Source organism: Salvelinus namaycush, chromosome 14 (assembly GCF_016432855.1).
Source record: "Salvelinus namaycush isolate Seneca chromosome 14, SaNama_1.0, whole genome shotgun sequence".
Lineage (NCBI taxonomy): Eukaryota > Metazoa > Chordata > Actinopteri > Salmoniformes > Salmonidae > Salvelinus > Salvelinus namaycush.
The window spans coordinates 27,171,034-27,314,692 of NC_052320.1; the positions used below are offsets into that span (position 1 = coordinate 27,171,034).

A 143,659-nucleotide genomic window follows, 5' to 3' on the forward strand; every position below is an offset into this window, starting at 1 on the left:
TTAAGGCAAGGGCTGATTTCAAGGTTTTACTGTTAACCTACAAAGCGTTACATGGGTTTGCTCCTACCTATCTTTCCGAGTTGGTCCTGCCGTACATACCTACACGTACGCTACGGTCACAAGACGCAAGCCTCCTAATTGTCCCTAGAATTTCTAAGCAAACAGCTGGAGGCAGGGCTTTCTCCTATAGATCTCCATTTTTATGGAATGGTCTGCCTACCCATGTGAGAGACGCAGACTCTGTCTCAACCTTTAAGTCTTTATTGAAGACTCATCTCTTCAGTAGGTCCTATGATTAAGTGTAGTCTGGCCCAGAAGTGTGAAGGTGAACGGAAAGGCTCTGGAGCAACGAACCGCCCTTGCTGTCTCTGCCTGGCCGGTTCCCCTCTCTCCACTGGGATTCTCTGCCTCTAACCCTATTACAGGTGCTGAGTCACTGGCTTACTAGTGCTCTTTCATGCCGTCCCTAGGAGAGGTGCGTCACTTGAGTGGGTTGAGTCACTGATGTGATCTTCCTGTCTGGGTTGGCACCCCCCCTTGGGTTGTGCCGTGGCGGAGATCTTTGTGGGCTATACTCGGCCTTGTCTCAGGATGGTAAGTTGGTGGTTGAAGATATCCCTCTAGTGGTGTGGGGGCTGTGCCTTGGTAAAGTGGGTGGGGTTATATCCTTCCTGTTTGGCCCTGTCCGGGGGTATCATCGGATGGGGCCACAGTGTCTCCTGACCCCTCCTGTCTCAGCCTCCAGTATTTATGCTGCATTAGTTTATGTGTCGGGGGGCTTTCCAGTTGATTTGTCAGAGGACAAACCATTCACAGAGACAAACTGATATCTTTCCGACAGATAAGATCTAAACCAGGCCAGAACTTGTCCGTGTAGACCAATTTGGGTTTCCAATCTCTCCAAAAGAATGTGGTGATCGATGGTATCAAAAGGTCTAGGAGCACGAGGACAGATGTAGAGCCTCGGTCTGACGCCATTAAAAGGTCATTTATCACCTTCACAAGTGCAGTCTCAGTGCTATGATGGGGTCTAAAACCAGACTGAAGCATTTCGTATACATTGTTTGCCTTCAGGAAGGCAGTGAGTTGCTGCGCAACAGCTTTTTCTAAAATTTTTGAGAGGAATGGAAGATTCGATATAGGCCGATAGTTTTTTATATTTTCTGGGTCAAGGTTTGGCTTTTTCAAGAGAGGCTTTATTACTGCCACTTTTAGAGAGTTTGGTACACATCCGGTGGATAGAGAGCCGTTTATTATGTTCAACATAGGAGGGCCAAGCACAGGAAGCAGCTCTTTCAGTAGTTTAGTTGGAATAGGGTCCAGTATGCAGCTTGAAGGTTTAGAGGCCATGATTATTTTCATCATTGTGTCAAGAGATATAGTACTAAAACACTTGAGTGTCTCTCTTGATCCTTGGTCCTGGCAGAGTTGTGCAGACTCAGGACAACTGAGCTTTGGAGGAATATGCAGATTTAAAGAGGATTCCGTAATTTGCTTTCTAATGATCATGATCTTTTCCTCAAAGAAGTTCATGAATGTATTACTGCTGAAGTGAAAGCCATCCTCTCTTGGGGAATGCTGCTTTTTAGTTAGTTTTGCGACAGTATCAAAAAGAAATTTCGGATTGTTCTTATTTTCCTCAATTAAATTGGAAAAATAGGATGATCGAGCAGCAGTGAGGGCTCTTCGATACTGCACGGTACTGTCTTTCCAAGCTAGTCGGAAGACTTCCAGTTTGGTGTGGCGCCATTTCCGTTTCAATTTTCTGGAAGCTTGCTTCAGAGCTCGGGTATTTTCTGTATACCAGGGAGCTAGTTTCTTATGACAAATGTTTTTAGTTTTTAGGGGTGCAACTGCATCTAGGGTTTTGTGCAATGTTAAATTGAGTTCCTCAGTTAGGTGGTTAACTGATTTTTGTCCTCTGACGTCCTTGGGTAGGCAGAGGGAGTCTGGAAGGGCATCAAGGAATCTTTGGGTTGTCTGAGAATTTATAGCACGACTTTTGATGCTCCTTGGTTGGGGTCTGAGCAGATTATTTGTTGCGATTGCAAACGTAATAAAATGGTGGTCCGATAGTCCAGGATTATGAGGAAAAACATTAAGATCCACAACATTTATTCCATGGGACAAAACTAGGTCCAGAGTATGACTGTGACAGTGAGTAGGTCCAGAGACATGTTGGACAAGACCCACTGAGTTGATGATGGCTCCGAAAGCCTTTTGGAGTGGGTCTGTGGACTTTTCCATGTGAATATAAAAATCACCAAAAATGTGAATATTATCTGCTATGACTACAAGGTCCGATAGGAATTCAGGGAACTCAGTGAGGAACGCTGTATATGGCCCAGGAGGCCTGTAAATGAGTAGAATATAGTCTATTATATAATGTCAGAAGTGGTGCATTCAGCAAATCTCTCTCACCCATCAACAATCATTATGTTCTCATGTTCTCTGGCTGTGTTCAACTTTTCTTCCCTTTTTTATGCCTCTGAATTACATGATCTACTAGCAAAAACAAGACCAATGTGTTCTTAATCTCTCAGATTATCAGTTCAAATCACTACCTTGATGAGACAATTATACAATTGGTATCTTTCCCCAGCCCCCCCCCCCCCCTCCTCGCTAGTACAGACCCACAGGCACCTAACAAAGCTATGTGATACAATGTAGAACAGAAAAGAAAACAAGGAGAAACACATTCACTATTGTCATGCATAAAATCCGATGTTGAGTGGACCTAGGCCCTGACATTAGGGGTCGTGTAGAGGCAGTTGGAAAGATTAGAGTGCTCTTCATTACTGATGTTCAGTGTTACTGAGCCAAGACTGACAAAGAGAAGGAGTAAGAATGATTACTAGAGGAACACACTATGATGAGGGCTAGGAATAAAGATGGATTATGATGATCCATGTACAATGTGGGACATCTATCCATTCAGCTTCCTCTCTGCATTCTCAATTATGCTTCCCTTCTTTCACTTTACTCCCCTCTTCGTACTTATAACGTCTCTCTCTCTCTCTCTCTCTCTCTCTCTCTCTCTCTCTCTCTCTCTCTCTCTCTCTCTCTCTCTCTCTCTCTCTCTCTCTCTCTCTCTCTCTCTCTCTCTCTCTCTCTCTCTCTCTCTCTCTCTCTCTCTCTCTCTCTCGCTCTCTCTCTCTCTCTCTCTGTTTCCCATCCTTAGTTTCTGTTTTGGCTATGGTCAAATGAAACGGAAGCTTCTGGCCTCTCAAAGGCTCTCTTTGGCTAATCCCCTTGACTAAGAGGACAAATTTTGGTAAACAGAATTGGGTCACAAGACATAAAGAGGTGAATGTGCACCAATTACATCATAGGATTTCCTGTAAGAGAGTGAAAGAGAGAGAGAGTGGACGGGGTGTGTGCTTGACAGTGGGGGTGCAGGGGAGAAGGAGTTGTTGTGCCCCTGCTCCCGTTTCTGTGGAGATTTCTTTGACGATTCCGTGAGAAAAAGAGACATGTTGGAACTTCGGAATTAAGTATTTCACATGGTTGGTTCTCCGTTCACCCCTCTCTCCCTTCCTCTTTCCCAATACCCCCTCCACTATCTATTCTCCTCTCCCTTTCTTCACCATGTGTCTTCCTCCTCCCTCTCCCTCTCTCCAGTTGACTGATTAACAGGGTAACTCGTGTCCTCTCTCTCTCTCCTGGCTGGAGGAGATTCCACAGGAAGCCATGATGTAACCCAGCCTGGTCTGGATGGACCTCTTCAGGCTGCATGGCAGAACACTCTGTGAACCATCGGAACCAACTCATCACACAGACAGGAGATTAGTGTCCAGGCCTGAGTCTGGTCTGATCTGCTCTAAGGCAGGAGACAGCATTAGGCCAGGTCTGGGAGGATGTCAGCTGACGCATGGCCCCTGTGTCTGTATCTGTCACTGTCGTGTGGCCAACGTGAAGTGGTGCTGTCTAGAGTTCTCAAACTCAACTCTGGACCTCAAAGCCAGTTCCATTGCATTTTTCATTGTTCCCCTCTAATCAGGGACTGGTGTAGACCTGGGTCACCAGGTGTGTGTAATTAATTATCAGGTAGAATCGAAAACCATCAGGCTCCGGACCTCGTAGGGTAAGAGTTGAATACCCGGAGGCACCAGGATATCTGGTCACAATGCTGACACAGTGGACGGATCAGAGACATTTTACTACTGCAACGGCTATTTTTTTAACCTTTATGTAACTAGGAAAATCAGTTAAGAACAATTTCTTATTTTCAAAGACAGCCTAGGAACAGTGGGTTAACTGCCTTGTTCAGGGGCAGAACGACAGATTTTTACTGGGGGATTCGATCTTGCAACCTTTCGGTTACAAGTCCAACACTCTAACCACTAGGCTACCGAGTACAATCAGAACGCAGATAAAATCAGGACAAATGACGCATGTTTGCACCAGGTATAAACAAGGCTTCAGTCTGCCACACACACGTTTCAGTAGCAGCTGGTTTTGATCAAGTTAATACAGTGGTTTTGGAGACAGGGGTCTTAAAGATGATGTGGTTATGTATTGCCAGGCTGCTCTGATACATAAGTCATCACAGTGAGGTGGATTTGACATTCTGTTTTTCTCCTCTATCATACCAGGCTCACTCCAGTCCACAGCTGTAAAAACTGAGCACAGACTGTTCAAAAGCATTGTATGAGTTTGTTATTTTTTCTTACTGAACGCACCAGATGTGGGACTATAAATTAGAGATTAAAAACACAAATGATTATTTTTCGGGACAACTGCAAAGGATGAATGTTGAACATAGCCAGTAACTGTAAAGTAAAATGTTGAGAAAAAAGAGCAACACAGCGCTGCATACATATTGACTATAGCGTTAACACTTGAGGGGGCGATAGACCTCCCCTATGTGACTCCACCAGTCTCAGTGGTCAGCTAGCAGCAGAGGGGTAGAGGGTGGGGCGGTGCCGGTGGGGGGCGGGATCAGAACAGATAAAATTGAGGTTGTCAAGAGAGGGAGAGACCAAGTCACTAGGCAACACCCTGACGACGGGCTGGGGCTAATACATGGGCTTGTTTCAGGGGGCATGACACGGCCAGAGGGTATGGTCCCTCTCCCTCCCAGTGGGCCCCCCCAGAAGCACACCTGCATGGGGGACTGTGGGGGACGGGGCAGCAAAGACTGCCTGGAAACAGCTCCACTACAGAGCCCCTAAGAGGAGAAGATACAGCAAGACAAGAAGAAAGAAAAAAGGAAGAAAGAGAAAGAGATCTGCAGATGTTCCAGCTTTGAAACCCAACCCCCCTCCATTAACATCCCTCTATCCTGCCTGCATTATTCTACCATTCAACTACCCCCCCCCCCCCCCCCCCCCCCCCACACACACACACACACACACACACACACACACACACACACACACACACACACACACACACACACACACACACACACACAGGTATAGTGCATTGTTGCCAGTGGTCTAAAGTACTTAAGAAAAAATACTTTAAAGTACTACTTAAGTAGTTTTTTGGGGTATCTGTACTTTACTATTTATATTTTTGACTACTTTTACTTCACTACATTCCTGATGAAAATAAATTCCCCTGATACCCAAAAGTATTTGTTACATTTTGAATGCTTAGCAGGACAGGAAAATGGTCCAACTCACACACTTATCAAGAGAACATCCCTGGTCATCCCTACTGCCTCTGATCTGGTGGACTCACTAAACACACATGCTTCATTTGTAAATGATGTCTGAGTGTTGGAGTGTGCCCCTGGCTATCCGAAAATGGTGCCGTCTGGATTGCTTAATATAAGGAATTTGAAACGATTTATACTTTTACTTTTACTTTTGATACTTAAGTTAATTTAAAAGAAAATACTTTTAGACTTTTGCTCAAGTAGTATTTTACTAGATGACTTTCACTTTTACTTGAGTAATTTACTATTAAGGTATCTTTAATTTGACTCAAGTATCACACTTGGGTACTTTTTCCACCACTGATTGTTGCTAAGGGCCTACCACAAGACCACAGCTAGCTAGTGTTACATGTCTCTCTAGCTAAGTGTGTATGTGTATTTGTAAGTTTTTGTTCTTAGATCATGTCCCCTGGCCACAACGTTCAGGCCTGTTGGCTCTTCTTTACCTCTCTGTAGTGGTTTCAGTCTCACCGTAGCGCCACCGGCCCAAGGGGCATGGTTTGCCTGTTGTCATGACACTGTGAACTGGTGCAGAGTGAATGCTGGGAACTGCGTTGCATCCCGGGACTAAGCAAACACAGCAGGGCAGAGACCCATGAACACCAGAGGAAGTCCCCCCCCAGACCAGTCAGATATTAACTGAAGGAAGGCTAATCTAACTGGCTATATAACATGGTCTAAAAGAAGTCAACCTGGCCGAAGGGTCAAAACCATTATCTTTTCATGGGCAAGTGTGATAAGACATTTGAACTCATCTTCTATCAATGAGAGTCTACTGTATGTCTTCAGGATCCAGTAATCTTCCTGAGGTGGGAGAAAGAGGCTGTGTTATAAAGTGTTTATTGTGTGCTCAACGATGATAACACATCCACATTTCCTATCTACAGGTAATATGCTAATTCCAGTTGTCTTGTCTGTCCACAGAGGTCATTGTGATTCCTAAAGAACTTCCCCCTCACAGACACCAAGGTGATGAATGTCAGATATAGTTGTCATGTTTTAGTAGCAAACGGCTGGACGTGTGAGAGAGGAGACAATAGGTATTTTCCTCAGACTCTTCATCTCTCTCTCTGTCAGTATCACCTGGCTGCCAGACTGTCTCCACTCAAGTAGCCAGTCTGTCACCAAGTTTAAAGTAGTATTAGTCGTATGCATAGCCATGGAAGTGGGGGGTGCTGAGGGTGGTGCAGCACCCCCTGATAAATCACAATAAAAAAAATATTTATCTAAAAAAAAAAATGTTATCACCAAATTAGTACACTAGGCCTTTATTACTCCTGTATGAGCGAAGAAAAACACTTTCAGCAGAGCACCCTCCCCAATCAATGACATCATCACCCTTAGCATAGGCAGAACTAGCAGCAGTGTCACCTGTTTTTAGATGAGTCACAAAGACACATACACAACAACTTCATATTTGTTTCCTGCGCATCTTAACCACAAGGAGCCCTGGGCAACGTTCCTAATGTCGCTGTCCAATGTTAACAGTACAGACTGCAAAGGGTCTCCAGGATAGGGGTGTAACACATTGAAGCAGAGGGATGAATCCGGGGTCTTGCTGAGACATTTCCTCCTCTGTTTTCTATCTCTCCCAAACCTCTCTCCTCAGTGTTCCCCAAACCTCTCTCCTCAGTGTTCCCCAACAATGCTCGTTGAGATCACTGTTTAGTTGAAGTGAACTACTACACCCCCTTGTGGCATCTTTGCAATCTACAATCAATCACACGATCCCTTGAGACCACTTATCCTCTAACACTGCTCTAGGAGGGACGTCCTGGTAATTCCTTTACACCTCCTCACTATCCAAGTCACCAGATACCTGTCAGCTTGTTTGTCTATCTGCATATCTCTTGATCAGTCTGCCAGTCTGTCTGCTTTCACCTGAACTATGGATGGCCATGAGAGGAGTTTGAACAGGTGCTGCAGCAGTTTTACCACCCAAACAGCACTGTCCTGTGCTAACAAAAAAACAAATCTATGTATAGGTCACGTTCAAGTTCAGTGGAGCACAATGTCTGAAATCTAGACTGTCACCTTGACCAAGTGTGGTTTGTTTAACGTCTGATCATTCTTATGTTGATGGTCTGTTCCAGTCCTTCTCAGACTAACAGGTTTGGCAGACAGACTGCAGGTAGTTCCTCTCAGCTCAGAATGACAGTTGAGAGGCTTGTTCCCCAGCTAATCAGCCAGTCCTCTAGTCATCCTTCACCGGTCACTCAGCAGCTGTGTACTGTGGACGGAACAGAGACTCAAAGACACAGGCAGCTTCAGGTTCTGGAGTTCCTTGAGCAACACCGGAACCTGTATGACTCATCATCCTAGTCTCCTTCCTCTTACTTTTTCCATCAGATGTGTACTACACTCTGCCTCTCCTGCAGATGAGAATGCAGTAAACTGGTTTGTTTCACTGACAGCTTAGGTATTAGGTCCTGATTATAGTATTGATTATAAATAGTATTTATAATCACCAGTTAATTAACCACAATAAGCCAGGTGTGGGTGTGTCAACATCAGTACAACTAGGTTAAAGAAAAAGACCAACACATTGGTTATGGTTCTCTACGGTGATATACGCCCACATTTATTGCAAACAAAATAGATATCGGCTCCTGAACACAGGCTCATAAACTTTGACTTGCACAAGTACAATAGGAGAAAAAAAGAGAAAACGTAAATTTCTTTAAAATGATAGGGTTACTGAACTTCACCAGGCAGAGTGTGGACATGATCTTTACCAAAACACATTTCTACAAAACTGCTCAATCTTAAAGCCCTAAAATGAAAAAGCTTCTCCCCTGTCTTTCTGAACCTGAAACGCACTGCTCCAAACTGCAAAAGGCCAGAAAGAAAATACATTATTAAAGCAAAGCAGTTACAACCTAAAGCAAGAAGAGGAATTATTTGTTCCTTTGGTCTCCTCTCTGAGACATGGTTCATTTGACACTGTCTCCACCTGCAGGTACATTTCAGTCACTGCATGAGACCTCTAACTACAATACTAAATATATAGTTTCCATATAACAGACTTCTCTGATTTGATATGACAGAGTATGACTCACGTAAATAGTAGTGTCATAGCAAATGTGCATAAAAATATCAAAATGTGATCGATTGCCCAAGTTCAGTTACTTCTTAATGCTATGATCTGAACTCTGAGCTATTATTACCACTATACTGACCAACATGTCAGGTACCATGTAATTACACACATTACTAAATTGGCACAATTATACATTGAGACTAGTACAGTAGTACATAGTTAGATGTCTTTGTTGAAGCCAAAGACTTCCAGACCAGAGAAGCCAGGTGCCATTCATATAGATACCAACGGTCGAGTTCCATGTCAAAGGTTAACTTCCATGTAAAGCGTGTATGACAATCGTAAACTCATCTCCCGCTCATCTAACACCATCCTATTATATTTCACATTCTCTATGACAAAGGCATTTGTATATCAAAACCAAGAATGGACTTGGTACAGAGATCAAACTAGACAATCATTACAAATAAATCAGGCTGGGAGAGTAAAATGTTTCTGACAATAAAAAAATAAAAAATCAGCTTCCTGTGATATGTCAGAACCCCCCCAAAACAACAACACTTATTCCATTTTAAAATTCTGGCCTTTCAAATGAAATAAAATAACTAAAAAATATAGAAGAAACAGACACCGGATAAGCTGTTGTACAATTTGTGTAACAAACCACTTTTAAACTACAAAATATCCCAATGTCAAAACAGTTATTTAATAAATCAGCCATTTCCATGTACGGCACGGCACATGGGAAACATGAACACCCTCCCAGGATGTGTAGAGAGGTGGGCTGATGTGAAATGTGGTGGCAGCCAGTGATGGACGAGCTCGTGGAAACGTTGTCGTCATTTATCTTTTTTCTCAGCCTCTGTGGCCTCTTCTTTCGCTGCAGCATCTTCCGGAGAAACTTCCTCGTACCTGTCAGAGTGGGAGAAAAGAATAGAAAGAAAATGTTTTCAATTAAAGGAGACAAATGATGACTAATAGCAACTTGGGGATTTCACAATTCACTGCACACAACTGTATGATTACTGAAAACAAACATGAAAGTGTTTTATGTTGATACCAAATAAATACACCAATGGGAGTGATGAATCCAATGCTGGCCCGGGACTCCAACAAACACAACAAAAAGATGTGGGTGAGCTGCAGCCCTGGAGAATGACTGGACATGACTAGTGGGGCATCTGAATCATACTCAGCCAAAGTAACTTATGAGCAATGCTTCAGAACAACAACAACAAAAAAGGTTGGGTTTGGGCCAGATAGGCCCAGGTTCACTAAAATGAGTTGAACCATTCCCTGGATGTAGGTCACTTCTCAGGAAAAGCCTGATATTGACATTTCGTCAAAGGAGAGAGATTGCATCTGCCAGTGCCAGAGGTCCGTCCACAGAGCTCTGGTGTTGAGGGTCAGAGCAGGAGAGAGAAACAGAGGGAAGGATACTGAACGCCAGGCAAGCCAGGGTTGATGACAGAGTCATGTCAGGGCAGGGTGATGTCAGGGCAGGGTGGGGGAGACATGGGGCATACCTGCCCGGGTGAGAGGTGATCTGGTCACTACATAGGTGGGTTGTTGCGTCGCCGGCGTGGCGAGGAGGAGCTCTGCATTGAGTTAGCCAGGCTGGCGGGAGAGCCTGACACGGTGGGGTAGTGTGTGAGCCGGGGTGTGTGTGGCAACACCTCCTCTGAGGACTCATAGCTGAGCAGGAAGAAGAGAAAGAGGAGCAGGATGGCCAGTGAGTTGTTACAGCAGAGAAACACAGTAGAGAGAAAAGACTAGTATGCCAAAGTGAATTCATAGCTCTACAAAGGTGCTGAAAATGAAGAGATGAAGTGCTTTGCAAGACTGAACACAGTAGTGAACAAAGAATGAGTGAATATAAAGTGTGTCTGTCAGAAACGCCAACAGTGTGACAGATGTGAACCAGTCAAAGTACGATGACCAGGAAGGTTAGCAGTTGGCACCAAGCCTTGGCACAGCCAGCTGACACCCAGGTCTCTTACCCTCTCTCCACATGCTTCGTGCCACCCCAAGGTCATGGCTTTGTTTTTACCATGGCGAATAACAAGCGAGGCGGCATTTCTGGCAGGAGAGGTTTGGGGAATGTTTCCTCTCCCTCCCCTGCCCAGGCCAGCCGCTGTGCAGGTGCTTGCCCCAGCTGGGTGTCTAACCTCTGCTGTTATTATGGCTGGTAGCAGTCAGAGCCTCCACAGCCCAAGTCACAGTGCTGAGATTACAGTCTAGGGGGACCAAGGCCTGACCCTGACCCAGTAGTGTATGCATGGATGAGTAGGTGCATGACAGAGCCATTCACACGTAATACTCCAAGCAGCACTAGGTGGGAGAATGATATCTAAATCATTGTAATCATGTCAATAAACATTGAGTCTGGAGGAGGGGAGAGCAATAGGTGGAAAAGGTTTATATGATGAGTGAAGATCTACTTAAAAATAAATAAAAGTAAGATGAGGTTTCCATGCTGAATAATCTTGGAGGCACAAATGTCAAGATTAAGAGACAGGCAACCAACTACTAAAGACACCAATAGCACTATTTGGTAGGGTTGAGCGGTATCCAGATTGTCATACCGTCCTCTCACCCTGGGATTTACGGTATTACCGGTATAGTAAACAAGGGGGCACCCAAAAAAATGACAAATAATTTGGGCGTCCATTACCAGAACGCTAACAAAATTAGAACACGTAATATCGAATTTCCATGGAGGTTGCTAGGTAAATGTGCAAACGATCCCAAACCAAAATTAAATGCAAAGACAGTGAATCCTGATCATAAAGTTATACATATACAGGTAGGAGCTACAGAATGTAATATTTGGTGATTTAGGACATTTACAAGCGTTTTGACAAATGTTTGTCTCAAGGAAGAACAGTACTGGCTCTCTATCCACATGTCTACACACTGTCTGTGTGGAGTCTGGAGTTGTTAGGGCAAAGGGCTTGCCTGCTCAGCGAAGAGGGGGAGGAGCAGATGGGCCCAGAACAGAGAGAAGGAAAAAAACGCAAGGAAATCAAGATGGCAGATGTATAAATAACTCATCCAAAAGGTTTTGACTTCTCAAACACGGCAGAAAGCTAACACAATATAATACCCCATCACCTTATTAATTCAGCCACATACTTAGATAGCAGGTGAAACTAGGTGTCGTATTAATGCAGATTTCTGCGTTTTTCCATGCAGAAAAAAAAAGATACAAATGCATAAGAAATATCTTGCTGCGTTTGGAAAAACGCAGTTGTAAAATGCTTCGTATTGTAATTTCTGCTCGGCATCAGACTCATTTTGTGCTTCAGTTGCACTTCTGAACTCGGATGAGAATTCACAAACGGGCGTTCTATCAGCAGACAGTGCTCGGACTGATGTGTAGCAACTTATCTCCAGTACTTTTTCGCAATGTAACCAGCCAATTTTTTACATCCCGCAAAATATTAGGAAATGTAGCGGGCTACATTCTTTATGATCGGCCTAAACAGAAATATGATGGCCAGGCATCGTTTCTTTTTCATTGTAAACTCCTTTACTTGTGTGGCTGCCAGCCAAACAGCACAAGTTGACTGCAGGTATTTACTTTAAAAATAGCTACAAATATTACAACGTATTGAACAAATTCAAATAAATAGTTTCAACGGTATAGCGGTATAGGAAAAGCATCACGTTCCCTGGTAGACAGCGCATTTGGAAAGTATTAAGATCCCTTCTCTTTTTCCACATTTTGTTACGTTACAGCCTTATTCTAAAATAGACTAAAATAAATGTTTTCCCCCTTCATCAATCGACACACAATAACCCACAATGACAAAGCGGAGAAAAAAAAAGGTGTTTAGAATGTTGCAAATGTATCATAAAAAAAACAGAAATACCTTATTTACATAAGTATTTAGACCGTTTGCTATGAGACTCGAAATTGAGCTCCGGCGCATCCTGTTTCCATTGATCATCCTTGAGATGTTACTACAACTGGATTGGTGTCCACCTGTGGTAAATTCAATTGATTGGACATGATTTGGAAAGGCACACACCTGTTTATATAAGGTGCCACAGTTGACAGTGCATGTCAGAGCAAAAACCAAGCCATGAGATCGAAGGAATTGTCCGTAGAGCTCGGAGACTGGATTGTGTTGAAGCACAGATCTGGGGAAGTGTACCAAAACATTTCTGCAGCACTGGAGGTCCTGAAGAACACAGTGGCCATCTTTTTTTAAACTCTTCCTAGAGCTGGCCGCCCGGCCAAACTGAGCAATACGGGGAGAATGGCCTCAGGGAGGTGACCAAGAACCCGATGGTCACTTTGACAAAGCTCCAGAGTTCCTCTGTGGAGATGGGAGGACCTTCCAGAAGGCCAACCATCTCTGCAGCACACCATCCTTGAAACCTGCTCCAGAACTCTCAGACTGGGGCAAAGGTTCACCTTCCAACAGGACAATGACCCTAAGCACACAGCCAAGACAACACAGGAGTAGCTTTGGGACAAGTCTCTGAATGTCCTTGAGTGGCCCAGCCAGAGCCCGGATTTGAACCTGATCGAACAACTGGAGAGACCAGAAAATATCTGTGCAGCAACGCTCCCCATCCAACCTGACAGAGCTTGAGAGGATCTACAGAGAATAATACAAGAAACTCCCCAAATACAAGTGTGCCAAGCTTGTAGCATCATACCCAAGAAGACTTGAGTCTGTAATCACTGCCAAAGGTGCTTCAACAAAGTACTGAGTAAAAGGGTCTGGATACTTATGTAAATGTCATATTTCCATTTTTTTTTTTTTATAAATGTGAAAACATTTTTTGCTTTGTCATTATGGGGTATTGTGTGTAGATTTAATGAGGAAAGAAATCAATTTTAGAATAAGGCTGTAACGTAACAAAATTTTGAAAAAGTTAAGTGGTCTGACTTTCCGAATGCACTGTAGGTATATGGTATACCACCCAAGCCTACTATCTGGTGCTGCATGGTGGAACAGGATAAATGTTCAATACCACTGGTGATGAGCTCAGAACTGATTAAGAAATGCCATGCTGGAAACAGGGAAGGTATTATATTATTACCTGAACATCTCTGTCAGTTCTCCTTTCAACAGCGCTACAACCACCGGAAATCCAATACAGGCTGGGACCAGGTACAGCAAGGCAGGCTGGGAAGGAAGAGAGAGTGAGACAAGTCAACCGGTCAGTAGCAGCCAAGTCTCGACATAAAGGCAACGCTTTCAACTGCATGTCACGAGTGTGAACTGGGAGTCTGTGCCTCACTCACCTGGGCATGTTTGAAGGTGTGCATGACCCAGATGGTCATACCCAGGCCAAAGATGTAGGCCAGGAAGCTGGTGTAGAAGTAGGTCCTGGTGTTCTTCTTCAGACTGGAGGGGGCAGGGTACAGAGAGAACATTAAACAGCTGGAAACAACTAGACTGGGCAGGGAGAGCAAGGATCTGGAAGGAGAAGAGTTAGTGCTCACCTGACATCAAAGCGGAGGAGTAAAGCAATGAAGATCCCTGGAAAAATAAATGCAATATTCACATTAACAGATGGGCCAGTGCTCTTAAGGTGTCAGCATGCTTCAGTTCGGCTAGGTGAAATGGAGTGTGCTCGCATACTCCCTTAAAAGACCTTAACTTGAAAAACGAAAAAAAGCAGCAATAGTACTGTTTGTCCATTTTGAAATGTTATAGCCAGTCCAGTACGCACTTCCTCAAAATAGTCTGAATTCAAATCAAATGTTATTCAAATGTGTAGACCTTACCGTGAAATGCTTACTTACAAGCCCTTAACCAACAATGCAGTTCAAGAAAAAGACTTAAGAAAATATATACAGGGGGGGTACCAGTACAAGTCAAAATGCAGGAGTACAGGTTAGTCGAGGTAGTTTGTCTAATCTAAGATAGATTTGAGTTGTCATTAATTTAGACATTTCGGTGCAACAACCGAAAAAAAACCTTACCGAAGACGATGACGTCACAAAATGTCATAATATATGCACAACTGTTTCGGATGGGAAGCATGCGGACGCCTTCAGAAGAAAAATAAGCTTCAGCGCGAGGTGTTAGAGTGGAGGTGGATGTCATGCCGGAGTATTGCCCTCAAGTGGATGTCACAAGCCAAAATGTACATAAAATTAGAAGCTACTGCTGAGTGAGGGGAATGTTGACTTGCCTGGAATGACAATATCTCCAAGACCCAGCATGGCAAATTGATTGGCACCTAGACCCTTCTGGAACAGGTCCTGGGGAAACACCACTGAGATCGAGAGAAGAGGGAGAAAGAGGAAGAAATAACTATGTCACCATGTGTCAGATGTGATCTAATTACAGAGACCAAAAGCAGAGCACACACACAATGACAGTAGTTGCTCCACAGTGACTGGGGTGATAGATGCTGCTTTTCAGACAGCCATATACTTAACTATCTCTGAGACTAACAAAATACATTTACATAGCACCCATTAAAGTAAGGTTACACATTAAATACTGTCTATAAATATTGATTGCATTGATATTTTACAATAAAAAGGTTCCTTTACTCACACTTAATGGGTGCCTCGAACGACTTGGCCACGGTAACCATGACATTGGTGCCAAACACCTACAGGGATAACGGTTGTTTATTCAAGTGAGTCAATTCTCCAAGCTTAACATTTTGGCAGGGCCTAAGGGGTATACTACACAGCAGGATCAATAAGTTAGGCAGCTAACTTGCCTAAATATATATATATTTCAAAATAAGCTTGAAATGTGCATGGTCTAATTGACTCTCAACCAAAAACAATCTACATTTAGCTTTCTTATCAAAGTTAGCTGGCTCATTGATCCTCCTATGTAATATACCCCTCTGGTGTGTAGCCTAGTAGTGCAGTGGTTGGGGTTATTTGGCAGACTTACCCAGAAGACGTCATACACAAACAGCCCCCCCAGCAGGATGCAGCCAGTACTGACATTGTTTAGGTGCAGAAGTTCCACCCCATTCAGGGCGAACGCCAGGCCAAAGAGGTTGTTGGCAATCCAGTGCTGAGAAGAACCAACGAACACATTATCAAACAAAAACATCCACAACACCCAAACAGAAGACAAACGCAGATTAACCCAACCATAGACAGCATTGAAAGAAACACTGAGGAAATTTTCTGCAGCCAATTACAGCTCTGTTAGTACGCCTGACCATTTGGTGTCTTCAACGTTTTATCATCTCGGACGAACTGTAACATTGGGTTTTGACCAGAGGCGACGCCTCTTGACAACGCGTCGCTCCAAAAACTTCAAATTTGCATAAAGTATAGCTCAACTTTTTCTAGCGCACCTGTTGCAGAGTTCTCGCTGCTCATCTTCCCACAATCCCCCGCACATTTCTCTGCGTGCCCTCGTTGAAAACGAATGGGGCCGGAACTTCTCCCGACTAATTCATTGTTGGCGAAAACCCAGTGTAACATCGTCATCCTCTACACCCCAAGCTAAATCGCCATGCCATAAAAAAACTAAAAATGACACTATTTTAACACGCTGTAGTGTAACTTCAACTGACCTTCTTGAGGATGTACCAGACCCCAACCACAGTGCTGATGACCAGGCAGATCATGTCCTTGGTGTCAAACTCATAGTTGACTATTTCTGTGGGAGGGAGGGTCATCAGTGACAAACATCCAGCTATTCATAAAACATACATGCTTTTACAGGCTATTTACCATATTACTGTTTCTAGCTTTCATTCCATTTCATCCTTACCTTCTTTGGTCTCTCCTGAGCCCTGAGTGAAGAGCAACTGGTACTGCTTGATGGGAATGTTAGCAGGGAAGATCCTGTTCATGAAGGGACTAATCAAGAGGCAGAAATTATGTTGAGACAGGCTATATAATCCAAGTCATCTAACGTGAAAGGAGATCTTAATTAATAAAGTGATATGAAACAAATCAAGCCTCTCACCTCATTGTATGAGACAGTGCCAAAATCCCCAGGACAAAGAAATACATTGACAGCAGCAAGTTGATGTACTCTTGTGAGAAAATCTATGATTGAAACGAGGCAAAATCATTTAGTATTACGAATTCCACCCTTCTCCACCTTTAACACAGTATAACACCACTAGTCTCTCTCGCTCTTGATCAGGGAGCTGAAAAAAGTGAATCAATAAGGACAGCATGCATGATGTGAGCATGGGGTGCAAGCAATGAGTAACACAGATACAGTACGGTAAAGCAGAGGTACAGAGATATGTGGGAGATTGGAGGGGAAAGCAGTAGCTTATTCAAATGTAATAATGCAGAAAACGATTCAGGACAAAGCATAGGAAGTGTTGCGAGTGATGATGCTCACTTTGAAGAAGAGGTAGAGGCCGAAGAGGGTGCAGCTGGCGATTATGGGGAACCGTGCAGCGTCCCTGCCTGTGATGGTCTCTGGCATGTCTGAGGAGTTCTGGGAAGATACAGAAACAAGGGTTGAGTGGACAAGAAAGCATACAAAACACACACACTTCCTAAGTACCTTCAAAAACACACAAAAGCATGAACATTCTCAAAGCACATTGCCAAAGTACCTCTTCAGAGAGAAAGCACTAGAAGTACAAGCACTAGACCATATCAATATCAACCTGTCTCTTACTAAATCACAGTCACAACTTTTAGTGCCTCATCTCATCGCAGACTATTTCTAGTTCTTCACAAAATAAGTAGTTAGGTCACATGTTCGTGTCCCACTAGACATAAACCTATCTGAATGAAATTAGCTAATCTGCACAGGGAATATAATTAAAATGGGTCATTGTGGTGCGATGAGTAGCAAGTAACAAGACAGGACTGCAACGAACAAGCGATTCATTCTAAAGACCACATCTCCAGTTGATACTAGATAGAGGCCTTTAACATATCACCTTCAGTGTCAGTTTCTTCTATAGCACCGTCCTTGAACCCTTTCAAAGTTCACACAACCTGTTCAGTGTGATTCTGGTCAAGGGGACTTGGCCTGTACACGACAGGACCCACATCCTCATTGATTGGGCGCAAAGCAGGACTATGCCGAGGCCCAAACCTTGACACTTGGTGCCTAATAACCAAAATGATTTTACACACAAATGGGAGACATACACACATAGCGACACACTGTCATGAAGCATCTTCAAGATTGCCACGAACAATGAGGTGTCAGTATGAGGAAAAATATGTTTAAATAAAAAATACTGTCGACTGACAGTGCGTGTTCTGAGTATCAGTTCTAATACTCACTCTGTACTCATAATCGCAACCATTTTCTCCAGCAACCTAAGGATGAAATAAGTGTTCAGAAAGTCATAAGCTGGGTATGCAGTAAAAATATAGTAGGTAATCTATATTAAGCACCAGGGAAGATTCTAGCTGAGGCAGCAACCAACCACACAGGAAGGACTGCAGCAGGGTACCAGTTAGTTCACAACCACCAGAAAAGTTAATTCATTTCACGCCACTCAAAAAGCCTGTTATCAGTCATGTCAACAGACAACCAAGTCATGCATCATCATCCCTTTCCCTCCACCTACTGACTAAAATACCAATAGTGATGGCTGTATCACACGTGTAGTTGTGAAAATGAAACTGATTTGCATATTCCTACTATACATTAAGCAAGTGTCAGAAGGGCTTCAGATAAAATAATAGGCTAGGGCGTGGCTATAAATTAACTGAGAAGCAATGGAAATGGGTTTACCTAAACGTCTCCACTCATGTCAAAACAAATAAAAGTCGCCTAAACCCTTGCACACGTCTCTCCATCACCTGCTAAAGACTTGGCAGTGACAACCTGGCTGAAATGAATGAACAACATCATGCCAGCTAGCTAGACGTCATGATTAAAAACAACATTGACCACTCAACAAAAACAAAAGAATCTAACTAGTAAATTAAGCAAGCAAATGATCAGGCAAATGGGGTAACATATGGTTCATGACAGCCCCAGTCAAAGCCCGCCAGTCATTCATTACTGTTGTTAGCCATGCCTAGCTAACTGGCTAGCTACATCAGACTTGTCTGGATATGGAACAGAAACACTGACTGTGTAATGTGAGTGACATCTGGCTAGTGCTACATGAGACTAGTGTGCGAGACACTTGACACTGAATGAGGGTCGTTGCATCCTTTGTTTATGGCCCAACAACAGGATCCAACAGTTTAGCGCTTCCCACTGTTAGCTGCGTAAACTACCTAGTTACTGTTAGTTAGCTAGCTACTTGTACATTGCAATAATGTTAACGTTACCTTGCTTTTGCCACAGTTGACTGACCGCAGTGCACCGAAGAAAATGGGCAACAGAGCCATAAAAACAAGGCTGCCATATGCCAGTGCCGTTCCCTCCGGTGTCGCCACAAACTTGGCCACAGTCGCGTTGACAGCGTCGGTACCATTTGAGTCGGTAGAATTCAGACCATCCAGAATGAGAGGTGAAGTTTCGCTGGGTAAGACCGATCCTTGATCAACATCCGCCATGTTTGCAAGTTGTCCAACCCAAAGGAGACGTGTAAACTGTTTTCGATCTATGAATACTGGTCGTTTCTCATTTAAGGTTGTTCTCTTTTGCTAAGGCCACGTTCCCTATCTCTTTGCCAATTGAAACACCTCTTCCTTGTTCTTGTTCTTCGGTGGGGTTTACCGGCGGTTGGCATCCAACGTTATGGTGCATTACCGCCGCTTACTGTAGTGGAGTGTGGGCCAGAGACAGGGAGAAACAAAATCCTACCGGCCAGCACCGTTGCTCTTAAAAAATATATATATTTTTGAGACTATATCTAATGACGTTCTACTCAATATACTCTTTAAACTAATTTCCTGTATCCCCTTCTCCCTCATACTAAATCTCAGCCTCTCTCTTTCCCTCTGATACTGCGCTTGTTTAGCCAGTACATCAATTGCCTCCTTCCCCTCCACCCCCACATGGGCTGGGACCCAAGTAAATCTTATCGGTATACCCATCTGTCTAATCCTGCCATGGGTTTGTAGCACCTCATCAAGCAGATCTTGTCTGCTACTTGACCTAAAGGACTGGAGACTCATCAACACTGCACATGAATCCGAGCAATTAACTACTCTGTCTGGCTTGACTTCCTCCACCCACTGCAAGGCCCAACAGTATGGCCATCAGCTCCGCTGTATATACAGCCAGTTGATCTGTAATACTGTACCTGAGAGTAAACATCATTGATCATGATTGAGAACAACAGAGGACTAATCATGCTCCCACTGTGGTGTACCATTCTCTTCCTTGTTGGTTCACTTGCTGTCAATATATTGTTTCAAACCAGTACTTAACACCACCTTAGTGGTATGGGTGGTTGTTTTGGAGCAAATACCTTTCTTTTTTTATATACAGTTGAAGTCGGAAGTTTACATACACTTAGGTTGGAGCATTAAAACTCATTTTTCAACCACTCCACAAATGTCTTGTTAACAAACTATAGTTTTGGCAAGTCGGTTAGGACATCTACTTTGTGCACGACACAAGTAATTTTTCCAACAATTGTTTGCGGACAGATTATTTCACTTATAATTCACTGTATCACAATTCCAGTGGGTAAGAAGTTAACATACACTAAGTTGACTGTGCCTTTAAACAGCTTGGAAAGCTCCAGAAATGATGTCATGGCTTTAGAAGCTTCTGATAGGCTAATTGACATCATTTGAGTTAATTGGAGGTGTAGCTGTGGATGTATTTCAAGGCCTACATTCAAACTCAGTGCCTCTTTGCTTGACATCATGGGAAAATCCAAAGAAATCAGCCAAGACCTCAGAATTTTTATTTATTTTTATTTTTTAGACATCCACAAGTCTGCTTCATCCTTGGGAGAAATTTCCAAATGCCTGAAGGTACCACGTTCATCTGTACAAACAATAGTACGCAAGTATAAACACCATGGGACCACGCAGCCGTCATACCGCTCAGGAAGGAGATGCGTTCTGTCTCCTAGAGATGAACGAATTTTGGTGCGAAAAGTGCAAATCAATCCCAGAACAACAGCAAAGGACCCTGTGAAGATGCTGGAGGAAACAGGTACAAAAGTATCTATATCCACAGTAAAACGAGTCCTAAATCGACATAACCTGAAAGGCCGCTCAGCAAGGAAGAAGCCACTGCTCCAAAACCGCCATAAAAAGCCAGACTACGGTTTGCAACTGCACATGGGGACAAAGATCATACTTTTTGGAGAAATGTCCTCTGGTCTGATGAAACAAAAATATAACTGTTTGGCCATAATGACCATCATTATGTTTGGAGGAAAAAGGGGGAAGCTTGCAAGCTGAAGAACACCATCCCAACCGTGAAGCACGAGGGTGGCAGCATCATGTTGTGGGGGTGCTTTGCTACAGGAAGGACTGGTGCACTTCACAAAATAGATGGCATTATGAAGAAGGACAATTATGTGGATATATTGAAGCAACATCAAGACATCAGTCAGGAAGTTAAAGCTTGTTGCAAATGGGTCTTCCAAATAGGCAATGACCCCAAGCATACTTTCAAAGTTGTGGCAAAATGGCTTAAGGACAATACAGTCAAGGTATTGGAGTGGCCATCACAAGGCCCTGACCTCAACCCTATAGAACATTTGTGGGCAGAACTGAAAAAGCATGTGTGAGCAAGGAGGCCTACAAACCTGACTCAGTTACACCAGCTCTGTCAGGAGGAATGGGCCAAAATTCACCCAACTTTTTGTGGGAAGCTTGTGGAAGGCTACCTGACACGTTTGACCCAAGTTAAACAATTTAAAGGAAATGCTACCAAATACTAATTGAGTTTATGTAAACTTCTGACCCACTGGGAATTTGATGAAAGAAATAAAAGCTGAAATAAATAATTCTCTCTAATATTATTCTGACATTTCCCTTTCTTAAAATAAAGTGATTATCCTAACTGACCAAAGACAGGGATTTTTTTACTAGGATTAAATGTCAGGAATTGTGAAAAACTGCGTTTAAATGTATTTGGCTAAGTGTAAGTGTGAACTTCCGACTTCAACTGTATATATATTTTTATGAATAAAACAAGTACATACAAGAGTACATAAACAGACTGGGTATCAGCAATGATTTGGTCAAGACCTTTAAGTCTTTCTGCAAAGATGGATGCAAGTAGCTTTCCATCATTGTTCATTCATGTGATATGTCTCCAATTGTTAACATTATAGGATCCTTGTTTAGTTTGGGGATTACAGAAATGAGACCTTGTGTCATAGAAACAGGCAGGACCCCTATATCAATTGCTTCCTTAAAGACAAATAGAAATTCAAAAATATCCTCCTGAAAATATGTATAAGGACATCATTCTCTGGAGATCTCTTTAACTTGCTGATACATTATTTTATTTAATTGATAGAAATCAATTCAGAGGCATCCTAATCCCATTTCGAAAAGTGTCCTAGCTAGGTAAATTATAGTCTACATAGTTTTCAATACATGTTTTATTCAAATAATATATACAGTACAGGCATGGAACATTTTAAACACATTTAGTGACAATGTTGAAACCACATTATTATAGAATGTCTTAACCTATAAAATGTAACTTGAAATATTTACAACTATGCATTTACAAAGTATAATATTTATTTCTCTGTTATTAAAAGCAAAGATTATTGACAGAAGTGGGGGCTTCAGGAAGCTGTAGCCTTCCATTCAAGATATGAGTCAAATACCTGAAACAGGATGTCAGAGCAAATGGGGATCAGTAACCCATCACCAGAGCAAATTCATAGATATGTTGGGAAAAAGGAGATGAGGGACATTTTGCCGTCAACTAACTCATGTAGTGATAATGTTGCTGCCTCATGTCTTAAATTTTCATGCACTCTCAAGGGGACCAACCAAAGATGTAATCATCACTGTGCATTAGAGCAGTGGATCTATTCCAGAGCTAGCACACCTGATTAAACTTGTCAACTAATCATCAAGACCTTGATTAGATTAATCAGGTTAGCTAGTTCAGGGCTACAACACAATTCTGAAGCGTCTAGGTGTCCCCGAAGAGAGGTTTGTGAACCCCTGCATGAGAGGACCAGCTGCTCGTGGAAGTTTTAGATGTAAATACCATAGAATGAATTATATTGCTATGGTTCATACTCCAGAAAAGGCCCTCAGTCCTCCTCACACCACACTGGTCGAAGGTAAGATGTGCAGGACGTAGGTGATGACAGAGACAGCGATTAGGAGAGGCTGAACCTGAGCTTGAAGCTGCCCCGACGATTTAGTCTTCAGCTCCACTTCCACAGGGAAGTGGTCACTCACTTCCAGAACCTGAAATGACAAACTGAGTTTATTCTGTGTCATGATATCTATGACAGAAGAAAAATACATAAAAAAGACAACTTTGGCATTTCTGGCATGGTGCAGCTTTTCCTGGGGGCTTTTTGAGATGGAAAAGGGTTTGAAATGCTAAAACACATGATAAAATATTGTTTGAAAAGAGTATTACCATTTCCTTTGAGAGTTTATACTCCTTGGCGATGTTGAAGACCCGAGCTGAATAAGGTTTGATGGCCTTTAGGAAGGGCTGTCCGTGTACCACAATCCTAAGAAAAACTAAGTGTCAAATCAATAGAGCTGAATAGTAATATGTTTGTCTATAATCAGATTGTCTATAATCAAAAAAATCCCTCATTCAAATAATGTATAATTTCAGTGTAGCTCATTTTCTAATTTCCACCCACCTGTCATAGGCACAGCTGGTGAGGTCTCCAACAGTGGTGTCCACCTTATCCCCGATCAACCAGAAGAATCCAGGGTTTGAGAACAGTCTGATGTTTGCCTTGTCCTGCCTTGTTATGTGCCCACAACCAGCATTGAAGGCTCCAAGGAACATCACTTTCTATAGGACACAGAGTGGCATTACATTGGTGTAAGTTAGATATGTGGATAATATAGCATGACAGATAAAACAGTAACTGAATTCATCTTACTCTAACCAAACAAAAACGCCAACAGGTAGTTGAAATTGTTCTCCCAGTCTTGTCATGTCTCACCTCAGTATTCCACTTCCTTTTTATTTCCTCAAAGACATCATAGAGCTTGTCAATCTCCTTGATTGCATCAGAGGCCGTAGTGTGCAGTGGGATCAGAGCAAAGTCTCCTATCACTGTTCAGAGGAAGATCATTAGTTATCAAAACAGTACACATTGAATTTCAATTCTCATGAACTTAAAAAGAACCAACCAGTTTCCTTGGCTTGGAATCTAACAACAAAGGGGTCTCTGGAGAAAGCATCCACACCCCCCTCCTTTTTGTCAGCGTACTGGTACCGATCTGTCAACTCTACAGTCTCATTCCTGTGGAGAGGCGTTTAGTTATAGCATCATTCACTTGGGCTTAAAGTTAAAGCAGGGTGACAGATAGTTAAAGAGTAGGACAGGGGAGGCAGTATATTTAGGAGGTTTTAAATGACTGCAAGTTTACGTCATGAGAATTGCATTTGTAAATTAATGTGATGTAAGAGCTCTGAAATATATACAGATTTTAGTCATTTAGCAGACACAACACTAATTGCTCCTGTAAGTCGATCTGGATATGTCCCTTGCTCAAGGGCCCATCGACAGATCCTTCACCTAGTCAGCTCGGGATTCAAATATATAATGTAAAAATAAAGGTGTCCCTTACCGGTACAGATAGACATACTGCTCCTGGTCTTCAGGTGTCCGCCCCAGACCTCCACTGGCAACATATTTATAGTGATAGCGGTCATCATATCTAAGACAGAATGAACAAAGGGGTCGGAGTCCATAAATTAAGTGAAAAAAAAGTCTAGCATAAATAAAGAATTTCTTTATAACTCAAATCAATTTATTTCAAGTGCATTTAACAAAAGCCTCAATACACTTTACAGGTAGAGTATTAAATACTTGTTACAGTATATAGATTCTACTGTACCTAGTACTGTATCTGTTGAGTCTCCCCAACAGAGCTTTGGTGGCTTTGCCCTGTAGGTCTTTTACCTCCTGAAGGAGACAGATGTCACAGCGAGACACAACCTGTGGACAACCAACCAACAAGGTCAGAACATGAATGTCTAACAATCACTGAAAAATACCTAGATTATATATCTGTGGACTAAAAGGTTACTACAAGCTTCACTCTGTTGATCTACATGCATGCAGGTGAAGTGGGATTTTTGGAGTAGTGGACACCTTTTTGGTAACATGATATCCTCGCCGGTCCCATTCACAAGGGGGCGATAGCAAAGTAGTTATTTTTGTCTTCTCATTTTGTGAAAGCAAGGAAGAGTCGCCTTCCCTTGCTGGTAGTAGCAGCTATCTGGCAACCTAGCTAGTTGGCTTTAGCCTGGCTAAAAATATAGCAAGCTAGCTACAGTAACGTTAGCCTTTCTAGCTTCTCACATTATCATGTGAAATAATCATATTTATAAAGAAAAAATATATTCCCTGGCAAATATTTGTATACTTGCCAGTGTAACGGATGTGAAATGGCTAGCTAGTTAGCGGGTACGCGCTACTAGCGTTTCAATCAGTTACGTCACTTGCTCTGAAACCTAGAAGTAGTGTTGCCCCTTGCTCTGCAAGGGCCGCGGCTTTTGTGGAGCGATGGGTAACGACGCTTCGTGGGTGTCAGTTGTTGATGTGTGCAGAGGGTCCCTGGTTCGCGCCCGAGGTCGGGGCGAGGGGACGTACTAAAGTTATACTGTTACATTGATGCTGTTGACCCGGATCACTGGTTGCTGCGGAAAAGGAGGAGGTTGAAAGGGGGGTGAGTGTAACGGATGTGAAATGGCTAGCTAGTTAGCGGGTACGCGCTAATAGCATTTCAATCGGTTACGTCACTTGCTCTGAGACCTGAAGTAGGGTTTCCCCTTGCTCTGCAAGGGCCGCGGCTTTTGTGGAGCGATGGGTAACGACGCTTCGTGGGTGTCAGTTGTTGATGTGTGCAGAGGGTCCCTGGTTCGCGCCCGAGGTCGGGGCGAGGGGACTTAAAGTTATACTGTTACACCAGTGTAACCTAAAATAAACATCCGAGTGACCTGCTGCTGGTATATTCATTCCCATATCAGATAAAAATAAAAATGGCATGTTTTGGTCATGAGAAAAAAAAATGCACATGGCTAGCTAGTTGTCTACAGCACGTAATACAACCGCTAAATCGAATCCTGAATGCTGATTGGTTAAAACCGCATTCCAACCGGTATCTATTCCACAAGTTATCGCCTGCTAAAGCCATAGCAAAAGGCTAAAGCCACGTCGTTAAAATGCCTGTTTATTCTGTTCCACCGGACTGCGCAATCCACAGTCTCATCAGCCTAGCCAGGCAATTTATGAACTAGATCTCCACTATAAAAAGCATTTAGACATCTTTAAAATAACAATAGTCTGTCTCTCCGACATTTGCAACATTGTTTCAATATTCAAATTAGATCTAGCTGATCTAGCTGTAGATCTAGCTGTTGCATAGTAATGAACGTGTCAGAAGACGGGATGAGACTGACAGGCAGCTTTTCTCAGCCAGTCGAAATCATGAATCAGCGTTATCAGCGTTATCGATATACAGTGCATTTGGAAAGTATTCAGACCCCTTGACTTTTTCCACATTTTGTTACACCATATTCTAAAATGGATTACATTGTTTCCCCTCAATCTACACACAATACCCCATCATGACAATGCGAAAACAGGTTTAGAAATACTTGCCAATGTATTTAAAATAAAAAAAACTGAAATTCCTCAAATATTCAGACCCTTTGCAATGACTCGAAATTGAGCTCAGGTGCATCCTGTTTGCATTGATCATCCTTGAGATGTTTCTACAACTTGATTGGAGTCCACCTGTGGTAAATTCAATTGATTGGACATGATTTGGAAAGGCACACACCGATCCCACAGTTGACAGTGCATGTCAGAGCAAAAACCAAGCCATGAGGTCGAAGGAACTGTCCGTAGAGCCCCGAGACAGGATTGTGTCGAGGCACAGATCTGGGGAAGGGTACAAAAAAAAATGTCTGCAGCATTGAAGGTCCCCAAGAACACAGTGGCCTCCATCATTCTTAAATGGAAGAAGTTTGGAACCACCAAGACTCTTCCTAGAGCTGGCCGCCCAGCCAAACTGTGCAATCTGGGGAGATGGGCCTTGGTCAGGGAGGTGACTCTGGCAGAGCTCCAGAGTTCCTCTGTGGAGATTGAAGAACCACCATTTCTGCAGCACTCCACCAAATCAGGCCTTTATGGTAGTGGCCAGACGGAAGCCACTCCTCAGTAAAATGCACGACAGCCCGCTTGGAGTTTGCCAAAAGGCACCTTAAGGACTATCAGACCATGAGAAACAAGATTCTCTGGTCTGATGAAACCAAGATTGAACTCTTTGGCCTGAATACCACGCTTCACGTCTGGAGGAAACCTGAGCCCTCATTTCTCAATGTTGCGTACAAACAGAAATGTTCATAAACCATGCGTGCCATCATTTTTAAGCAAAGTGTGGGATTTATCCATTTGTACTTATACTTGAGAATGTGGGTAAATTTAAGCACACCTCTGACCGTGTGTACGCATAGCACCTTGTGGTAGAAAAGTCAAACTGCTAATGAAAATCAGAAACTATGAAGAAAAAATATTAATACATTTGTTTATTAATATATTTATTTTACAGACACTTAAGCTACTAATAGTTCTCAGGGTGCTATCGAATTCATAAACATGAAACCATTTAATAATAAAGTCAATTAGAAAGAGAGTGGAACGTAAGGTTGGAGGTAATTTAGTTTAACCAGTTAAATAATATTTTAAAAAGGCAACACTGAGGCATTGTGACTTGTCCAAAATGGCAAATCTTGCATTGCTGGAGGATCTGGCACAAGCTGCATTACGCAGGGAGCGTGTTTTCAATGAGCGTGCAGATTTTTCTGACAGCGACGCTTTGCTTATTATTAGATTTTGTTTTCCAAGGCATATTTTATTGCATCTCTGGAACCAACTCTCTCCAGTATTAGAAATGGAGACGAAATGCACCAATTGCACCCCAGTGCATACCCAAGTCCTCTCCACTCTGGGATTTTTGGCCACAGGAACATTCCAACGGGAGATTGCGGATCGGTCTGGCATTTCACAACTAACCATGAGATGAATATTGCCTGCAGTCCTTCATGGCATTATTTCATTGACCCCACAATACATACAGTTTCCATACACTGCTGTGCAACAGGCCAGAGTGAAAAGGGATTTCCATACCATAGCTGGATTTCTCAATGTCATTGGAGTAATTGACTGCACCCACATCGCAATTAAAGCTCCATCATTGAACAAATTCAACTTCATCAACAGAAAAAGTTTCCATTCTGTCAATGTGCAGGTCATCTGTGATTCACATTTGGCTTTGTTGAATGTAGTGGCCAGGTGGGACACATGATTCATTCATTGTGCAGAACAGTTCAGTTGGCCTGAACCTCCAGGAAGGAGCTGTTGAGGATGGATGGCTTATTGGTAAGTGACTTATGTTTTATTTGCAAGGTTTTATTTGCCATGTTAGTCCTCTACTGGGAAACAATATCTGATTGTTGTGTTCATAACTGCAGGAGACCGGGGCTACCCATTAAAATCATGGCTGATGACTCCCCTCACAAACCAACAAGAGGCAAGGTACAACCAAGCCCACGCATGCACAAGAACAGTGGAGCGCACCATAGGCCTGCTGAAAGGGCGTTGGCTGTGCTTGTCTGGGACAGGAGGCACACTGCATTATCAAATCAAATTTTATTTGTCACATACACATGGTTAGCAGATGTTAATGCGAGTGTAGCGAAATGCTTGTGCTTCTAGTTCCGACCATGCAGTAATATCTAACAAGTAATCTAACCTAACAATTTCACAACAACTACCTTATACACACACAAGTGTAAAGGAATGAATAAGAATATGTACATAAAAATATATGAATGAGTGTTGGTCGAACGGCATAGGCAATAGATGGTATAGAGTACAGTATATACATATGAGATGCGTAATGTAGGGTATGTAAACATTATACAACGTGGCATTGTTTAAAGTGGCTAGTGATACATTTATTACATCAATTTTTCCATTATTAAAGTGGCTAGAGTTGAGTCAGTATGTTGGCAGCAGCCACTCAATGTTAGTGATGGCTGTTTAACAGTCTGATGGCCTTGAGATAGAAGCTGTTTTTCAGTCTCTCGGTCCCCGCTTTGATGCACCTGTACTAACCTCGCCTTCTGGATGATAGCGAGGTGAACAGGCAGTGGCTCGGGTGGTTGTTGTCCTTGATGATCTTTTTGGCCTTCCTGTGACATCGGGTGGTATAGGTGTCCTGGAGGGCAGGTAGTTTGCCCCCGGTGATGCGTTGTGCAGACCATACTACCCTCTGAAGAGCCTTACGGTTATGGGAAGAGCAGTTGCCGTACCAGGCGGTGATATAGCCCGACAGGATGCTCTCGATTGTGCATCTGTAAAAGTTTGTGAATGTTTTTGGTGACAAGCCGAATTTCTTCAGCGTCCTGAGGTTGAAGAGGCGCTGCTGCGCCTTCTTCACCACGCTGTCTGTGTGGGTGGACCATTTCAGTTTGTCCGTGATGTGTACGCCGAGGAACATAAAACTTTCCACCCTCTTCACTACTGTCCCGTCGATGTGGATAGGGGGCTGCTCAGTCTGCTGTTTCCTGAAGTCCACGATCAGCTCCTCTGTTTTGTTGACATTGAGTGTGAGGTTATTTTCCTGACACTTGGTAATCAAGCCTACCACTGTAGTGTCGTGTGCAAACTTGATGATTGAGTTGGAGGCGTGCATGGCCACGCAGTCTTTGGTGAACAGGGAGTACAGGAGAGGGCTGAGAACGCACCCTTGTGGGGCCCCAGTGTTGAGGATCAGTGGGGTGGAGATGTTGTTACCTACCCTCACCACCTGGGGGCGGCCCGTCAGGAAGTCCAGGACCCAGTTGCACAGGGCGGGGTCGAGACCCAGGGTGGAGACCCAGTGGGTAGAATAAGTATTTAATACACTGCCGATTTTGCAGGTTTTCCTACTTACAAAGCATGTAGAGGTCTGTAATTTTTAATCATAGGTACACTTCAACTGTGAGAGACGGAATCTAAAACAAAAATCCAGAAAATCACATTGTATGATTTTTAAGTAAATAATTAGCATTTTATTGCATGACATAAGTATTTGATACATCAGAAAAGCAGAAGTTAATATTTGGTACAGAAACCTTTGTTTGCAATTACAGAGATCACACGTTTCCTGTAGTTCTTGACCAGGTTTGCACACACTGCAGCAGGGATTTTGGCCCACTCCTCCATACAGACCTTCTCCAGATCCTTCAGGTTTCGGGGCTGTCGCTGGGCAATACGGACTTTCAGCTCCCTCCAAAGATTTTCTATTGGGTTCAGGTCTGGAGACTGGCTAGGCCACTCCAGGACCTTGATGCTTCTTACGGAGCAACTCCTTAGTTGCCTTGGCTGTGTGTTTCGGGTCGTTGTCATGCTGGAAGACCCAGCCACGACCCATCTTCAATGCTCTTACTGAGGGAAGGAGGTTGTTGGCCAAGATCTCGCGATACATGGCCCCATCCATCCTCCCCTCAATACGGTGCAGTCGTCCTGTCCCCTTTGCAGAAAAGCATCCCCAAAGAATGATGTTTCCACCTCCATGCTTCACGGTTGGGATGGTGTTCTTGGGGTTGTACTCATCCTTTTTCCTCAAAACACGGCGAGTGGAGTTCAGACCAAAAAGCTCTATTTTTGTCTCATCAGACCACATGACCTTCTCCCATTCCTCCTCTGGATCATCCAGATGGTCATTGGCAAACTTCAGACGGGCCTGGACATGCGCTGGCTTGAGCAGGTGGACCTTGCGTGCGCTGCAGGATTTTAATCCATGACGGCGTAGTGTGTTACTAATGGTTTTCTTTGAGACTGTGGTCCCAGCTCTCTTCAGGTCATTGACCAGGTCCTGCCGTGTAGTTCTGGGCTGATCCCTCACCTTCCTCATGATCATTGATGCCCCACAAGGTGAGATCTTGCATGGAGCCCCAGACCAAGGGTGATTGACCGCCATCTTGAACTTCTTCCATTTTCTAATAATTGCTCCAACAATTGTTGCCTTCTCACCAAGCTGCTTGCCTATTGTCCTGTAGCCCATCCCAGCCTTGTGCAGGTCTACAATTTTAGCCCTGATGTCCTTACACAGCTCTCTGGTCTTGGCCATTGTGGAGAGGTTGGAGTCTGTTTGATTGAGTGTGTGGACAGGTGTCTTTTATACCGGTAACGAGTTCAAACAGGTGCAGTTAATACAGGTAATGAGTGGAGAACAGGAGGGCTTCTTAAAGAAAAACGAACAGGTCTGTGAGAGCCGGAATTCTTACTGGTTGGTAGGTGATCAAATACTTATGTCATGCAATAAAATGCAAATTAATTACTTAAAAATCATACAATGTGATTTTCTGGATTTTTGTTTTAGATTCCGTCTCTCACAGTTGAAGTGTACCTATGATAAAAAATTACAGACCTCTACATGCTTTGTAAGTAGGAAAACCTGCAAAAATCGGCAGTGTATCAAATACTTGTTCTCCCCACTGTAGGTATTCCTCTTGTCCAGATGGGTTAGGGCAATGTGCAGTGTGATTGCAATTGCGTCGTCTGTGGACCTATTGGGGCGGTAAGCAAATTGGAGTGGGTCTAGGGTGTCAGGTAGGGTGGCGGTGATATGGTCCTTGACTAGTCTCTCAAAGCACTTCATGATGACGGAAGTGAGTTCTACAGGGCGGTAGTCATTTAGCTCAGTTACCTTAGCTTTCTTGGGAACAATGGTGGCCCTCTTGAAGCATGTGGGAACAGCAGACTGGGATAAGGATTGATTGAATATGTCCGTAAACATACCAGCCAGCTGGTCTGCGCATGCTCTGAGGACGCGGCTGGGGATGCTGTCTGGGCCTGCAGCCTTGCGAGGGTTAACACGTTTAAATGTTTTACTCACGTTGGCTGCAGTGAAGGAGAGCCCGCAGGTTTTGGTAGCGGGCCGTGTCAGTGGCACTGTATTGTCCTCAAAGCGAGCAAAGAAGTTGTTTAGTCTGTCGGAGCAAGACATCGTGGTCCGCGACGGGGCTGGTTTTTCTTTTGTAGTCCGTGATTGACTGTAGACCCTGCCACGTCCCTCTCGTGTCTGAGCCGTTGAATTGTGACTCTACTTTGTCTCTATACTGACGCTTAGCTTGTTTGATTGCCTTGGAGGGAATAGCTACACTGTTTGTATTCGGTCATGTTTCCGGTCACCTTGCCCTGATTAAAAGCAGTGGTATACTAGCCTAGCAAGGTTTGCCTCTGAAATGACATTCCTTCAAATGCCATTACATGAATGTAATACAATGTGCAAATTCCTTTTTAGGTTTGCTACATTGTCAAGGCTTGCAGTGTGCTCCACAACATTGCAAAAAAAATAAAAATGGCATTCCACTTAATGATCCACCCAGACCCGATGAGCCCATGCCTGACGGAGTGTTTCCCACCACCCATAGCCCTGGCACTGAGGACAAGAGGCAATATCATACAACAGTTTTAGGTATCTGTTCTTCCAAATATTGTAATCAAATCGACAAGGAAAACATCACCATCACAAATGATGCCAGACACTGAGGTCTCTCCAATTATGCTCCAAATGCACTGGTCCATAGCAGACAGTGAATAGTCACTCTGCCCTCCTCCTGTTTCACTTATCCCTTTTGTGGATCATTATTTTAGTTGTTGTTGCTGCATGTTTTCAAATCAAACCATTTATTTTTAATTTCATTAACTGTTCTGCACTCAGATGAGGCAGAATTTACCACAGCTCTAACCTGCTCCCAAGCAATATTTATTTCAATCTTATTTGACAAGCCATTGCTGAGGGCTCAAAGTATGGCTTGTTTGACTTCCACTTCGGTGATCAAAAGTTCTATTTCTGCGTCCGATTATGATTTCTCCATGTTGGCGGACAGACATTAGTGACATTTCTTTAAAAGGGAAGGTTTGGGGGAAGGTTTGTGACCATAAATGGTCATTTAGGGCAGTTCTTTATCTAAATGAGACTTCAAGTGCACTAGCAGTGTTTTAGAATGTGTCGGATTTATCAAGGCAAAATACTTACAGGTGTGTGTAAATCAAGCGTACGAGCAATTGATAAATACGAACATTCGAAATGTTCTTCTTACGAGTTAATTTAGAAGCTTTTCTACGTAACATTGATAAATAAGGGCCCTGGCACCATCCCTACGTGAAGCATGGTGGTGGCAACATCATGCTGTGGGGATGTTTTTCAGCGACAGGGACTGAGAGACTAGTCATGATTGAGGCAAAGATGAATGGAGCAAAGTACAGAGATCCTTGAGAACCTGAGCGCTCTGAAGCAGGTTCTCAGACTGGGGCGAAGGTTCACCTTCCAACAGGACAATGACCCTAAGCACACAGCCAAGACAACACAGGAGTAGCTTTGGGACAAGTCTCTGAATGTCCTTGAGTGGCCCAGCCAGAGCCCGGACTTGAACATCTTTGGAGAGACCTGAAAATAGCTGCGCAGCGATGCTCCCCATCCAACCTGACTGAGCTTGAGAGGATCTACAGAGAAGAATCTCCCCAAATACAGGTATGCCAAGCTTGTAGGGTCATACCCAAGAAGACTCGAGGCTGTAAATCGCTGCCAAAGGTGCTTCAACAAAAGTAGTGAGTAAAGGGTCTGAATACTTATGTAAATGTGATAGTTTTTTTGTTGTTGTAATACATTTGCAAACATATACAAAGAAATATAAATAGAAAACAGGTAAAACGAAACGAAGTGCAGCTAGTTTGCAGTCTTTCCAGCTTCCGTGTTAGCTGTGTTGTTGGCTAGCTCCTGAACAACAGTTTCCTTCAGACAGAGCACATGTTCTATACCAGGTGAAATCACACCTCATTGTTATAGATGTATCCAAATAAATGCCACTAGAAAACAGCTTAAACAAATGCAATTACTTTGTTGTTATTCTGGCTTCACTGTTTGACGTGACTAAGGGATAAGAATGTTGCCAGCCTGTATGGCAATAGAACATTTAGAACGAATGACTGGGTCGCGCCCATAGATACAGAACAAAAAGACTGAACGACTGTCGCTTCTCTGGCAACCGAACCGATAGAACGAACGACCAGATGTGTCAGGACTATCTTGTGGAAAGTTGAAATATTTTGAAGAATTTATTCATCCTTATATTCATGAAAATATGTACATCATTATTTGATTATGTTGGTAACCCGTTGTATAAAAGTGATAAAGTCCTCAAAGCCAGTGCTTGGAGGATATATTGGCACGGTTTGCCAGCCCAAGACGAAACGTGCCAATATATCCTCCAAGACACCGGCTTCTCTGGCATTATCACTTAATTATACCATTTCACAATAGCCTGTAAATCACTAGTTATTACTTCGAAACAAAATACCTTTTTGGGTGGATTCTTGTGGTTTGGTTTACTGTTTGAACAGTTGCTGAAATTATATTTGGTTATCAATGCAAAATAGACTAATTTGATGAATAGCCTATAGATCAGATCAAGGAACCAAGCGACAACACTGACACCATGGCTGCAGAAGAAATTATGCAACATGTCGACATTTTCAGGTAGTAAAAAAGTATGTCTAAGCGTATTCCAAGGAGCCCCCCCTTTTGTGACGAAAAACGACATTGCAACACGCTGAATCTTGCGTCTGCAAAGAGCTTGCAGTAAGTTAAAAAAATGTAATGGCAAAAATGTAAATTTCCGCCTATATAGAAATACCCAAAAGTAACGGCTTTTAATGAGCAGTTATATGACAAGGACATGCATCAACTTGGCATCATTGGGGAAAAAACACCTGGGAGATAAGGAAATGGTCAGACCATAGATTAGCTCACATAGAATCAAACACACAAACCAACCATGTTATTTTTTTTTGTCATCTTTAAATGGACAAGCTATAAGTCAATTATTGATGAATAGTGCTGGAAACAGATGCCTTCCACAACAAATAAAAAAACTTCTGGGAAAAAAACGGGATTAATAGACAAAAGCTAGAACTTCACATATGTTTTAGTAAGGGGTGTCAGGTGTGGTCAAGGGACATCGCCAAGTGTTCCCTCAACTGCTCCAAAGTATGTAAATAAGGTAATTCCACTGCTATTACACATTGAATAAGCCTGAAAGTTATTAGTAGCTAAAAAAACACAATTTCCACAATACCAACCTCTCTCAGTGTGGAGGTGTCAAGATACAATCTTTTAATCTCTCCAAAGTGTCCGAATGGGGTAATTCAACTCCTCAAATCACATTTTATTGGTCACATACACATATTTAGCAGATGTTATTAAGGGTGTAGCGAAATGTTTGTGTTCCTAGCTCCAAAGTGCAGTAATATCTAACAATTCACAACAATGTGAGCTAAACAGCATGATCATTACACAGGTGCACTTTGTGCTGGGGACAATAAAATGCCACTCTATAATGTACAGTTTTGTCACAACACAATGCCACAGATGTCTCAAGTTGAGGGAGTGTACAATTGGTATGCTGACAGCAAGAATGTTCATCAGATCTGTTGCCAGAGAATTGAATGTTAATTTCTCTACCATAAGCTGCCTCCAATGTCATTTTAGAGAATTTGGCAGTACGTCCAACCAACCTCACAACCGGAGACCACGTCTAATCACACCAGCCTAGGAACTCCACACCCGGCTTCTTCACCTGCGGGATCGTCTGAGACCAGCCACCTGGACATCTGATGAAACTGAGGAGTATTTCTGTCTGTAATAATGCTCTTTTGTGGGGGAAAAAACTAATTCTGATTGGCTGGGCCTGACTCCCAACTGGGTGGGACAATGCCCACCCCTGGCTGCGCCCCTGCACAGTCAAGTGAAATCCATAGATAAGAACCTAATGAATTCGTTTCAAATGACTGATTTCCTTATATGAACTGTAACTCAGTAATCGTAAGCTCTTTCACACACGAAATTAGTAAAACAGTATGTAAACATTATTAAAGTGATCAGTGATTCCATGTCTATGTACTTAGGGCAGAAGCATCTAAGGTGCAGGGTTGAGAAACCGGCTAGTGACGGACTAAGTTCAGGGCAGGGTACTGGCTAGTGATGGCTATTTAACAGTCTGATAACCTCTATGGGATCGATGTCCCACCAGCGGGACGGTTGAGCTAACGTAGGCTAACCTTTTTGCTGAGTTTACTAGCTAAATGCATAGCACTCAGAATTAAAAAGGTTTTACCAGGTATTGTTCATCCTGATCAGACACGTTTTTTTACATGGACGATACATTGGAGATAATATTCAACAACTACTAGAAATAATAGAACATGATGAAACATCTAAGAAACCAGGCCTGGTATTTATAGCGGATATTGAAAAGGCCTTTGATAAAGACTGGATTTTATTTATAAATGCATGGAGTGTCTTACAAAATGGGTAAAAGTAATGTATAGCAACTCGAGGTGTAAAATAGTAAATAGCGGCTACTTCTCAGAGAGTTTTGAATCGTCAAAAGAAGTCAAACAAGGGTGTCCGCTGTCACCATATATATTCGTTATGGCCATCGAAATGCTAGCTATTAAAATAAGATCAAATAACAGAGTATTAAAAAATCCAAAGATTAAAAACAAGGTTGTCCAATGTATCATTGAAGGTCTAGATAACTTTTCTGGACTAAAACCTAATTATGATAAGTGTTCAATATTACGTATTGGATCTTTAAAAATATAACTTTCACATTACCCTGCAGTTTACCTAAAAAATGGGCTGACGGTGAAGTAGACATACTTGGTATTAATATCACAAAAGATATAAATGAACTGTCCACAATGAATTTCAATAGAAAACTAGTAAAAATAGACAAGATCCTACAACCATGGAGAGGTAAAAACCTGTCATTTTATGGAAAAGGTACACTGATTAACTCCATAGTCATATCTCAGTTTACTCACTTAAGGCAATACCTACTCCTGATGATTCGTTTTTCAAATCATTTGAGCAAAAAATATTTAGCTTTATAGCTTTTTTCTAGGATGCTTTATAGCTTTTTTCTAGGATGCTAAACCAGACAGGCACGCTTTATCTTATCTATATAATGAATATGAACTGGGTGGGTTGAGATTATTAAATATAAAAGCACTGAACCTCTAAAAGCTTCACTTATGCAAAAGTTTTACTTGAACCCTAAAACGGTTCTCATGTAGATTACTAAGAAAAGCTCATCAATGGTTTAAAAACTTCCTTTTTGCCTGTTCAGATTGCCATGTCTCATTTTCAATTATTTGAAAATGAAACCTTTTTCAAAGCATCTATTTTTTCAGACAAGCATTGCAGAGCTGGTTACAATTTCAATTTCATCCCTGTAACGCTCGTCTTCCTCCTCGTCTGAGGAGGAGCAAGGATCGGACCAAAGCGCAGCGTGGTTTGAATACATACTTTTAATTAATATAAACGAAGACGAAAAACACAAAACAAATAAACGACGTGAACAAACGAACGAAAACAGTACAGTGTGGCGAACAAACACAGACACGGCAACAATCACCCACAAACAAACAGTGAGAACAGTCTACCTTAATATGGTTCTCAATCAGAGGAAACGTAAAACACCTGCCCCTGATTGAGAACCATATCAGGCTAGTTGACAATGAACCCAACATAGAAACACATAACATAGAATGCCCACCCAGCTCACGTCCTGACCAACTAAACAATACAGAACAAAGGAAATAAGGTCAGGAACGTGACAATCCCCCTGAAAATATAAATATTATGGCTGAATGCTTGAAAAGGGTATTGTTTTTAAATGAAATTGTAAATTGGAATTGTATTTCATGGCATCAGAATTGTATGCTCAATCCAAGATTACAAGCAATTAATTACAGAATTACCCCAAAAATGGAGGAGGCAGGTGGCAGCGGGAGGAGGTAGGGAACTGGTGTCTGCCCAATATAAAGGATCAAAACTGGCAGAGGAATAAAAATAGCATAAATAGGAAAGTATACCAGTTTCATTTGAGGACCAGGAGGTTGACAGCTGTGCCATACAGATTGCAAAATAGTTGATGTACCGATTCCATGGCACAGGGTGTATGAGTTGATATAAAACGACGCAAGATTCAAGACTTCATGCCTTTCAGCTAAAATGATTGTACAGAATTCTTGCCACCAACAAAATGTTGAATATTTGGGGTATACAATCATTGCAGCCCTGCAGATTTTGTTGTGTGGATACAGAATCAATAAGACTATTTGTTTTGGCATTGCCCTCAGGTAGCCTGTTTCTGGTCTCAGGTTTAGGAATGGCTGAAAAAGCAGAACATTAATCTAAAATTGACCCTAAAATTAGCATTGTTGGGAGATCTGGAGAGACCTGGTCAGCCAATTACTATACTCTTAGTAAAAGTATTTATCTTCAACTCTCAATCTGTGGATTCTATTCAATAGATTCCAATTGTTGGTTAAACATCACAGCATAGATGAAAGATATTCAGTACCGTTTAAAAGTTTGGGGTCACTTAAATGTCCTTGTTTTTTTAAAGAACAAAAAAGAAAAGACTGTCCATTTAAAATAACATCAAATTGATCAGAAATACAGTGTAGACATTGTTAATGTCATAAATGACTATTGTAGCTGGAAACAGCTAATCCAAGTTTATAATTTTAAAAGGCTAATTGATCATTAGAAAACCCTTTGCAATTATGTTAGCACAGCTGAAAACTGTTGTTCTGATTAAAGAAGCAATAAACCACTAGAGTGAGAGCACCGCCAGCATTCAAAAGTGACCAAAACATCAGCCAGGAAGCATAGGAACTGAGAAGTGGTCTGTGGTCACCACCTGCAGAATCACTCCTTTATTGGGGGTGTCTTGTTAATTGCCTATAATTTCCACCTTTTGTCTATTCCATTTGCACAACAGCATGTGAAATGTATTGTCAATCAGTGTTGCTTCCTAAGTGGACAGTTTGATTTCACAGAAGTGTGATTGACTTGGAGTTACATTGTGTTGTTTAAGTGTTCCCTTTATTTTTTTGAGCAGTGTATATCCAATGTACACCAGTAAACTAGTGTGAAATAAATACAACATGTAACTACTTTGGAATGATACACAGGACACCACTATACTGTAAATACAAAACAAATAGAAGCAGACCACAACTATATAAAAAGTACTAAATGCATCACAGGAGGTTGGTGGCACATTAATTGGAGAGAACAGGTAATGACTGGAGCAGACAGTGGAATGGTATCAAATACATCAAACACATGGTTTCCAGGTGTTTGATGCCATTCCATTTGCTACATTCCAGACATTATTATGAGCCATTATCCCCTCAGCAGCCTCCACTGAAATACATACTATATATAGAACGCTATGCAAAATAATTTACATACAGAACTAAAACTGAATCCAATCCTTACAGTAAATATTTCTCTGCCAGAGTCATCTTGGTCAAGGTCGCTCCCAGACTCTGTTTGACTCACTAAGAATTTCCTCCAAAGCCTCTTTCTCGGTATACCTGGCTTTTGTCATCTTTTTACTCCCCTGTTGGGTAGTTTGCTTGGTTTTTCGCTTTCTTTTTACATTCCTGATAAGCCATTTTTATGCCAAAGCGATGAAAGAATCCGTTCAAAATATTATGATTCGCTCTGGAGTGTGTCCTTTCAAAATGGGTAGTAATGGGCCGCATTACTCAAAATGGCTATAAAGCTTACCTTATTTGCTACACGACTGTCCATATTTCACTTTAACCGCTCCCCAGTCTAACCACACCTTTTGTTCGTAAGAACCTAGCTCAAATACAGGCCAAATTGAAGCTTACCTTGTAAGATGTTTGTTGTTTAGTGAAAACGAAGTATAAAATGAACTTCTTGACTCGATAATGGTAGGTCACAGGCCGACAAAATGACATCCGTATGTATCATCTTTGAAATCTTCGCTTCCACCACATATCAACGTTGTTCAAGTGTATATAGGGTGTGACCTGATCCATTATGGCCGTATGCCCATATATGGTACTAGCCGCACCAAAGATTGTATAGTACGGATGGAAAGCCAAGATCCCCAGCTTTCAGGAGACACCCTGTATTCACGGATAGGGGCTACCGTTCTCATTTTAGACGACATTGAATACGAAGGTCCTCTATTTAGGAGACCCTACATTTAAGTGGTTTTAAGATGAATTTGAGACTGATTTACACAACAGTATGTTAAAGATGCTGTCACGGATCTTAAGCACTTAGCTACAAATTCGTAACATATTGTATGAATTGGAATTCGTAACATATCATACAAATTGCAAATAGAAAAAATTGCAGTACATAACAGATCATACTAAATTGTGCAACATTTTCGTGGGGACCCGTTTTGGCGTGTGAGCACTAGTTTTCAAAGCTACTGGCTGAAATTATACAAAATATTAGTTTCTCCTTTGAGCCACTCTTCACTAAAAGTAACAATTATCTTCTTGTAAGCCTGTATTATTCTGAAAAGACAACAAGAGTCACCTTGGTCAGAGTGTGCATCACTCTGTAGTTGGCTGATTTGGTGGCATCAAAGTTCTGGATGTTGAAGGCACATATCTTGAAGCCTGAACATGGTCCATAAATACCAATGAGAAGGAGGAGGAGAGGAGAGGGGCAACTCATGACTGAGCTGCTTGCTGTTAATAGAAAAGATGTGAAATTACTGGGCATCGACATATTCATTTTTTACTCTACATTGTGAGTCATTAAAATGGTAATCACTCAGATCACGGTTCATCACCAACTTTTCTGTTAAAAAAAAACACTCCTAATGTAATACCTGCTAAGTAACAGTTGTGGCACCCTGTGAAGAGATGAATGAGTCCAGGATTTCATTCAGCAAAGCGACACAGTTGTGTGTAAACAGCTCTGCAATATAAACCCTAAACTAGTTTTTCTTGAATGTCGGTTAGTCATTTGGAGCTGTGTCCTGCATTATCAATGTGTTTGTCAACTCCAGGGCAGTGAGTGAATGTCAAACTGAATGAGTTGTTCAAAAGGTAAATCTTTCACAATCCTCACATTAAGCTTCACTCAAGCAATGTATTATTTTAAATAGGCAAGTCAGTTAAGAACAAATTCTTATTTACAATGCCGTCCTACCCCGGACAAACCCTAACGACGCTGGGCCAATTGTGCGCCACCCTTTGGGACTCCCAATCACGGCCGGTTGTGATACAGCCTGGGATCGAACCAGGGTCTGTAGTGACGCCTCCAGCACTGTATTAACTAGTCTTTGTTAGAGAAGCAAACAGTTCATTGCTGTGCTCCACCATTGACAGTGATTGCATAATAGTGATACAATCAGTTTGAATTTGACCTGTTGGATAGAGAAACTGTGTCCTTGCGTGTTCAGTCACATTTGACAGTGCTGTTGAACAATGGAGAGGGAGCACACCAATCCAACCAGCTGTCCTGCTTCCTTAGTAAGCCCTAGCCCAGCCCTGACGCAGTATACTGGTGGTAGAATTCCACTCCAGACTGTTTCTTCATTTGGGAAGTCATTGTTAAAGTTGAAAACAACAGAAGCTTGGATTCAACAAACTAGAGTCCCACTATTATCTTTGTGTTCCAAGGTTAGACGGAAGTGTTTACCAAATCAAACATACCCAACATGGCCCTGATTAAATTTAGATATAGGTCTGATCAATTCAAGAATTGTTTCTTTAAACAATCCCACCAGAGGAAAATTGACTAACCACAGCATACAGCTGAGACTCAAAAGCCTACAGAGTCAAATGCAGACTCAAAAAGAGCAATCGTCTCAATGATAGTGTTTGTACAATACACAAAGGCATTAAATCAGACATACATTTAGAAGCTTCTGGTGAGCAAGGTGAAGATGAAATATTTTAACAGAAACAGAGAGAATCATTAGCCTACCTCCTTTGATGAGAATTTGATCAATTCCAGGCACACCAAGGTGTTATATTAGGCTAATCTTTACACACCTTAGCCAAACTCCCCAATGGCTGTCACTAGGTGAAGATTGGGTAATCCGTTTTCACCCACAGAGATAGATAGAGGACTCATCTTGGTATATGTGCCATTATAGAGTCTGTGACAACATGGACAGCGCCATTGAAGTAATCTCCATTTTGAAGAAGTCAATTTATTTCTTCAAAACATGACTCCAACAGGGTCGCCAGGAGGGATCAGTAAATTAAGTTGGAAATGGTGGAAGCCCTCAATGGCACTGCCCATGCTTTTACCCTTTTGGCCACCAGAGGCCTCTATCATTCTCTATGGGTTTCACCACACCTTCAACACATCTTCCTGTCAGATATGTCCAGCCTCCTCTTTTTGTTTGCATAAAGCTGGAATCTACTTGTAGGAGTAAATTATATATTTTTTAAAGGTCTCTCAGGGGTAACAGAGAGGTGAGAGTCAACAAACTACACAGGTCTGAATCAGTCATGACCACTTTTCAAATATGTTTAATCATCGTCACAGTTCCCGGTTTACTTAAATAAAGGAGAAGGGTTAATCCGATCGCTCAGACCTCACAACCGAAGTAAAGCACCCAAGCTCACTGGCTAAAGTTGGCTAGCTTGCTGGCTACGTCCAGCCATATAGGAAAACACTAAAGTGAAATTACGAACGCACCCCAGTCATAATTACGGGGGCGTTCCTGATACAGGAATGCCCACATGCAGGAACGCCCCGAATTCTGGGACGCAATCACACACTATTTGGACAGACTGTCCTAAATAAATTTGGGGCAGACTCAGAAGCTGCATAATGCTGATGAAATAGCTAAGGGAGCTTTACGGATCCATTATAACAGTGAGTGAGATTTGCGACTTTAGCTATGAATTGAAGCTTGCCCGCTAGGTTTAGCCAAATAAATTAAAGTACGTTGTTATCCGTAGCTAGCTAGCTGATCAAGCTAATTTGACTAGCTAGCTGATCAAGCTAATTTGACTAGCTAGCTACTGTAGTTAGCTCGTTAAGTTACCCTATTTTGTATTCGTAACTAGCTTGTCTGCTAATCCTAGTTAGTTAGCTTGTTTTGTTTCGCTGAATACTTTTACACGCCGGAACGCTTGTTTCTCCATATTGCATGCATGTCTGTTTAAAAGGCAAAGACAATATTCAAAGAAGAGCTAACGTTAGCTAACTAACTATAACATTTGCTATTTTCTTTATTTAGACCACGCCCTCTACTCAGTTATCTTGCTGGAACATTTGCATTATTGATGTGCTGCAATGTTTTCATCCAAACATTTTAGTTGGTGTAACAGTAGTAACGTTAGCTTGTCAGAGTTGACTGATTTTACACATTGCCATACGAAATAATGATTGTGATTATTGACTATTATAAGCTGACTTGCTGTACACCCACATAGAGTTCTTGTAGGTTGTACACTATATCTGACATCAAATGAACTTACTGAAAGTATTTCCTAGTGGTCTGCTGGGATGGCTTCTAAGCTCATGGACAGACTGCGACGGACACTGTTCAAAGAAGGAGAAGTAGTCTCTAAGGAGCCAATTGATGTAACAGAGGAAAGCTTCCCAGAGAGTTCTGAGTTAGAGGACGATACAGAGTGTGTCTCAGAGCGGCTTGGGGGAACACTCTGCTTCGATGGGGAGAGCGCCCTGGAATCCGAAGACCCAGGTGAGGCCTCAGGACCAGACAGTGACTCAGACTACCTTGGAGAGTCCATAGAGGATGGATTCAGCAGCACAGGTATTGTAGACATAATTCACAACAATGATCTCCCATATAGCAGGCAGATAGATGGTGGTATACACTTATCCAGCACTGTGATATGTCTTTGTATAAACATTAATGTACTGTACTATTAGTCAACTGAAACTATCTGACCAGAATAAGAATAGCATTCATTCCAGTGTATTCTGCTTTCTTGAAACCGCAAGTTTCACTTCAGGTTTTTCAGTTTGTGCAAACGTGAGCTTTCTGTTTTAGATGAGTGGGTTGAGGGCTGTCTTAGCTGAGCTGACGTGTATCTGCCTTTGTTCCTCAGACACCAGCCCAGTGGGCCCGTCTCCTGGAGGCTCATCCCTACTCACACGTCAGCTGCAGGATAGCTGGAGGAACTTAAGATTCCACAGTGTTCCTCAGAAGCTGGTGTTTGAAGTGACTGATGCCAGTGTGGTGCAAGAGAGCTCATCCAAGTATGTGGTACGTGTGAAACAGCAGAGACGAATGTCTATTGCCTGGCTAAGCCTGTGTGTGTCATCTTGTTGACGGTGTACTACCTCCTCCTCAGCTCTACACCATCCATTTGATCCAGTCTGGGATGTTTGATGAAACCCCCGCCGCCATCACCCGGCGATACACTGACTTTAAGCGCCTGCACAGCTGCCTTCGCCGTCGTCACAGGGACAACATGGAGCGCGTCGGTTTCCCCCGCAAGAAGCTGCGTAAAAACTTTGTGGCTGAGACCATCGCCAAGCGGAGCCGAGCGTTTGAGCAGTACCTGACCCACATGCACTCGTTGGCTGAGCTGCGGCGCTCGCCCACCTTTCTGGAGTTCTTCTACCTGGGTGACCTGAAGGCTGGCCAGATGCTGATGCGTGTGGGCCGTTACCAGGAGGCCCTGGGCCCTCTGCTCAATGGCCTGAGGCTCCAGGAGAAGCTAGGCTGTGAGCAGCAGGGAAAGCAGCAGCCCCATCACCAGCAGGGCACCCACTGGCTCTTCACCCTGTTGGCCCTGGTGACCTGCTTCCAGGAGCTGGAGCAGCTGGGGGAGGCCCAGGAGCACTGTGACCGAGCCCTGAGGGACCTGGCCCCCTCACCGGAGGCCTTGCAGCAGCACCACTTTCACCCACTGCTCATTCCTCTTCTCCAGACCAACGTCAGACTGTCATGGAAGATCTCTAAGGATAAGCGGCAGTGGGAAGTGCTGCTTCAGGAGATCCAGGACTCTGGGGCTGATATAGGGAACCAGCCCAGCCTGAAGGAGTACCTGATGGAGGCCCTGGTGGAGAGCGAGGGAGACACTAAGGCCAAGCTCAAAAGGGAGAAGGCCACTTAACCCAAAGATAATGGTGCTCATAGTTATGAGGAAAGAATTTCATGTAACCTAGTAATGAGGGATTTGGTCTTTGGTCTCTTGACATGTATTTCCCACAGCACTGTCTGAACTGTTAGACATTCTAATTTGAATACACTCAACCTACCAAGTCATGCACAAATAGCAGAAAACAATCGCATGTTATTGTATATAAAGTTCAAATTATTTGCTTGATTGTTTTATCTTGTAAATTGTAGACATGTTAGTCATTTTTATCCACATTATATTTGATACAGCTGCTTGGAAATAATTTATTAAACGTATTTTTCCAAAACAGTTAACAGCAAATAATAGGTCACTATTTCTAAAATATTCCTGCTTTTTAAAACCTTTTCAATTATGCCATTCACATTCTTGAGATTTAAGTGGATTAATAACTTTAGGATGACAAAAGGATAGAACATGCATTTTTAAGGACAAACTTTGCACAAGTTAAAGTAATAATTTTCTACCTGTGAGGTAGATATTATTTTCTTGTTTACACATTAAAGAAAAACCAATGTCTGACAGCTCTCCTACTTGTTAGCAAGGAATTGTAATCATTAACTAATTTGTTTATATTGCTATAGTATTATGCAGCCTCTGTACCAGATTTGGATTTGTCACTTTAATGTCAATATAGACTTACATAAGGGAAAATAATTCAGGTTTGTTTCCTTTCATGAGGGAGGAGGAGCGAAATAAGAATCTGAATGCACAGCTGGAAGCGTATTTTTGCCATACTGCAGGCAGTAACTGAAATAGGTCTTGTATCACTAATGACGTTATTTCAAAGCAGACCTACAATCCTGTGATAGAGCAGGGAGGTAAACCTTTTGTTGCACTGTGAAATAGGCTAGTCTATATGCTTGAGTGACAATTTCAAACTAACCTAAGAATTTTCTCAATAGCCTAGATTAAACACTTGCAACAATGTTACATCTTTCTCTGAAAGTGCCTGCCTTGCACCTTTGAACTCTTGCCTTAACATTTCACTCTTTCTTTGTATACTAAAATGATTGAAATATGTATTTTGTTTAATAAATCTATCTCCCAAAAAAGTTGACTTCATTTGGAAGATCTGGCATGTAAAGAAGATAAAACACAGTTAAAATCAAATATTTTACTGAGGCCTGTCAGAACAATTTCTCAATGCAAGCACTCACAGTGCAATGGAGACACTTCTCTAACCAGTCCAATGGCCCTGTGACAAGTTCCAAACCAAATCACATGCATGTTTCAGACACTCAAACATTGTGGTACTCATGTGCCTACTGTATTAATCAGTGTATATACATACATTCATATAAAGGATGGACATGTTGCTTCCTGCTTTGCAGGAATCAATTTTCCATAATTTCCTCATCTGAGGTACGTCTGTCACAGCAACAGTGCAAATGCCATTAATAGATAGCTGTGAGGACAAACACCCATGGACTGGGAAGATCTCAATTCCATAGTCGTCTCCTTCTCAAAACCCATTGGAAGAGGTCAGAGGGACGGGACCTCTGGCTTTCTCATCCAAAGGGTTTTGAGAAGGAGATGAGGGGAGAGGACGTGAGGTATTCCTCTATTGCTTCAGACTACCGGAAGTACTGAAGGGGCCCTTGAAGAAAAACATTGATTTACAAAGAACCCAACAGCAGTAACTCAGTCCACTCAGCATCAGTCACAACTAAGAACATCGCCACTATGTTTAACACATGATGGATGGATAGGCTCGGTGGACTCTTCCAGTCTATGGCGGTAAGACGGGACATCAGGGTTTGTTGAACATCTGGTGGTTTCCTCCAGCAGCACTGGGGGTTACACTAGCTGCACCAGCTCCTCCTGACTGGACATCCACGAAGCCCATCCTCTGCCTCCTCTTCCTCTGCTCCGTCATCTACACAGGAAACAGTGCAACAACACACTATGTCAGCCAGGCCAGGGTCATCCTGCTGGAAACACTAGCCTATATTATGAGGACATCAGTTCACCTAATTGTACACCAGACTTAGTTTGTTTTTTCTCCCAAATAGGTCGTCATCATCATTATACAGGTCATGTGACTTGCCCTGGATAAGATATCCTGTGAATACATGTATTGTCTTGTGTGCTGTGTTATCTGGGCAACCAGAACCAAATATTGTGTATGCACTGGCAAGCTCTGTTTGGCCTTGACCTGTTCTTTGAGCTCTGTTAGTTGTCCTGTGAGTTGGCTGACCACGTTCATAGTGGACGTCAGTCTGTCCTGCAGGTTCCTCATTTCATTCTGCTCCCCGTCTCCATCCGTCACCACCAGGGACATGGCCTGCATGCGGGGGAACCAGTCCAGGTTCTTACTCTGAGGAGACATGTAGAGTCAGTGGTAATGCTTCTCCTAGCAATAGATGACCCCAGAGACAAAGGTATCTAATGCTACTTACAACAACGAGACGTTGTAAAATGGTTTCAGTGAGAAATAGAGTAGAGGTGGGTGTGTCTCCAATGAAACTAGAATCAAAGCCGGTTACTTTACCTTTATCATGAGGGCCACATAACTCTCTGGACCTGTGTAGTCAGTTTTGTTCTTCTCGCGAACAAGCACGATGAAATACAGGTAGTTCCAGATGTTGTGCTCCAACTTTATGTGTTCCTCAAAAGACACCGTTTTATTGTCAAACTTGTCCCTCTCCAGACCTGCAGGGAGAGTTTCAGGTTGAATGTCCAGAATGCATAAAATGAGCCAATATAACAGTCAAATCTCCATTTCTTACCACAGATGAAGCAGGTGGTCTTGAGGACCTCCTCTTTCTTCTGTTTCTCACTACGCAAGTCAGCGAAGGTGTCGATGATGACACCAAAGATCAAGTTGAGTACGATGATGATGACAATGAAGTAGAAGAGGAGATCGTAGATGACGCGGGCTGGGAACAGTGGCTCCTGCAGGGTATGCAATGACGTTGTTAATGACACGTTTTCAAATGTTCGGTCATAATACAATGTACAGTAAATATTATGTTGGTTTGTGGAACATTTGTGCTCTTTGACATGATGTGATACTGATTGTGTATGAGATGGATAGTAAGTATAGCAAGAGTGCGTGTTGTGTCTTCGTTGTTACGTTTTTGGAGGGCTTTCGTAGCACGTCTCCCACCCCTCCACCGTTCCTCAGCCCGTGGTTCAGCACGGTGACAATGCACATGAGCAGAGTGTCACAGGCCCGCTCCGAATTGTTCTCCTCTGCAAAAACGTGAATTGTTTATCTATGTACCCCTCACACCAGACTCCAAGTACATGATATTTGACAATTCATCATCTGACACCCATCCAAACTAAATATTTTTCTTATTTAACCTTTATTTCCTATCCAAACCTGTCACATGATGAGGGTGACTTAAGAATCAAAGCAGCAATAGAGGATTTAATAAGTAGAGATTAACCATCAGGTTCAGCAAGGAATCCTGTCTCGGCAGTGCAGCTGACTCCATCTCCACTGCAGGAGTTCAGGATGTCCTGGGATGCCTCCTCATTGCCATGTCCTCCTGTAGAAGAGAACCCAATCACCACCCTATACCATACAGCGCAACCCTATACCATACAGCGCAACCCTATACCATACAGCACAACCCTATACCATACACCAGGGCTCTCCCTGTTCCTGGAGAGCTAATGTCCTGTAGGTTTTAGCTCCAACCCTAATCTAGCACACCTGATTCTAATAATTAGCTGGTTCATAAGCTGAATCAGGTTAGTTACACCTGGGGTTGAGCTGAAAACCTACAAGAGGGTATCTCTCCAGGAACAGGGTTGGAGAGCCCTGCCATACAGGTTTGATTGACCATGTCTTATTGTACCTTCCATACGCTGACTACTAGTAGAGGCTATTTGAGTCTCTGATGGTCCAGTACCTGAGTCGATCTGAGGCAGAGGGTCCACCTCCATGATGAAGTCGTTCTTGAGGCAGAGGAAGCCCACAATGGAGAACAGGTAGACCAGGATGAGGGCTAGCAGGGCAGTGAGCAGGATGGAGCGCCCATTCCGGGTCACACTCTTTATCACGTTGAACAGGGTCTCCTCTCGGTAGATCAGATCAAACAGCTGCACACAGAACAAAGGTACCATGCTTTTAGAGTAGACATACAGTAGGGAAATCCTGCCAGAGTTATCTACTGTATGTACGGGTCTGTGTACGTGTATTTAGATGTGTGTGCATGCCAAGGAATTTATTGCCAGGTGATTGGTACTTAATGCCAGTAATATTATTAACAACATATATATTTGTGAGTCATGAGGGTTACCCACCAGGAAGCTGTAGAAGAGCTCGTGGACACAGAGCCCCAGGGTGCTGGTCAGAACGTAGGCCAGGTGATACAGGAACTCCACGTCCATCACCATCGCACGGTAGCCCATGATAAATGTCCCATTGTTGCCCACAAAGCTCACCACAAACACTATCTTATTTATCAGCTGTGGAGTGGAACAGATGAACAGTCATGGGTTCACCATACTTTCATAGATGATATTCAGGGTTGGGTATGTTACTTTCTAAATGTAATCCGTTATTGTAATCAGTAATGTAACATTTGGATTACCCAAAATCAGTAACGTAATCTGATTACATTCTGTTACTTTTTGATTACTTTCCCCTTAAGAGGCATTAGAAAAAGACAAAAATGTATGTTACCAATTAAACAACATCTATTGCAGGATAAATCAATGTTAAAGTTTACATAGCTGGCAATATATGGATGTTACATTTTACTTTGTTGGCTTGGTTATGTAGGCTTCTTCTAACCCATCGCTTTCTACTACTACATAATAATAATAATACGATTAAATTACATCTTTACATCAATATATATAATTTATAAGTCCAAAAATTGATGTAGCAACTACAGATTACCGCTATAAATCTATCAAAAATGTGCGAGTTTGAACATGTGTCCATTAGGTCTATGGATTGATTTTTTTTTATCAGCATGATTTAGATTGAGCAATAAAAGCCCCACTTTTATTCCATAGGCTGGGATCCGCACTGTGCAGCTGTTGCAAGAGCGCATTTTTCACTGGCTGTCCACTGGTTTCAAAAACAATGATTGATAGGCAGCTTAAACTTCTTCAAATCAACCATTATTGGGTTCAAATACACATTTAGATTTCTGAACAGTCATCCACAACAACCACAATCCGCAAGTCACAAATAGCTAAATTATGTAGTGTGATTCACATCAATGAGCTATGTAGATATCAATAATAAGGTTATTTAACGTTTATTCAAGTTAGATAATCTTTAGACGCCGACAGCAGTCGCACCATTGGAAGACATAGCTTTTTGTAGCCTACAAAAGCCTATTCCTGCTCTATACCCGCGATCCATCAAACACGTTTGGTGTGTCATCATAGTGTTCTCTGACTTGTGGTCAGACTCGCTCAGGTGGAACAAACTTAAACTTGCGCCTTTTTTTCAATGCTGATTTGAATGTCTTTCAGAAAACAGAAAAGGGTCAAAGATTTTTTTACGCAAACATCCTTTCTGAATTTAAAAGTAATCCTCAAAGTAATTATCTGTAATCTGATTACAATATTTTTGCTGGTAACGGATTACAGTTGTCCGTTTTTTTGTAATCCCTTATACCGTTACTCCCCAACCCTGATGATATTCATCTTATCATCAAGGTGTGGTATAGGGTTGTGATGCATGACTCAAGTGGAAGTTAGAATTCACTCATAAGTGAAGCTTACATTGAGGGTGCCCAGTAGGATGAGAGTGGGGCCGATGCCGAAGCAGTATATGGAGCGCAGTATGAGGGCCACAGTGAAGGGCCTGAGGCCGTATCGTTTGGAAAACATGCCCATGACAGACAGACCCAGGAAACCCCAGAACAGCATTGACAGCATCGAGTCATCTATCGCACCTGGAGGACAGCAATCACATTGGGATCATCAATATATAAAAAAACATTTATATGTCTCAGTTTCTCATAATTATGGTCTTCAATAAGTACACAGGATAATGACTACGGGCACACACACACCTTGGCCTGAGTCGTAGGGGTAGAAGAAAGCGATGATGAGGTTGATGAAGACGGCCAGGTTAAAGGAGATGCTGCCCCAGGTGCTCATCCTGCGAGAGAACCAAAACAGCACCGGCATACCTGAAACACAAACAACACTCTTCAGTCTTCTTCTATCATCAAACAGCATGAGATAGAGAGGAAACGTTGAGGCCAGTAGAAAATATCTACTGGATCAGCTGAGCCTGGCTTACTGCGGAGCTTCTTCTGCCACTCCATCTCGTTGTGGAGGAAGGAGGCCTGCTGGAAAAAGTGTGTGACCTTGCTGCCCTGCTCGTCCTGCTCAGTGGTGTTGAACACACGGAACTTGGACTCCTCCGTCAGGAACTCACAGATGGGATGAATGGGAAACACGATCTGCTCCATGCTGCGGTCCTCACGCACAATCTGACCGGACGAGAAGGGACAAGTTAGGACAGGGGTCTTTTGGTCCTCTGTAGCTCAGTTAGTAGAGCATGGTGCTTGCAATGCCAGGATAATGAGTTTGATTCCCATGACCAGCTGTACATAAAATGTATGCATGCATGACTGAGTCGCTTTGGATAAAAGCATCTGCTAAATGACATTCATTATTTTTTATTGTTGTTATATTATTATCATTCAATACATTTTGCAATGGGCACTTCAGTTGAACTATTTACAATTAGAAAGATCGACTACTGTAGTACGGGTGAGTTGAGGGAGAAGGGTAGAGACCTCTATCTGTGAAGTGTGCTGGTCATAGAACTCCAGTGGGTCCTGCTCCTCACTCTCTACCGGCACGGTAGATTTCAACATTTGAGAGAGCGGCCGATTGTTCAGGTTCAACTGCAGGAAGTCAACAGGATAAACATTAACAACAACAATAATACTAAAGAGCATTATCAGTGGATCTGAGCAACCTAGCTTTTCCCATTCAGCTTGTTTCAATTCAACCTCCACAAATTATAAACTTAAGCAATAAAACATGAGAACCCGGGGATTATCGTGTGATAACTCTGTTTGCTTCGGGCCAGGAGCAGTTTTTAGGAGGGAGTTATTACACAATAATCCCTGGTTTCTATGGCCTTATTGCTTTTATAAAATGGTTACCAAAATATTGATAAAAATATGAAAGACATTTTTTCATTAAAAACATTATTTTAATGAGTAAATTTGTTTTTGCATTCTAAAATTGCTACCCAAGCAGGTTGGTTAGTTATTTTGTCATGTTTTGACCCAGTCGTTAAAACTATGAATTCTATTCATTCGACATTGCTATGCTAAACAAATCATTGGAATGTAGCTAGCTAGCAGAGATTCAATGATAATGATTTATTAACTATCCAACATAGGCAACAACTAATTATGGTTGGCGAGTCCAAAGCTAGTTGGTGATGTTAATAGTGACGTTTCTGTTGATGGCACACGAGTGAAAGAACTGTCCATGGTCCTGGCGCTGGTTGGTGACAGCCAGTGTTTGTTTGAGGTCTGTGAGAGCCGGAATTCTTACTGGTTGGTAGGTGATCAAATACTTATGTCATGCAATAAAATGCAAATTAATTACTTAAAAATCATACAATGTGATTTTCTGGATTTTTGTTTTAGATTCCGTCTCTCACAGTTTAAGTGTACCTATGATAAAAATTACAGACCTCTACATGCTTTGTAAGTAGGAAAACCTGCAAAATCGGCAGTGTATCAAATACTTGTTCTCCCCACTGTATGTGTCCAAAAAACACAAATATTTCCTGAGCTTTCTTACATCTCCTAGATATAGGACAGACACTCCTAGATATAGGACAAACCTTATTCCTTATTATTGACTTTTGTACATCTTTTTTTAAACCTACAGAGGTCCTAAAATTCTAAATCAAACACTAAATGATCCATGGTATGACCATCTTAAAACAATTCCATATGTTAGCTTAGTAGAACCCCCACCCCAAGGCTTAGACTTTTAGAGGTTTATACATATCCAATAGGCCTACATAGGCTGGTTAATGAATTAAATGGAATTCTGAGTGTTCACGGATTCCATGTAAAATGATACATTGTTGCACAGGTCATAGAGCCAGACATGTAGGTTTTTACAACGCCCAACTGTTGCAAACCAAACAGTAGCATGGAAAAATAAATGTGTAGATGCTTTTTTTCCCCGAGGGAGATGAAGTTTATGAATTTCCTGCTTGGGCTGCAGGACAGTGGATTTACGACATTAACACATCATGGTATTTTACGGGGTTGTACCACAACACCCGCATATCAACCAATCAACATCCAGGATCCAAACAACCAGTTTTATAATACTTTAGTCTCGCTTTATGTTGAACCATTTTCAGGCATGCAAACAAAGCACAGATATGAAAATATCCCCATGTAACGCTAAAATCCATTGTTAAACAAAGTTTGCAGTGAGTCACTGCTGCCATGAATGCGAGCAGCTGCAGCACAGAAGTACAGAGTGAGGCAACTTCCTCTTCTAATGAGAAGACCAGATATGCTGAAGCTTGCCTTGAACAAATATCCTGACTTCAAATAAACACATATTAGAAAGGCTGCAAAGAATTCTGCCCAGAAGGGAATGAAAATACAAAAGTAATCAAATGAATGCAACAGCTGACAGAGAGAAAGGGACATTTAACCCAACCTCTCTGAATCAGAGAGAGTTACTGTTCATTTTTTAAATTGTTTATTTCACTTTTGTTTATTATCTATTTCACTTGCTTTGGCAATGTAAACATGTGTTTCCCATGCCAATAAATCCCCTTAAATTGAAATTGAATTGAAATTGAGAGAGAGAGAGAGACACTCACCATAGAGGATATGCCCTCCTCTCCCTCCTTGGTCCTCTTTGCAGGTTTCAGCAGATTGAGCAGTATCTTGTTGTGCCTCGCCAGCTGACCAAAACATGGCCCACAATCATAAGCATAACATGTGAAAGCATTATTCTCTAACATGACCTTATTACGTTATTATAGGAGTGCATATATATACTCTATTATTCTGAATGGGAGTGTTACCTGAAGTGCCAGGATGTAGATGTTGTGGCCGACCTCTTGAGGTGACACCTCTCCACCTTCACATTCACTCTCCTGCTGGTAGGCTTTCTTTATCACCTTCACCTGGGGACAGTGTGATACTAATGTTGACTGGTGTATTCTGTAGTGTGCTGCACCTTGATATGTGTATACAATTGCCGTTTTAGAGGCTAGTTAGTAAAAAAAAGAATGAGGAGAAAAAAAGAGAGAGAGAGAGAGAGAGAGAAGAAATAGAAATGAGTATTTGCTCTGACCAGTTCCCGAGGTCGAAGGTTGAACAGTATCCTCTCTGCATTCTCGTTGTCATGGCGACTTTCCATCAGAGCCAGTAGCAGCTTGGAGGCGTTGTCCTGGAAACAGGAGACACAACACCGTCACCGACTATATCATTTCAGAGGGACGACACAGACGAGTGAGTGAGGACACAGACGAGTGAGTGAGGACACAGACGAGTGAGTGAGGACACAGACGAGTGAGTGAGGACACAGACGAGTGAGTGAGGACACAGACGAGTGAGTGAGGACACAGACGAGTGAGTGAGGGAGGACACAGACGAGTGAGTGAGGGAGGACACAGACGAGTGAGTGAGGGAGGACACAGACGAGTGAGGGAGGACACAGACGAGTGAGTGAGGACACAGACGAGTGAGTGAGGACACAGACGAGTGAGTGAGGACACAGACGAGTGAGTGAGGACACAAAAATCTGTAATAGAGAACAGTAAGTGAACCTTGAGCTGCAGCACCATCTCCATGCGGTAACGACACAGAGGACTGATGTCATTCAGTATGAGGGCTGTGATGATGTCGATTCCATTCGACTCATGGGTCACTATACAAGTCTACAAAAACAAAGCACACCTAGAAAGTTATTATCATTTTGACAAAACAACCCTGTGTTATTTGTCTGAAACCTAACGGAACTTTGAATAAACCTCATTCCTGCCGGTATTATCAAAGTTTCTGTTTAAAGTAATAATTTCCGTAGCACTCTGTGTGTGGCTATCTGACCTGGTTCTCCTGGCAGGGGCCCTGGCAGTACTCTGTGAGCGTCTCCAGGGTCTGGGTGATGAGGCTCACGTTGCTCTCGTTGATGTAGAGGCCCAACAGACCCAGGCCTCCCGTGGTGCTGCCACACATGATGTCCAGGAACTGCAGCGTCTCACATACCAGGTTGTAGTTGGTCTTGTTGTTCTGGCAGCGAAGGAAGTTCTGGGAGAAGGATGGTCGGACAACAGTATTGTAGGGTCAATAGGTCAAACAGACCAGAACAGTTTTATCACCCCTATCTACTAGCTACCTCACAGGGGAGTTTCTATATAATGACGTCAGTCTGTTTAGACCTCAGCAGAGAGCAGTATTAGCAGTATCAGCTGTATAAGTGGTGCTTGTTTTTCCTCTCACCTGCAGATCCTGGTTGTGGTTCTCACAGAGCAGCTGGAGGAAGCGCAGAATGGGTTTCATAATGATGATTGCAGGGCCCATCTCGGTCTCCACTTCCTTCTGCTCAGGCTCCGAAGCCAGGGCAGTGACCTGGGCGATCGAGGGGGCCAAGAGAGGCAGAGTAGTCGCAGGTAGAACCAACCCACCAGAGCCTGTCAGGAACAAATACCAGGGAGGGCACCATGAATAGAGTGAAGTGACAGTTCAAACACACCAACAATATCCGTACCATAGACTTATGTAGTCATTGACACAGAATCATTGTTTTTCATAAATTACCATCATTATCTTTTACAATCACTACAATCTAAACCTGCATTTGACTATCTAAGATCAGAGTAGTGTTCCGCTCACTGGTCTCCAGGTCTTTGTTGTCATTGGCTTTGTTACTCATCTCCCCCACGCTGACTGATACGTTGGCCTTGATGTCCATCTGGGCGTTTTTCATCCGGTCGTGGAGGACCTTGAAGAACTTCTCAGACTTGTTGTCCCCCATCATCAGCTTGTAGAAGGAGTTCTGAAGGAAATCCACAGAAAGGAAGAGGATCAGTGCATTATTATAAGGAAAGAATTGACGCGGAAACACAAAAAAAGGCTCTGATGACACCTCCCGTACTGGATCCGCCCACATCTTCATCACTGGTTCTGCCACTTGGGTGGGGGACAAACGACTGGTTGGATAGGATATCTTGCATCCAATCACCACCCCCAGCAGAGGCAGAAGGCGAGCCATCAATCAACCAGGAGGAAGTCAGACCAACAGTAGAAGAGATTGTTTGGGTTAAATTGATGGAAGGTTTAAACTTAGAGAACGCATAGGCATAGTCGCTGATAATATATTCAGAGACAGCTTGCCGCATTCGCTGACAAGAATAGAAATGTAAACCGAGTGTTGAGGCTGACTTGGTCCCCCAGAGTATATAAGAAGCATGCTTTCCAAAAAAAGGGTGTGATAGTGCGACTTGACTTATCACTGAACTCGTGATACTTCAAACTATCATCAACCTAAAAGGTAATATCTGGCTTTCATACTCTAGAACAATTGTATCTTTTGACTTCTGATTTATGAATGAGACATACGGAGTCGACTACCCCATACATTTTCACGCTGAATATATCCACCAAATTGGAGTGGATGAAGGGCGTAGTTGGTGCTATGAAGGGTGTTGCTCTCGAACCGTCTCTTCACTAATTAGTAAATCATAGTGCGACTTCTAGTAGGAGAAACAGATACATGTCTGAATTTCATACTCTAGAACAATTGTACCTTTTGACCGCTGGTTTTTAGGCGAGACCTACTGAGTCAAGCACACACCGTACACTCTCAGTGGTGTTACACAGGGTCTTGAACTACGATAGCAGTCTCGTTACTAATCAGAAAAAATATACAAAAAAAGAAAAAGGTCATGGTACAACTTCTAGCAGGAGGAACAGATACTGACGTGATTGGCTAAACCGGTAGAGCAATTGTGAGTTGAAGAACATACTCTCCCAACCAAGTCAACCGACGTTAAGGTAATTAGCTGCTTGTTGTAATACATAGATAAGGCATTGAGAGTTCAAGTGTTTTGATGATTATTGATGGTTCATTGGAAAAGACGTAGAGAAACTGTAATGACGTGTATAACTGTGTGCTTTGCAAACATTGAAGAAAAAGTAGAAGCTCTGTCTAAAGCCCTGTGGGAGAAAACGCCTCTGACACTACCACATATAGGGAAATAAGCCTGGTTTCTACACAAAAGACCATATAATGGTTTGGACAGAATACTAATTTTACTGTAACAAGTATCCTCTATATTAATATTCAAGTAGTATTAGTCGACGGACATAGGCTATAAATCGTAACTAAGCCATAGCTTGCGTGAGTCTAGATATAGGAGCATACAAAGGGAAAGTGAAGGTAAAATGAGAAGGTTCTCTAAGTCTGATTAATATTATCCAAGATCCCGACAAAACGCCTAACGACACCACAATAAGGCTAATCTCCGAATAAAGGGCAGGATACCTAACCAGGTCAGTCCGGCGGACCTGTGAGTCACCTGTTAGCCGGGTGACATAAGAACTTGAGTGAGACGAATTGTGTCACTCTCGACGGGGGTACCTCAATGGTCTTATAGCAAAATCCCCTATTGCGACAGAATCACCATGCACCTGCTCCGTACAGCAGGCTATATGTGTTACATCTAACCTGGATCTCTGTGTTGCCACCCTCCAGCAGACATATGGCCAGCTGGATGCTCTCCTGGAAGATCTTGTCGTTCTTGGTGCTCATGACGAGGTCAGTAAAGAGCTTTGTGCCACCCTCCCTGTCCAGGCGACACTGGACTGCAACTACAGCCGCCCAGTCTCTCTCCTGCTCAGCACCTACACATTAACACACGGTAAATATATACACAATCAGCAACGATCATGTTATAAGCCTAATATAAACAAACCTGTTGCTCCAAGTTCAACCAGATCTCCCTTGCTGTTCTTCTTGTTGGTGAAGAGGTAGTTCTGTAGCAGCACCTTCCTCAGTGCAATGCCCTGATTGGAGAGGCATTCAGTCACACAGAGACATGGTTAGCATACGCACACTGGATAGTTTCTTACCCAAATAGTACCTCAATAAGCACCTTCATAAAACCTCTATTAAAGTTCCAATGCAGCCTTTTGATCTCAATATCAAATCATTTCTGGGTAACAATTAAGCGCCTTACAGTGATTGTTCCATTTCAATTGAAAACAAATAGCTTCTTAGCAAAGAGCAATTTTTCAAGCAATCATTTTCATAGAATTGTCTGGGAGTGGTCTGAGTGGGAAGGGGGAAACTGAAACCTAGCTGTTATTGGCAGAGATGTTTGGAACTCTCTTTATTATTGGTCTATTGATGTCACCAGGCAGGACAAAACTCCATCTCACCAAAACAGGCAGACATTTCAGGCGGTCTTTTCAAAAAGCTCTTATACTAAAAGAGCATCATCATAATTTTCACAATGTCACAGTACTATTCCAACTAGGTGTGGAAATATATATACTGAACACAAATATAAACGCAACATGTAGTGCTGGGCCGATGTTTCATGAGCTGAAATAAAAGATCGCAGAATTTTTCTATACACACAAAAATCGTATTTCTCTCAAATTTTGTGCACAAATTTGCTTACATCCCTGTTCGTGAACATTTCTCCTTTGCCAAGATAATCCATCCACCTGACAGGTGGGGCATATCAAGAGGCTGATTAGACAGTGTGATCATTACATAGGTGAACCTTGTACTGGGGACAAAAGGCCACTCTATAATGTGCAGTTTTGTCACACAATACAATGCCACAAATGTCTCAAGTTTTAAGGGAGCATGCAATTGGCATGCTGACTGCAGAAATGTCCACTAGATCTTTTGCCAGAGAATTATTGTTCATTTCTCTACCATAAGCCACCTCCAACGTCATTTTAAGGAATTTGGCAGTACATCCAACCAGCCTCACAACCGCAGACCACGTGTAACCAAGCCAGCCCAGGACCTCCACATCCGGCTTCTTTACCTGTGGGATCGTCTGAGACCAGCCACAAGGACAGCTGATGAAACTGAGGAGTATTTATGTCTGTAATAAAGCCCCTTTGTGGGGAAAAACTCACTGTGATTGGCTGGGCATGGCTCCCAAGTGGGAGGGCCTCGGTGCACCCCTGCCCAGTCATGTGAAATCCATAGATTAGGACCTAGTTAATTTATTTAAATTGACTGATTTCCTTATATGAACTGTAACTCAGTAAAATCATTGAAATTGTTGCGCTCATATTTTTGTTCAGTATATTAAAGAAATTAAAGTTTCTGACTGCACTGGGCCTTTAAATAGACTCAGATATTCTATTGGTTGATCTCCAAGACCTACCCCTGACTGGTCATAAGTCTTTACCTTCTCGTCAAAGTCCAGTGTGCGTATGAGCATCTCCTGCAGGGTCCTCAGAACCTTGATACAGAGCTTCTCCTCTGAGCTCATCAGGGCTTTAGTGTGCTGAATCAGTCTGGGTTCACAAAGACAGTGTTAGACCTCATCCATACCATGCCAAAAATGCTCTTTATTGCACTTTGCAGTGAGTTTGCATGAGTAAATATTTGTATGTGTAAATCCCAGTGACCGTGTTGGTAAATAAACACTATCATCCCCACACACACACACAGCCCCCACACCATAGTGACATATCATTGAGTTCAAAATGGCACCCGATTCCCTATATAGTGCACTACTTTTGACCAGGGCCTCCCTTAGGACTTTGGTCCAAAGTAGTGCACTACGTAGAGAACAGGGTGCCATTTCAGATGCAGACCCTTACTTGGAGATGAAGCCTCCTGATTCGCAGCGTTGCCGTGCGTCCGTCCCCTCCAGGAAGAGGAGTTCAGGCTGATGCAGGACGTCCACCAGAACAGACAGCTCTGCGTTCACCAGCGGCTTCAGACGCTCCTCCAGGGTGTTGATGATGTCCTGAACATCACAGCATAGATAGAGGGACAGGGAATATACCCACTGTGTCAAACACCAAACCCTCAAGAACAGGGAACAAACCAGAAAGAGACAGAGGCCAAGGAATGATGTGTAATTCGGTTGTGGCTATGTATGGCTGAATAAAGTGATGGATAGAGGATAGGGGAGAAGGCAGCAGGGTAATTAATGGGTAGTTTTAAGGGTCGAACCTGCAGCTTCTCGATGATGTTCTTGTAGTCCCAGGGGTTGTTGGGGGCGGAGGGGCGGCTGGAGCGGGTGGAGCTCTTGTAGTTGGGGTTGGAGCGGGACAGAGAGTTGGGAGCACTGCTGCTCAGCATGGTGGTTATCTGAGAATCCAGGTCCAGAGGCAGGGAAATTGAGCGGTTCTTCGCTGCAAACACACAAGATTGGGGAAAGTCATCATTGAGTTCAAAAGGTACGCCCACTCAAACCATGTCGAAAAATCTAAAGTCCTATTCACAAAGGAACGCAACCCTAGTTTGACCCTGTGTGGCTCTAAATGTAGCCCACCTCTGGGCCCTGCAGTAGGCCTGTTTTACCTGTCATAGCCAGAGTGCGGATGCAGGTCTCCACCAGGCCTCTGTGTTGCTGCTGCAGCCAGGGACAGTCCAGCAGACGCATGCTAGACTGGAGCAGCTGTGTTACTATGGTGTGGTGGGTCTGGTTACAAAGCACAGAGGAAGGAGAATCACATGATGTGAATTCATGACATGTTAAATGACTACACAAATACTGTCAGACACAATACAAACAAAAACACACTCTACTAAACAGTGCATTACATTAAACTTTATATCAAAGCCTCGGAGTAGGCAGTAGCATCAGAGCTGACTGACCTGTAGAGAGGTGCTGTTTTCAGAGAAGGGGGAGCTGAAGAAGGCATTGATGGTATCAAACACCACGTTGATGATGTACTTCTCCAGGATAGGGTCAGTCAGACGCTTCTCTCTCTTGTTACACACCTAGAGGGAAAAGAGAGAGGTTAGAGATGATGAAACTTGTGGGTGAGAGTGGTCCCACTGATTGGGGAGTGAGACTTACCCTGGCCATGTCCACAGTGAAGTCCTCAAACAGTTTCCAGATGTGATTGCTTGTGTAAATCTCCTTCATCTCTACCTCTGTATCTACGTAGCAGTGGTTCACAAAGTTCACGTAGGCAACCTTCACCTGAGGACCACAAGGGTAAACATGAACACACACACACACAGCTGGCTCAGGCCTCTGTACATTTTGTAATGATAATGGTTTCCATTACCTTTGCAGTTGTATGTCTGCATATCATTGCATGCTGCTGTGGTTTTTCGAACTGAGGACGACGTAGGCTACTAACTAATTGTATACTTGCTCCATTTCAGACATACCTCTGTGATGCAGTCCTCGTGTGTGACCACTCTCACCACGTCCTCTAGGGGCAGCAGTGAGGTACATTTGATCTCTGTGTAAACGTTCTTGCCCTCAGCGCAGGCAGATAGCAGCTCCACCAGAGAGATGTGGTAGCGCAGGGGGCTGTGCTCCTGAACCCCCTCCCTGGACTCTGCCATCAGCTCCAGCATGGTGGCAAATGATGCCTTGTCATTATAAAACACCACCACATCCTCACCGGCGTTGGTTAACTAGAGGGGAAAGCAAGCACACCGTGTGGGATAAACAATTACATCATTGCTGATATGATTCATGTGGCTTGTGAGTGCTTGGAGGTGGTTCATCTGTTATTTTTCAATTACTCATCTGGGTTTCACACAAATATTTGATTGTAAGACAGACTAGATGTTTCGCTAAGATTTTATAAATATTTAAATACTGCAGCCTTATTTACAACTTTGAGGATTCCATACCAATGAAAAAAGTTAAAAGCAAGTTGCGTGGGAGGTTGTCTTACCTCAGTCATGATCATGTCCTGGCACTTCTTCACGTACTTGCCCTCGGCCTTGATGATGGTGTGCAGGAAGTTGAGGTACTGGACATGGCGTCCGTGAGTGGCCAGGCAGTGGATGAAGTGCTGCAGCACGTTCTCACTGATCTCTGTACACAGCTGGTAGTTATTGCTGAAGATGTGCTGCACTGTCTCTGCCTCCATGAGCTGCGGGGGGGGGAGGACATAATTATGTCTGATGAAAACAGGACGGATGCAAGTAGAAAAGGCAATAAAAGCAGTGTGAATTCACTCACTCCTGGGTTGAGAAAGAGACTGAGGTTCTTATGGAGGAGCATCTGGTTCTCCAGGTTCCCCATGCAGAACTTCTGCAGGAACAGGTGAGTGCACTTGATGATCCCCTGCATCTTGGTGTCATGCTGAGAACCAGGAAAGTGCGTGAGAGAGAGTGAGACAGCGAGGTAACGTTAGTCCAATACTATGTGTTTGGTTGTCAGAGTGGGGGTAAGGCACAGCTCACGTACATGCCTCACCTGATCGTATGACACTTGCAGCAGGTCCAGCATCACTTTATGGGCTCCCATGTTCTTCAGGAGTCTCTGCTGTTTCTTCCACACACCCGAGCTGCACATCTTATTCAGACGCTCCAAGATCTGGGGTAAAGAGAATGTCTTCAGAAATACGGCCAAACACTACTCAACAGTGTAGTATTATTGAATTTCTATTGTACATATGTTATGGTAGAGTAGTGTCTAATAATTGGACCCCAGGAAGAGTAGAGAGGATCTGGAATAATATACACACACACACACACACACACACACACACACACACACACACATATATATATATACATATATATATAGTTGAAGTCAGAGGTTTACATACACCTTAGCCAAATACATTTAAACTCAGTTTTTCACAATTCCTGACATTTAATCCTAATAACAATTCCCTGTCTTAGGTCAGTTAGGATCACCACCTTAATTTAAGAATGTGAAATGTCAGAATAATAGTAGAGAGAATGATTTATTTCAGCTTTCATTTCTTTCATCACATTCTCAGTGGGTCAGAAGTTTACATACTCAATTAGTATTTGGTAGCATTGCCTTTAAATGGTTTAACATGGGTCAAACATTTCTGGTAGGCCTCCACAAGCTTCCCACAATAAGTTGGGTGAATTTTGGCCCATTCCTCCTGACAGAGCTGGTGTAACTAAGTCAGGTTTGTAGGCCTCCTTGCTCGCACACGCTTTTTCAGTTCTGCCCACAAATTTTCTATGGGATTGAGGTCAGGGCTTTGTGAAGGCCACTCCAATACCTTGACTGTGTTGTCCTTAAGCCATTTTGCCACAAATTCGGAAGTATGCCTGGGGTCATTGTCCATTTGGAAGACCCATTTGCGACCAAGCTTTAACTTCCTGACTGATGTCTTGAGATGTTGCTTCAATATATCCACATCATTTTCCTTCCTCAAGATGCCATCTATTTTGTGAAGTGCACCAGTCTCTCCTGCAGCAAAGCACCCCCACAAAATTATGCTGCCGCCACCCTCGTGCTTCACGGTTGGGATGGTGTTCTTCGGTTTGCAAGCCTCCCCCTTTTTCCTCCAAACATAACGATGGTCATTATGGCCAAACAGTTATATTTTTGTTTCATCAGACCAGAGGACATTTCTCCAAAAAGTACGATTTTTGTCCCCATGTGCAGTTGCAAACCGTAGTCTGGCTTTTTTACGGCTGTTTTGGAACAGTGGCTTCTTCCTTGCTGAGCGGCCTTTCAGGTTATGTCAATATAGGACTCGTTTTACTGTGGATATAGATACTTTTGTACCCGTTTCCTCCAGCATCTTCACAAGGTTATTTGCTGTTGTTCTGGGATTGATTTGCACTTTTTGCACCAAAGTACATTCATCTCTAGGAGACAGAACGCGTCTCCTTCCTGAGCGGTATGATAGCTGCGTGGTCCCATGGTGTTTATACTTGCGTACTATTGTTTGTACAGGTGAACGTGGTACATTTAGGCATTTGGAAATTGCTCCCAAGAATGAACCAGACTTGTGGAGGTCTACAATTTTTTTTTCTGAGGTCTTGGCTGATTTCTTTTGATTTTCCCATGATGTCAAGCAAAGAAGCACTGATTTTGAAGGTAGGCCTTGAAATACATACACAGGTATACCTCCAATTGACTCAAATGATGTCAATTAGCCTATCAGAAGCTTCTAAAGCCTTGACATAATTTTCTGGAATTTTCCAAGCTGCTTAAAGGCACAGTCAACTTAGTGTATGTAAACTTCTGACCCACTGGAATTGTGATCCAATAAATTATAAGTGAAATAATCTGTCTGTAAACAATTGTTGGAAAAATGACTTGTGTCATGCACAAAGTAGATGTCCTAACCGACTTGCCAAAACTATAGTTTGTTAACAAGAAATGCGTGGAGTGGTTGAAAAACGAGTTTTAATGACTCCAACCTAAGTGTATGTAAACTTCCGACTTCAACTGTATATATATATATATATATATAAATAAACAGTGACTATGGGACATGCTAGCAGGATAAAGGAAAAAGTGACATGTCAATGGACACCAAAACACACATCTTTAACTTTCTGGTAGTTCTCATTGCTCTTATCCGACTTCTCTTTTTTGGGGGTCGCAACCTCTGAGGACATCTAAAAGGAAATCAGAAGTACAATTAGTGAGAAGTAGTTTGTAGCTACTACATGTTATTACACACTTTCTTATCATAGATGGAGAAGACGTATCTCGCCCTCACCTCTACATTCTCTTTTTTGTCCTTCTTGTCTTTCTTCCCCTCCCCTCCTCCAGAGCTGCTCTTCTTGTCCACCCAGAGCTCAGACTTCTCCACCATGGTGCGGAGACGGTCAAGGTCGCTTTTTATCAGCTTGTAGTTATCAACATCCTGGCCCGAGATCAGCAACTGGACCTGAGGACAACATGGAGACAGAGAGAGTGTGTCAGAGAGACGATGATTGAGAGACCAGAAAATAACAGATATAAATAATATATATATAGATACTGTATAAGAAAGGGAATAGCAGATACGGTACCAAGTTGGAGTGCAGGTCATTATTGGCCACACCTTTGTTTACCATCAGTGATTGCAGATAGTTGTGTCTCCTTACCTGTTTGAATGTGTGCAGCACCTCCTGTCTCTGGCTGAAGTGTTTGAAGAGCAGCTGTAGAGCTCCAGAGACCAGAGGAGGGTAGTCGTGCATGGAGAGATGGATCAGCACCCTCAGGAACATACGACCTCCCTCATCATCCACCTCCAGAATACTGTTCCCCTTCCTGACAGGAGGACACAGGTTATCATAACAACACACTGGGGCAAAATCATAACATATGCTGGTACGGGTCTACAGTGCTGTACTGAACCTACCCCACACCAAACATGGCCTCCGCCTGCTCTCCTATGTGCTGCAGGTTGATGGTGGCTGTTGAAAGAGAGTTAAGAATGTTATGTATTTAGATGGAGAGATGAATACTGTATAAGGCATGGTTAGTGGAGAGCAATGGGTCCCTCAAATGGGCACTGCACTACCTGCTTGCTCCATTGATGTAGTAGCATCGGCATCTGCCATGGGATAAACATCAACAAACTCTTTCTTGAAGACAGAAAGCAGGAAGGAGAGCCGATAGTCCAGGCGGACATTCAGGATAAACTGCATATCAACAAGAGATAAAGAACAGCACTTAGCATAAAAGGGATACTTGAACGGCTCTAATTTTTCACAAGCGTAAAACTCAACAGTGCCATGTCTGTATCATTTCATGAGACGTGCTGGGTTCTAGTAAGCTCTAACCTGCAGGATTTCCAGTATTTTCAGCTTGGTGTCCATGACAGTGACGTCCTGTTTGTCGATGCTGTCCTTACTGCGGTTCTGGCCCTCTGTGTTGGAAGCACTCCGGCCTGGACCGCCAAACATGGACTGTTTCCTACTCAGTACCATGGTGGACATCATCTGGCCAACACCATGGATGGAACGCTTCATGTTCTTCCCTAACAGACAGAGTGGGAGTGGCATCATTACTACAATGGTGAAAATCATGAGGAAACCTGAATCTGAACACCTGTTGTGCTGATTTGTTCTATAAAATGGTGCTGTGTGGTAGTTCTCTCATAATAATGTTAAATGCAGAGTAGAGGTGTTTCTCATTCTCTTACCACTGCCATCGTCCTGGAACATGGGGTTGATGAGTGAAGGGTTAGGGATGCAGTCGATGATTCCCAGAAGGGTCCGTGTCAACCTCAGCAGCTCAAAGAAACTGTAGAAGCCAAAGTAGATGAGGTGTCTGGCCAGGCTCACCACCTGAGGGGACAAAACATTCTAGCAGTTATCATGCTATCGGGACTTCTCCGGGCCAAGTGGTAGAGAGCCAGAGAGTTCTTGTCTCAATACCAAATATAGGCAGCAGCGTTCTGGAGGTATTCACAGTATTCTAAGTAGAAATAGGAATGAGAAAAGAGAGAATTGATACCTCATAGGTCAGTTTGTTCTTTTCCTCGTCAGCGAAAGGCAAGTCATCATTGAGGACGTTGTTGAGGTACTCCTCCATGAACACCATGGTGTTGGCAAACTTGTTCTTCTTATTGTCTCGCGAGTCATCCATGTTGGAGTCATAACTGAGAAAGGGAAGAGATATAGAAGTATAGGAATACAACAAGCAGTTAGAATGCAATGACATTATGCGTAAAACCATATCTGGGAAAACTGTTTGAAGTCATACTCTTTAATTGTGATGGAGGTGGGGATCTCTGTCCAGAGACGGGCGAACTTGACGGGCGTGACCAGCTCCTGGGGGTCTCGGTCGACGTGCGCATGCAGCATCAGCCTGCAGAAAGAGGCGCGCAGGTCAAAGGGCAGTGTCTCGTCCATCATGCACAGGAAGATGAGCTCCACATCCAGCTGCTTAGAGATCTCATCTATGGCCAGGTACTGGCGGTCCAGACACATTCGTGCATACAGCTTCAGCTGGTACCTACCATAAAAAAAGAGAAATGTTCGACAATGAAGCATAGACAAAACGTCATCGTGGTTTGAATATTTCAGATCAGTAGAACTTCCTTTTTAAACGATGACTTGTGCACGACATTCCCATGTCTAGGAAATGAGAAGGATACTGATGTGACATCAGTGAGGAGTAAACACCTGTAGTACGTGAGCACGTTCTCGTCATGAGCATTCCCCTGTCTGGCCTCCTGAGCTAGCTGTCTGATGCCCTTCTCTTGCTTCTCATTCGTCTTGTCAGTCCAGACTAGCCACACCTCATCATCGTCAGCATACTCCTCCATGCCCATGTATTCAGTGGCATTGGGAATCTCTTTGGGCACACGTCGTCTACATGGACAAACATAGGCACACACATTCAATCATGCATACACACACACATACAGAGGCCATCGCATGTTTAGGTAAGTGTGTGGATGTGTGCAGTTTAGTAAAAAAGAAGTGCCACTCACTCAGTCTTTATGAGGATGTCTTGGTTCTTGGGATCCAGCACACACTTACAGATCAGCTCCTGAGTGACAGGAATGGCCACGTTGTTGGACACACACAGATCTGACAGGTAGTCCAGAAACCTGAGGGGAAACAGGCCCATGTTTGAGATACAACAGTTTTGAATGTACATGGGTATTATTTAGTCAGGGGGTCACTCTCCTCACCTGGGTTCCCTGTTCTTGCGGACCAGGCTAACAAAGGTCTCCACCTCCGTCTTGGTGATGTGTTTCTCCAGCAGCTTGCGGTTGTTGTGCAGCAGAGCAGTGATGGTGTCCTCAGCCAGGATGTCATAGCCAATCTGAGACTGCATCACCCCGAACTGCTTGGCTATGTGCTCCTGATGGGGCAAAAGAGTGAGACTAATGTGTCTTGGAAGGAAAGAAGGCCCAAGAAGGCCCAATAATTCAGTTTGGATAAATGACGAAGGGACAGGAATATGGAAGGAAAAAAGTATGCGAGACAATGTGGTCTACCTGGTTCTTGCGGTAGTCTTCCTGTGAGTGTCGCAGTACCCGATAACAGAGACGGAACATGTACTGGTAGGGGGAATTCTTCTGGTCTGACAGCTCCTCCAATCGCAGCAATGGGCCCTCTGTCCCTTTATCTTTGAAAGGGGCCTTCAAGATCCCAAAGATCTTTGAAGGGACAAAAGAATAGAGAACTATTCAAGGGAACATGTGACAATATGGATATAATGACAATAAATGATGACCCTATATGTCATCATCAGTCTAATGCAGACCCGCTGGCTATTTTCTTTTCGGGGTGGAACTCAGTCGGAATAATAGAATACACAAAGCACAATTTTGAAATTTGCCTGTGCATCAGCAGTCACTCAATTAGCCCATGCCAGCAATTAATTTATTTATTAGTAAGTTAGTCTTGAGGCCAGCTATCTAAACTTGTAGTAAGCAAGGTTGAATTACCGACCGGGTTGGGGCCCATTGATCATCAGTTATCATATAAAAAACTGTTTGCCTTCACCCTATGGCAAAATGTGTAGAATTGCAGGAAATTAGCTGTAAAACTGCAATTTTTTCTCTCCGCCCCATGTCAAAATGAGTACAATTGCATGAATTTATTTTATAAAATGGCAACATTTCCCTACGCCCCATGATGATTTCCGTTTTCAAAGTTGCCCATCCCTGGTCTAATGCAACCCAGATGTTTAAAGTGGGTCTTCTGACCTGTTTGAGGATGTTTTGTTCCCTCATGAGTTTCTGTCTCTCGCGGTTGGCCTTGGTCATCGCCACATCCAGGACGACCTGGCCGCTGTTGGGCGTGTCCACCACAAAGAACACTAGGTCCTCCAGCAGCTTAATGGCAAATCTGCAGGGTCAAACACAGGACACGGTCGGACACAGCTGTTACTGGTCTGGCACATTGGGTCTGGCCAGGGAACTATGCCATTGACTGGATTACAGTATAAGCTGTAAAACAGCTGGCTTTAATCAAGTATAACATAGAGCTCACAGGGGAAAAGTTAGGTTTATTAGAAGTAGTTTGATTTCATAGATTCATTTGGGGCCTTTTCTGCATATACTTTACCTTCTGTCATTGGGACTGATAAAGCCCTCATTGAACCTGTCCACTATTGTGCTCAACATGAAACTGGCATCATTGGCAAAGTCCAGATCCCGGATCTCCATCACTGGCACGGACACTATGGCAAATGCCTCCTTATCCTCCTTGGTAGGGCAGGTGCCCAGCTGAAACAAGGATATAACAGAAATACTGAGTCCGAATGAACTCAGTGTCACAGTAAATCAAGTGACATGGTTCTTACCATGAGCCGGATGGGTCTCTCCTCGTCGATATCTATGGGCACGTTGGTACTCTGGATCCATGTGTTGGTGCATAGGTGTCTGAGACGCACGTATGAATTCCTGAGAGGAAGAAAGTTTACAATAGAAAGCCAGTGAAACATACTGTAGGTCAAGTCTTTGCTTCTTTATAAATAGCTATATACAGTTGTATATACTGTATTGTACAGACTGTGCAGACGGGTTGAGGCCGATAGTGAGTTGAAGTGGTACAGTACAGTACCTTGGCACAAAGGAGTCTGTTTTCTGCAGAGTGGTGGGGTCTAGCTCAAACAAGGAGGCAATGTCATTCCCATGAGGCACAGCCACCAGCTTGTACTTTATCCTCTCACCCAACATCTTTAGTTTTCCTCTACTGTCCAGCTACAGAGGGCAGGGGTCAAGGGTTAGAGTTTAGCACATTGACTGTCATGTGTTAGATTAACTAGACAGAAGTACTGGGAGGTCCAAAAAAAAAGGATGCGTACCGTATCTTCACTCGCCGAAGTCTGGATTTCAACGCTGTCACCTTTATAACCCGGATTCTCCTAAAGCAACCACAAACAAATGCACTCTAAAATGACTCTGCATCAATACTGCCCGTGTGATAACCAGAGCACTGTGGTGACCAATATCCATGGTCCAATACTTGATCATGTTACCTCAGCGGCAAGATAGTTCCCTGTGGCAAGGTGTTTAAAGCGATACAGACTGTTCCAGTGTCCGGCCCCTCCTCGACATGGATCATGATGCACCACCTTGGAACACATCACACCATCAAAACAAACCTCAATCGTCATACCTTAGGCCATTTAGCTGCTGTACAACAGAGCATATCAAAACTGTACTAGGATTCAAAAACGGCAAGTACGTGTGTGTGCGTGGGCTTGGGTGCCCATGCGTGTACCAACCTCCACTTCCCACAGGGCATTGGAGCTGGTGGCAGAGGTAGCAGACTGGCGCAGGGTGGTACGGAGGAACACATGCAGCTTGACCTTGTACTCATCACAGGTCAGGAACTTCTCCTGCTCCGCATGGAACAACCGCACTACATCCCCCTGACCAGACACACCAGCAGAGATATCAAATCATCTGAAGCTTGAGGTTAGAATGCTATTATTGTGTTAGGGTTGGAAAGTGAAGAAGAATCAATTACAATGATACAAATAGTGACAGTAATATACACACGAATGTTAAAGGAGACTTACTCCTTTCAAGACTTCATCCTTGTGGTCACTGAACATCATGAACAGGTTGATTTTCCAGCTAGTGTTGCAGTTCACAGAGTTAACCTGCAGGGGGACACACCTATACGTCAGCTTCAGCATAGCACACCTGTTCCCACTAGATGGGTAAGCTGCTAAGTCAAAACTCGCCATATCTTCAAAGTGTACGAAAACAAAAATTAAGCTTTTTGGTCTTAAATTAAGGTTAGGGTTAGCCATAAGATTAGCAGTGTGGTTAAGGTTAAAATCAGATTTTAAGAAGACAAATTGTAGAAATAGGTGGGGCTTATCATCATTGCTGGCAGTAACAACCGTTGGTTCTTCGCAATTGGGAAGTAACACAGTCAGAAGCCTCACTCTCCCAGACAGATTCAGTCATGGATTAATCATAGAGTGTGGGTATGACTCTCTTACCTCTTTGCATCCAGTGTGGTCAGAGAGCTCATAGTTACTGGCATGTAGGGGCTGGCCTGCATTCACTGGGTTCAGGATCACCTTATCTCCTACCACTACCTGCAGAAGAACACAGAAATAAGCACAACAACAATTCCACAAGAATTCAAGTTGCAATAAGCAGTTGAAACAATAATGCCTTGTCCCCAGCTGAGGGATGGGGTTGGAGAAATGTGCAATGGATGCATGGATTGACCATCCATGATATCAAACTTATAGATTTAACCATGTTTTGAGGCTATATAGTGTTTGTTTATATTTACATTGTTTACAAACATTGGAGTTGATTGAAGCTTATATTTTGGGTTCTGATAATATACGACAGTTGAAGTAAGCTCATGAGGCATTTAGAAGTTATGTTCTTCAAGAATCAATGGGTAAATATCATTAATTTCTAAGTAAAACAAATTATGGATATAGCAACTGCAGATTGCCCCTATAGATTGTCTGAGATTTGTGAGTTTGCATGTGTTAGTGAATGTGTGTATGCAGTGGTGTTAAGTACTTAAGTAGTACTTTAAAGTGTTTTTACTTAAGTCGTTGTTTGGGGTATCTGTACTTTATTTTACTATTTATATTTCTGCCAACTTTTACTTCACTACATTCCTAAAGAAAATAATGTACTTTTTATTCCATACATTTTCCCTGACACCCAAAAGTACTCTACATTTTGAATGCTGATCAGGACAGGAAAATGATCTAATTCACACACTTATCAAGAGAACATCCCTGGTCATCCCTGCTGCCTCTGATCTGGCGGACTTACTAAATACACATGCTTGGTTTGTAAATGATGTCTGAGTGGTGGAGTGTAGCCCTGGCTATCCGTCAATAAAAATAAACAAGAAAATTGTGCCGTCTGGTTTGCTTAATATAAGGAATATGAAATGATTTATACTTTTACGTTTGATACTTAAGTACATTTGAGAAATTCCATTTACATTTTATACTTAAGTATATTAAAATAGTATTTTACTGGGTGACTTTTACTTGAGTCATTTTCTATTAAGGTAACTTTACTTTTACTCAAGTAAGACAATTGAGTACTTTTCCCACCCCTGTGTGTATGTGATTGAACGCAACTGCGCATGTCAGTTGAGTCTGTGCAGTAATACGAGTTAGGTAAGTTACATTGTCTCCGTTGGCCCTTAGCTTCCAGAAGGGTTGGATGAACATCCAGGAGCCCTCATTCCCCGTTCCGTCCAGGGTGACGCGCATGGCATTCTTCTCCAGCAGGGCAGGCAGACGCTTATTCACAGTCAGGTATTTATTACTCTTCATATGCAGCAGCTGTCAGCCAGGGCAGATCACACACGCAGAAAAACAGGCCACTGTTAAACCTCGCTCACTTTCATATTGTGTCTGTGATACTGTGCTGTTATGATGGAAGCTAGAATAGCTCACTATCCCATTCAGGAATGGGAACCAGCCAGCCAGAAAGGGAACCACTTAAGAATGGCTGAATGACCAAGATGAATAGTACTAAAACCATGTATCAACAGACAGGATCACCCTGCTGTTGTCATTCAGAGATTAGTATGTTCTACAGACAGTGCATTTCTCTCATTTCAATGGGAGAGAATGAATGGGAAATAGCACATCTTTCTTTCACTAAAGCTTATGCTAAGAGGATATGAAGGAGAATAAAGGAGTGGGAGAGACCTGGGGAAGCTATGCAGTAGGACTTACTTCCTGGAAGATAAAGTGACGTCACTAGATGAGTTGTACTGTATTGTATGCTTGTCATTGGTGTGATGTGTGCACTTGCACAGCCATTAACAGATTACAGCTATTGATCTCCTGAGAGAGCGCGACACCCACTTTGTCTACAAACCCTCCCCTCCGTCTCCCACCTCAGCCTGTCCGAATCAGGAGGAACGCCACACTACACAGTCACAAGGAACCACACCTATAATGTCTGCCCAGATAAGAGAGGGCTCTTAACATTAACCCTTAACTTTATGTCCCATGTTTCTGTAAGTGCACAGCCCTTTATGTTTGTGTGAAGATAAGGCTTCAGAGTCAATATTGACCAGGTGCAGTGGGAATCCTGGCCCCTAGACCTCAGTCAATACATCCATTTCTCATGCGATATTGAACACGGTTCTGTGCATTTTCCTGTGAATCATTAAACCTCTTTTCTTTATTGCGCCTTCGGTGATGAAAACAGGGGCTAGAGACCTGATGATGACTATCAACTGTAGCATATCTATGAAATTAACAAAACTCTCAAATATGTTATCATTCAAGTTCAGACAAATATTATTGTTCTTGGTTTAACACAGACTAGTGCTATATATGCAGTAATCTAGGCTATGCTACATAGGCATTTCATGGATAAGAGCGTCTGCTAAATGACTTAAATGTAAATGTAAAAATGTGAAATGCCCAGCGGCAGGTATTACTGGAAAACCTGTGCAGTCTTCTCTCTCAACACTTAGGATCTCTTTAGAATATGAACACACCTAGAGGAAAATCTGACTTCACCTGGCAATGGTAATGACAACCTGACACACTGACTGTCTAGGTTTCCATACCGGAGTGACATGCAGAAACATGCCGTTATGGACCCGTTTTAAGAGTCATGATGAGGAAGATTTGATTGTGAATCACCTGACTGACTATCACACCAATCCCTGTAACTCGGGGTCAATAACTCCCCTTAGTGAGTGATGCTGCATACTTAATGTATTAAAACACAGATGTTCTGGGAACCATCCCTGATTGATACTTTGCAGGTGTGCTCAAACCTCAATACTTTACCAGACCCATTCTGTTTTGTGCTCTGCAGACCCTTCACACTCAGAATGTGCCGGTGTGCTCAAGCTTCCCCTCGGGTACAAGACCAGCCATTCATTGACAGTGGCCTAATCCCATGACATCACAACAGAGTTACAGTAATTCCATTCACCAGAGTAGGGAGAAGCGTAAGCTGTTGAACACCTGAGGGTCTGCTTACCTAAACAGTGCTGCTGGGAACTCAAACCTTACCTGAATGACAGTGCCATATTTTACTACATCTCCATGGACTTTCTTGTTTTCGGTCTCATTCTGTTTCTGCTCCAGGTTAGAGGCATGCTGTGGAGAACAAGGACAAGGTTACATCAGTTTCAGTGTTAGTCCAGTGTACTGCATCTAACCCAGTGGTATGATCCTTGGTAGTATCTTTTACCTGTAGTTTCTGAAGTAGCACAACATCAGCGATCTTGTCCTTCTCGTGCTTGGCCTGCTTGGCTTTCCAGAACTGTTTCTGTGCAGAGTAACGGTTCATGGGACACACTTTGAAGAGGCAGTCTGAGACAAGAGAGTGGGTTCAAGGGTCAAGACTGCTATTCAGGGGACTGGTGAGTATTCAATGTAATAGCTGTTTTGGTTTCAAACTTAAATACCTGTATTATGGGGGGGAGAGCTAGTGGTGAACTTATCGCAGATTGATTACTATCCCAAGATGGCTGCCATTATACCAAACATCTACTTTTTTTATAGTAAAGATGTGCTGGGTCACTGTCTGAGCAAGTATATATCGCTTCCACATAAAAAGCATAATGTTAATGTTAAAAAGCGGTTAGTAACTTGCTCCACACCCACCATAGGGGAGAGTGGATCTGGGCGTCTGGTCAATATTTTACTTCCTATCCTCAGAGGGATATCCTGTTTTTAAAGGAGCCTAATACTGGAGATGAAGGGCTTTATCAGCTGGCTGTCTGTGTGCCTTGTGAGTACAGTACAGTAGTTGTTATCTGCCACACAGGCCTGACAGGAAGCTTCTACAGCCACCAAAATGGCAAACATCTTTAAAAATGTCAATGTCACTCATCCTTCTGCAAATATTGAAATCGCTTCTTTGGTACAGTCAATGTGTGGCAGGATAAATCTTTATATAGGGAAATCATGCAAACAGCTGACAATACTATTCATATAAAACCATTACATGGGAAACAATTAGAGTGTAATTAGACTATGACACAGTTGTTGAGACTTATGGGTCAACATACTTTTTCACATGACTGTAAATGTAAGTACACCCTTTGGAAAGTGTTATTTTTTTGGACATATTTGGACACATGGATATTTGAGCTGAATTCCAACCACATTCATTGATAAAGGTAAACCAATTTAACAAATCACACAAAAAAATACTTTGAAAATGTTATGCAATTAAAATAAACAAAAATGCTATTTCCTTATGCAGAAGGAAAAAAAAGTACACCCCTACCATCACCTAAAATGGCTAAAATTAGGATCAGGTACACCAAAACAGGTGCAAATGATTAGGAAATCATTATAGAGTACCTTGGGAGGGTCTAGCCTTCCATTATGGTTAAACACTTGGTCTGGTTTGTTATTAACCATATGGGTGAATGGTAACACATCATGCAAAGATCAAAATACCTATCCGAGGCCCTCAGAAGAAAAATTATTGATGCCTGTGAGTCTGGGAGGGGTTACAAATCCACTTCCAAGCAATTCGAAGTGCATTGTTCCACTGTCCGACGGATCATCTACAAATGGAGAAAATTCCAGACCACTGGCAATCTACCTAGGACATAGAAGTCTCTAAGAATCCCAGGGTAACATCAAGGGATCTACAGGCCTCTCTTGCCACAATCAATGTCAAAGTACATTAATCAACTGTCGGAAAGAGACTGCACGAAGTTGGCCTACATGGGAGGTCAGGAAGGAAGAAGCCTATGCTCTCAAAAACAATATGAAGACAAGACCGACGTTTCCCAGACAACACCTGGGTAAAGACCAAAACTACTGGAACAATGTGCTCTGGACAGATGAGTCAAAGGTGGAGTTGTTTGGCCGCAATGCCAGACGCCATCTTCGGCGAAAACGAAACACTGCCTTTGAACAAAAGAACCTCATACCAACCGTAAAGCATGGAGGCGGTGGCATTATGGTTTGGGGCTGCTTTGCTGCCTGAGGGCCTGGCCAACTTGCCATCATTTAGTCAACCGTGAATTCCATATTCTACCAGAGAATTGTTGAGGAGAATGTGAGGCCATCTGTCAAAAAGCTGAAGCTGAACCGAACATGGATCTTGCAACAGGACAACGATCCAAAACACACAAGCAAAGCTACAACAGAATGGCTCAAAAAGAAGAAATGGAGGATTATGGAATGGCCGAGTCAAAGCCAAGATCTCAATCGTGTCAAAATGCTGTGGGGGGACTTGAAGCGGGCAGTGCATACAATAAATCCCTCAAACATTACACAGTTGAGGCAGTACTGTAAAAAAGAGTGGGATTTTTTTTTATCCCAGTCAATATAAGAGCCTGATAGACAGTTACAAGAAACAGCTACATTAAGTTATTTAAGCCAAAGGGGGCAACACCAGCTATTGAAGCTAGGGGTGTACTTATTTTTTCCCGCACTATAGAATTGCATTTCTGTTAATTTTGATGAATGAATGATTGCAAAGTATGATCTTTCAGTTTCATTTGTTAAAGTAGATTACCTTTATCTGTCAATAGTGTTGAAGCGAAGATTACATATCCATCTGTCCAAATATTTACAAAACAATACAACTTTCTAGGGGGTGAACTTACTTTTTCATTAGACTGTATGTAGATCGTCAACATTTCTGTTTAAACTAAGATCCAAGAGCAGGACATCAAATGAACCTTTGATCAGAAATGCTCTGAATGTGTGTTACTCGAGGGATGGATGAGAGGAAAGTGCGGGTTCCAGCCCCCTTCAGAGGCCAGCCAGTGGAAAATGTTCTGGGTGTTTGGCTGCTCTCTGACTTGGAGTCTGTTCTCTCTGGTGCCAATATCAGGCAGAGTGGGCAGAGAACAGTACATTCCCCATATGTCACAGTCATTGACAGACAGAGGCATAAAGCAGACACACAATAACATGCATAGCATGGGCAATCACTCACAAACACACAGGGAAGTATACATGCACGCACACACATACATGCCACTCTGACAAAGACACACACACAAGCACCCGCATACACTTTACGTTGTAGGCCTAAATAAATAATTTAATACTCATCTAACCTCTGAACTTCTTGGGGGGATAGTCCAGGTCCCCTGCAGCTGGTTCTACCACACATCGGTCATCCACCAACCTAGGGAGAAAAACACCACAATGCAGATCATATATCAACATTTACAGTCAAATAATTGCACTGCAGTGTTTGTATACAGCCCTCAAATTCAAATCTGGACCTTGAAGCCAATTCCATTGCTTTGTTTCATAACCCTCTAATCAAGGACTGAATTAGACCAGGGACACCAGGTGGGTACAATGAAATAGCAGGTAGAACAGAAACCGGACCTCGTAGGGTAAAATTTGAATACTCCTGGTATACATATGGCAACATATGCAGTGTTTCCCCTAGAGTTTGTTTTCAGCAGTGGTGGCAAGGGTGGGACATTGCTACTACCGTTAGCGCAATGACATGCTAGCTGTTCCTACAGACTTCTAGTAATTGAGCCAATGACTCTCCTTTTTTAAAGCACATCTCAGCAGAAATATATACATATGAAAAAGATTACATCACACTTTTTGCAGCGGTGGCAACAATTTAGCAGCGGCGGCCCACCACTGCTAAATTAATATAGGAGAAACACTGATATGGCAGAACAAATACCATGACACTAATTCCCTCATGCAGAAACCATCTACATTGATTTCCACTTGGATTTGCTCCATGTCTCATTATGGTCTGACTTAAGCAGCTATTTATTATGAGCCACTGTGAGTGTCAGTGACATAGGGTTGCATTGTAATAAAGATCATCAGATCCTTAAACTCTACATGAACAGAGTGAATAGCATAAACAAATTGATTTAATATACACAGAATTTTTTTTATATATTTGTCTCAAATGGTCTCGTTGGAATTATTAATTTATCTATGGAACAAACAGTGCCTTCAGACCCCTTCACTTTTTCCACACTTTGTTGTGTTACAGCCTGAATAAAACATTTATTACATTTAGATTTTGTGTCACTGGCTTACACACAATACCCAATAATGTCAAAGTGGAATTATGTTTTTGAAATACTTACAAATTAATAAAAAAGGAAAAGCTGAAATGTCTTGAGTCAATAAGTATTGAACCCCTTTGTTATGGCAAGGCTAAATGAGGACAGGAGTAAAAATGTGACATAAGTTGCATGGACTCACTCTCTGTGCAATAATGGTGTTAACATTATTTGTTTTATGACTACCTCATCTGTGCCCACATTTACAATTATCTTTAAGGTCCCTCAGCTGAGCAGTGAATTTCAAACAGATTCAACCACAAGGAGGTTTTCCAATGCCTTGCAAAGAAGTGCACCTATTGGTAGATATATATATATTTTTAAATCACATTCAACATTCCTTTAAGCATGGCAAAGTTATTAATTACACTTTGGATGGTATATCAACACACCCAGTCACTACAAAGATACAGGCGTCCTTCCTAACTCGGTTGCCCGGAGAGTTAGGAAGCCGCTCAGGGATTTCACCATGAGTCCAATGGTGACTTTAAAACAGTTACAGAGTTGAATGGCTGTGGTAGGAGAAAACTGAGGATGGATCAACAACATTATAGTTACTTCACAATATTAACCTTAATGAGAGAGTGAAAAGAAGGAAGCCTTTCACAGAATAAAAATATTACAAAACATGCATCCTGTTTGCAGTAAGGCACTAAAGAAAACTGCAAAAAAGTTGTCTAAGAAATAAACTTTATGTTCTGAATACAAAGCGTTATGTTTGGGGCAAATCCAACACATCACCGAGTACCACTCTTCATATTTTCAAGCATAGTCGTGGTTGCATCATGTTATGGGTATGCTTGTCATTGGCAAGGACTAGGGAGTTTCTTTTTAGGATAAAAAGACAAGGAAGCTTGTGGCTTTTTAATAATATCTGTAAGGTCCCTCAGCCAAGCAATGAATTTCAAACATAGATTCAACCACAAAGACCAGGGAGGTTTTCCAATGCCTTGCAAAGAAGGGCACCTATTGGTAGATGGGTAAAAATAAATGACAGAGTGAAAAGGAAGCCTGTAAAGAATAAAATATTTTCCAAAACATACATCCTGTTTGCAATAAGGCACTAAAGTAAAAGTGCAAAAAAATGTGGTAAAGAAATGACATTTATATCCGGAATACAAAGTGTTATGTTTGGGGCAAATCCAACACAACACATCAGCGAGTACCACTACCCACATTTTCAAACATGGTGGTGGCTGCATCATGTTATGGGTATGCTTGTCATCGGCAAGGACTAGGGAGGTTTTTTTTAGGATAAAAATAAATGGAATAGAGCTAAGCACTGGCAAAATCCTTGAGGAAAACCTGACTCAGTCTGCTTTCCAACAGACACTGGGAGACAAATTCACCTTTCAGCAGGACAATAACTTAAAACAACGCCAAATATTAACTGGAGTTGCTTACCAAGATGACATTGAATGTTCCTGAATGGCCTAGTTAAAGTTTTGACTATGGCAAGACTTGAAAATGGCTGTCTAGCAATGATCAACAACCAACTTGGCAGAGCTGAAGAATTTTTAAAGAATAATGTGCAATTTTTGTACAATCCAGGTGTGCAAAGCTCTTAGAGACTTACCTAGAAAGACTCACAGTTGCCAAAGGTGATTCTAACATGTATTGACTCAAGGGTGTGAATACTTAAGTAAATTAGATATTTCTGTATTTTATTATCAATACATTTGCTAACATGTTTTCACTTTGTCATTATGGGGTATTGTGTGTAGATGGGTGATCATATTTTAAAAAAATCCATTTTGAATTCAGGCTGTAAGAACAAAATGTGGAATAAGTCAAGGGGTATGAATACTACTCGATTTCACGCCAGCTGAAAATATTTTAGTTATCTCAGATTCTTCTGAAAATTCTCATATAGTAAGTTAATTGGGATGAAGGACGTTTAACATGGTTTTTAAATGTGTATCACAAACAATTTTTGGTGCAATTTTAGGCCCCTTTTAGACCTATACATGCCTACTGTAAGACCCTATGATCTGTGAACTGTACATGATAAAAGAGTATGTCTAAATCCTGAAATACACATGTTCACATTCATTTATTCAACATTAAAATTACGCTTATTACGCTTACAACATTAAAATTCGCTTATTTTTAGACATATGCCTTGGAACAATATAACGTTACTCTTCAAACATGTCAAATTTCCACAGTGGGATCTCTGGTACTTTAATGATATGACAATTTTATACATAGAAATGTACATTATAGGTCATTAACCAATCAGAGCCCTCCTTTAAGATTGCACATTCAGCAAGTCACCAGCAGTGGGAGTTTGGTTTGAATCCATTTTCCCATTCACTGTGATGGTGGTGCTCATAAAAATGGATCATACCTTTAGTATGAATTGTCAGAGAGCCCACACAGAATTAACAGAAAGCCCACTCTGGAAATGTGATGTGCTTTTAGAAAATATTGTTCCAATCTTAAAATTAACTAAATCAAAACAGATAGTTTTGAGATATTAATAATGATATTTTTAATATTGAATGAATGAGAACATTTGTATTTCAGAATCAAGACATTATTTAGAGCACCATATTTTAGAGCACACTATAAGTAGTATAATGACCATCCTGACCGGTTGCATCACTGCCTGGTACGGCAATTGCTCGGCCTCCGACCGCAAGGCAGTTCAGAGGGTAGTGCATACGGCCCAGTACATCACTGGGGCAAAGCTGCCTGCCATCCAGGACCTCTACACCAGGCGGTGTCAGAGGAAGACCTTAAAAATTGTCAAAGACCCCACCCACCCCAGTCATAGACTGTTCTCTCTACTACCGCATGGCAAGCGGTACCGGAGTGCCAAGTCTCAGACAAAATGGTTACCCGGACTATTTGCATTGTGTGCCCCCCCCCCCCCCTCTTTTACACTGCTGCTACCCTCTGTTTATCTTATATGCATAGTCACTTTAACTATACATTCATGGACATACTACCTCAATTGGCCCGACCAACCAGTGCTCCCGCACATTGGCTAACTGGGCCATCTGCATTGTGTCCCACCACCCGCCTGCTACTCTCTGTTCATCATATATGCATAGTCACTTTAACCATACCTACATGTACATACTACCTCAATATGCCTGACTAACCGGTGTCTGTATATAGCCTTACTACTCTTATTTTCAAATGTCTTTTTACTGTTGTTTTATTTCTTTACTTACCTACACACACACACACACCTTTTTTTCACACTATTGGTTAGAGCCTGTAAGTAAGCATTTCACTGTAAGGTCTACACCTGTTGTATTCGGCGCACGTGACAAATAAACTTTGATACCAAGATGTTTTGATACCAAGATGCTTTGATACCAAGATGTTGTCCGTATCATGTACGGTTCACAGATCATAGGGTCTTACGGGAGGCATACACTGAGCGTACAAAACATTAGGAACACCTGCTCTTTCCATGACCTAGACTGACCAGGTGAAAGCTAGTATCCCTTATTGATGTCAATCAGCGTATATGAAGAGAAGACAGGTTAAAGAAGGATTTTTAAGCCTTGAGACTAGAGGTCGACCGATTAAGATTTTTCAACGCCGATACCGATTATTGGAGGACCAAAACAAGCCGATACCGATTAATTGGCCAATTTATTTATATATATATTATATATATATATATATAATAATGACAATTACTAATAATGACAATTACAACAATACTGAATGAACACTTATTTTAACTTAATATAATACATATATAAAATCTATTTAGTCTCATAAATAATGAAACATGTTCAATTTGGTTTAAATAATGCAAAAACAGTGTTGGAGAAGAAAGTAAAAGTGCAATATGTGCCATGTAAAAAGCTAACGTTTAAGTTCCTTGCTCAGAACATGAGAACATATGAAAGCTGGTGGTTCCTTTTAACATAAGCCTTCAAAATTCCCAGTTTAGAGGTTTTAGGTTGTAGTTATTATAGGACTATTTCTCTCTATACCATTTGTATTTCATATACCTTTGACTATTGGATGTTCTTATAGGCACTATAGTATTGCTAGCCTAATCTCGGGAGTTGATAGGCTTGAAGTCATAAACAGCGCAATGCTTGAAGCACAGCGAAGAACTGCTGGCAAACGCAGGAAAGTGTTGTTTGAATGAATGCTTACGAGCCTGCTGCTGCCTACCACCGCTCAGTCAGACTGCTCTATCAAATATCAAATCATAGACTTAATTATAATATAATAAACACACAGAAATACGAGCCTTTGGTCATTAATATGGTCAAATCCGGAAACTATAATTTCGAAAACAAAACATTTATTATTTCAGTAAAATACGGAACCGTTCCGTAATTTATCTAACAGGTGGCATCCCTAAGTCTAAATATTGCTGTTACATTGCACAACCTTCAATGTAATGTCATAATTATGTACAATTCTGGCAATTTAATTACGGTCTTTGTTAGAAAGAAATGGTCTTCACACAGTTCGCAACGAGTCAGACGGCCCAAACTGCTGCATATACCCTGACTCTGCTTGCACAAAACGCAAGAGAAGTGACACAATTTCCCTAGTTAAAATAAATTCATGTTAGCAGGCAATATTAACTAAATATGCAGGTTTAAAAAAATATACTTGTGCATTGATTTTAAGAAAGGCATTGATGTTTATGGTTAGGTACACATTGGTGCAACGACAGTGCTTTTTTTCATGAATGCGCTTGTTAAATCATCACCCATTTGGCGAAGTAGGCTGTGATTCGATGATAAATTAACAGGCACTGCATTGATTATATGCAACGCAGGATAAGCTAGATAAACTAGTAATATCATCAACCATGTGTAGTTAACTAGTGATTATGTTAAGATTGATAGTTTTTTATAAGATAAGTTTAATGCTAGCTAGCAACTTTCCTTGGCTCCTTGCTACACTCAGTCTTAGTCAGCCTGCCACGCAGTTTCCTTGTGGAGTGCAATGTAATCGTCCATAATCGGCGTCCAAAAATTACGATTACTGATCGCTATGAAAACTTGAAATCGGCCCTAATTAATTGGCCATGCTGATTAATCGGTCGACCTCTACTTGAGACATTGATTATGTATGTGTGCCATTCAGAGGGTGAATGGGCAAGATAAAAGATTTAAGTGCCTTTTTTAACGGGGTACGGTAGTAGGTGTCAGGCACACCGGTTTGAGTGTGTCAAGAACTGCAACAATGCTGGGTTTTCCACACGCAACAGTTTCCCATGTGTATCAAGAATGGTCCACCACCCAAAGGACATCCAGACAACTTGACAACTGTGGGAAGCACTGGAGTCAACATGGGCCAGCATCCCTGTGGAACGCTTTCGGCACTATGTCGAGCCCATTTCCTGACAAATTGAGGCTGTTCTGAGGGCAAAAGGGGGTGCAACTCAATAGTAGGACGGTGTTCCTATTGTTTTGTACACTGTCTAAAACGGGCCTAAACTGGTCACTTTCATCATGATTTTCTCAAAAATGGTTTGTAAAAATGTAAAAAGCATTTCAAACATTTCCTCGCAATTAAGTTTTTACGTGAAAATTGCCAGAACAATCTGAGACACCAAAAATATTCCTTCTCCTGTTGACGTGGAATCGACCCATTTCTGGTAATCTACTGTATAGCCTATTATAAGTGGTAGTTCCATGACTGTAGATGACACACAGAAGGCAGGACAGGCCCATACAATGCTGTGAAAATATGCAAAAAGGGTTCATGCTTTTAAAAGAGCCTGTCTGAAAGGCCAAGCTAATCCTACATCTTTACCATCTGTCTGTATAATCATGTTAGCGTGCAGAGGGTTGTCTCCAATTAATGACCCTTTATCCCCTCCACATAATCAATGAGCGTTACCTAGCAGCCAGGTAGGGGTGTTGTCTACCTATTATGGGCTCATTACTTTGGCTAGAGTCTGTAGTGTTCCACCTGGTAATGAATAGTTTTTTGTTCCCCTGGTCATTTGCACTGCACATGAATCACTCAACCTCAGGAATTTAGGTATTTTTTAAAAACAGATTTTTTTTAGAGCCACTTTAAGGGTAATTTAATTAATTCACACAAAAGAAGACAAGTGAAAGACAAAACAGTACAGATAAAAACAAGGTAAAAAAAGTGTGCAGGTGAGGTTGGAAACCCAAGAGGGCTTATATGACCACATCAACAAAAAAGCGATATATGTACAAAACAGCTGGTTCAATCAATTAGGCCTAAACAAATACTTCAAATTGCAATTGAACATGAGACTCAACGTACAAAAAAAACATGTTTGCAAGATATTTTTATATATTTAAATTGTGGTGTGAATACCATCAGTGGTGTGCTGTTTGACTAGGTTACCATCAATGTGTGGCAGCGCTTTACCAAAGCATCTCTTATGTGTGATTGAATGCAGCACAGCTGTCAGACGTCACAGGAAGAGAGCAGGCTATGACACCTTCGAAACCTGTGTCAGGTCCCTGATTATTTAATTCATAACACTGAGATCTGCACTGTTCTCACATGTGTATTTTACTCAAGAAGCATAGACACAGATGGTATCAAAATAACTAATTTATCCTTCTTTTGTTACTACAGACATTAGTGATGGGGGGGATCGATATAGTTGCATAGGGATATTATTTTTGACGATATAACGCAATATTATTTTTGCACTAGTTGGCCTTACCTGCACCAAAACTCCAGTATTTTTCCATCATATCTTGTTCTCTATCTTCTTTTTAAAAAGTGAGCCAATTTGTTTTCAGAACTTTTATTTCCATGACTGATCAAAACTCGTTTTCTCATGGCTCTCTTTTGTCCCTCTGCAGCAGACATAGCAATATATTTGGAACATCAAATCGCAATATCAAATCGCAATACATATCGTATCAGTACCTAAGTATCGTGGTGGCGCATAGATGGCGCCGATGGATGGCGCCTCACCTTGAGCTCCTACAAAACATTGCAGGTTTCTACTTTTTCAACTGTTTTTTCTACTGTTTTTCTAAAATCTTCTTACCCAATTTGTTTCGTGCTTTACTTCAAACACCCGGGTAGAACTATTGGAATATATGAATCACTAGGTACAGAGACGGCGGAACAATGGTCTAGCTTCTTCAGTGAGGCGCCGGGTTGGTTGGGAGTCCTACCGGAGAGTAGTAAACAAAGACGTAGAGGCAGCCGTGGAGGGGAGGGGGGGGCTTAGTGAGATTGAGATGCCGGGTGACCAATCTTCCATTACCGAGCATACTACTCGCCAATGTTCAATCATTAGTGAATAAACTTGACAAACTCAGAGTGAGGATCTCCTTCCAGAGGGACATCAGACTCTTCAACATATTCTGTTTTTCTGAAACCTAGCTTTCCTCCGATATCAAAACGGATGATGTACAACCAGTGGGTTTTACAGTTCATTGAGTGGATAGGAAGAGGGCTCTTTCTTGCAAGAAAAAAGGCGGAGGGCTCTGTTTTATGACCAATAATAAGTGTTGCAACGGGGGAAACGTACAGCAAGTTACGTGCTTCTGCTTGGAATACTTGGTCATCAAATTACGCTTTTTTTACATTCTCAGGGATTATCGCCACGGCTGTGTACATCCCGCCCCAAGCGATACCAAAAATGCTCTCAAAGATCTTTATTGGTACACGGTTCATTGTCTCGGGTGACTTTAACCAAAGTAATTTGAGAACAGTGCTCCCGAATATCTATTAACACATTGACTGTCCAACCCGCAGAGATTCTACGCTGGACCACTGCTACATGTCTAATCAAGCTTTATTTATTAAATCAAGCTTTATGTATACAGCACATTTCAGACATGGAATACAATGTGATGTGCTTCACAGGAAAAAACAATAAATAAAAATGTTAATATTTACTACACAACAAACATAAGAGGATAAAACACTAAATAATAACTGAAGCCATGATATGCTTAAGAAAGGCTGGTCATGGCTCACATCAACACCATTATCCCAGAAACCCTAGACCCACTCCAATTTGCATACCGCCCAAACAGATCCACAGATGATGCAATCTCTATTGCACTCAACACTACCCTTTCTCCCCTGGACAAAAGGAACACCTATGTGAGAATGCTATTCATTGACTACAGCTCAGCGTTCAACACCATAGTGCCCTCAAAGCTCATCACTAAACTAAGGACCCTGGGACTAAACATCGCCCTCTGCAACTGGATCCTTGTCTGCCTGACGGGCCGCCCCCAGGTGGTAAGGGTAGGTAACAACACATCTGCCACGCTGATCCTCGACACGGGGGCCCCTCGTGGGTGCATGCTCAGCCCCCTCCTGTACTCCCTGTTCACCCATGACTGCATGGCCAGGCACGACTCCAACACCATCATTAAGTTTGCAGACGACACAACGGTGGTAGGCCTGATCACCGACAACGATGAGACAGCCTATAGGGAGGTCAGAGACCTGGCCGTGTGGTGCCAGGATAATAACCTCTCCCTCAACGTGATCAAGACAAAGGAGATGATTGTGGACTGCAGGAAAAGGAGGACCAAGCATACCACCATTTCTTATCAACGGGGCTGTAGTGGAGCAGGTTGAGAGCTTCTAGTTCCTTGGGTGTCCACATCACCAACAAACTATCAAGGTCCAAACACACCAAGACAGTCGTGAAAAGAACACGACAAAACCTATTCCCCCTCAGGAGACTGAAAAATTTGGCATGGGTCCTCAGATCCTCAAAAAGTTCTACAGCTGCATCATTGAGAGCATCCTGACTGGTTGCATCACTGCCTGGTATGGCAACTGCTCGGCATCCGACCACAAGGCACTACAGAAGGTGCCTTTAACTCTACCTACATATACATATTACCTCAATTACCTCGACTAACCTGTGCCCCCGCACCGGTACCCCCTGTATATAGCCTCACAACTGTTATTTTACTGCTGCTCTTTAATTATTTGTTATTTTTTACTTATCTATTTTTACTTAACATTTATTGTTCTTAAAAACTGCATTGTTGGTTAAGGGCTCGTAATTAAGCATTTCACTGTAAGGTCTAGACCTGTTGTTTGTGACAAATATAATTTGATTTGATTGGATTTGACTAAAAAGCACCCTAAGGAAAAAGGGTATAAGGCCATCTCCCGTCCTCCTTTCGGCAAATCTGACTATAACTCCATTTTCCTCCTCCCCGCCTACAAACAAAGACTTAAGAGGAAAGTTCCGGTGGTCAGGTCTGACCAACACTGGTCTGACCAATCAGAATCCATGCTCCAAGATTGTTTTGATCACGTGAACAGGAATATGTTTTGGGTTGCCTCTGAGGATAACATCAATGAATACGCCTACTCAGTCACCATATTCATAAAGAAACGCATGGATGACGTGATACCGATGGTGTCTTTCAAAACTTATCCGAATCAAAAACCGTGGATTGAAGGCGAGAGATGCTACTTATAAGCAAGTCGAGGTGACCCGAGACAATTGTATCATTAAACAGTACAAATACGACCTACGCAGATTGATCAAGATGGCGAGACAAGTGGAGAAGCAATTGTGGAGAAGCAATTAAGCAGGTCCGATATGAGGCGTATATGGCAAGGGCTTCAATGATCACGACTTACAAAAAGAAAGCCAGTCACATCGCGGACACCTTATTCTCATGCTTCGAGCCAAACGACTGAGCTGCCGAGGAGAGCCCCTGAGGGCAACGAGGGCTAAGTGCTTGCGGTCTCCACGGAGGACATATGCAAGTCATTCAAACGTGTTAACCCTTGCAAGGCTGCCGGACCAGACGGCATCTCTAGCCATGCCCTCAGAGCATGTGCAGACCAGCTAGCTGTTGTGGTTTCTGAAATGTTCTCTCTCTAGCTCAGGCCGTTATCCCCACCTGCTTCAAGATGTCCAGTATCATCCCCGTGCCCAAGAAAGGGAAAGTAACTGAACTGGATGACTACCGACCCGTAGCACTCCCTTCTGTCATCATGAAGTGCTTCGAGAGGCTATTCAAAGACCTCCTCCCTCCTCGACACACGTGACCCTTTCCAAATTCGCCAACTGCTGCGACAGGTCCACGAACGACGCAGTCGCCATTGCACTGCACACTGCCCTCACCCACCTGGACAAGAGGAATGTGTGAGGATGTTGTTCATCGACTATAGATCGGCCTTCAATACCATAGTGCCCTCTATACTCACCATAAAGCTCGGTTCTCCCCGCTTCCATCACTCAGTACAGGAGCATCATGGCTAAAACTAACAGACTGGCCAATAGCTTCTACCCGCCAGACCATCAGGCTGCTGAATAGGCACCACTAGTCAGCTACGCCCCACCCCAACAGACATTTATCATGCTGAATAGCCGCCACCACTACTCCTACCCCCCCCCCCCCCCTTATAGTCCCAAGCTCTTGATTTCCCTGCCCTAACAGGCATAATGTGTTGTGCAGTAAACCACACTTAAAGCAGCTTTAGCCGAGCTACAGATATCTAATAAGCAGCCTGTTGTTAGACAGTCAAATGTGTGTCCTCGAAAGACAAGTGAGAGCAGTCACTCCCAGTATTTAAATTCATGCAAACTAGGGCTAGGATCTGATTTATTTTTTAATTGAGCCACACCATTTCACCATCATTCCATTAGAAGGAAACCATTGTCCCCACAGATGATAAATCTAAGTTAAACATTGACTACATATTGTTACAAATATGACTCAGCCAGACACTTGTAGCCTACTTTGAACAGTATGAAGTGAATGAACTAAGTGTGGCTAAGAGGTGACTCCTCAAGAAGCCATTTGAACAGGCATCAAAGGCCAAGACCTAGAACTGTATTAGTTGCTGAGCCTGACTGGACAGGGTTGGGTGCGGCGGTCACAGCCAGGAGGGCACAGAGGGCACCAGACCACATACAAAGCTGCTACTGCTCCAGCAGCAACTGGGGAAACCACAGGAAGCACTATGAATAGAGAGCTATTAAGTCCCATGTGACATGAGCACCACTCCGTTGGAAATCTACAAAGGACACACTGGCATCATTTCCTTTTCCTGCCATAATCCCTACTGCAGTATTTTCATTTAGGCAAACGATCAAGTAGGGGTGGGACGGGGAGAGGTGGGCTGCAGTGTAGCCTTTACGTAAACATAAACAACAACATATACCACTGTCAGGGAAAAATACACTGAGCGTACGAAACATTAGGAACTGCAAAGCTATTGGGTTTTTCACGCTCAACAGTTTCCCGTGTGTATCAATAATGGTCCACCACCCAAATGACATCCAGCCAACTTGACACAACTGTGGGAAGCATTGGAGTCAACATGGGCCAGCATCCCTGTGGAATGCTTGGCACCCTGTGGAGTCCATGCCCTGATGAATTGAGGCTGTTTTGAGGGCAAAGGGGGGTTCAACTCAATTTCAGGAAGGTGTTCCTAATGTGTTGTACACTCAGTGTATTTAGCTGTCTAGAGACAAAGTTGTTAATAGTGCACCTGTGTTTTCACACCTTTCACTGACAGAGAAAGATCAGTGTTAAACCAATAGGGTCGAAGATATTTTTTCAACCTTTACAAGTCTCTTAACTATTGAGGAAATGCAGCACTATTTTAGGCATACACAAAAGCAGGTGTAACAACCGTATTCATCAACAACAATATAGTGCAACTGTGCTCATAATTGAGATACTCTAGTGTATTGCATTGTGAAATACAGCTCAACAATGAGCTCTCTGAACACAATTTTACTAGAGAACAGATGTTTGCATATGGGTATGCATGACTATCTAGAGATCATGGTCACCCACTATTAATACTGTGGAACAGACTCCACGGCCCACTTTTGCCATATTGAGACTGGGTATAAGTTATTTTGTCATTAGCTGATGAAATAAATGAGGGTCTCCTTGAGACACTACATCTCAGAAGTATCTAATGACTATTTGATATGGCTGCAAATGTTACAATAGCTTACTGTTCTGACTGAGTAAACATGAGCGAAGCCTAAATCAAATCTCTCTCAGCGAGATTGTAGCCTCTGTGTCAAACAGTCCCTTATTTAACACTTTCTTGAAGGCATACCCATTTACACATATCAGTGTGTAACTGGCAATTGGGGTGTTGTTAAACCATGGGGGCTGTTTACATTTCAAATAATTAGGGATGTGTTAAACTTTGGAAGTGTTAATGAATTTACCTGCAAAAAAAGCTGAGAACCATTCACACAGACCCGATAGCTGTATTTTAGGTACTAGCTCTATAGTTGGCTTTTAATTTACCATATTATTTACACCCTGCCCTTTTCAGATATACGACAATGCTGGTATAAAAAAAACTGGCAAATTAGTAGATTTTGCTCTGTGTATGAAGGGGATATGAGTCTCGAAGTCAGAGTAAGGACAACGGACGGAGTAGCTAACGGTATGTTGACATGAAGGTACATGTATATTATCATCTGTCAAAATAGGTAGTATTTGTAGGGACATGCAAATACTTACCCAAGTGTACTTATAAAACCATTGACAGAGCCCTCTGCGTAAAGGGAAACGATGTCCCCAATGTGCAAAAAGCTGGACATTGAATCCGACATCTTCGGTGTCTTTCTCCTTGAAAATGATCAACTGAAATACAAACTTTGTCCCCTTCTGTCTTCTCTACTTGACTGCAACAACTTCTTGGAGTGCTACGCGTATCTAATGTCGCTCTTCCCCCGGAGGGCTAAGAACCCACATTCGAACTACTTTAGACTTTGTTGTAATGCATCGAGGAGGACAATATAGTTCATTCAAATAATAGTTTTCTATGTTCTATTAAATAAAGTTTAAATCCGAAAATGAGCAATGATAGCCCAATATAAATGAAAGCAGAGAAAGTCAAAATGTGTCAGCGAAGTCCTCATGTTGTCACTGCACCTGAAGACAGAAAGCATTAGAACCAGGAAGTGTGTGATGATGATAAATCCTCTAGTGAGCAGCAGTAGCCTGTTCTGACAATGTAGATTAGAAAGAACACGAGAAAGATCCACACACCCCTTCATACCCTCTCTTTCCTACATATAATAATGCACTGAGAATTGGTAAAATTATGTAGGGTGCAAGGGTGTCAGAGTCAACATTCACGTTTTTATTCAGTGAACATGATTAGGCCTACGTGCTCATATATAGCCATTATCAGTCAAACGATGTAAATACTGTCAATAAACCATAATTTAAACCATATAAACGAATAAACCATAATTATGAGATATATTTTACATTTAGTTGATTGAGTTTCCTATGAACAGCAATGGCAATGAAGTAAAGCCCTTTATCTTCTTCCCCAGAGTCAGATGAACTTGTGGATACAATTTGTATGTCACTGCATCCAGTATGAAGGAATGTTAAGAGGTAGTTTCGCAAGCCACCACAAACATTTTTATTTAAATGTTATTTAACCTTTATTTAACTTGGCAAGTCAGTTAAGAACAAATTCGTATTTACAATGACAGCCTACCAAAAGGCAAAAGGCTCCCTGGGAGTACGGGTGCTGGGATTTAAAATAAAAACATTTAATAACAATATAGGACAAAACACACATCAAGACAGGAGAGACAACACAACACTACATAAAGAGAGACCTAAGACAACAACATAGCAAGGCAGCAAAACATGACAACACCACATGGTAGCAACGCAACAAGACAACAACATGATAGAAACACAACATGGCAGCAGCACAACATGGTAGAAGCACAAAACTAGCGTTAGCGCATGACTGGAAGTATGCTAGCAATTACCATAGACTTCCAGTCATTGTGCTAACACTATTTAGCAACATTTAGCATCTGACTCAGAGGAAAAAGATACAGGGCTTCAATCCTGAAGTATCCCTTTAAGATCAAAAGATCACTGCTGTACTAGGCTACTGTCTATGAGAGAGTGATGTAGTGAGATTCAGACATTTCCCTTTTCTTTTCTCTTTTATACAGCCTATGGTGACTAATCCTGTTTAACTGTAATTATTTAAATGGATCCTGTATTTTAATCTGAATCTCAACCTATTGCCATACTCTGTTGGATGTTTACTATTTCAGATGTCACTTTCTTACCATACTTTACTGTCTAGGGTTCTCGGTTACTACATCTTCATGGTTTGCTTTAGTAAAAGCATGATAAAGTATTGAACAGCATTTAGGCTGATGTAGCAAACACGTTACAGCCTCTGGGCTTGTGTTGATTGTTGACAACTCATGTAGTGACTGGCAAATCATGCTCAGCCTTCGGCCTGGACTTCCTGTCACAGTCAAGGCGTGATACAGTCTGAGGCTGAGCCAAGCTGTTGTAAGAGACGTCTTGTTGCTTTCCTTACACACCACAATATGTAGGCCTATTCAATCCAAATATAGCCTCTCTTTCATGGTTTTCTAAGGGGAAGCTCTAATCGGTTGAGATCTCATCTGGCCATTCAAAAGGTCAGTGTTTGAGAAAATGACATTTCTAACAATGTGCCAGTTAACTTATCACAGCAATAGTTTTCCAACCTTATCTAAAGTACTTTCTTGCAGTATTCCCAAAAATACAACTATATAAACATGCAGTTCTTTCCTTCTCAATTTTTCATGAAATATTGATTTCACGTGGCAGTTAAGCCATGTCACAAAAATGTGGGATCCTTTTGATTTGCTTTCTCCACCAGGAACATTTTCCAAACTGTAATGACAGCCAGAAGACCCTCTATTTTCTCCATGATTCCTCTGGTTAGCGCTGGCATTGAAAGACCATTGTAACTGACTGACTGACTGCTTTTAACTCCCTTAACATTCATGTCCCCGGCTGGGCCATACCTGTACACCAGGCAGCGAATTTGATTATATTCCTTGGCTCATGTGAATGTGTCCATGGTGACCATTTGCATTTCAAGGTTCCTCAGTCTTGTCTCCATAGTGATGGAGAGAAAGGCCCAATGAACGAGTGTGAGGCCCATAGAGGTCCACTGGGGAACATTCAGTCTCACTCTCATTTTGATTAATACCTCCTTTAGTAGGCTACCCCCAGTGATGGTTGGAGAGACCCCACCTTCTCCTTTACAAGTAACACACAGACACTTTAAGCTTCGTCAAGCATGTAACATCCACTTTCTTGTAACCAAATGCACCATTACGATCCACTCCATTCCAACTAAGTGCAACAAAGGTTTTGTTAGTTCCCCCAAAATTAAGTAGCATGCTGCAAGGATTATTATCTTCATTGCTCTAGCATATCTGAATCTGTTTTGAAATCCTCCAAGTAGAGAGATCAGTTGAGAGATCGAAAGAGATTTGATTTAGGCTTCGCTTTAGGCTTCGCTCATGTTTACTCAGTCAGCACAGTAAGCTATTGTAGTAGTTTCAGCCATATCAAATAGTCATTAGATACTTCTGAAATGTAGTGTAGACCGTCATCCATTACATCAGCTAATGAGAGAGAGAGAGAGAGAGAGAGAGAGAGAGAGAGAGAGAGAGAGAGAGAGAGAGAGAGAGAGAGAGAGAGAGAGAGAGAGAGAGAGAGAGAGAGAGAGAGAGAGAGAGAGAGAGAGAGAGAGAGAGAGAGAGAGAGAGAGAGAGAGCAGGCGAGAGAGAGAGAGAGGAGAGACCGAGAGAGAGGAGAGACAGAGAGAGACAGAGAGAGAGAGAGAGAGAGAGAGAGAGAGAGAGAGAGAGAGAGAGAGAGAGAGAGAGAGAGAGAGAGAGAGAGAGAGAGAGAGCAGGCGAGAGAGAGAGAGGAGAGACAGAGAGAGACAGAGAGAGAGAGAGAGAGAGAGAGAGAGAGAGAGAGAGAGAGAGAGAGAGAGAGAGAGAGAGAGAGGGGTTACAGGGCGGCAGTTGACTGTTAAAACAACCAATGTTAGAAAAGGAAGGAACTAGCTGATTGTTCACCTGAAGTCAGCGACTTGGGAATGTTTGGGTCACTCAAAAGTGAGACCCATTGTTTTCTACACAATGTCATTATTATTACACCTGGGAGTTAACTTTTGCTATTGTGGTTTGATGCACTGCATTCAAAGCTATAGATGTATGAGGGCTTTGACTATGAAACAAAACAAAATAAACTAGATCTGTGTTTATGTATGTAACTGACTTGAGCCCTGATCATCAGTGCTACAGATTCAGAATTTTGATACGTTTTAAATCCTTTGAATTTTGGTAAGTTTATTTTACATAGCACAGTTAAGCCAGGCCGTCTCTTTATATCCAAAGCTGAACAGTTATTTTTTTAGATTTTTCTTGTGCATAGATATGTCTGCCCTGCAGTGACCACGTTCTTCGTTCTCTATTGGCACAGCAACCATAAAAGGCCTCTCCTGCTGGGGAGACACGCTGACTGCCTCATTAGGGCATAGCATTACGCATTTCACTCTGACCCCAAAACTTAGCCTCTCTGGGGTCCTTGCCACAGATGACCCATGAAAAAGCCTCAGTCTTGCCCCTGCATCCGCAGTCAATGACCACCATATATAGGTACAAGAGAAACTACATTATAAAATGTATCGGCCAACACAGGTGTAAGAGTGAAAATACCAACATATTTTTGTCAATTTGGAACAGAAGAGACAATTATAGCCTACTAGGTAACATTTTGGCCTTGACAGCGAGTTCCATACCCCGCTTCATGAATGGTGTTTGTACTTTGTCGACTGTAAAATATGCTCTCCGCTTCAAAGGACACTAGAAACATACAGTATCTGAGTCTTAGGAAGTCACCTTTACTGTGTAACCTGCTCACCCATTTATTTACAGAGAGATGAAGACTCATCCATCACCTCCCTCTTTACAAACAGGGAATGACCATCCTGCTTCAAGTATTTAGAAAATAATTCAAGCATTGAGGGCAGTGGGAATGTGCAGCCTGTCCTCAAAGAAGTAACATAGTAAATGTAAATGTATGTCCCTCCAATTAGTATGATGTGTTACTTTTGCTAATGTTACATAAGACAGAAGGTTACGGGAAGGATGGGTGGGAATATAACGTTTAATGTCTAGCAGCTCAAAGGTTGCGTGTTTGAATCACATCATGGACAATTTTAGCATTTTAGCTAATTAGCAACATTGCAACTACTTAGCATGTTAGCTAACCCATCCCCTAACAGAGAGGAAGATGTGAAGCTAGAGAGTCTACCCCCGTCAAAATCTGTCCACACGAGAATAATTTAAAAAATCCCCACCTGGTCTGCTTATATTGGTCTGGTTATTAAGCAGATCAAGAACAAGTGGCCTGTCTTTCCGCCTTTGGGACAACGCCTCCCATTGTTAGGGCGGACACAAGACCATCGCATCATTATATACAGTATCTCTGACCCTAACCATAACCTCAACCTCTAACCCTAACCTTAACCCCTAACCCTAATCTTAACCCCTAACCCACATTCCAATTGATTGTAGATTAAGTAAATATCTCCACCTTTCCTATGGGCATTTCCTGTTGATACTGTTGTAGGTATAGTAGAGGGAGCTGAACTGTTCATGTGGATTTGGAAACAGGACACACTTCCTATACTACCAAAATATATGGCACCTTTGGACAACACAACAGATCTGGTTATAGAGATACAACACATCCAATAAAGCTTTCTGCATTTGTCCTTATTGATGTTATGCCAGTGTCTTTGTTTGCATGACATTTTATTCTCTGAGGGATTCCACCACAAAGTGATATTGAAATGAATGGGAATAGATAGGAATTGGGGATTGATGTACTTTTTATGTAGATACTGCCCCCTACATGAAAAACATGAAACTGCAACTGATATGTCCAAGTATTTTGACCAGCAGAGGGCACTTTTGGGGGTCCACAGAGAAAAACAGATGGGGTTCGACTGTTGTCTATCCCTTTCCAAAGGGACCAGCTACCCATGTCTGAGCAGACAGTGTACTTGTTAACAGACTCACAGATGCTCCTATAGGACTGCAGCCACAGGACGCAGAGAGAGAGTTCCCCAAGCTTCAGCATCTCACCACGGATTGGCACCTTCTTCTCTTCTCCTAAATTAACTTCTGCTGAGGGGCCTCATTTTTACCACGTCTCCTGCAGTGATCAAAGCTGGCAAGTTTTGGAATTTAAAGAAAATCTACTTTTCAGGCTACTCATCTCACGATGATTCCCTTTATTTCATTGGTGATACTATTGACTGTGTGGGCTTCCGATGCAAAAAATGTTCCACAGACAAACAGTGCATCTGTTGAAAAGGATATGTCAAATCTCGACATTCAAGTCATTCAAAGCCATGGTTATGGTGATGAGGATGTAAAACAACTGCAATTTGACAAGCAGCACAAGAGAGCGCCGCGGGGCGCAGAGATCATGGACACAGACGCAGGTGAACCTCAGTCTACCTTCTCACAGTCTTATGAGAATGAATTCTTCACCACACCCAGAGCCACCCAGTACTCTAACTCAACCCTAGACACTGGAGCCACTGGGGCCAACACAGATGGGGACCAGGGCAATACCAGCACCACAGAGCGGGGCATCACCCACATCCACAACCCTCTGTACCCAGTGACTGACAGCTCCTACACTGCCTACGCAGTCATGTTCCTGTCTCTGGTGGTGTTCGCTGTGGGGATTATAGGGAACCTTGCTGTGATGTGCATCGTCTGGCACAACTACTACATGAGGAGTGCTTGGAACTACATCCTGGCCAGCTTGGCTTTCTGGGATTTCCTGGTGCTCTGCTTCTGTTTACCTGTGGTGGTCTTCAATGAGCTCACCAATAAGAGGCTGCTGGGGGACATCTCATGCAGAGTGGTACCATATATGGAGGTGGGTTTGATTCCCTTGCCCCCCCCCCCCCCCCCCCCCCCCACCATCATCACACCCCTCACCCCTCCCTCACCCCTCCCATGGTGGAATCACTGTGGCCTTGTATGAAAATGATTAATGAACATGGCTATGATCCCCAAGGACAAGTTTAGTACCTGTTGTTGCCTAAAACAACCCTCCATTTATTTTATTGTGCTTTTGACTATGTCATTATGAGATATTTACTCTGATTTATGACATTGTTGCAAATCAGCCAGTAAAATAAACGTATGGGTTGAATAATGTTTATGGGCCACATAGTATTTTGAAATGTAAAATGTTGTAAATGTTTAAAACTTTTACCAATGTAATATTTATAGTACAATTTTATGGTAATCCAAAGTTTATTAACTGATTATTGTTTGCTAATTAACAACAAATTACATAGTTGTAAGTAAGCCATGCATTTTGTGTACAATTTTATCTTGTCAAACTACAATTTAAACTCATAATTTGAAATCTCTACAGCTAATGTAACAGGTTGGAAAGACTGCTTCCATGTTGAAACTGTTGTCTAATTGAAATGGCCAGTGATCCTCCCTTTGATTTGTTCTCTCAGACGGGTCATTTATGAGTGATGGGTTCATAGTCTTAATGGGATATTTCTAGTTCCAGTGACATTCTGCTATAAAACCATGCTGTGTTAATAAATGGTGTGTGCAAGGTGTGAAAACGTTTCCCTCATTCCACCCACATTTGTAGGTCAAAAGATCATAACTGTCATACGAAAGAACCATCTGCGGTAAGGATTTTGCAGAAGCAACAGCACACCATGAAAATTCTAGCATAGCTAACAAGTTTAACTCCATTTATCCCTCTAGGTGACTTCCCTAGGGGTGACTTCCTTCAGCCTGTGTGCCCTGGGTATCGACCGCTTTAATGCTACCACTAGCTCCCAGCCCAAGACCCGTCGGGTGGAGCGCTGTCAGTCCGTCCTGGCCAAGCTGCTGGTCATCTGGGTTGGTTCCATGGTGCTGGCGGCCCCAGAGCTGCTCCTATGGCAGCTCAGTCAGGCCGTGTCTCCAGCCACAGGGGCCTTGATGGACTCCTGCACCATGAACCCCACCTCCAACCTTCCCGAGTCCATCTACGCCCTGGTCATCAACTACCACGAGTGCCGCATGTGGTGGTACTTTGGCTGCTACTTCTGCCTGCCCGTGGTCTTCACCCTGCTGTGCCAGCTGGCCACCTGCCACGTGTCCCATGACAGCATCCCTGAGCGTCTGGAGGAGCGTTCCCCCTCCAAGAAGCAGAAGATACAACACAACCAACAGGTGGAGCGCCAGCTCAACTGCACCGTGATGGCCCTGGCTGTGGTTTACGGCATCTGCGCCCTACCGGAGAACGTGTGCAACATCGTTCTGGCCTACACCGCCATGCCCATCTCTGACAACACCGCCACCCTGCTGGCCCTCATCAACCAGTTCTTCTTGTTCTTCAAGTCGTCGGTGACGCCAGTGCTGCTGCTGTGCCTCTGTAAGTCCCTGGGCCAGGCCTTCATGGACTGCTGCTGCTGCTGCTGTGAGGAGTGCCAACTGAGGCCAAACTCCCCTGGCACTGAGGCCAAACTCAAGAGCACATCCTCCATCTTCTTTGACAAAGCCAAGGACAGCTCCACCATCCTGTCAATCAGCGGGTCCAGCTGAACTGGCTTCTCCTGCCTGCCTTTTCTTTCCATCCTATCACCTAACCTGATTAGATGTGGTAACAAAACAACTCACCTTTCAGCAGTGGACATTCCAACCTCAACCTCACCCCCTTTCCTCCCCAGTCCCACCACACAGGGATCAGATGCTGGATCTCTCCATGGACACGCCTTTGTTTTCAGTGTTATTAGTCAGAGGACTGGGACCATTTTCAGTGCCACCTTCTCTGTACCTTTAAAGTCTGTAATGTCTCTCCTTTTGATGTTCTCTCCAAATAGAGACCACACCCCATCCAGTTTTAAGGTGGTTCGTTTTACAGGAAGTTAAGACTGACTAAGTGCAGATTAGGAGAAGAGCTCCATTTAATATCTTTGTAGAAGTGTCACCCCAATGTTTTCATCCTACGGATTTGTAGATCAAGATAAACTGAGTATTATGTTAGATTATTATGATAGGTTTGACTAACTAACATTCCCTTGGAGCCTCAGAGTGTGGGGCACTGAGATAATTATTTTTGATGTCACAGCCTATTTACATATCTGTTAAACAATGTGTGTTCGCTCACTAGCCAACACAGACAAGTGTGCCATAGAATTTTCTTCATGCCCCCCCCCCCCCCCCCCCCCAGATGGAGCTAATTCATCTTTAGCCATCCCGTGCCATTGTATACATTATTACTTTGAGTTTTATTAATAATCAAGAGGGATGGTTAAGACATAGTCATTTCCATCAAAGTGCTGTGAATAATAAATATTTGACGAGATAATCATGAAAAGTCTCTGTACAGAGGTCAAGGTTATCAACCGGTTATAAGAAGGTCAAGAGAGAAGTCACCTCATTTTGTGAATAAGAGAAAAAATGGTTCTGAGATGTAAATCCACCGGCTGTAGTGTTGTTAATTTATCCAATAAAGGTTTATAATTTATCAGCACTTGTCATTTTTCTCCTAGAGGGATGTTGGGTGATTAGTGCTTGACTGAGCATCCCATTGACCCTCTGAAACTCAATAATGGGGTCCTCCCCCTGAGCTGGAGCATATTTTTCCTCTCACTGATTCAGGCTTTGGACAGCAGCAGAGCTGCTTGCATAAGGGTATCCTTGTTCTCCAGGGGCCAATGGAACCCTACACTCTGAATATCAATGCCCTGTTACTACAGTTGAGTTGCCAGGTTACCGTCCCAAACTTCACGTGTATTGCAGACTGGCCAAAGCCGGGCTGGCTTTCCACCATTTTCTCACCCTGCCTGGTTCCCCCGGAAACAGGGGGTTTTAACTGTCCAAATCAACATGGGGTGCTGCTGCATGTTCTCTCATGTTGTGGTGAAGGTTAGAAGGAAAATAAATGATGAAATGTTTCTAGTTTGTTTTATTTCAATTTTTTTTAAATGGAGACGGACAAGAGCTAAGGTCAAAGTTGAATTTCTCTTTCTCAATTGCCACCTAAGTAATGGCTATATAAAAGGTGAATCCCGACAAGAAAGAGGTAAAATGGGGCTGTTTGAAAGGGGATCATATAAACATTACCCAATTGTTTTTACAGGCAACATACCATAAATCCTATGAAATAAGTATTACAGTATTACAAGCACACAAATAACACACCCTGGCAGTTCCAGAAAATAGGTCCATTTACATTTCTGCACACTTGTCTTTGGTGTTCCACAAATATAATACCAATGATTTCTCCACAATGACTTCTTGCTTAACATTTCATGTTTTCAGTAATCTGACAATGCAGGGGAAAACTGAAATAGTTTCATAAAGCATTCAGTCATGTACTTTTCAATCAAATGAGCCAAGATCTCTGCTTTGTACATGTGCATATGATCTGATCTATGTTGATACCTTCTATCCTATTTCTGCTTGTGATGCCAGCTCGCTATGTCATCATGTACATTCAACTTTTCATCCTGGATGACTCATTCTATTTATTCACCTCTTGTAGTGCTTCATAAACCGTCCCTCTCCCTCAGTCCTTGTATATTAGTGGACTGGCGTTGGATGTTGTGGCAGGGGTTGTCTGTTGATTTGTGTTGGTGGCTTCATTAAGGAAACAGAGAGGGGACTGTTAACTGTGCAGTCATTAGTGGCCAGGGGAGCTGAAGAGCTCTGTGCTCACTGCTAATGAGGCTCCAGCACCTCTCTCTCTCTCTCACACACACACACACAGTCATCTGCCCAGGCCCTGACAGCCTCTGAACAGGCTCCAAGACCCAGAGAGAGAAACTCTAAAGAGGTCAACCCCCCGAAAAAATACCCTCCTCTGTCTAACCCCTTCAATCAGTGCATATTTTAAGGAACCGGACTGTCTCTGTAGATTCCCACTGACTTCTAAGTCAATCACCATTGGTTATTGGTAGGCCCTATTGGCTTACAGGTGATCTTTTGATATGCTTTCCAATCAGGTTTTCTTGAGTTTCATTGTGATGGTGATCTCTGATTGAACCTAGCCCATCCATCAGAAAATGATCATGTCACCAAGCCCTAATATAGCCATTACTGAGGTGGCAATTGAGAAAGAGAAATTCAACTTTGACCTTATTGTTGCGACCGTTGCAAAAAACAGAGCAGGTAACGTTGCTATTTTGACCAGGCTGCTGCATGCAGACTGCCGCTTTGATTATGCTTTTTCATAATGACAATGACAAGTTGATGTCGGAGAGCAACAATAAAATTACCATGATTTAATATGTGCCAAAGCAGGTAAGATGATAGGGGACATTTAAACTGAGTTGGCAAGACTTTTAAACATATCACCACAATCATGACTAGCTCGGTTGGCAGAAATAAACATACAGGCTTTGTTGCCGGCAATACCTTTCAGATATAAAAAAACGTTGGCGGTATGCTAAAGTTGGTAACAAAATGTCTTGGTTTAAAAGGTGTATATGAGAGAGCTTGATTGTTTTCAGACTGTGAATGGCTCTCATGGCTGTCTCAGACACTCTTCGTGTGAATGTGTGACTGCATGTGAATGTTTTTTGTATGGTGAGAGGCAATTCTGTATGTGTGCCTGTGTCATTGAGTGAGAGAGGAGAGAGAGTGTGTCTCGCTCTCATGCTGCATGTCCTCTTTGGGTTGGCTCAGTGAACGCAGACTAATATGCCCTGAATGTCCCCACTTATGAACACAGAGCTGCCTCACCTCCCCCTGATGCGGGAACAGTGTTTGTTTTGTTCTGTGGGAATACTGACGAGGGTGGGGGGGAGCTCTCAGAACCATTCACCCCTGTTGTCATGGCAGAGGCCTGACAGAGAGCCTTGGCCCTTCCCGAGAAACACAAACTGATCTGAATCAGAGAGATTGGCGTAGATCCTGAGCACGAACGGCCACACACACACACACCGGCCCGCTCCGGACCCCAGGCTTCTATAGCCACCGGACCACCTTGTTCTCTCTGGACAGGAAGTCCTGGTCAGCCTCATTATAGTGTGCTGTGATGCCAAGGAGAGACAAAAACAGAACTTGTCACAACTCGTTTGTATTCATGGCCAATGGTGGTTAAACCCAGAGGAGAGTAGAGAGGGAAGTAACTTATTTTCAGCTTTAGTCTGGCCATTCTGAGATCACCACTTCCATAGCACCTCTCTGGTACCCACAATTACTCCCCTCTTTGGGGTCTGGGTGATTGGGAAGCTCTCCAAAACACCTCAATCCAATTTATTTGGATTGAGGTGAGATTTGCCATACACAAAGGCTTCACACACTTGTTGAAAATCAGTTCTGCGAAAGGGAGTGAGAAAGATTGTGTTGTGGGGGTAGAAAGAAATCCCCTTAATTGTGTCGTGTAAGCACGTTAGAGCCTACCTGCTGTTTTAGGTGTAGAGTTCTTAGTTTACAAATCCCTCTTCCATACCAGCGTTTGACTAAATCTAAAATGGCAATTTTTGGATAGTTAAATACACAGAGAAAAAGTACACAGTAACAACAGATCTCTAAAATCTATTATTTGAAAGTAAAAGTGCCAGTCAGTGGTATTAGTTTCCCACAGGGCAGCATTGTGTGCAACAGACAGAACAATATGATGCAACATAGTAGCCTGCTCACCATGCTGCTAGGCTAAATACTGCAGAAGTGGATCATCTCAGTGACAGCCCTGAGGTCATTAACCATGAATCCTGCCAAACGTCCTTTCTAATGCACGACCTTCTATCATTAGATAATGTCCCTCAGAATACTCATTATAACGCTATAGAAACCAGATCTGAAGTGGTTTAAACCACACACATACAAATGTAGACCATGTATGCGTTCAGACTAGTTTTGAGGGTTTGACTGCCTTAGTCTACTCTCAATCACCCAGAAAGGACCTGTGACTGGGAAGCTACTGCCCCCTGCTGTTCACAAGATTTGCTTAATGTAGGTAGGCTTGGATCTTCCCTTGAGGAAGTCCTTTACACACACACACACATACATACATATAAACTCAGCAAAAAAAGAAACGTCCTCTCACTGTCAACTGCGTTTATTTTCAGCAAACTTAACATGTGTAAATATTTGTATGAACGTAACAAGATTCAACAACTGAGACATAAACTGAACAAGTTCCAAAGACATGTGACTAACAGAAATGGAATAATGTGTCCCTGAACAAAGGGGGGGTCAAAATCAAAAGTAACAATCGGTATCTGGTGTGGCCACCAGCTGCATTAAGTACTGCAGTGCATCTCCTCCTCATGGACTGCACCAGATGTGCCAGTTCTTGCTGTGAGATGTTACCCCACTCTTCCACCAAGGCACTTGCAAGTTCCCAGACCATTCTGGGGGGAATGACCCTAGCCCTCCGATCCAACAGGTCCCAGACGTGCTCAATGGGATTGAGATCCGGGCTCTTCGCTGGCCATGGCAGAACACTGACATTCCTGTCTTGCAGGAAATCACACACAGAATGAGCAGTATGGCTGGTGGCATTGTCATGCTGGAGGGTCATGTCAGGATGAGCGTGCAGGAAGGGTACCACATGAGGGAGGAGGATGTCTTCCCTGTAACGCACAGCGTTGAAATTGCCTGCAATGACAACAAGCTAAGTCCGATGATGCTGTGACACACCGCCCCAGACCATGATGGGCCCTCCACCTCCAAATCGATCCCGCTCCAGAGTACAGGCCTCGGTGTAACGCCCATTCCTTTGACGATAAACGCGAATCCGACCATCACCCCCGGTGAGACAAAACCGCGACTCATTAGTGACGAGCACTGTTTTAGGCGTGCGTCTCACAGTACGGACATTGCAATTAATTGCCCTGGCCACATCTGCAGTCCTCATGCCCCCTTGCAGCATGCCTAAGGCATGTTCACACAGATGAGCAGGGACCCTGGGCATCTTTCTTTTGGTGTTTTTCAGAGTCAGCAGATTCTGAAAGTAGAAAGGCCTCTTTAGTGTCCTAAGTTTTCATAACTGACCTTAATTGCCTACCGTCTGTAAGCTGTTAGTGTCTTAATGACCGTTCCACAGGTGCATGTTAACTAATTGTTTACGGTTCATTGAACACGCATGGGAAACAGTGTTAAAACCCTTTACAATGAAGATCTGTGATAATTTACGAATTATCTTTGAAAGACAGGGTCCTAAAAAAGGGACGTTTCTTTTTTTGCTGAGTTTATATATAGTAAGAGGTAAAAGTTGGCGGTGTCACTGCTATTTTCCTCATTGACTGAAGTGATTACCAGCTCGTCACAACCTTTTCCTCAGGTTGTGACGAGTGCCGTGGCATGGACCTTTACTGAGAACTTTCTCCCACATTGACTCCTTCATACACATGAAACAAACAGACAACATCACAGGTAAAGCACCAACCATCATCCCAACAACCCAAAGCTAGTGAGATTCTGTTGTTCGGCAACAATAACCATATGAATTCTGCAGACCATGTATAAAGTTGTTTTCACCATTGTTTTTAAGTTAGTATCATACAGTCATCAACTTAATTGAAACAATGTACAAACAGGTTAAAACAGATACAGTATTTACTATTATTTGCCATAAAAATAACCATTTATAGTTAATTCTCAAAGGTCCCACAAATACTTATGCCCAAGCATGCAAACAAATAAGTAAAGATATTTTGCTGCGGTTGTCAATAATCAAAAATGACTTAGGTAATTTTGGCAATGTAGGAAGCAGAATAATTCATAGACATGTATGTTTAGTTTATACAAAATTAGATAGAAGCCTTCATCGTTAGCTCATATGGCTGGCACCTGTAGAATCTCAGTTTATCTAGTGGACTTCTTTATCAACCATCACAGAATAACAGATTTTACATTTTATAATGGGTTATTCATGACTCGTGATGAGACAAAAACTGTCCGAGCAGTATCTGTACATTACTGGGTAGAAATGAGCTATTACATAAATTAATGTGGTAAGAAAGGGGAAAGAATATGCAAAAATCAATAAATATATATTTTGTTTCTAAAACATGTGTTGCAGATAATGCTTGACCATAGACATGGCCTATGAAAATGTAAAACGGCCAGGTTGCTTAGTTTAAAGAAACCCTGTCTGCTGTTTCTAAAGTAACAGAAGGGTGTCAAAGCAACAAACAGAGATGACGACATATAACGCAAATGTATATATAGATATATATTGACAATAGAGATTACATCAAGGGTACTCTTTAACAACACCTACCATTAGCCTTTAAAAAATGAGAAACGGAGATACTTGTACACACTCCAAGTATTTGAATCAAATGGTGTAATGATCCCCCTTCAAAAAAGGTACATACATGTACAGTACCATTTCAGTTGGGCACCGTCATTGGGAAGTGATAAGACTATGGTCTGAGACTTATATTGTTTGAGATTTGACATCAGTGTTCTAAACTTGACTTTGGGGCTGTAAATTGATGCAGTGTTCAGACTCCATAGTCTTTTCTACCTAGTGGGATCAGAGGTTACGTACAGTACAGTACTCCGCCCTGTCTCCGGATCAGTTGAATATAAACCTCAACAGAGATGATGAAGTATGAAATATGAACACAATTATATATTTTTTCTTTTTCAGGGCAGCTAAGTACCACTTTATCCATCAGAGGTCATATGTCACTACAATAATTATTATATTACAAAAAAGAAAATTAACAGTGCAAGTAAAAACGTGTCCAGGCTCTCTTCAGGAGAGTGGAATCAGGCAAGGAGTCTTGGCAAGAGAGGGCCACCCAAAGAAAATAGGGGGAGAATGGACAAGCTTGGGAGGATAGAGGACAGGGTGTAAGGGACCTGTGCAGGCCTGTGGGGCGGTCTCAGGGCTGTGACCGTGAGATGAGGTTCTCATGAAGTGCTCCGCTTGGTTCTGGAGTGCTGGATCAGCCACTGTAGTGTTATATCTGGAGGTAAAATAACAGAAGTGTAAAATGCCATGAAAAAAATAAGAAAACTGGAAATAACAAGTCATAAAGTCATCAGATACTGACCAATGTTGTCCTTTTCCTTGCAAGAGATAGAGTAACAGCAGATTTCTCTGTCCTGGATGGCTGAGAGGTTCCTGTGGATCACAGAAGAGCCATGAGTATCACTCATTCTCACCCCCCCCCACCCACACACACACAGCTGGTGCTTACATCCTCTCAATCAGCTCTTTCTCATCAAGCGACCCAGGAAGATCTCTCTTGTTCCCCAAGACAAGAACCTGTGAGGGGGAAACAATATGGAGAGTTGGACAAAGTCAAAGTAATATGATTATAGGCCATTTAGCTTTTATCCAAAGCTACTTAGTCATGAGTGCATACATGTCACGTATGGGTGGTCCCAGGAATCCAACCCACTATCCTGCATTGCAAGCGCCATGCTCTACCAACTGAACTAGAGGACCACAACGAGGAAATTTAAGCAATTAGGCCTACTACTGTAGCTATTAGATTAGCAAGCTCTGTATGGGGTACTCACAGGAATACCCTGGAGCTGGGGCTTGTCCAACAAGTTGTGTAGTTCATTCTTAGAGGCCTCAATTTTCTCTGGGTCTGCTGCATCAACCATGTACCTTTAAAATGATATGGTTTCAAAAAGGTTGAATAAATATCCTTATTTGAAATGGGCGACCAATATAATTGACCACCCCCACCACAAGGGGTAGGAGGCATGACTGAGTCAATGCTGTTACTCACACAATGGCACTGACTCCTCGGCAGTATCGCTCCCACATACTCCTGAATCGAGGCTGACCGCCGATATCCCACAGCTAGAAAAGCAAGGGATCAAAACATCAATACAGCCTTGATACTGTGAAGCTATTCAGTTTTGAACCTTTCACAGTTAATAAAATAGCTTCAGTGAGTCACAGTCAATCTAAGAGCCCATCCAAGATCCCCCTAAATACTTAACTCTCCTCTTGCTGGAGCAACCAAGTGATGAATAAAGTATGACCATTAAGTGGCCTGACCCCTGTCCTCTGACCTGGCAGAGTACTGACCTTAATGGTGACGTTTCCCTTGGTGATTTTCCTCATGTTGAAGCCCACTGTGGGAATCATGTCTTCACTGAACTGGCCTGACTGCAAGGGGTTAAGAATAGAGATGAGTTACAGATTAAGTTATATTAAATCATCTGGCAAGTACTGTTTGTAATATTCCTAGGACTTAAATTGTGAAATACGCTCATAAAACTGACCCTAGTCATTTCATAAAAGGGACTTAAGAAATACGATTGAATGCACTGTGTACAAGTGAACTGTCAGGACATACACGTGTGTGATGGGGGATGACGATAGGCGAGTATTGTCCGTTTCCATGGGTCACGGTGTGGTGGCACTACTGCATGCCTCATGTGCATGCTGTCGTTAAGCTAACAGAGCTAGCTAGGTCATCATCGGCGCCCGTACATGTCAGCAACGACACACGTTAGCTTCCTCGCTAAAGCCGATATTTAAAATATGTCATCGAGACGTAGCTAGCTAACGTTATATATAAAATGGATATAACAACAGAAACTAGCTAACGTTATCTAACTGCTGAGCTAGCAAGCGCTTGCATTGGTGGAGCACGAGCAGACATCTCGATCTGTTCAACAACAAGGACACATCAGCAGATCAAAAGACAATAATAAATGATTGACCGTACCGCAATCACGTTCACGAAGGTTGTCTTTCCCGAATACTGTAGTCCCACCAAAGTCAACTCCATCTCCTCCTTCCAAAATAGTGCTTTAAACCAGTCAAGGAGCTTGTTGATCAATGCGATCATTTTGGGAGCGTTGTGATAGCACTGCTACTACTGGGAAAGGGAGCTTGCTAGCCAGCTAGCTAACGTTAGTTACAAGTTCCCTAGCTAGCGCTATCTAGCTTGCAGTGACAACACAGTAACGTTACTACATACAGAACGAATAGCGTGCCTATAATGAATACTCGCTAAATAATCTGTTTTGCGCGCACGTGTTGGCTATATTATTTGAGGTATTTTTCAATTATCTGCCTTGTTTACTATGCCCCTTTCCTCCCTGTCTGTATTTTCCAATAAGGGTTGTCCTTCCTCATTGAGTGGGGTTTCAGAATCACGCAGTGAGAGGAGTGCTCGAAAAAGAGGGTACTCAGCGCAAATGAGGCTCTGGTTTCACGAGACTTGCCCTCTGCTGGAGAGAAGGAACATTACCGTAGCTCTTGTGTATTTATTTTCTGTTTTACATATCACCATGTATTGATCAATGATGAAATAAACCTGGAACTTGGTAAATAATAAAATAATAATAAATGTATTTATCTACTATATGTATTTATTCTTCAGCATGTCAAGTGAACTGCAATTAGGTCTAATTAGAGCCAAGGACATTATGCATAATACTTGTTTTTATTATCATGGTAGCAAATATGGACAATATTAATACTAATGACTTTCAATAAAATTCAAACTGCATGGTGTGGTGAGTACCACATCACATGCCCATCAAAATGCCACAATCAATGTCACAGTCAAGAGGATGAGATGGCCACAGTGTGTGAGCAGAGTTCCAGGAGCTTATTCCCCCATGCGGAAATATCAAGTTTTAGCTGGGCTTTCTCTGTCACCGCATGTCCCCGTAGTTCTAATGGTCTGGATAGGGACAGGGCTCTCTGAGCCACTGTCTGTGTTCCCCAGCTGCCTACTGTATTGAGCCAGGGTGAGGTACAGGAACTGGTACTGCTCACTGGTCTGGATCATACCACCCCTAAAAACACAGAGGTGGAGAGAGTGAGGGAGCAGCATCCTTTAGGGCAGCATCCCCAAACTACACACTTTTTTTCAGAACTCAAGATAAATATAAAATGCTGTGTTTGAACCAAGGTGCTCACTTGATAGTTTACATAATAAGTAACAGAGTTTGGTTTAAATTTGCTTGTCCCTTTAGTTTCAAGATTTAATGTCACATGCACAAGTACAGTGAAATGCCTTTCTTGCTCACTCAAAGCCCAACAATGCAATAGTCAATAACAGTGTATTATTAGAAATAAAGAAAAAACACGAGAAATAAGAATAATAAATATGAAATACGCAATTAAGTAAGTAAGCAAGCATACTGTATACAGGAAATATTTAAAACATTTGTTTCAATACCATATTTACATGTGCAGGGATAGTGGAGTGATGGAGGTAGACATGTATAGGGGTAAGGTGACTAGGCAACAGGTTACTACCAAAAGCAGGGCGGATGGCCAAAGTGTGTAGTGGCTAGTACCTGTCGAGGCGTAGCTTACAGACGATCCCAAGCACATCAGCCTTACTAGTGTGTTGCAGCTGTAGGCATCCAATGCTGCTGGCGATGAAACAACCTGTTCTCCCAATCCCTGCACTGCAAGACAGAGCCCATGAGATCATGTCAAATAGAGTTGTTACATTCAAACTTCTGTCATACAATGTATTTATACTTCAGTCTTTCTGATACAGTATCTGCCAGAAATTCGCAGTCCACATGTACACTATACTGTATATCACAACACAAACGGAATTCCATAGCATTCACCTTTGCCGTCAGTAAGTGAATTCAAGCCATTCACCATAAATCATTTCGGAGCCTAATTCTGTCTGACATGGTATGTGAAGGGAGCCTCCCTAAGGTGTCATAACGTATAAATCCTCTTGAAGTGAGATCCGTTCAAGTAGCCTAGGGCTATTTTCTTTTCAAGGACATTCTATCATATGTCACTGTTTGTTCTTTCACATTTATTATATTGATAGCTAATGAGGTGTTAAGGGGTGTGCTAGTGGGACCTGCAGTGGACGATGGTGGGTCCTGGGCTGGGTATGGACTGCCTGTGTTCATCCACATCCACCACCAGTCTGAGCAGGGGCCCAGTGCAGTCTGGGGTCTGGTGGTCTGGCCATGTGGAGTACCAGTAGTGTCTCACCTGCCTGTTCTCTGAGCCCACCTGTCAGACACATTGTTGTTAGTGAATTATTTGGTTCATTCTTTCATTCATTCAATCATTCATTCAGAAGTTCGGAATTTTTAAAACTGGTTCAACCCAGCGCTTTGACTGGCATTACTTCACACTTTACAGATGATAATAACCTACTATCTCACCTGTATAATCATATCTCGAATGGTGTAGCCATCACATTCTTTCACAATGGACACTCTGACCTCAAATCTGCCATAGCTGCCGTCCTTCTCTGGCCAGTAAAGCTCGCACTTCTGAAAAACAGGAAACACTTTTTGTATACTGTAGACTTAAACATCAATATGTCTGTCAACGGAAACCATTGATGAAAGCTATGGAGGTGGGATAAAATTGACATATCCCTGTCACCTCGTTCTTCTCCTTTAGCTTGGTGATCATGACAATGGTGGTGGATCCCTCCTGCCACACCATCTCCCAGAAGTCATGCACGGTGTTGAGCATGGGGCCCTGTGTGGCGATGTAGGCACTGGGTGCACCGTTGTAACCCTGCGTGGGAGACAGCAAGAGTTGAGGCTGTGTCGTTCGTTTCCACTTTGACTTCCTGTGGGTTTCCTTGGTTGACATGATACACCCACGTAAACCAACCGTATCACTCTTTAAATCATTAAAGGGGCAAGCTACAGTTGCTGCATCCATTTTTGGACAGATAAATGAGTGATATGTAGGATTAATTTTTGAAGAATATAACTTATGAGCTTAGTTCAACTGTGGTACACTCTTAGAAAAAAGGGTCCAAAAGGGTTCTTCCGCTGTCCCCATAGGATAACCCTTTTTGGTTCCAGGTAGAACCCTTTTGGGTTCCATGTAGAACTCGCCGAGGAAAAGGTTATGCATGGAACCAAAAGTGTTCTACAGTACCCGGCACCAGAAATGGTTCTTCAAAGTGTTCTCCTATCGGGACAGCCGAAGAACCCTTTTAAGTTCTAGATAGCACCCAAAGTATACGCTTGTTTTTCTCCAATGTTTGTAAAGAAAGTAAATGTACACATACACTGTATAGCCTCAAAACTTGATTAAAACTATAATTTTTATCTCATGGATGGTCAGTACTTGCATCCATAGCTCTGTCTATGAATTGGAGAATGGTTCCATTTCTCCAGCCCCATCCCTCAGCTTTTTTGCAAAACAGTGGTGGCGAATACGCTTTGTTATAGTTTCAACTGCTGATTGCCGCTTTAACATACACTGTGCAGTGTGTGTTCTTGACTTTCTCCTCACCTTTTGTATTACTCTTACTTTAAGTTCGCATGACACAGTTGTGTCAAAAATGTATAAATAAAGACAGTGGTTGTAATAATGCATGATTCTAACCTTTATGTAGTTTGCATTGATGTATCTCTCAGTATCACCCCCTTCCTCTGCTGCAGGGTTTCTCAGACACACACGGGTCTCGGGATCTGGTTAACATGATTATAGTGTTTACATTGCCTGGGTGCCAGCGTGTTTCAGCATTTATCAACTATTTCTTCACATATGACTTAGGCACTCACTTGGCAGTATGGTCTTGTATCTGTCTTTTAAAGCGCGTCCTGGAATGTCCAGCTCTGCAGGGTTGACGAAGTTTGGAGGAATCTTCTGTTGGAAAGAATGGACAGGCTAAGGGTACAAATTACACTTGATCCTACATGCAGTCAATTTCTGCACGTACAGTTACTGTAGATATTAACCTGGTACTCTGAGTTCAGCCTGCTGGTCTCGTCAGATGCCTCCTGCAGCTGAGAGGGGGTCAGAGGGCATGTTGAGGTCCTCAGCAGGTGGAGGAGGGTCTCTCTGGGGGTGGAGATGGAGCACAAGGGCTCCACCGCACCCAGGCTGAGACTGCTCACGTCCAGCACCAGGGACACATTGGAGCCCCGTCTGAGGATGTATGGAACCACAGAGAGGACAAAAGGTCAGGAACTCTGTTCAATAAATATAATGACAGTACTGTTTATTATCATGGATGTCTCTCTACCTCTCCTGGAGCTGGACTGGTTTGCGAGGAGCTGTGGCAGCAGGGCAGGGGAATGACTGTTCCTGGTCCACAGGTTGTGATGATGATGGGGATTCTACTGACTCATTCATGGTGGTGTGTGGAATGACTGGGAGGTTTAGAAGGATACCATACAACCATACTCTACTGACATCTGCTCATAGAGAGAGAGAGAGAGAGAGAGAGAGAGAGAGAGAGAGAGAGAGAGAGAGAGAGAGAGAGAGAGAGAGAGAGAGAGAGAGAGAGAGAGAGAGAGAGAGAGAGAGAGAGAGAGAGAGAGAGAGAGAGAGAGAGAGAGAGAGAGAGAGAGAGAGAGAGAGAGAGAGAGAGAGAGAGAGAGAGAGAGAGAGAGAGAGAGAGAGAGATTGGATTGGATTTCTAAAAAATTATCGTACAACAGACCACATTTACACCCTCCACACTCTAATTGATAAACAAGTTAACCAAAACAAAGGCAAAATCTACTCGTGTTTTGTAGATTTCAAGAAAGCATTTGATTCAATTTGGCACGAAGGTCTTTTTTATAAACTAATAGAAAGTGGTATTGGAGGGAAAACATATGATTTTATTAAATCAATGTACACTAAAAACAAATGTGCGGTTAAAATTGGCAACAAGCAAACAGACTTCTTCTCTCAGGGGCGGGGAGTGAAACAGGGCTGCCCAATAAGTCCAACATTATTTAACATCTACATTAATGAATTGGCAAAAACATTAGAAGAATCGGCAGCACCTGGTATCACCCTACACAACACTGAAATCAAGTGTCTGCTGTACGCAGATGACCTGGTGCTGCTGTCTCCCACTAAAGAGGGGTTACAGCAGCACCTAGATCGTCTTCACAGGTTCTGTCAGACCTGGGCTCTGACCGTTAACCTAAAAAAAACAAATATAATGATATTCCAAAAAAGGTCGGGAAATAAGGATGACAAATATAAATTCTATTTGGACACAGTTCTATTAGAACACACCAAAAACTACACATATCTAGGACTAAATATGAGCAACACAGGTAGCTTTCACATGGCTGTGAATGAGCTGAGAGACAAAGCAAGAAGAGCATTTTATGCCATTAAAAGGAACATCAAAATTGAAATTCCAATTAGAATCTGGCTCAAAATTTTTCAATCAGTTATAGAACCAATTGCTCTATATGGCAGTGAAGTATGGGGTCCACTCTCTAATAATGAATTTACTAAATGGGACAAACATCCAACTGAAATATTGCATGCAGAGTTTTGCAAGACTGTATTGCAAGTACAAAGAAAAACTCCAAATAACGCATGTAGGGCAGAATTGGGCCAATACCCCCTCCTCATTCGAATAGAAAAAAGAGCCATCAAATTTTACAACCATCTAAAAACAAGTGACCCTAAAACATTCCATCACACAGCTCTACAATGTCAAGAGATGAAACCAGAGAAGAGTCCCCTCAGCCAGCTGGTTCTGAGGCTCAGTTCACCAACCCAAACCAACCCCATAGAGCCTCGGGACAGCCCTCAGAAAATCTGGCCCAACCAAATCATCACAAAACAAAAAGAAAAATATATAACCTATTGGAAAGACACCACAAAAAATCAAAGTAAACTTCAATGCTATTTGGCTCTAAACAGACAGTACATGGTGGCAGACTATCTGACCACTGTGACTGATAGAAAACTGAGGAAAACATTGACTAGGTACAGACTCAGTGAGCACCGTCTGGCTATAGAGACCGGTCGTCACAGACAAACCTGGCTGCCCAGAGAGGACAGGCTGTGCTCACTCTGTTCCAGAGGAGAGGTAGAGACAGAGGTGCATTTCCTACTACACTGTGACAAATACTCAGACCTAAGAGCATATTTCTTTCCCAAAATTATAACTCAATACAAAGAATTTGAAACTATAAAAGATGAAGAAAAAATCAAATATTTATTGGGTGAAAAGCCAAAATGTGCAGTTTTGGCAGCCAAATATGTGTCCTCCTGCCACAACCTGAGGGACAGCCAGTGAAAAATGCAAAGTAATGTTGATAATATTTCCCATTTAGCTTAGTTTTGTTTTGTCTTTCATACCAGGTCATATGTCTTCTCAAGTCATATTGACACTGGTCTACTACTGTTGCTTTAATTTATTGTTGTTCTGATTAATATTGTTGTTGTAGTTGTTGTTAATGGTAATCCCATGTCCACTACTACTGTTATTATTGCTGTTGGTCCCACCATTTATTTATATATAAATATATATATATTTTGTATATATATACATATATATTTGATTTTGATTTTCGATATGTATACTTTGACAATGTAAGTAATAACGAACTTGCCATGTCAATAAAGTCAATTGAATTGAATTGAATTGAGAGAGAGAGAGAGAGAGAGAGAGAGAGAGAGAGAGAGAGAGAGAGAGAGAGAGAGAGAGAGAGAGAGAGAGAGAGAGAGAGAGAGTAGAGAGAGAGAGAGAGAGAGTGAGTAGTGAACTACATGTAGTTCAACTAGTAATTTAACTATGTTTTGCATTAGCTTGGTGGTAGCTGAACTAAATTCGAATCTAGGTAGTCTTTTCAGTATAACTTTTTTTTGCCATGTAGTGTTGTAGCTACAGTAACTACTGGAAGTACACACTACTTTTTTTGGCTGAAGGAGCCAATCATTTCCAGCATCAGACCTGCCTAATGGTCACTTGAAATATTGTTTTCGTGTTTAATAGGCTAAAGTGATCTGTTCTTGCAATTTATAGTCTATGACAGGGATCATCAACTAGATTCAGCCACAGGCCGATTTTTGCCTGAGTGGGCTGGAACATAATTACTAATAATTTGTAGACAGCAAATTGACCGCAAGAAGCCCAAACCGATATAATAATTGACTAAAATATAATAATTCTGTCACATCTGCTCCTGCAACACCCTCTAATGCTCATCCTGTGTCGCCTTGATCTGCCGCCTCCCCCAGTGCTCTTTCCCTCTCTCTCTGTGTGTGTGTGTGTGTGATTGTGTGGGTGGAGACAGGTGTGCTGGAGTCAGAGCAGATCTCCACCAGCTGCAACCTGTTCCATAATCAAGACCTCTACTAATACTCAGCCCTGCCACTTCCACGCTGTCAGATCGTAATCTCTGCTTAGTCAGTCTATGTTGCTAGCCCTTTGTTACTATTCAGATCCAGTTATCCTGTTGTGCCTGTTTTCCTTGCCTGGCGCTGTTTTCCTCTCCGCTACAGTTCTGCTCACTCTGACTCTGGTCCCTGTCTCCAGTCCCACGTCTCGTCATCCTGCTACTCTGTCCTGGATTCCCCACTCTACTACTCCTTTCGATACCCCTCTGGACCTGCTTACCCTGTCTCAACCCCTCTTGCTCCAGCCTCAGCCTCCACACCTGGTTTCCAGCAACCCGCCCGAGCTTCCCCTGACCTGCACTCCATCTCCCCCTTGTGTTTTAATAAATACCTTGGTTATTTTATCCCAGTCTCCTCATCTGAGTCTGGTCTTTTGTTCCCCTTTTCCACTCCACGTAAACAAATTTCAAACCTTGCTTACTTTTTTTTACTTGGGGGGCCCAAATAAAATTGCCCGCGGGCCGCCAGTTGGGGAACCCTGGTCTATGACATTTCAGATTTACATTTGATAATTTTTCACAAAGTAGTTTGGATGTAGTGAACTACTTTTCACAGTAACTTTAGTAAAGTAACTGTATTTTTTGTAGCGGTAGCTCTAGTGTAGCTTAACTTCTGTCAGTGTGAAGTAATTGGTAGCTTGGTAAACTATCTTTTCAGAGTAGCTTCCCCAATACTTGAGAGGGATAGGGAGAGAGAGAGTATTAAAGACAGCTAGTGAATTGACCTGTTGACCTTAACTGCCCACCTCACTAATTCTGTGACCAACATACTCAGCCATGTTTTTTTCCCTTCTCTCTGTTCAACTAGTCTACCCAGACCTCAAAACGGGCATAAATCACACACAATTTTAACATCCAAAATCTCCATGGATCTTGTAATGAACTATTCTATTTTGATCACAACTGTATTGTAAGTTTATTGCTATATCACATTATTCCTTATTATACCAACACACCACAATAGCAATTCAATTCAGATGAAATATTTACCCTTATCAGCTCTTCTTGTCAAAAGTACAACAGCTAATGAAATATCTCACATCCCCTAAAACTGAGAAATGACATTCACAACACATGACACTCAGTAGAAAAACACCATTGACTAACAATTTCTGTTTCAGATCATCATTTCTTTCCCATCGCTTGTTGCCAAATTGACGCAAAACTGGATCTATCCATACCTGAATCCTGGGCTGCCGATGTGTCAGAATAATCCAAAGCCAAATTAAATATCTGCCGTTGACATGAACCAACCAGGGCAAGAAGAAACAAGTAATAACTGGAAAGTGAGAGAGAGAAACAGAAAGATAGAGAGAGGGGGAGAGAGAGATAGAGACAGTGAGAAATAGAGAGTGAGCAAGAACAGACGCGCAATCTTTTTGACACAGTGCCTCAGTATGTTAGTAGCTAGCCTCTTTGGCTTCAGGTGCATGTCTAAATGTGAGAGTGGCTGAAAAATCACTGAGAAGTTCCTGGAGGAAAGAGAGGCAGAGAGAATATTGTGAAGCTGAGCTGCTTCGGGAATAGGTGAATCAGTAGTGATTCCTCAATGACTCCAGGCTCAAGGCTGGCGCAAATGTGCATGTCAATAGCTGCCCATGATTTATTCATCATACTAACATTCTGTTTTGCATAAATGTTTGCACATAGTGTATTGGATTTGCTGATGAAGTCCTTGAAGCTGCATTGTATCAGACAAGTAAATTATGTTTAAAAAAAACAATAGACAGAGATATACTCTCAGATACATAAGTAGCTTTAAAATTGTATTTGATTTGAGCTCAAAAGCGTTTTTAAGGAACTAAACACTTCAGTGACCATTGGAATACTAAATGATGAGGAGGTGATGTGGTCAATGATATGATTATTACTTATAGCACAACAAATAATACAGTAAGGAAGCTCAGACCATAACCGTAAGCCGTACTGCAATGATGGAAGAGCTGAAAGTATGCATCAGTTCATCTGTATGGGCTGACATACAGCATCAGACTGACCAGAGTCTTCCATGTTCTCGGCTAAAAGGTGACATTAACATGATGATGGGGGAAAACAATCTGTAGTCCACCTGCAACCATACAGTACAGTATACTTAGGCCTTTACTCTGGCTTGTGATTGTCGCTATCGCACTGAATGAGAAAGGCCTGGAAGGTAACTCACCAGTGCAAGGAACTGCCAATCAAAGTTGGCCCTCAGAATCTCCTCTGTCCGTGAGTACTATGTGGCTGTGTGATGACCAGGGCCTCAGTCCAGATAAGCCATTACAGACACAGGCAGTCTTAACACTGGGCTCCTTGGCTTTAGGGAAGCTGATGAGAGCACTGTTTTGTTCTTTTACTTCTTCTACCTCTCCACGCTTCCTCTCTACTCACCCACTCACTCTCTCAGACTCTCAGTTCCACACGCACGCACGCGTGCGCACACACACAAACGCACACGCACACCACAGACACACGCACACCACAGACACACACACACACACACACACACACACACACACACACACACACACACACACACACACACACACACACACACACACACACACACACACACACACACACACACACACACACACACACACACACACACACACACACACACACACATAGATATTCAAGGCTGTATCACCCCTGCAGACTCAGTGCCACCGGCTTCTGTGTAACTTGGAAGGAGAGCGCACTAACCTCAAATCTGAATTTTAAGTTGACTATTATTTTCTCTAGAGCTACAACATGCAAACAATGGACCAGTATGCACAGTTACAGCAATACAACCATTGAGTGGATAATATGTCAAATGTGAGAGCCATATTGCAAGCATTTTATAATTTCATCACAGTGTCTTGACAGTGCAAAAGTGAATAACAGTCACTGTGGGCGAACTGCCAGATGTTGTTTATGAAACTGTAGTGGAAATGAGCATTGATGTGATGGAAACCGCTGGGCGACAAATTGAATGACAGTGTTATTTTAATTATTTATTTAGCCTTTATTTATAAACAGGTAAGTCATTGAGAACACATTATCTTTCACAATAGCGATCTGATCTATAACAACAATGTTGATTTACAGTTTTTTCCAACTGCTTACACGCAAAATCTTTTCATGTCACACGATTTTTGAAACCTCTCACTCAAAGTGCAAAACTACACACTAAATATCCAAAACCATAAGCTATTTCTCAGCCTTTGACTCAGTTGTCAATTGCATAAAACACTTTTTTCAAAACACTTCACACAATTCTCTACCTAAAACACAAAAATCTAACAGGAAGTGACTTGCTTTCCTTTTCCAAACCCAACCAATCAAAATGCTACACTTATTCACCAGGTCACACACACACTCCTCACATGTGCAAACACTAATAGCTTAACTGATCACTAACCAATCACTGCTTTACTGTAGTATAGGCCTATAAATAGGTCAAAGGTCAGATTACCTGTTTTGAACAATGGATGCCAACAATGGACAGAGAGCAAGAGGAGTAGAAGGGAGAGGAAGAGGAAGAGGAAGAAGACGACGAGGGCAAAGAAGAGAAGGAAGGAGAGCCATCTCTGATGAGATTAGGGCAACACTTGTTGATCATGTGATCAACCACGGTTTGACCATGAGAGAGGCTGGACTGAGAGTCCAGCCCAACTTGAGTCGATTTACAGTGGCGTCCATAATTCGAACCTTCAGAAATGAGAACAGGTATGCAACTATCTAATGACTATTTTAGCATTACAGTAATGTACTGTAAAATACGTATGACTGCATAGTATTGCATAAACATTTGTAACTCTAAGCCATCCATTTACTGCACTGCATTGAATGAATGAGGTTGGTTATCATGCTGTACTACATTTTTTTGTACATTGTTTACAGTTCCTATGCTGAACACATACTGTGTTTGAATTCTGTACAGAGTGGAAAGGCAAAGACATCATGGAGGACGAGGACGCTTGTTTACAGATGTACAAGAGACTGCAATTATAAATATGGTTTTGGCCAACAATGCAATTAGGATTCAGGGATAAGAGAGCATATCTTGAATACTGACACCATATTTAACAACATCAATGCGGTAAGCCTGTCGACCATACAACGCATCCTCCAACGGCACCGAGTGACGATGAAACAACTTTACAAGGTGCCATTTGAGAGAAACTCTGACAGAGTCAAGAATATGCGACATGACTTTGTAGAGGTATGTATGCAACACTACTTCCAGTACTTCAGACATACCATATTTACTCATCTGTATATCCTTTTGTCTGTTACAGAGAGTATTGGAGCTGGATGCCCATGTAATTCGCCATGAATTTATTTATGTGGATGAGGTTGGCTTCAGAAATGTAATAGGACAGAGGGCAATTACCAATGTCCCTGGACAGCGTGGGGGTAATATAACTATGTGTGCTGCCATCACTCAAAACGGGGTCCTCCATCACAATGCCACACTGGGTCGTACAACACCGGCCATATGCTCACTTTTCTGGATGCAATTTACACAATGCTTGTCCCTGATCCAGATCAGGAGCCTGCTAGATTTGTGGTTTTATGGGACAATGTTAGTTTTCACCGGGCTGTTCTGGTCCAAAACTGGTTTGCCACCCATCCACAATTTGTAGTTTTGTACCTACCCCCATATTCACCTTTTCTAAATCCCATAGAGGAATTCTTCTCAGCCTGGCGCTGGAAAGTGTATGATCGCCAACCCTATGCCCGCATGCCGCTTCTCCAGGCAATGGAAGACTCATGTGGGGACATAGAGGTTGCCTCTGTCCAAGGTTGGATACGCCATGCTAGGAGATACTTCCCTCGATGTTTGGCAAGAGAAAATGTATCTTGTGATGTGGAAGAAGTATTGTGGCCAGACCCAGGCCGGAGAAGAGATGAAGCGTAGCTTAGCACTGGTGACTGCCCCCCCCCCCCCCCCCACCCCCCCTACCAATTCCTGGACTGCCCCCCCGGGACCCCACACACACAATTGTGTTCTTTACTGTATTCTAAAGAATATAGTTTTGGTTTACATATGTTTATGGTTTTGTTGTATGCTACTGTATACAACAGTAATGTTTGGCCTAATTAATATTTTCTGTTTCTACATTGCATTTGGTGTTTACAGTGTACTTGTTGCCCCTCTCAGCAGATTACTTTCACTGTAGAACATTGTATTGAAATTTAGTTATAAGCCTATGAAAGACCAAAGAGCTTTAGATTTAGAACAACAGTGTTTACATGGTATATCCAAAAATGTACTATTATGAAAGCAGTGTTTGCCATTTGATGCAAATGCTTCATTCTGACATGTGTTTATGGCATTTTGAATGCAGTGTTACATTTTGAAGGAGATGTGAGGCATTTTGCATTTTGTGTGTGCAGTTTTGGGAATTGTGTGTAGAGTTTTGAAAAAAGGAGACAGTTTTGAAAATGTGTGTAAGCAGTTGGAAAAAACTGTAACACAAACATCAGCCATCTCACTGCAGAAATGTTTGGTACTTTCCTATTACTTGATGTTGTTTTACCGCCGTGGATTGAGGGCATTTCAAGCGACAAGCTGGAAATAAATACCAAGGTAAAGGAAAATGAGAGTATAACAGTAAGTTTATGGAAGACCATAGTAAAGGAAGGTCATAGTAACACGTTAGAGGTATTCATATTGGAGGTACAAGTTGAGCCAAATATGTGCCCAGTAAATCACATGAAACTTAGTGAGGGTGAATGAGCTCTGTGATAATGCTTAATTATAACATAAGATCTATGCATCACTTGTACAGAGATCCCTGATGTGTAAGGCTTGTGGTGGTTGCTACGTGGGTGGGAGGCTGGTCAACAGGCCTGAATCCGGTACTGAGAGTTTGAGCAAGCCACTTCCTGTCATGGCCATACATCCCTTTCTGCTGTTAACAGACTGTTTTAGTCAGACTCAGCAATATTAGTCATCCATACCATCAATGTTAACATAAACACCATAGTGTAAAAGTACATGTTTATCTCTTAAATATTTAGCTCTGTACAGTTGAATGGAGGTCCATGGCCATTGCATTGTTTATCAGTCATGATGAGGATATGGGTCCTCTCCGGACCTTCCACCCACACAGGCCCGGCAGCAACACTCTGAATGTGATGCGGATGTTTTGCTTGTATTTTTATTTCCCAATGATGACTACAGTAAGTCACACGCTAAGAGCACACACTGTTCTAACCTTTGAAACATTCTTACACACAACTCTGCAAATAGTTGAAATAGTACAACTACAATGTGTTAGACTTAAAAACATCATATTTTGTAGAATGAAAAACATTGAATTAGATCCACGTTACTGTTGGATAACAGTAATATTGTAGCCCACAAGGATTCATTACCAGAAAAAAAAGAACACCCTTGCCTTTCTTACTAACACTCGCAATTGTTTTACTTCTTACTGACACTGACTTTGCTTTATTGAAGAAAAATGTACTTATTATGGCTGTGATATGTGGTTGTCTCACCTAGCTACCTTAAGATGAATGCACTAACTGTAAGTCACTCTGGATCTGACTAAAATGTAATGTAAATGTAATCAACAGCAGGTGGCACTGCATGTCTGAATCTCTTATTGTTTTCTGCTTAGTTTTCACAATACTATATTCATAACCTGTTCCACACTACCGTCAATAAGACAAATCTAATAGAAAGTGAGGTTATGTAAATATGAATCAAATAAAGATTAGATTTGGCAACCAACAGACAGTAGAATGTCATCAGTTGCTCTTCCGAGAGCGCTTGTTTTGTTTGGTTTGAATTATAGTTGTCCAGCAGATGTCAGTTGAGTCATTTTATGTTGCAATTGTCTTGCCTGGAAAACGACTAATGCTTTTGATTTGGCAATGCTTTATTTTCGATTTTCAGTTGAGGTACACCTCAGAGTATAGTCGGTGCATGTCTCCAATCAGAGAGAAGGGTGCTGATGCTTCTAGGGGTTCTGAAGTGTTCTTCACTCCACATAATCATTGAAAAAACAAACAACAAATGTCTCTTTGAGAAGTAATTTCCTGTTCAGAATTTCTGAGCACCGTGCAGTGGTTGCAGAATTTCCATCAGAAAACAAATTGTGTAATATCCCCAAGGATACAAGTCCCTGCCTGAGATGGTCCAGAGAATAAGCCATACTGAAATTCTAGGCCTGGAAAAAGTTTGGTGCATTGATTGGATTTGATTAAATTTTTTATGTAAGAAATATCCAACTTTTTCTAGGGTTACACATGCATACTTGCATGTACTTGATGATGAGTAGCAGTTGTATAGAAGTCAAACATTTAGAAACAAAATAGGTTATGGAACACAATTTCTATGTCTTCGCTGACCACAAGGCATAAGATGTTCATTTAACTTGTTCTTGGGAACTTATTTTTCATCAAATTGAACAGAAAAGGCTCCACCCAGAACCCTGCTTCTCTACAGCACGCATCCTGGTAGATACAGAGAGAGAGGATGACGGGGAGCTGCTCTGCACTGAGGGCCTGTGATGTTAAAGGTTCCAGATGCATGGGGAGGGGAGTTTTTTGGGGAGTCCTAAGGGGCTGAACACAGGGAATTAGAGCCCAGAGCTGAAGTCATACTCAGCTGTAGCAAGTAGACACTCCACCCCAAAATCTGCCTGTACTCCTGCACCATGGTCGCCAAGGCAACAGCCAGGCCAGAGAACGGAGAGGACAGCAGCAGAGTCCAGGACCAGACATCCAGAAGCTCCATGCTGCATACACAGACAGACAGAACTGAAGCAGTCAGGCATCACCATAGTTTCCAGGGCTAACACCTGTAAGACTCGAATGGCCGTTTACTTTAATTCATACTGTAATAAATAACGCAGTATGAAGGGTTTACTGAACCTCTTAGTGTCTAATTGCAAAATACATCTCATGTCTCTCTAAGGTGATTATATTGCAGCGCACAGCAGTGAACCCAGATCGGTGGGGGGAAAAGCAAACACCCTATTCATCGCACCAATAGGAATAACTCACTTGGTGGGAATTGTTATGTGTCTCATAGGACGAGGATCACTACAATATGATAAGCAGGATGGAACACTTCCAAAATGAGTGTGTCTGCGCTCATGGCAGTCTCTATGGGGGTGCCACAGGGTTCAATTCTCGGGCCGACTCTTTTCTCTGTATATATCAATGATGTCACTCTTGCTGCGGGTGATTCTTTGATCCACCTCTACACAGACGACACAATTCTATATACATCTGGCCCTTCTTTGGACACTGTGTTAACAAACCTCCAAATGAGCTTCAGTGCCATACAACACTCCTTCCGTGGCCTCCAACTGCTCTTAAATGCTAGTAAAACTAAATGCATGTTCTTCAACCGATCGCTGCCCACGCCCGCCCGACTAGCATCACTACTCTGGATGGTTCCGACTTAGAATATGTGGACAACTATAAATACCTAGGTGTCTGGCTAGACTGTAAACTCTCCTTCCAGACTCACATTAAGCATCTTCAATCCAAAGTTAAATCTAGAAGCGGCTTCCTATTTCGCAACAAAGCCTCCTTCACTCATGCTGCCAAACATACCCTCGTAAAACTGACTATCCTACCAATCCTCGACTTCGGCGATGTCATTTACAAAATAGCCTCCAATACTCTACTCCACAAATTGGATACAGTCTATCACAGTGCCATCCGTTTTGTCACCAAAGCCCTATATACTACCCACCAATGCGACCTGTATGCGCTCGTTGGCTGGTCCTCGCTACATACTCGTTGCCAAACCCACTGACTCCAGGTTATCTATAAGTCTTTGCTAGGTTAAGCTCCGCCTTATCTCAGCTCACTGGTCACCATAGCAACACCCACCCGTAGCACGCGCTCCAGCAGGTATATTTCACTGGTCATCTCCAAAGCCAACACCTCATTTGGCCGCCTTTCCTTCCAATTCTCTGCTGCCAATGACTGGAACGAAATGCAAAAATCACTGAAGTTGGAGACTTTGAAGTGACCCTTGAGAGAGAGAAAGAGAGGACTTTACTGCCTAGACATGCTGAGGGGGACACTTCTCTGGGCTGGCCTGGTGGGTTTCTATGTCATCGTCACCCTGTGTCCAGCCTCCTGCCAGCTGAGCGAGGACGACACAGAGACCCTCGTGGAGCTGCACAACAGCTACCGTGGCCAGGTGGTGCCCAATTCCACCTACATGCAGAAAGTGGTAAGGGCAGCATGACTGGGGGGGCGGATAGAGGATAGAGGTTATCTCTACCTGTATCTCCTTCACTAACTTTAAGCGTCAGCTGTCAGAGCAACTTACCGATCACTGCAGCTGTACATAGCCCATCTTTAAATAGCCCATCCAACTACCTACCTCATCCCCATATTTGTTTTTGTTTTTCTGCTCTTTTGCACACCAGTATTTCTACTTGCACATCCTCATCTGCACATCTATAACTACAGTGTTAATTGCTAAATTGTAATTACTTTGCCACTATTGGCCTATTTATTGCCTTACCTCCTTACTTCATTTGCACACACTGTATACATATTTTTCTATTGTGTTATTGACTGTATGATTGTTTATCCCATGTGTAACTCTGTGTTGTTTTTGTCGCACTGCTTTGCTTTATCTTGGCCAGGTCGCAGTTGTAAATGAGAACTTGTTCTCAACTGGCCTACCTCGTTAAATAAAGGTGAAATAAATAAATAAATAAAACATTGGTTACCATGCTAAAGTTGATGCCCCTCAGTCCGGAGCTGCCCCTCAGTCCGGAGCTGCCCCTCTGTTCGGAGCTGCCCCTCAGTCCAGTGGGGCCTTTAATTAGGATCTTAGACCCTAGGTCGGAGGCGAGGGTCGTCCCTCTGAAGAGGCCCTTGAAGAGGGCAATGACTATGGTAGAGTGGGGTCTACGTCCCGCACCCGAGCCGCCGCCATGAATGAGGCCCACCCGGACCCTCCCCTTTAGATTAGGTTTTTGCGGCCGGAGTCCGCACCTTTGTGGGGGGGGGTACTGTCACGCCCTGACCTGAGTATTCTTTGTTTTCTTTAAATATTTTGGTTAGGTCAGGGTGTGACGAGGGTGGTTTGTGTGTTTTTGTCTCGTCTAGGGTGTTTGTTCTGTCTAGGTGTTTTTTGTAGATTTATGGGGTTGTGTTCATTCTAGGTGTTTATGTAAGTCTATGGTTGCCTAGATTGGTTCTCAATTAGAGGCAGGTGTTTTTCGTTGTCTCTGATTGGGAACCATATTTAGGCAGCCATGTTCTTTGGGTATTTTGTGGGTGATTGTTTCCTGTGTCAGTGTTTGTGCCACACGGGACTGTTTCGGTTTGTTCACGTTTATTGTTTTTGTATTTGTGTTCATGTTCAGTTTTCCCTATTAAAACACGGACACCTACCACGCTGCGTATTGGTCCGATCCTTGCTACACCTCTTCAGAGGAAGAAGAGGACGACATCCGTTACAGTTGTATGATTTTAAGTTTTTGTAATGGACAATAAAATCATCATTATCTCCACCCATGTAAACACTGTCATTCAGAATGTTTACTCACACTTGGACATGTAAAACTAGCCTCTGTGTCACTTTGAAAGAATCGTTCATTTGACCCCATTCATAACAATCAAATCAAATGTATTTATAAAGCCCTTCTTACATCAGCTGATATCTCAAAGTGCTGTACAGAAACCCAGCCTAAAACCCCAAACAGCAATCAATGCAGGTGTAGAATCACGGTGGCTAGGAAAAACTCCCTAGAAAGGCCAGAACCTAGGAAGAAACCTAGAGAGGAACCAGGCTATGAGGGTTGGCCAGTCCTCTTCTGGCTGTGCCGGGTGGAGATTATAACAGAACATGGCCAAGATGTTCAAATGTTCATAGATGACCAGCAGGGTCAAATAATAATAAACACAGTGGATGTCGAGGGTGTAACAGGTCAGCACCTCAGAAGTAAATGTCAGTTGGCTTTTCATAGCCGATCATTCAGAGTATCTCTACCGCTACTGCTGTCTCTAGAGAGTTGAAAACAGCAGTTCTGGGACAGGTAGCAGTTCTGGGACAGGTAGCACGTCCGGTGAACAGGTCAGGGTTCCATAGCCGCAGGCAGAACAGTTGAAACTGGAGCAGTAGCACGGCCGGGTGGACTGGGGACAGCAAGGAGTCATCAGGGCAGGTAGTCCTGAGGCATGGTCCTAGGGCTCAGGTCCTCCGAGAGAGAGAAAGAAAAAAAGAAAGAGAGAAAGAGAGAAAGAAAGGTAGAACAATCAAACATACTGAGCTTTGTTCAATATCAACAAGCTCTTGGAAAATAATCTGAGATTGGACTTAATCTTCTTGCTCAAGCTCAACCATGGCTTGTGTTATGTTCTGTAAGAGCTAAGACACTACAGCTTGGGTCAGGCCAAAGGGGCACAGGCAGCCCTGGGGTATGTTTACCTGTACCATAGCTCACCATGACTTCAGCACTAGGCTCTAGAATCCTGAAAAGTGTGGATCTCCAGAGCTCTCCTCTGGCCATCTGAAGCCTGTCATAGGCCTGCTGAATCCAGTCAAGACCAAGGCGGGTATGATGCTGGAAGACTAGGGATACATCTACGGTGAACATCTGAAACACCCCAGGACAGGTTGAGGGAATGCCTAATGCCTTTATGTTGTTGTCTTGTCCATTCATCACTTTGCTAAGACCTCTGAGATAGTAGGCTGAGATAAACTCACAGAACGTGGTGTTCTTGAATTAAGACAAAGTGAAGCTGCTAGTGCTCATTCAAGAGTTGTAGTGGTATGTACTTTCCATATCAAACTGCATCTGCAACCAAGAAAGCTGTGTCCTAGAAAAACAGCAGCTGATAAGAAACAACCAGGATTCAGAAAGGCCTAGTCAAATCATCCTTTGATGAAAGATAACAGGAAAGATTATGACAGAGAAAGGCAAGCTAAGTGCGACTTCGTGACATGTTGTTGTTGTGTTCCATCACTGAAAAATGAATATATCTGATTTGGATTAATTCAGATGTGGCTCTGATTAACGAGTTGTGGTTTCTGCTCTTATTTAGCCAGGGAGAAATGGCTCTTCCACTATGGCAGGACAGCTAGGGCGGATCCAAGGACAAGTCCTCATAAATTACTCCCTTACTGCCTGCGCATGAATCTACTTAATGTGTGAAAAAAACAACTCCTACGTCCATTAAGTTGGTAAAGAACATAAACCCATTGGATAGAGAGGGATGAATACCAGGGTGTGCATTTGAGGTACAGCACATTGCGGAGAGATCCTTTCTGTGGAGGTTAATGTCATGAAATGATGCAATCCTCTTCTCAGCTGGTAGTAATATTGTACATTTCCTGTAAGTAAGTCGTAGTTGTTTTGAAAGCTTTTCTCTCAGGCAAGGTTTCTCAGAACAGCTCTAATACTTGTGCTCCCTGTGGCATTACAGTCACGGAGCACATTCTGGAAGAAGGGCTTTTGGGAGGGTTCAGGATCAGCTTATCAGGTCTCAGCTTTCAGTTCATTCTGCAGACCTGTGCATACCGAGCTACTGACCATGGGCAGCTGGAGTGTTTGGTTGCTATGTGTATGTGAGGGACTTGGCCCCACTTCTCTGGTCTAATGAAGTTTGAAGGAGCTCAGAGGTCCACACCCTCTATGGCTCTAGTGACGCAAAAAAATGAAACAAACCTTTCCTGTGAACACTCCAATATGACTGATACCTACCGCATATGTAATTCATGAACGGAATGTTAACCACTAGAATGAATGACAGCAAACATCACATGCTCAAATCTGTTGTTTTTCTGCAGTGTAAACCCCTGTCTCTCATAGACTCATACTGGGTATGCTTTCATGAAGTAGTATTGAGATAATGTATGAAGGGTCTCAGTGTGCTGAATGTACTGCCCTGAACCTTATAAAGGCCCCATGTAAAAACACCCTGCTGTGAGCAATGGGACATTCCCCGGTTCCAGCAGGATTATATGAGTTATGGACTGGGGATACTGCTTTGTTTGTTACACTTGTCATAACTGAAATCATGAAATCCCGTTGCAATTCAGGATTTAGGAATGTGTCCCTAATATTAATAAGCATTTCTTTAATTTGATTGGCATAAGGAATGCATTCCTGGAAATTAAAATTAAAATCTGAATGACCACATTGAGGTGGATTGCAGAAAAGAGTCTGGTAGCTACCAAATGTTGATGGTACAGAGATGTGCATGTGCCAAGTGAATCACGTCCCACCCAACCCAATGCATAGGATCACATTACATTCTTTATCAGCTATGGAAATTCCTCTGTTATGAAGAGCTGTAACGGAAGGAGAATGAAAGTAAATATGACACTGGGGTGAGATACAACACAACATAGGTCAACTGCCTGATGCTGCTCACTCTTCCCATGTTTGGATTTAAGATCTTTCCTGTCAGGTGCACTATGGGGAAATCTGTGTCCTGACTCAGTGTTGAGAGCACAGAGTGAAGGCCAACTGCGTGTGAGTCAGAGATATGAACCGTATCTGTATCTCAACGTATCTCGATCTGTGTCTGTGTCCAGCCTGAAATCACACCAGATTCGTAAGAATAGGCCGATTGTTTTCAAGTGGTGTCGGTGCGTACCAGTCAGAGCAGCGTGTAATGTGACCTAGTGAGGGTGAGGGTGGTGTGGGTGTTCTCCTGTGGAGAGCAGGGTGGAGTCACTCCCTCTTAATATCTCCAGCCTGAGATCCAAGAGGAGAAGAGACAGAGCAGCTGAAGCACACACTATACACACACAAGTACATTGACCAAAAGAACGATTTTCACACACACATACACGTACTCACAGAACACACATCTACACACTGGAAACACACATTCACATACAGCAACACCCTCTGATACCGGCAGACATCTGAAGTGACTCTTGAGAGAGAGAAAGAGAGGACTTTACTGCCTAGACATGCTGAGGGGGACACTTCTCTGGGCTGGCCTGGTGGGATTCTATGTCATTGTCACCCTGTGTCCAGCCTCCTGCCAGCTGAGCGAGGACGACACAGAGACCCTCGTGGAGCTGCACAACAGCTACCGTGGCCAGGTGGTGCCCAATTCCACCTACATGCAGAAAGTGGTAAGGGCAGCATGACTGGGGGGATGGATAGGAGGTTATCTCTACCTGTATCTCTACCTGTCCGCTGCGGGATGGGTTCAGTCTGGGCACCTCTGCATCAGAATAGGTGGAAATAATACGTTTTAACCCTTTGTGGTGAGGAGCTTCTTGGATATTGGGATACTACTGTATGGCTGGTGGGATTGATGGAGTTTACCCCTGTTTTGACTGCCGTCACCTGGTGTGGTTAGTAGTACTCGTTGTTCTCATGAGGTTAATATGTATTAGAATTGATCTCAGGTGGATGTAGTAGATACATAGGGTTCTTCTGGTGTGGGGAGTTTTGATTGATATGTATGTTTGTGCAATGCTGCCAGTTGTTCAGTATTGTACATGAAATGGGTGCTTCAGTAACTTAAAATATCCGTTAGTATTCAGCTTTAAAACGGTCTTGCATCAAAACTGAACTCTGCCTGCATCTATAGTGTCATGGCCATTGCTTTGACATGATATCAGCATTTCATAAATGACAAAAAGCTTGTTGTGCAGAACATTTACCATAGTGCTGCAGAAGATGCATCATACCTAATACATATTACCACCCCATAAAGTTGACAAAAGCAGCGCTGCACCATGTTTAAATCAGCATATCAATTACAAAAGTAATCCCAAGACAAAACTTTTGTCGACATCCAGAGTTAAGTTAATGACTTTGCTGATAGAGCCTGTCTGTACCTCAGTGCATTTCTGTGTTGATTCACCCCACCATGACTGAGTGAGTGGGTGTTCAGAGTTGAGTCCAGGGTTATGCAACGCATGAGAGTGAGTGAGTGTGTGTGTGAGTGTGCACACTGTGGGATGTGAATGCTAAAGTTGCTATCTGACAGTCCCAGGAATAGGTCTCTGCCTGTCTCTGTGTTAAGATGAACGCACCACCGGGGCCATTTTCATGAATGGGTTCATATCATTAATTCATAGCATTAAAGCATTAATTGCAGTTGAGTGGAATCATGAGTCATCATGACCAACAAAACCGCAACATTCCAACAGTAACTTCCTGTTAAGCACTGCTTCATCCTTACCTGTGAATGACAGTTTATTAGATGTCCTGGGACAGGAATGTCCGTCAAACATCACAGTAATCAATTACCTGGAGAAAGACAGGTCATGTGGACTATACAAGAAGAAACAGAACATACCTATTTGAAATAAGAAATTAATGTAACTTTTTATTTGTATTTTTTTTGGAAGATTCAATGAAATTTTAATGGGTGTTTCAAAACATAGCCATATGTCATTGACTCATATATCACATCTTTCTACGTCACTACTTGGTGATCAATTGATTGAGTCAGGTTTCATCTACAGAGTCACACCCCATGTGGAATGTCCTTGATTTTCTGTGTACTGGACACAGCATCTAATGCTGACCAGATGGTCAGGGGGACGCCTTTGTTTTCTCTGGCTGAAGCATGACAAAGATGTACAGCTCTGTTTGCCCAAGAACAGAGAGGAGGAGATCTGATGTCCTGAGGCTAGGATGCAAGATGCTGTGGAATTTCAACTAGTATCCCCGGCCTCCAACACAAGACCTCTGTTTGTTTAGAGTCATGGGGTGACTGGACAAATAAACTGAACTTCACATGACTCCACACTGGATGTCTCTGTCTGGACAGGTCATGATACAAAGACAATACGCGTTCGTACAATACTGCATCTCTTCAAACCAATTACCACCATAACATTTGGCGAGCTAAATCAAGATCAAGCCTTATCTGTCAAGTGCCATCTCATCCTCTTGCTCATTACAATACTTGTATAGGAATTGAACTGAATGTAAGGAGTGCGTACTGGCGGCAGAGAAGTCAGACGCAGGAGAGCAAAAACTGTGTTTCCAAATGGCGCAGTTTAATAACAACAAAAAAAACACCGGAAAACAGAACAATCAAATAATGGGTACATAACCCGATGCACACCAGGACAGACGTGCACAAGCACAATCACCGACAAGGACAGGTTTTGGCCTTTCTACGGAGTTTTTCCTAGCATCCGTGCTTCTACACCTGCATTGCTTGCTGTTTGGGGTTTTAGGCTGGGTTTCTTTACAGCACTTTGAGATATCAGCTGATGTAAGAAGGGCTATATAAATACATTTGATTTGATTTGAACAGAGGAGTACCCCTCCCCCCTGACGCGCAGCTCCAGCAGCGGGTCGACACCGGCCTCGGGGACGACCCAGAGGGTGAGGTGCAGGGCGATCCTGCAGCATAGATAGGTCCAACACGTCCTCGACCGGAACCCAGCACCTCTCCTCCGGGCCGTACCCCTCCCACTCCACGAGATACTGAAGGCCCCTCGCCTTGAATCCAGTATGGAGCGAACGGAGTAACCCAGGGCCCCCCCCGATGTCCAGAGGGGGCGGAGGAACCTCCCTCACCTCAGAATACTGGAGCGGGCCAGCCACCACCGGCCTGAGGAGAGACATATGGAACGAGGGTTTAATACGGTAATCAGGTGGAAGCTGTAACCTATAACAAACCTCGTTCACTCTCCTCAGGACTTTAAATGGCCCCACAAACCGCGGACCCAGCTTCTGGCAGGGCAGGCGGAGGGGCAGGTTTCAGGTCGAGAGCCAGACGTGCGAATACCGGGGTCTCACTGCGGTGGCGATCTGCATTCCTCTTTTTGCGCGTCACGGCCTGCTGAAAGTGGACACGGACGGCTTCCCATGTCTCATCCGCGCGCCTGAACCAGTCGTCCACCGCAGGAACCTCGGTCTGACCCTGATGCCAAGGCGCCAGAACCGGCTGGTACCCCAGTACGCACTGGAAGGGAGAGAGGTTAGTGGAAGAGTGGCGGAGTGAGTTCTGTGCCATCTCGGCCCAGGACACGAACGCAGCCCACTCCCCCGGCCGGTCCTGGCAATAGGACCGCAGAAACCTACCCACATCCTGGTTCACTCTCTCCACCTGCCCATTACTCTCGGGGTGAAACCCTGAAGTAAGACTGATCGAGACCCCCAGATGTTCCATGAACGCCTTCCAGACCCTAGACCTGAACTGGGGACTCCGATCAGACACTATATCCTCAAGCACCCCCTAGTGCCGGAAGACATGTGTAAACAAGGCCTCCGCAGTCTGTAGGGCCGTAGGGAGACAGGGCAGAGGGAGGAGACGACAGGACTTAGAGAAACGATCCACAACGACCAGGATCGCGGTGTTACCCTGTGAGAGTGGAAGATCAGTCAGAAAATCCACCGACAGGTGCGACCAAGGCCGCTGTGGAACGGGTAAGGGGTGTAGCTTACCTCTGGGTAGGTGCCTCGGAGCCTTACACTGGGCGCACACCGAGCAGGAGGAAATATAAACCCTCACATCCTTAGCCAAGGTAGGCCACCAGTACCTCCCGCTCCTACAGCGCACTGTCCGACCGATCCCAGGATGACCAGAGGAGGGTGACGTGTGGGCCCAATAGATCAACCGGTCACGAACAGCAGACGGGAAGTACAGACGCCCAGCGGGACACTGGATGGGAGCGGGCTCTGCACGTAACGCCTGCTCAATGTCCGTGTCCAGCTCCCACACTACCGGCGCCACCAGGCAGGAGGCGGGGAGTATGGGAGTGGGATCCATGGGCCGCTCCTCTGTGTCATACAGCTGGGACAATGCGTCTGCCTTAACGTTCTGGGAGCCTGGTCTGTAGGAAAGGGTAAACACAAAATGGGTGAAAAACATGGCCCACCTTGCCTGGTGAGGGTTCAGTCTCCTCGCCGCCTGGATGTACTCCAGATTGCGGTGATCAGTCCAGATGAGAAAAGGGTGTCTAGCCCCCTCAAGCCAATGTCTCCACGCCTTCAAGGCCTTGACGACAGCCAACAGCTCCCGGTCCCCCACGTCATAGCTTCGCTCCGCCGGGCTGAGCTTCTTCAAGAAGAAGACACAGGGGCGGAGCTTAGGTGGCGTACCCGAGCACTGAGAAAGCACAGCTCCTATCCCAGCCTCGGACGTGTCCACCTCCACTATGAACGCCAAAGAGGGATCCGGATTGGCCAGCACGGGAGCCGAGGTAAACAGAGCCCTCAGGTGACCAAAAGCCCTGTCCGCCTCAGCTGACCACTGCAAGCCGCTACCTGACCAAAACCCCGGATAAACCTCTGGTAGTAGTTGGCAAACCCTAAGAACCGCTGCACCTCCTTTACGGTGGTGGGAGTTGGCTGATTACGCACGGCTGAAATGCGGTCACTCTCCATCTCCACCCCTGAGGTGGAAATGCAATACCCTAGGAAGGAGACGGACTGTTGGAAGAACAGGCACTTCTCAGCCTTGAGGTACAGGTCATGCTCCAACAGGCGACCAAGCACCCTGCGCACCAGGGACCCATGCTCAGCGCGTGTAGCGGAGTATATCAAAATGTCATCAATATACACCACCACACCCTGCCCGTGCAGGTCCCTGAAAATCTCATCTACAAAGGCTTGGAAGACTGATGGCGCATTCATCAACCCGTACGGCATGACGAGGTACTCATAGTGCCCTGAGGTGGTACTGAAAGCCGTCTTCCACTCGTCTCCCTCCCGGATACGCACCAGGTTGTAAGCGCTCCTGAGATCTAGTTTGGTGAAGAAGCGCGCCCCGTGCATTGATTCTATCGCTGTGGCTATGAGCGGTAGCGGGTAACTGTACCTCACAGTGATCTGATTCAGATCAATACACGGGCGCAGACCTCCCTCCTTCACAAAAAAGAAACTCGAGGAGGCGGGTGAAGTGGAGGACCAAATGTACCCCTGACGCAGGGATTCGGAGACATATGTTTCCATAGCTTCCGTCTCCGCCTGTGAGAGGGGAGTATACGTGACTCCTGGGAAGTGCAGCGTCTACCTGAAGATTTATCGCACAATCGCCCCGTCGATGAGGTGGTAATTGCGTCGCCTTCTTTTTAGAGAAGGCGAAGGCCAAATCGACATATTCAGGGGGAATGCGCACGGTGGAGACCTGGTCTGGACTCTCCACCGTAGTAGCACCAACGGAAACCCCTAAACACCTATCTGAGCACTCTCACGACCACCCTGTGAGAGCCCTCTGTGGCAAAGAAACAGTGGGGTTATGACAAGCTAACCAGGGTAGGCCCAGCACCACGGGAAACGCAGGAGAGTCAATAAGGAAGAGACTCATTCTCTCCTTGTGACCCCCTGCATCACCATGCCCAAAGGAGCAGTGACCTCCCTACTCAACCCTGACCCTAATGGTCGACTATCTAAGGCGTGAACGGGGAAAGGCACGGGAACAATGGGAATCCCTAAACTATAGGCTAACGCTCTATCAATAAAATTCCCAGCCGCGCCTAAATTGACGAGCGCCGTATGCTGGGAATGCAGGGAAAACTCAGGGAAAGTGGCATACACAAACATATGTGCAACAGAGGGCTCTGGGTGAGAATGGTGCCGGCTCACCTGGGGTGACACCAGAGCGCCCTGCCTGCTGCCTCGATCCCCAGAGGAACCCACCCGGCACCGACCGGCAGTGTGACCTCTGCGGCCACAGATGGTGCACGAGCTGGAACCCCCTCCGGTCTCCCTGCGCACCGCCCCTCCCAGCTCCATGGGTATCGGAGAGGGGGTGCGGGAGGATGGAATCACCAGACCCCAATCAGAACGTCCACGGGTAGCCAGCAGGTTGTCCAGCCGGATGGACAGGTCCACCAGCTGGTCGAACGTGAGGGTGGTGTCTCTGCAGGCCAACTCCCGACGGACGTCCTCGGAGTTGGCCTGCAGCGGTAATGGTCGATCAGGGCCCTGTCGTTCCATCCCGCGCCGGCAGCCAGGGTCCTAAACTCCAGGGCGAACTCCTGGGCGCTCCTCGTCTCCTGCCTCAGATGGAAGAAGCGCTCACCCGCCGCTCTACCCTCGGGCGGGTGGTCGAAGACTGCCCGGAAACGGCAGGTGAACTCCTCAAACTGGTCCAATGTCGCATCTCCCTTTCTCCACACGGCGTTGGCCCACTCCAGGGCTTTCCCGGTGAGGACGAGACGAGGGCGGACACCCCTATACCCGGGGTACCTGCTCCTGCTGACTCCATAGTCGGGTTGGTGATTCTGTAAGAAGTGTGTACTGGCAACAGAGAAGTCAGACGCAGGAGAACAAAAACTGTGTTTCCAAACGGTGCAGTTTAATAACAAAAAAAAACACCGGAAAACAGAACAATCAAATAATAGGTACATAACCCGAAGCACAACAGGACAGACGTGCACAAGCACTTACAATAAACAATCACCGACAAGGACATGAGGGGGAACAGAGGGTTAAATACACAACATGTAATTGATGGGATTGGAACCAGGTGTGATACAAGAGAAGACAAAACCAAAGGAAAATGAAAAGAGGATCAGCGATGGCTAGAAGGTCGGTGACTTCGACCGCCGAACGCCGCCCGAACAAGGAGAGGGACCAACTTCGGCGGAAGTCATGACCCTGAAACTATGTGGGATAAGCTCACATTCCTCAACCACTAATACCCGTATTACTGAAAGGTTCCTTATAAGTTCCTTAGTAAAGGTTTGATTTAATAAGGAAGGATCATAAAAAGGAGTATGTGGTTTACATGGGAATGTTGGTGTGACTAATGTAATGTACAGTATGGTTTATGTCTAAAGTTAAAGGTGTGACTAATGTAATGTACAGTATGGTTTATGTCTAAAGTTAAAGAGGATCCTTTTAGACAAAGATAGTCATTGTCTTCCTCCAATGTTAACATAACAAACCATCCCTTATCGGTTTGCAGTATTAACATTTCAATAGCGGAGAAGGAAATTCCTCTTGCTGCAGGCAGTATTAGAAGGAAATACCAATGTCGACTGGCGGGTGGCCCGGGTCAGGAATTGTTAAATTATTAGGGTAGTATAAATTGGCACATACATCAAATAAATACAGCAAATATACATCAAATAAAGAAATAGCTAAATTCAAAACCATTAGCAATAGTGTCTTATCTCCAAACTCCACCAATGTTTTCATAAGCATACCTCTTGTATTACAATCTGCCAGTGCTGTTCTATCTATATCAACCCTGAACGTTTGGTATTTAGATAGGGGTAGAGCGAGGACCATAGCTATTGGTTTTAGAATGCCACTTGCAAAAATTCATTTTCCCTCTTTAGAATCAGAGTAATAGGACAGATGTGATTTTAGGATCAAACTTACTTGCAATGTGGTGGATATGCTGAACAGAATGATTAATTTGAAGTAGTTTGACGTTGTACACAATTGAAACACTAATATAATAGAGTTGCATAGCAAGCTATGTACAGAGTTCTGTTTTGATCCTCAATGTTGGTTAATGTCTCCCTCTGTCGTTCAGTCTGCAGCACTACATCTGTACAGATTACAGGTAGCAGTCAAGCAGATTATTGGTAGTCTACAGTAATATGATGGTTTGTCTCTTTTTCGCCTTCAGAAATGGGATGAGAAGCTGAAGATCATAGCTGAGGTCTATGCTGTGAAGTGTATATGGGAGCACAACCCGGATCTAGAGGAGCTGAACATGGGAGAGAACCTGTTTGTGTCCAACGGACTCTTTGACCCCAACATTGCCATGGAGAAGTGGTTCCTGGAGCACCTAGACTACGACTACAACAACAACAGCTGCCAGGATGACAAGATGTGTGGACACTACACTCAGGTGAGTGACACAGGGAGATAATAGTTACTGTATTTGTAGAATACACTTCTTATAACACAGTATTACAACTGTGACAGGTTGAATATTCCTTTGTCTTTACTCCTGTGTGTATAACCCCTGTGATAGTGGGTGATGATGATGATGATGATGAGGATAGTGATGGTGATGGTGATGATGGAGATGGAGATGATGATGGTGAGGATGGTGATAATGGTGGTGATGATGATGGTGGTGATGGTGATGATGATGGTGATGATGATGATGGTGGTGATGATGATGATGATGATGATGATGATGATGATGATGATGATGGTGATGATGATGGTGATGGTGGTGATGATGATGATGATGATGGTGGTGGTGGTGGTGATGATGATGATGGTGGTGGTGATGGTGGTGATGGTGGTGATGGTGGTGGTGATGATGATGATGATGATAGTGATGGTGATGATGATGGTGGTGGTGATGGTGATGATGATGATGGTGGTGATGATGATGATGGTGGTGATGGTGGTGGTGATGATGATGATGATGATGGTGGTGGTGATGATGATGATGATGGTGATGATGAGGATAGTGATGATGATGATGATGATGATGATGATGGTGGTGATGGTGATGATGATGATGGTGGTGGTGATGATGATGATGATGGTGGTGATGATGCTGGTGGTGATGGTGATGATGATGATGATGATGATGGTGATGACGATGGTGATGATGGTGGTGATGGTGGTGATGGTGAGGATGGTGATGATGGTGGTGGTGATGATGATGTTGATGATGGTGAGACTGCTGGGGATGTTTCAGATGGTGTGGGCGGACTCTCACTCTGTGGGCTGTGCTGTTCATCGCTGTGACACCATGGAGGGGCTGTCCTTTGAGAAAGCCACCTTCCTAGTCTGCAATTATTACCCAGCGTAAGTATGTTACCAGAGAACATGGACTAAATTCCACATTCATCTCCTATTTCTAGACTTATACATTCAGTTAACATAATGAATCCTTACCATTGCATTTCACTGATTGTGTTAGGGTTAGCATTACACCTGTAGAGACATTGTAATACCATTCTGGGGTTAAGGTTAGGGTTGGTCCCTGACCAACAGCCCTGACAGAGTGACCACTGACCTGTGTTACCATTTGCATTTCAGAGGTAACTTTAATGATGAGAAACCCTATGAGGAAGGTGAATGGTGCTCCAAGTGTCCAGACAACCTGCCGCGATGTGACCAGAACCTCTGTGGTAGGAACTCAGCACATGTCAATCACACAACTCTGCCCGCAACTCCGCCTGCCTGCCCCCTCTCCTGTCCCGCAAATGTATTTTACCTCACTATCTACCTCCAGTGTCTTGGAAAACACACAGATGTCAAATCTCATCCTCTCCAACCTGACCTAAGTGTCGAGCCAATTGTGGTTGATCATGGTATTCCCTCTTTGTGAAGATTGATTTGTTGCTTTGGGCTAGGGACCCTGTAATCAGTTTCGAAGGTATAGATTTCTCATTATTGTTTCCCACAGTGCCTGATGCCCATGAGCCTACAGAGGAGCCTGATGTAGAGAAGGAGACAATGTACAGCTCTCTCCCAGGCACTGATGAGCCCTCCACACACACAGCCACAGCCACAGCCACCACCATAGCCACAGCCACCGAGGACACACCGCCATCACCACCGAGGACACAACCAGACTACTCATCAGCCCCTGAGCCAACCATGGCTGACAGAGAAGAGACAGGCACAGAGCCTGGGGATGAGGAGGAGGAGGAGAAGTGGGAGGGGGAGGAAAGAGCTACAGAGAGGGAGAAGGACAGTACTAGAGAACAACCTCCAGCCAACACAGGAAGTGTTTCTACTTCCCTACTTCTGGTTACTAGCTTGATGCCTTTACTGTCACTGGGATTGTGAGGGAGTGCATGAGGGAAAAGGTATCACACACACACGCACTATCTGGAGCTGAACTGGACATTGCTGGAAGTTGAATTACATTGTGATATAATTAAGCAATAAGGGCTGAGGGGGTGTGGTATATGTCCAATATACCACAGCTAAGGGCTGTTCGTATGCACGACGCATCGCAGAGTGCCTGGATACAGCCCTTAGCCGGGGTATATTGGTCATATATATATATTGGTCATATATATTGGTCTGATATACCACGGCTGTCAGCCAATCAGCATTCAGGGCTCGAACCACCCAGTTTATAATTAAGCAAAAAGGCACGGGGAGGTATATAGAAAATATACCACGGCTAAGGGCTGTTCTTACGCACGACGCAAAGCGGAATGCCTGGATACAGCCCTTAGCCGTGGTATATTGGCCATATACCACAAACCTCTGAGGTGCCTTATTGCTATTATAAACTGGTTACCCACGTAATTAGAGCAGTAAAAATAAATGTTTTGTCATACCTGTGGTATACGTTCTGATATACCACGAGTGTCAGTCAATCAGCATTCAGTGCTCGAACCACCCAGTTTATAATTATGTATACAGCATGGATTTATATTAAATAAACCAAAGTAGCTAATTTGATGGTTATTTAGCTATTATTTGCTGGCAAATAATTCCAGTTGGTAGTTTGCCATATGCCTTCTTAGCAATAAGCATAGAACATACAGTAGTTAACAATGTAATATAACAGTTGTATAAAAACAGTTACGACCTGTGACCAATCTAACAGCAACTACCTTTTAAAGCAAGGCACATCCTCTATAAACATGAATGGGATTCCTAAGCCTAAAGGAGCATAACTATTGTCAATATTGAATATTTCTGTAAATGTCTGTATATAGAGTGTAATAAATATTGTTTGTTCTACTTGTCGGGTCTCAACACTTCCATGTGTCATATACTGTACCTTCCTCTGGACTGTGAATACATGTTTCTCACTACCACAAAGAACAGAAACCAGCAGCCTGATGAGCAGACGAGCTCCTCATCAAAATGACCTCTTTTAGGGCCATAAAAATGTGAGTTCAAAGGTTATTCTGCATCAGAATATGCTTTGTGTCTTCCTATAGTCCTTTCTTTCTGTAATGTTTTATCATTCTCACTCTCCTTTTAACCATTTTCATCAGTTAGGTGTGTTGCATGTAAAATAAATATATAACGAAGTGGAGAGAAAAAACAGCAGATAAACATAGTTGGCCTATGCAAAGGAAGGGATAAAGTGGTTGGTGAGAAAGTGCAAAGCCCTGTTAACAAAAGGTTAACACCTGGGGAGAAAAATATAAAAAATCCAAACACATCTGTCTCAGCCTGGCCTGGTTTACAGTCAGCAGCACAACTGAAATATTAATTTACCACTTCTCTGTGAGGCTATTTCTGGAGGTGCATTGAGACACTCAGGCCTCCACAGCGTTCACAGAGAAATGAGAATTAGTCGAGGGGGGCCCGGGCTCCACTTATAAGGTACCCAGAACTGAAGGACTTTCTCGCTCCCTGGCTTGGTATTTTAGATAGATTTTTAAGAGACTGGATTTAAAAAAAACTCTCCTAGGCATTGAAATGTCACGTTACATCACGGGCTCGTTAAATGCATGTCCTCCTTAGATGATTCGATGTGACATTTTTTGGTTTCTCCGAGTGCTGACGTCAGCAGTTAACCAACCCTGTCAGCTGTTAAAGTGCATGTCTGTACTGTATTAATGGCTGTGTGCACAGAGTCTTTAATGAATGAGATTCAAAGACAGACAGAGAGACTCCCGGTGGGTTACAGTGGCTAATTCTAGAACACTGACTGCACCATTGCACACCACAATGCCAACATTTGCATATGAAATATAGCTAGACATATCAATACAGACAGACACAAATAGTGGATGCAGAGAGCCCAGTGACCGAAACAACAGGCAAAGTCAGGCATGGTGAGAGGGGACAGCAGGACACCACCTGCAGGCTAGCTGGGACCGGGAGGAGAAGCTGGGAGGCTGGCACTCCGTGGGGACGTGATTGAAGATGACATGAACTAGTGTGCTCTCTCTCTCTCTCTCTCTCTCTCTCTCTCTCTCTCTCTCTCTCTCTCTCTCTCTCTCTCTCTCTCTCTCTCTCTCTCCTGTTTTTAATTTTTCCTTTTATTGCCTCTCCTCTGAAGCGCTCTCTGTTCTCAGGATTTCTAGGCTACCTCTAACTGATCTATTCCACTCTCGTCATCCTTCATAATAACGGACTGAACATCTAGAAGAGGAAATTATTGGCGAAGGGGATATTCTTGGAACCTGGAGACACTGGATTCATGTGAGAATGCAAGCAGGCAAACCAGAACCCTGGACTTGATCCCAAAGACACAGCTCACACACACAAAGTGAATAGCAAATCCATGCTTTTGAGTGCCAAATTGTCTGGTGTGCTGACAGAGTGACTGACATGACAGTAACTGTGCGGTGCAGATAGAGACGGAGATTGTTTGCCTCTGCTGGGGGTTGACTCATCCTCTGTGAGTATGACTGTGTCAGTGCTTTAGACGGGTGATCAAATCAAAATCATCAAATCAAATGTTATTGGTCACATACACGTGTTTAGCAGATGTTATTGGTCACGTACACGTGTTTAGCAGGTGTTATTGGTCACATACACGTGTTTAGCAGATGTTATTGCGGGTGTAGCGAAATGCTTGTGTTCCTAGCTCCAACAGTGCAGTAATATCTAACAATACACAACAATACACACACATGTAAGTAAAGGAAGGGAATTAAGAATATATAAATATGTGGACGAGCAATGTCAGAGCGGCATAGACTAAGATACAGTAGAATATAATATAATACAGTATATACATATGAGATGAGTAATGCAAAATATGTAAACATTATAAAAGTGACTAGTGCTCCATTATTAAAGTGCCCAGTGATTTCAAGTCTATGTATATGGGGCAGCAGCCTCTAATGTGCTAGTGATGGCTATTTAACAGTCTGATGGCCTTGAGATATAAGCTGTTTTTCAGTCTCTTGGTCCCAGCTTTGATGCACCTGTACTGACCTCGCCTTCTGGATGATAGCAGGGTGAACAAGCAGTGGCTCGGGTGGTTGTTGTCCTTGATGATCTTTTTGGCCTTCCTGTGACATCGGGTGCTGTAGGTGATGTGAAGGAATGTGTGCTGGTGGATGTGTGTTTATGCCTTTCTCTCCCTAGAGTTTAGAATGAAAGCTCATTAACCAGCATTAGTGTTTCTTGCAAAATTCCCTCTCCTTCTGGACACCTTATGCCACTACAACAATGTTCCATAACTAAACCAATTCCCCAGCATTCAATAATACCACAGCTGGTAAGAGTGCTTGCCAAGGGTTAGCTACTTGAATATTTAAGCATAATAATGAGATACTGTATTTGTTTACTGACACACTTAGCTTCTATCATTAAAATGGCAAATATAAACATAATGCAAAATATCACATTGATATGGGAGTAATCTCTGCCATGCAATTATCAACATACTGTACCTTCGTTTGGGGAGGAGGGGGTTTAAAAAGGGAAAGACCATTTCATTTTCATCAAGTACAAATGGTGATAAACACTGTGGGGAAGACTGAATAAATGAATGAATGTTTGACTGCTGATCCTTTGAACCAATACCATCCACAGGCCTCCCTCCCTCTCTCATTCTGGCTCTGGGATTGGTTCATTGGTGTTGACAGATGCTGAATATGCATGAGCAGAGGGTCTGTTCGTGGGTGGAGCCTCAGAGGCTGACTCTGAGAGAGGATGAGAGAGAAGTGAAGCGAGTAACAGCAGCGTTCTATTCTCCAGCACTGCAGAATCCACGCACTGACAAGGCTCACATTCTCTATCATTTGAGGAGGGGGGGGGGGGCATTTCTGCCGGCCTTTCCTCTTCCCTGGACTCTGGCACAGATTGGATTGATGCACTGCTGCACTGGTTTCATCCTTCATACCTCCGAGCTGGCTTGTCTACCTTCCTCTTACCTTCGAGCTGGCATTCCCTCCTCCTTTCTCCCCCTCCACTGCTGTAAGTGGATCGGCCAGACCTCCACCAGAGTGACACAGACATGGGCTGTCGGCTCTCTGGACAGGGACAGTGGGCTGACAATGGGAATGGGGTAAGTAAGGGTGGTTGTGTGTGTGTGTGTTTACATGAGTGCGTTCAACCTGTGCCTTTGTTTTGGGATTTGTGTGCTTATAGACAAAGCAGCCTATACTGTTACCATCATGTCTTCCTTCACACAGAAAAGTCAGCATACGCAGGCTACGTAATCTGAAGACTCGGGGCAGACAGTGTGTGTGTGTGTGTGTGTGTGTGTGTGCGTGCGTGTTTGTGTGGTCACGCACACATTTATGGTATGACCTCATGTGCGTTCGTTTGAGTGTGTTTGCATAACTGAGGGTCTTTAGCATGCATACCGTATTTGTGTTGGCAAAAATATTCCATGAAGAGAACAGTCTAAGAGCCACTACTGCAGTTTCTGTGTGTGTTCAAGCGTAGCTAACAGGGACTGATGGTGGCTGTGGTGACCTGCTCTGGTCTCACAGGAAGCCATGTAGATGCCTCTAGACAGGCCGACTATTCACCAACACGCTGTCTATCTCTATTTGCCCCAAGCAGCCTCTGGACATTCAGCAGCCATGGTCCAGATACTGTGCATTGTAATGCATCAAAAGAATTGTATACTGTGCATTAAGAGAAGATTGCTCGTTGGTGACCAGAGGGTGAATGTGTTCATGGGTGACCTGATAGAGTGTATGTCTCCATTGTCAATGGAGTAACTACTGTTAGCAATAGCTATGGCTGCTCAACCTGGCTGCCTGCCTTGAACCTTATTTCTATTACAGCATATTGGATGACTGTCATTTATATTCCATTCACCCAGCTCAATGTATCATCGATAGGTTTAAGCAACTATATGATACTCAAATTTGTCCTATACCCATCATGAGGTTGCTTCAACTTAGCCTACAATTTAACATTTATAATGTGGGTGCACAGGTCAAGAGACAATTTGGAGTAATCAAGGTGACAGATAGTGACACATTCAATACGGCCATGCACACTATTGCCTGGATCTAGCTGATCTTGGGTGTAATCATTAGTCCAAACAGTTGCAAAACATTCCGTTTTTCAACTGAAACAAGAGTTTCTATTGGACAAAATCAGGTAGGTCCCTCCCCGCTTCGTTCCGTTTAAGAAACGTTTTGCAACAGAATCAGCGGAATGAATACACCCCGAATCACCCGCACACACAGTTCACTTCCAAAGCAGCCACATACAGCATCATCACTTTGCTAGTTGTATAATTCCTTTTCGCTCTCCTCCTCTAACCTTTTCCCTTCACTTGTGGACTTCAGTGCAGAACACAACAGCTGTCTGTGACCAGGTGCAAAAACTACTCAAAGCCAAACCTTCATACCATGACCGCTAACTGTTACACAGCCTACATCGTCACCGTATTAATGTTATAGTCAACAAACAAACTAACGCGTTAGTAAACCCACAATCCAATCCATGTGTACCATCATGCAGTACAGTGTACAGCAAGCAGCTTAGCAGATACACCTGCATGTCCCAGTGGCAATAAATGATTCAAACCGAAA

The 143,659-nt window shown here is 43.1% G+C and overlaps 7 protein-coding genes across 9 annotated transcripts; 2 read left to right on the forward strand and 5 right to left on the reverse strand.

Moving 5' to 3' along the window:
* Window positions 1-8,214: 8,214 nt before the first annotated feature.
* LOC120059340 (minor histocompatibility antigen H13-like) lies at window positions 8,215-19,284 on the reverse strand. 3 transcript variants are annotated; one of them, XM_039008327.1, is made up of 13 exons: window positions 18,925-19,284; window positions 17,920-17,955; window positions 17,015-17,113; window positions 16,625-16,707; window positions 16,427-16,515; window positions 16,227-16,312; window positions 15,590-15,715; window positions 15,236-15,293; window positions 14,865-14,948; window positions 14,170-14,206; window positions 13,969-14,071; window positions 13,764-13,849; window positions 8,215-9,617 (listed from the first exon to the last, which is right to left on the reverse strand). In XM_039008327.1, the coding sequence occupies exons 1-13, from the start codon at window positions 19,150-19,152 to the stop codon at window positions 9,545-9,547; spliced, it is 1,188 nt and encodes a 395-aa protein (XP_038864255.1). In that variant the 5' UTR covers window positions 19,153-19,284; the 3' UTR covers window positions 8,215-9,544. The 3 variants fall into 3 exon arrangements, with proteins under 3 accessions (XP_038864255.1, XP_038864256.1, XP_038864257.1); XM_039008328.1 differs by lacking the exon at window positions 17,920-17,955 and having other exon boundaries at window positions 18,925-19,283; XM_039008329.1 differs by lacking the exons at window positions 8,215-9,617; window positions 17,920-17,955 and adding an exon at window positions 10,244-10,400.
* Window positions 19,285-22,094: 2,810 nt separating this feature from the next.
* On the reverse strand, window positions 22,095-41,672 carry LOC120058920 (deoxyribonuclease gamma-like). The gene is made up of 9 exons (XM_039007667.1): window positions 41,581-41,672; window positions 40,180-40,334; window positions 24,574-24,674; window positions 24,304-24,393; window positions 23,863-23,975; window positions 23,673-23,785; window positions 23,361-23,518; window positions 23,126-23,222; window positions 22,095-22,947 (listed from the first exon to the last, which is right to left on the reverse strand). Exons 2-9 carry the CDS (start codon window positions 40,318-40,320, stop codon window positions 22,798-22,800), a joined length of 963 nt encoding a protein of 320 aa, XP_038863595.1. The 5' UTR covers window positions 40,321-40,334; window positions 41,581-41,672; the 3' UTR covers window positions 22,095-22,797.
* A 711-nt stretch (window positions 41,673-42,383) lies between these two features.
* On the forward strand, window positions 42,384-45,781 carry LOC120059343 (sorting nexin-21-like). Its single transcript, XM_039008331.1, has 4 exons — window positions 42,384-42,483; window positions 43,108-43,390; window positions 43,689-43,846; window positions 43,935-45,781. Exons 2-4 carry the CDS (start codon window positions 43,120-43,122, stop codon window positions 44,700-44,702), a joined length of 1,197 nt encoding a protein of 398 aa, XP_038864259.1. The 5' UTR covers window positions 42,384-42,483; window positions 43,108-43,119; the 3' UTR covers window positions 44,703-45,781.
* LOC120059341 (inositol 1,4,5-trisphosphate receptor type 3-like) lies at window positions 44,987-90,090 on the reverse strand. The gene is made up of 58 exons (XM_039008330.1): window positions 89,999-90,090; window positions 76,578-76,648; window positions 73,736-73,857; window positions 73,555-73,641; window positions 71,695-71,853; window positions 70,525-70,623; window positions 70,093-70,176; window positions 69,796-69,942; window positions 69,547-69,642; window positions 69,384-69,432; window positions 69,129-69,255; window positions 68,869-68,968; window positions 68,631-68,791; window positions 68,270-68,411; window positions 67,556-67,717; window positions 67,247-67,419; window positions 67,043-67,162; window positions 66,732-66,920; window positions 66,310-66,561; window positions 66,061-66,205; window positions 65,747-65,891; window positions 65,385-65,581; window positions 65,123-65,243; window positions 64,961-65,015; window positions 64,704-64,869; window positions 64,319-64,504; window positions 64,155-64,217; window positions 62,089-62,208; window positions 61,852-61,974; window positions 61,562-61,762; window positions 61,044-61,295; window positions 60,724-60,849; window positions 60,519-60,644; window positions 60,222-60,342; window positions 59,871-60,052; window positions 59,513-59,661; window positions 59,095-59,203; window positions 57,634-57,724; window positions 57,387-57,562; window positions 55,512-55,715; window positions 55,160-55,267; window positions 54,767-54,967; window positions 54,487-54,597; window positions 54,012-54,107; window positions 53,740-53,841; window positions 53,533-53,616; window positions 51,455-51,565; window positions 50,953-51,145; window positions 50,720-50,839; window positions 50,427-50,599; window positions 48,987-49,151; window positions 48,593-48,782; window positions 48,125-48,226; window positions 47,806-47,924; window positions 47,459-47,624; window positions 47,221-47,381; window positions 46,885-47,046; window positions 44,987-46,605 (listed from the first exon to the last, which is right to left on the reverse strand). The coding sequence occupies exons 1-58, from the start codon at window positions 90,088-90,090 to the stop codon at window positions 46,480-46,482; spliced, it is 7,980 nt and encodes a 2,659-aa protein (XP_038864258.1). The 3' UTR covers window positions 44,987-46,479.
* Window positions 90,091-95,608: 5,518 nt separating this feature from the next.
* LOC120058921 (G-protein coupled receptor 37-like 1) lies at window positions 95,609-97,962 on the forward strand. Its single transcript, XM_039007669.1, has 2 exons — window positions 95,609-96,277; window positions 97,138-97,962. The coding sequence occupies exons 1-2, from the start codon at window positions 95,609-95,611 to the stop codon at window positions 97,960-97,962; spliced, it is 1,494 nt and encodes a 497-aa protein (XP_038863597.1).
* Window positions 97,963-103,911: 5,949 nt separating this feature from the next.
* LOC120059344 (ADP-ribosylation factor-like protein 8A) lies at window positions 103,912-107,449 on the reverse strand. Its single transcript, XM_039008332.1, has 7 exons — window positions 107,022-107,449; window positions 106,376-106,456; window positions 106,071-106,144; window positions 105,853-105,946; window positions 105,528-105,595; window positions 105,381-105,451; window positions 103,912-105,293 (listed from the first exon to the last, which is right to left on the reverse strand). Exons 1-7 carry the CDS (start codon window positions 107,142-107,144, stop codon window positions 105,238-105,240), a joined length of 567 nt encoding a protein of 188 aa, XP_038864260.1. The 5' UTR covers window positions 107,145-107,449; the 3' UTR covers window positions 103,912-105,237.
* A 301-nt stretch (window positions 107,450-107,750) lies between these two features.
* Window positions 107,751-116,678, reverse strand: LOC120058922 (tyrosine-protein phosphatase non-receptor type 7-like). The gene is made up of 10 exons (XM_039007670.1): window positions 116,561-116,678; window positions 111,288-111,459; window positions 111,001-111,190; window positions 110,824-110,908; window positions 110,645-110,730; window positions 109,682-109,819; window positions 109,456-109,566; window positions 109,143-109,300; window positions 108,610-108,723; window positions 107,751-108,102 (listed from the first exon to the last, which is right to left on the reverse strand). The coding sequence occupies exons 2-10, from the start codon at window positions 111,395-111,397 to the stop codon at window positions 107,934-107,936; spliced, it is 1,161 nt and encodes a 386-aa protein (XP_038863598.1). The 5' UTR covers window positions 111,398-111,459; window positions 116,561-116,678; the 3' UTR covers window positions 107,751-107,933.
* Between the last annotated feature and the right edge of the window lie 26,981 nt (window positions 116,679-143,659).

Excerpts from the sequence above, each read along its gene's own strand:
- LOC120059340 (XM_039008329.1), bottom strand. The coding sequence starts at position 19,152 with ATGGCGGATGTTGATCAAGGATCGGTCTTACCCAGCGAAACTTCACCT. Across the intron at positions 13,850-13,968 it reads ACACCTTCAAACATGCCCAG|CCTGCCTTGCTGTACCTGGT; the intron begins GTGAGTGAGGCA and ends CTTCCTTCCCAG. Across the intron at positions 10,401-13,763 it reads GAACTGACAGAGATGTTCAG|CTATGAGTCCTCAGAGGAGG; the intron begins GTAATAATATAA and ends CTTCCTGCTCAG.
- LOC120059344 (XM_039008332.1), bottom strand. The coding sequence starts at position 107,144 with ATGATCGCATTGATCAACAAGCTCCTTGACTGGTTTAAAGCACTATTT. Across the intron at positions 105,596-105,852 it reads CCCAGCTCCAGGGTATTCCT|GTTCTTGTCTTGGGGAACAA; the intron begins GTGAGTACCCCA and ends TCCCCCTCACAG. Across the intron at positions 105,452-105,527 it reads AAAGAGCTGATTGAGAGGAT|GAACCTCTCAGCCATCCAGG; the intron begins GTAAGCACCAGC and ends TGTGATCCACAG.
- LOC120058922 (XM_039007670.1), bottom strand. The coding sequence starts at position 111,397 with ATGAATGAGTCAGTAGAATCCCCATCATCATCACAACCTGTGGACCAG. Across the intron at positions 110,731-110,823 it reads ATACAAGACCATACTGCCAA|ATCCCGAGACCCGTGTGTGT; the intron begins GTGAGTGCCTAA and ends CATGTTAACCAG. Across the intron at positions 109,301-109,455 it reads TTCGAGATATGATTATACAG|GTGGGCTCAGAGAACAGGCA; the intron begins GTGAGATAGTAG and ends TGTGTCTGACAG.
- LOC120059341 (XM_039008330.1), bottom strand. The coding sequence starts at position 90,090 with ATGTCGGATTCAATGTCCAGCTTTTTGCACATTGGGGACATCGTTTCC. Across the intron at positions 64,870-64,960 it reads GAGGCCATGTTTGGTGTGGG|GAAGGGGAACAGTATTCTGG; the intron begins GTAGGTTCAGTA and ends TCCTCCTGTCAG. Across the intron at positions 57,725-59,094 it reads CACTGGACTTTGACGAGAAG|GGCATTGCACTGAGGAAGGT; the intron begins GTAAAGACTTAT and ends CTCTCCAATCAG.
- LOC120058921 (XM_039007669.1), top strand. The coding sequence starts at position 95,609 with ATGATTCCCTTTATTTCATTGGTGATACTATTGACTGTGTGGGCTTCC. Across the intron at positions 96,278-97,137 it reads GAGTGGTACCATATATGGAG|GTGACTTCCCTAGGGGTGAC; the intron begins GTGGGTTTGATT and ends TTATCCCTCTAG.
- LOC120058920 (XM_039007667.1), bottom strand. The coding sequence starts at position 40,320 with ATGAGTTGCCCCTCTCCTCTCCTCCTCCTTCTCATTGGTATTTATGGA. Across the intron at positions 23,519-23,672 it reads AAAGGAAGTGGAATACTGAG|AAAGTGATGTTCCTTGGAGC; the intron begins GTGAGACATGAC and ends TGTGTCCTATAG. Across the intron at positions 22,948-23,125 it reads ATAAACTCTCAAAGGAAATG|GTTCTGGAAGTGAGTGACCA; the intron begins GTAATACTCTTT and ends TTGTCATTTCAG.
- LOC120059343 (XM_039008331.1), top strand. The coding sequence starts at position 43,120 with ATGGCTTCTAAGCTCATGGACAGACTGCGACGGACACTGTTCAAAGAA. Across the intron at positions 43,391-43,688 it reads GGATGGATTCAGCAGCACAG|ACACCAGCCCAGTGGGCCCG; the intron begins GTATTGTAGACA and ends TTTGTTCCTCAG. Across the intron at positions 43,847-43,934 it reads AGAGCTCATCCAAGTATGTG|CTCTACACCATCCATTTGAT; the intron begins GTACGTGTGAAA and ends CCTCCTCCTCAG.